This window comes from Schistocerca cancellata, chromosome 2, assembly GCF_023864275.1.
Source record: "Schistocerca cancellata isolate TAMUIC-IGC-003103 chromosome 2, iqSchCanc2.1, whole genome shotgun sequence".
NCBI lineage: Eukaryota > Metazoa > Arthropoda > Insecta > Orthoptera > Acrididae > Schistocerca > Schistocerca cancellata.
In genome coordinates, this window is record NC_064627.1 from 331,765,889 (window position 1) to 331,910,067 (window position 144,179).

Genomic DNA, 144,179 nt, shown 5'->3' on the forward strand with positions numbered 1-144,179 from the left:
AGCATGCTTCATTGTTCATGGAGGGAGGGGAGAAGACCAAATTTATGTTATCACAGTCAGTCTAACAGGCACTTCCTGGCTGCCATTACAACTGGTACTACTAGTTCGCTGACTTCCAGTACCATCCAGTTACCAACCTTGGAACTAAAAGGAGTCACAAACATCAAAACCCACCAGCCACAATTGTGCAGTGCTGGCCTGAACTTCCTAGCATTAATCGCAAAGAAATAAAGTATGAAATACCACAAACGCACAATTGTGCATGCAGGGCCTGAAATGGGTAGTAACAGTCTTTTGATATATTGGTACATGTAGTATGCCAATGACGAAACATAGACTTCTTTTGAACGTGATGAGCGTGTATAACCTGTGTTGGAGGAGGGCCAGGGAGCCGGTGATGCAGGAGAACAGTATGCAGGAGAACAGCATGCAGAAGTTTTGCACATGACCCCATGCCACCTAAGGCCAGCCCTGACCACAAACACTGATTTGCTACAAAATAACTTACGTATCCAAAACACTCATACTGGTAACTTACAAAAATATAGTTTTGTAAGCATCCAAGAATTCTCATATGAACCTATTTCCCAAGTGTGCACTCACCGAATGTTCAAAATTTCACAACACTGATGTATCACAATACGAATGAGAATGGATATTATCAAAGATTATGCAGAAGCGATGCAAACAGTAGAATATAAGAATCTAGAGCTTTAAACTTCTACACAATCATGTACACACTGTCTCACACATGGGAAAATTCCTAAGTCAACTTTTATATACAAGTAAGTGTGCTTATTGAGCGGATTTTTTGCTTAGCCGATTCTGTGCACACTTTTACAGGGACATAATGAAGAACAACACTGCAGCATGAGTTTATCTCAACCAAAATTCCTAAAATGTGCAGCACCAAAAAAACATGTCTTCTGCCTGTTGCAGCTGACATCTATTATTCAAGAAAGACATTTTGATGATGAAGAGGAGATTTGGTTGGTGAAGAAATGGAATCGTAACCAGAACAAGGAGTGGTATCAACAGGGCATACATACCATTGTGTCTTGCTGGAGGAAGGCCATTGAATGTGAAGGAGATTCCGTGCCAAAATAGGGAGTGTAGAAGAAACATTATTCTTTCTTGTGTGTATGTTTTATTGCGCTCAAGAATAGGGAAGACACATGCAATAAATGACGAAACACACAATCAGATGCTCTTTGAACTGATAAAGCATATTTAAGAGAAAGAACAACCCTGTAGACACTACAATATAATATCACAAACTAGGCAATACCCCTAGTTTAGATCATCCACCAGTGCAGCATACTGCAGCAATAATTTACACACACACACACACACACACACACACACACACACACACAAACACACACACACACAAACACACACACACACACACACACACACACACACACACACAGTTGGAAAATATAAACACCCACAGAACAATAGCTGACACTCCCACCACTACCAAAATGAACAAACGACATCTCTTAACAGCTAAATAAAACATAAGAAATGGTGATAGGACAGTGGTTCTTCTCAACAGAGAAACATGAATATATTTAGCATAGTGAAAATGCTGTGTGCTAAAATACCACGCATACATGTGGAAGAACAAGAATAAAGGTTTTTAAGAAAACAATACAAAAATAAGAATTAAAACTACTTATAGGAATAAACCAGGCATGTGAACTGTTTGTGATCCAAGCAAGCAAAATTTTAAAAGAAAAAATCATATTGTTACGCTGACCACTAAAGATGGTTTACAATGAAGTGAAACATGTCTGGCCTTAATAAGACTTCCATTACAGTTGCAAAAGACGATTATTAACCTATACAACTTGTATATCTGCAACTGCAGAAAGAGGCCAAATGGTTCAAATGGCTCTGAGCACTATGGGACTTAACATCTGAGGTGATCCGTCCCCTAGAACTTAAAACTAATTAAACCTAACTAACCTAAAGACGTAACACACATCCATGCCCGAGGCAGGATTGGAACCTGCGACCGTAGCAGTCACACGGTTCCAGACTGAAGCGCCTACAACCGCTCGCCCACACCGGCCGGTGGAAAGAAGCCCAAAAAACAAAGACAACAGCATGTAATAAATAATTGCTGAACAAAAAAAAAAAAAAAAAAAGAATGTGGTGCATTACTTTCTGGTCAATGCTCGTAAACAAATGACAGGCAGGTTTCTCTGTTAAATACGCTTTCTGATTATTTGTAATATTGTGAAAACATTGATCACTGTTGATTTTACATTTTAAAAACCAATTTGTTCCTTGATGAAAAGCTTTCAGATATTACTTATAGTCTGCTGCTCAGAATTATGAAGTATACTTAATACAGTGCATCCAGTATATTGATTCCTCTATAATTTCTATATTCATTGAAATCATAGAGGGATCAGTACACCGGATGCAGCACTGATATTAGTTATCTAGTGTATGATAAAAAGAAATTTTAATTTGATGTTTCTGTACAGAAAAGAAGGTAGTAATTTTTATGTTTCTGTACAGAAAAGAAGGTAATAATTTCCTCTCCCCCCAATGAGCAACCCTCAGAAACAAAGAACAAAAACTGACTGGACAAAGAAGGTTGAGAAATTTGGCTGTGGGCTTTTAAAACAAACTATTGCTGCTTTAGCTTTAAGCGCTTTAGGAAACTGAGACCAACCTAAATCTGGATGACTGTTCAGGGTTTTGAACCTTTCTCCTCTCGAATCCAAGGTCTGAGCTTAAATCCTCGAGTGGGTGTGGCTACAGACAAAGTGCGCCAACCACAAATAACATTGTTTAGTACTGTAACATTGTTGTTTTACAATTTCAGGCCCACTTCTATTCCTTGATTACTGCTTGAGCTAACACAGTTATACGGTGTGGTCTTATATGCCCAACTGAGCAGTAAAATACAAAAAAAAAAAACAGGAAGCCAAGTGAGAAAAATATGAAATCCATGCAAGAAAATGTCCCAGATTGTGAGCTAGCAGAACAACCAGTTAATGAGGCAGCTGCCTACAATATAAATCGTACCGTATTTACTCGAATCTAAGCCGCACTTTTTTTCCGGTTTTCGTAATCCAAAAAACCGCCTGCGGCTTAGAATCGAGTGCAAAGCAAGCGGAAGTTATGAAAAATGTTGGTACATGCCGCCACAACTAACTTCTGCCGTCTAATATATGTAGCGCTACGCATGCATGCTTTGTAGGCACAAAGATAAATACTGGCGCCAAAACCTCTGCGTCTGTAAATAAATTTAAAAAAAAGTTGAAGACGAGCTTTTTTTCTCCGCCGCGAGTTTCGACCACTGCATTTTCATACATTATCCAAAGAAGTAAATACAAATTCCGTATTGTTCATCTTCGAATGTAGCACATTTTCTGTGTACTACGAAAATCTGACTGGCAATACTGTTTGGGATGTTTGTCAATATGGCCAACTCTACGTTCTGAATTTTTCCTATCTGTGAGAAGAGATGGTTGCTAATAGGAACCTGATGAAATTTGAATCACATACAGTATTCTCTTCACCATAAGAATAATACGAATATAAACATTTTGCCATGTATTCTTTCGTGTTTGCTGCTATCTCATTTAAATTCTGTCTGCCAAATAAACTACGAAACTAGAGTAGAGTGAGACAACAGCAAACGCGGAAGAATGTACGTATCGTGTCATGTTTATATTCGTATTATTCTTATGCCTAATAGTGATACAGTCAGAAATGAAGCACGGCAAGTGACTAGATTTTTAAATCTAAGATGACTCTAATTTCTGTGCAGAATTTGATGTAATAAAGAAGCAGCCGCAAAGCTTTTCAAACAGAGAAAAATTTTCGCCCAACTCTCGTTCAGAACATGTTCTATCATACGCGGTCTATTATTTGATTCTTGTTGATCATTATCAAAGAAAGCAGCAGTGTAAATAACAATAAATAGCAGTCTCTTGCCATTGTTTCGCTAATGAGACGATTCCTCTCTTTTTTTTTTAAATTGTACGCGGCGGTAGCGCGCACAAAAGCAAGCCATGCCTCGAGCCGCGACAGGCCGTAAACACGCACTATCAGAATGCGACAAACAATGCATGACACAGTGCAGTAATGCATTTTCAGCTTAAGATTGACGCAAACACCTATAAGAAAGAAAACGGCACTTATCAGATCAAAGCAAAATAAGCAATCTATTCAAACCAGACGAAGCACGTGAAAAAGGAAGGGTACCCGTATAAATACGGACGGAGCGCCTGACACATAGCAATAGCTACGTGGTAAAGCTTAACTGCTAAGCTTACGACTCGAACCAAACTACTGTAGCTGTATTGTCATTCATTCGGCCTAAATTGTGTCTCATATTACAATGGACCAACTTTGTTTCGATTTGGAGGTGCGGCCTACAACTTTTCTCTCCCCTTGAATTTCGAGTCTCAAATTTCAGGTGCGGCTTAGATTCGGGAAATTTTTTTTTCCTTTATTTTGAGTCTCATTTTTCAGGTGCGGCTTAGATTCGAGTAAATACGGTAATCGAGTAAGTGTTTGGTGGGGATCCAATGCAACTGCACTGATTAATGCTCCAAGTGGGTCATTATCGTTCGGTTACACTTGAATGTGCCAACAGACTGATATAATGAAAGTTTGTTTTATTATCGTTTAATTGAACTAAAATTAAGCTATGATTCTGTTCATACATTTACCTTGGTAACATATAAACAATTATCCTTTACATGTGTGTATCAAGCATGCTGCACATCTGCTCCGATGGTTAACCAATGCACCAACTGTTTGGTCTGTTCAAAATGGGTGCGAGGGGGACTCCCTATTCTGTGACACTTAATTCTCAGCTGGAGGTAAGTCAAATTACATTCGGAGAACCCATCAAGACAAATGACACTGATGGTGGCAACAAGCAGTTTTAACAAAATTACCAATTAAAAGAAAAAGCTGCACCTCAGAGGTGCGAGATATCTGGAAACTAAGAATATATTCACTTTTCTTTGAGGAAAGGTTGGAAAACTTGAGGGTGGATAACAGTTGTCAGAAGAGGATGATATTTAGCAATCAACACTAGTGGATTTAATACATATTCTTACATGCTTCATTATGTGGCCTGAACTGTGCCCAATACAGATTAACTTAGTTTTGCTGAACAAAAGTGGTGAATTTAAAAAGAACGTGACAGTTAAGATTTGGTATATTTACGATTATGGAGATTACAATATACTGAACTATCTAAAATGTGCTGAAGACAAATCCCTCTGAGAATCCAGGAAATAATCCTTACATTATGAAATACTGCCATCTTGATATGATGAGATTGCAAGCTCACGTTTAATTTTTTATTAAATCATGTCAATCATAAAAGTATGTCACCATTATGCTTCTTATGAAACATTTTGGAAAGAATGAGGTAATTCCAATCTCTCGGAAATGGGAGGGAGTTTGCAAGAATAATAAAAGGAGAAAGTCATGGCCTCTTTAAAAAAATTAAATGTTTCAGCAGCACTTGAAAAGCAAAAAGGAGAGCTAAACAATTAAAACAGGTAACATTTTAAAACTTACCATCATTTACTGAATATTTACACGTTTACAGTACTGAAATTGTGCGAAGTGTTTACATATAATTGTGAGGTCACAGTAAATCAGACCTGACTGAATAAAACAGAGACACTCAACTGCTAATTACAAAATTTATTTGTCTGCTCTTACTCTAGTGAATACCTACAACATTCTACATTGTGTCACGCAAAACAACTGATAAACTTACATGAATAAATTCATGCCATTGCATAAATATTATCTGAACAAGAGAGACAAGGAATTTTTTTTCCATACTGACAGCAGAATGATTAGCACTGCTTGAAAGAATACGTGTTACTTTAAAAGCAGCCCCACAATTTTTCAGGGCTTCATGTGGGTGGCGTTTCAGCAGTGTGTTGTACAACAGTACCCAATACTGTTAAACAGAGTGGTCCCAGATTTCCTGTGAACTTCACCCAATAATTAAGGCACCACTATGCTTGGTGAAAATAAAGGCAAGTTTCCATTCTAAACAAAAAACTACAGCTTTTCCTATAGTATGAGATCAGCATCTACAATGCTTTCTGATAGACACATCACTACTTTTAGATTGCTTTTACAGCACCATATTATGAAACACAAACACACTTTCCTATCCAAACTATTTCAATGAGCACACAATCTCTACATTCTATCACCACACTCTTAATATTCAAAACATTTTATGAATTCTTGAAACATTAGCTTCCTTGTGTAAATACAACAATTAATTTGAAATGTTACATGTGCTACATCATACAGAATATTGATTATTAAATACCGAAATGCCAATTTCATATTCTTCTGAAATTGATCCAGAAAATGACTTTAATAACAGAATTAAATAACTGACTGTATTATTTATTCTGGTAATTTCCTTCAACATTTTTCTTTTGCCTTTTAGCAATTAGTTCACTACATCGATACAGAATTGCAAATAGTTTTCATGAAAAGTACAGTTTTACCAAAAAGTATTTTGGTAATATGCAGATAAGCATAGTGCTTCAGATCAGTATGTACGATATGTAGTCAATGCTTTTACACACCACAACCACAATAACAAGTAGCAACTTCAGTAATAAATACTGCATTTGTAATAATTAGTGTCTATACAAGTAGATCTTGAGTGAATTCTAAAATACAACAGAAACAGTTTAACAGAAATTTCCTAAAAAAGCATGAACAGTAACAGTTTTTTGCTCAAAGAAATAACTGCTAAGCCATGAAAATCTCAATCCAGTTTAAAAAAAAAATACCACATACATATAATGCCTCTTCAGAAAGGAACTTCTACTCTGTATTTGTTATCACTTTTGCCAATAATGGTGGTAGTGACAGCAGCAGTTCATTAAAGTCAATTAAGAAGAATGTTTTGTAAATATTATCAAGCACTGCTATCTTAGCAATTAAATCAGATGAAAATATGACTATAAAATGGCACTACACTCTTGAATGAAACTGACATGCCTCAAATAGTTGCTGCCATGAGAACCACCGTAAACAGTGTTCAGAAGTCAAAACGAGTATCTTTGAGTATTATTACGTAAATATGTAATACACTCATTTTTTCCCTTGTTATTGTACAATACCAACTCTAAAACACAAGACAGCAATCTAGTTCAGATCATCATTTGTTTAGACATGTGTCTGAATTACATTTGATTATCACACATGATACAGTTGTTTCACTGTTTTAAATTAAGGACACTGGAAGAATTTTTTTGACTTGGTGAGTATCCTCTACATAAAGCACCAAAATTACATGTGACTTTCTCCATGTAAATAATGCATCAAAACTCAAATTTCAATGTACTTTTTTTACATCATAATAATGCTTATTCTCTTGTGAACAAGGGTCAGTCAAAAATTAATGGCAACTACATTTTTCCTCCCTAAATAGAGCTAATCAAATGAGAAATTTGAATCTGGCACTATTCCACAAAGCTGTGGCTTTAGTCCACTGCAGTAGTACCTTTCTTTCTCAACAGATGCCAGAACTGCAGTTGCTGGCAATATGGCAGACACTGATGTTCATATCAGACGTCATTCTGTGATAGAATTCTTGAATTCAGAAGATGAAATGCTAATTCGCATTCTCGAAGGACTGAAAAGTTGTGATGTTGATGCAACAGTGGACATCAGTACCATTAGATGAGTTTGTCGCCGCAACAAAGCTGAAGGGCAAACACCGTTAGGTGAGGAAGAGTAGCAGACCAGTGACTGCAGAACATTCAGCAAGTCAATGATATAATTTGTGATGACAATTGCAATTGGGTGACTGCAGATGATTTGTATTGCATTACCTCCATCAGTAAATGCAGTGTGGTGACAATTATTCAACTGATAAAACTCAAAAGTTCCGTAACTTGGGTACCAACCAAGAACGTTAAACAGCCAGAATAGAGAGACAAGATAAACAACTGCCCCCCCCCCCCCCCCCCTGCAGAATTTTCATTTGGTGACTACCATTTGTTTGCTGCTAAAAGCAGCTCATAGTGGGATGAGGGCTGTGGAAACATTCATGCATCAAGATATCACAAGCAAGACCATGCACTTTACAACAATGGAATACATGTTCTTGTTAAAAGATAGACTAAAACTGGGGAAATGAACTCATACGTTAAACATCAATTATGTGATTGTCAACTTATGTAGTTGCATTGAAATTCTTGATAAATAAAATAAAATAAAAAAAGTGGCAGCATTACCTTTTGACTGACACTTGTACATTTCTAAGAATCTGAACAGCATTTTACAAGGCAAGATAACCAGTAACTAAATGCAGAATTACAGATAACAATGAACTACACAAACTCAAGAGAGACCAATACAGACATTACATTACAAAGGCTAAATTATAAAAATATATGTGACATACTCTTTACAAGAACAACTTCACTACCTTCAGATAGATTTTTCACTCACAAAGAGAAAAATTAGGGCTATAAGACAGATACCTTCGTGCTACACAGTTATACAAAAGTAAACTTTTAAATACATTTTAACGACATTAACATAACTGCACTTGTAACTGCAACTAATTTTTGTCAGAAGACGAATTATTGTAGTCTGATAATTTATTTCACTGTCCATGAGACTGTGATGTAATCCATACAGGAGCAGCTACCACATCTGTGATTACTCGACGAACTGAAATGTGTTCATCTGTTGATTCTGTAGCATTGTAGAATGCAAGCAAATCTTCAATTGCTCTATCTTCGAGCTGTAAAAATATAACTCTTGTGTTAATATTTCAGGATGTCACAGTACTATTAGAGTACTATTACAGAGCAACTGCCTGCAAATATCAAAAGCAACAGAAATAAAATAAACACTTAAAAGCAAAGAAAATTGTATTTTAAAATTAATTATGTTTAACAGAAAACATGCCTGCCAAGGAGACACCACTTTGAGCAGGCAAATTCTGTACTGGGCAGGCAGCCTTGTGAGCTCAGAGAAATCTGAAAGCTATGCCAACAGTAGCGCTGCTACTGGCGAGGGCACCCAAGCCAGACTGACCCCACCAGAGCAGCTGCATAAAATATTGCGCCACTGCCTCATAAAAAACCTGTCATCACAAATAATTTAACAAGGGATACTGGACTGTGCTTATGAAGACGAAATGCATCAAGAAACAAAAATATCGATAAAGCAGTCCTTAAACTTTGAACATGCATACACACAGGAACTCAGGTGGAAGTGCAGGGATGAGACACATAAGAAGATATTCTATGTATCAAAAATTTCACAATGTGATCTTTTGTGTGTACTTCCACCAATGGGGGAAGAATCAGATGAAGATGTGGTAGATGGCTCCTACGATCATCTGCACAAGGTTTGTGATAAAATATTTAGCTTTGACTACAAAATAGTCCTTGGCAACTATAATACCACATTGTACAGGGAAGTATTCAGGGTGTGCCGGGTAAGGAAAGTCTGCCAGAAGAAACTAGTAATAACAGCATGAAGGTTGCCCACATTGCTGCTGTGGACAAATTAAAGCAGTAAGCACCTACTTCCCACAGAAAAATATGCAACAAGGTGGCATGGAAAATACCAGGAACAAATGAAGCATACCAAACAGACCAAATACTGAAATGAAGAGGAGTGCATTAGATATGAAAAATGAGTGGATTTACTGAGGAGCTGATTTGGATTCAGACCATTACCTAGTAGAAGACAAAATTGGGCAGAAACTTGCTATGGCTGTAAATGGGAATAGCACCATCAAAAAGAAATAGTATACCAAACAAATGAAAGAGTATCATAACAGATTGACACAGAAGTTACAAACAAAAAAGGTGGTGACCATACAGACGAAGAACGGAACACTATTACAAACACTGTTTTGACAACAGCACATGAAATACTGGAGAAAACAAGGAGACTTAGAAACAAAGAGAGGTACAATGATGAATGTAGACAGGCAGCGGAACGGAAAAAGGAAGCAAGACTGTAATGCTTACACAGAGATATGAGATCAAATCAGGCATTATGTAATGGAAAGAGAATAGAGCCAGGTATGTGTAGTGTTGTTACATAAGTTCAGAGTGTTTTCCCATAAATTTAATACACATAACAGATACTTTAGTCATGAATAATATATTCTCTTTCAAATCCAGGATGGAGGGGTAACAATATTGTGAAAAGTAAAGTTGCGGCTCACCATATTGCGGAGACTCTGAGTCGCAGATAAACACAACAAAAAGATTGTCACAAATGCAGCTTTTGTCCAGTATGGCCTTTGTCAAAACTAGATCTCTCTCTCTCTCTCTCTCTCTCTCTCTCTCTCTCTCTCTCTCTCTCTCTCTCTCTCACACACACACACACACACACACACACACACACAGAGAGAGAGAGAGAGAGAGAGAGAGAGAGAGAGAGAGAGAGAGACTGCAGTCTCAGGCAACTGAACTCGGCGTGTTTGTTGTCTAATTTTGATGAAGGCCTTACTAGCCGAAAGCTATATTAGTGACACTGACTGGCAGCTCCATAGAGTGCTGTGTGCACAACGACCATGTGTTTAACAAAATTAGAAGGAACGTCAGCATTAGCTGTAATTTTGATGATTTATTAACAGCAAAATCAATTTTCGATCACATAATTATCATCTTCAGTGCTGGACGGTAACATTTCACATAGTGATCGGTGAATAAAAAACAAAAAGACCACAAATACACAAGTATAAACCATATGTTAGTAAGAACATACCTTTAGCGTACAAATTAAAGCTCATAGGCACTGGCATCTAGTTACTAGCAGTAACAGAAGCTATGGAACGATCAAAATAACTGAAGCCGCTGTTTACATTCACCTATACAGCAGACCTCAGTGTGATGGGCTTGGAACGCCCTCTATGTGACGTGTCATGTGGAGACTTAACATTATTTTATTTGGCTAGAGATTACCACAAAATACCAAATGTGCACTTGCAAATCATTAATTTAATATTTCAAATCTAAAATTGTACATTAAAAGCCCACAGCTAAAAGGAATGGGGAAATACACATCTTGCCAACATACACTGGCATGTTATTTTCAAAGCAACTTTTAAAAAAAAAAAAAAAAAAAACTTGCAAGAATAAAAATCAACAGGTAAACTATAAGGTGTCAGATTACAGGACTAGTAAAAAAGAAAAATATACAAATAACATGACATCAAATATAACAAAATTTGCTACAGCACAGTAACTGCCATCTGGCGTGGGAGGTCAGATGTGCAAAGTTCTTAATTTACGTAAAATATTACGTTGAAATCAAGAAGTCGACTACATAAATAGTGGTGATTGTACAATATATGCCACGATTTAAGAGTTCGAAATGTCATAAAACACAATATTCCATATAAAAAAAATTTTAGGGTGCAGACTAACAATTTTTTATTGTATTTAACGACATGACACATCTCATTCATCCCATTTGGACATGTCAACACATAATAACTGTTTATGAGGCTTAATTACAAAAAAATCATCGTAATTATGAAAAGTAGAATGATATAAAAGCACAGTGTGGATACAGAGATCGTTTAGCGCACTCATCAGTAAGAAGTACTGTTACAAATTGCAAAGAATTAGCGATATGTTGGCCAGAGACACAAGTTTATGAAATATGCTAGCCTAGTAGAAACCTCCACTACCACACATATTGTTTATAGAAAAACTTCCTCCTATGATACAAACAGAACTTGGGTACAAGGAAACAGTGTTCTCTTTAAAGTATAAAAGCTTTGTCCCAAGAAATAAATCACACTCTTGTTATACACTTTTGCACAAGCACCGTGTCAGAATCCATCATATATACATTTACAGTTGATACAACAATAATGAAAACTGTCAAGCAAACGGTTTTGAATGCTCACATGAAGGAGATAATTTTATTACATGTCTTATAGCAGCAATAGGACCCCTTATAACATAAAAGCTAATTTTGAAAATACCCATATATCCAAAGTAGGCCATAAAAATTAATCTAAAATGCAAGGTGTGGATTAGTAGTAACATACATCATGCATCCAGAAAAAATGTCTTAACTTAGGAAAGGTAACACTACAAATTATTTCCAAAATATACGTCATACTGTAGACAAATTAGAACCAGATTACACACATTTTTCTGCAATTACTTACTAAAGCAATTAAAATGTAGTGACAAACTAGCAACATGAAATAATCACATGAAAGTGAGGAGGATTTAAATTTCTTGTCTAGTAGGAAAACATAAATTTTCATAACCAAATGCTTAATGTGTAGTGCACATGGATTTTGTTAAAGGCCTATTACGACACTCAGTTATGTAACCTGACCGCCAGTTGACAGAGGTTATTACAAAACCAGTGCTAAAAGTACAAGCCAATTAATCTCTATAAAGAACCACAAAAAATTGCTGTATAATAAAATAAGTTGGCTAGTGAAAAGAGTGAATAATGTGGTTCAGCCATCTGATTCACAAGTATTACCACGTAGGTGATAACAATGTTCACATAATAAAAATATTGTAATGCAGTTATGAGATCTGTACACATGGGCTGTGTCAGAACCCTTATTACAACACGTTAATGAAAACTCATTCCAACGGCAAAGCATTTGGTTATGAAAATATGAAGGAGGAGAAGAAAAAGACGAAGAACAGCAGACATGTAAGTGACAGGCTTTATGTGGCATTAACTATGCTCCCTACTTTGTAACAAAATTTAAATACAGAAAAAAGGTTACGTAATCTAACGAAGTTTTTAATACATAAACTGGTCTCAAAACGTTATTTGTAGAAGTTACAAGTAGTACTTATGAATGGAAACCGACATTACTGCAGTAGTACTAACCTGTGTAAGCTCAAGAGGCTTTGCTCGCATTTTTGTCCAGTTTTCCCTCTGTTTTCTCTCATCTGCTATAATGTCACAAAATTTCGGGGAATCTGGAGAAACAGAGAGAGGCTTCGTCCAAGGATTATTAAGAGTTACTTCTTGAGTGTGCCTTGTTATGATTTTAGATCTGGAAAAAAAAAAAAATTATGTTATTGCTTTTGTTGTATGCGAGAAATCACTACAGTAAGATTCTGAAAGTTAACTAGAAATCAATAACACAAAAATGAACTGTAATCTGTGTCCAGCCAATGCCACAGAGAGAGACACTACAAATCAAGCTTACACTCACTGCCTTTATCAGAGAATCCTCCTGTTACACCTTTAGCTATGATTGTACCATTCCATAACTCAACAGCTTACTTACATTTACCATCAAAACTGCAGCCACACGCCATGAAATGGTAAATGGAGTATATCCCTTGAAAGACTTGCCTTGATTCCCACCATTCCATACCTCATCTAACAATCTTTGCATGAATGGCCCATTCATAGCATTCCAATCATAATGCAGCATTTACTGAGCATACAATCTTGGCTTCCAAGTGTGTAAACAAGTTAATGTTAGTGTATTTTTCAGGTGTTAGCATCACATGACCCTAGCAATTTTTAGTTTTTTCATTTATTTCATTAGATCTATTTATTAGTGAAAAATTACTAGGGACTATGCTTCTGTGTGGATACAGGGGAAATTGGTCACAATCTACAAGCAGCATGAAGCTCAGCTGGCCATTTGGTCACTGCCCAGGTGTGCAGCAGTTATGATAACACTTGGGGGCAACAGTTGTTGCATCTCTTGTCATTCCCATTGCCACTGCCACTGCCTGTGAACCCTGAACCTGCTGCACGACTTGACATGCTTCATCCCCCATGTCGTCACCAGAGATGACACAGTGCCATGAGCATATCTCTAGGTGAAGGTTAAATGTGGCTACTGGCTGTGTGACTTCTACCAGACACCATAACAACAGATATGAAGTTATGTCTACTGGCTGATTTCATCTCAAATCATACAGGCCCAGAGTGAATGTGTCACATCACCATTTCAAAGTTTGCTGAAAAAAATGTATGCTGAAGTTCCACATGATACCTCTCCAAAACTACAATATTTTGATTTTCTGATAATTTGTTAAAACACTGCAGACCTCAATAAATAAGAGTGTTTGTGAAAACGTCGAAATAAAACTGAAAATTGAAAAACTGTAATAAAGAAATCAAAGTGATAGGTCTGAATTTATTTTCAATAAATACTTTGTTCCCAATACTATGAGACATGGCTGATACATAAACACTTCTGAGACTTTTTTTCTTTTTGAAAAATGAACTATGCAAATTTGTAATTTTCTGCAAATTTCAAAATTATGTTTTGAAAATATGAATAGTCACAGGATGTTAACTGTCTTGAGAAATGATAAAGTGGAAGGACTGATAACTGTCAGCTATGACATTAATGCATAAAATTCTTAAAATCTCAAAATATTTGTACAGAAAGGTGAAAGAATCTGAAATTTTTTGGTTATTTAGAAATTTATTTTCTCCAAAAACCCCATCCTAAATGCTCTAAAAAATATTATGGTATGTTTGGTCACTCTACTTACGGAAAGTACAATCAGAGTGGGCAATACTTGTCTGTACAAAATGTGAGAAATTTTTTAGGTAGACCTAGCTCTATTCTCACAGTCAAAAAAATCATGGACTCAAATATTTAAATTGATCACTGATTTTAAGTAAATGTCACGCAAAATTGGTATTTCTGAATCAAAATAATTACTTTACAAAGTGATTGGGAAAACAATTCATAATTTTGTTTGAAAGCATTTTATAGCAAAAATGAGATGTACAACATCTACACGCACATTTTTCTTTTTATGATATTATACACAAACTATTATTGGTCTTGTGTCATGATTTTACTACTTCATGACTTTCCAATAATTAAAATTGCCTACAATGTAACAATCAACAGTGCACCGTTGAAGAGAGTTCATTTGTTTTTTTTTTTTTTTTTTTTTTTTTTTTTTTTTTTTTTTTTTTTTTTTTTTTTTTTCCCCATCTGCTTCTCATTGAACTTGTATAGCCAAGATTAAGTTGCACATGGAAAAGATGACCCAACAAAAACAGTGCTTGGGAAATGGGAACTGCACACTGATCTTTTGATGACAACCATTCGAAAGCATAAGCAGAACCATGAGGTGTCATAAAGGAGATGGTTATACCTTGCAGCTCATGAGCAATACTTATTATCTGTCCCACCCACCAATGACTGCCATACACACAAGAAATGAAACAGCTAATTACAAAGTCTTCTAACTTATACTGTGGTCTCTGCGTTTCATAGACAGTAACAGGCCGCATTCCATGTAGAATCGTTCTTGCAATGTATGTACCACTCTGGGGTGCAAGTCAGTTGTGACTTGATTGAATTCCTACCACAAGATTCAAAGCAGACCACTCTTCTCTCTTTTTTAAATGGAATTCCCTTAATGTACTTTCATTTAGAATTACGAGTTTCACATTTGTTACTAATGTTGATATGGTGTGTACAAATCCAGTACCATCTCTCATAGCATCAACAGCTTCATGCTCGAGATCAAATCATCTTGCAAGATGTTTACAGAGACCTCCTAACCCATCAAATGCACTTTTCCCATGTTCTGTTGCTGAAAATATCCATTTTTGTCTTAATTCCTGTACTACAGTGTTGACCAAGCTCATAATACTGAAAGCAGTCTTTAAAATGAGATGCTGCACCATCAGTCATATACGCATGTTTAGGGAATGCATGGCCTCAAGATGCTATGTCATCAATTATCATGCTGACAGCGTAGCATGACTGTGCACTGTCATGAATGAGTGTCACAGTGTTATTTTCCGAGGAAGTGAGCAACACATGTGATCATTGATACCTGTGCTGTGTGCCAATGGTAACTTTGAATTTCGTTCTACACAGCAACAAACCAGTTCTCAGCAAAGTCTACAAGAAAAACTAATGTGTCAGTATTCTGGGAAGTGGCTGAGTTTACTTCTGCTATGGCCTGTCTTTCAATCCTCGGGATGTGAACTGTTCCTTTTCATGACCCAATGCCTAAACTCTGTACCAATCTTCTCTGTCTCTACTGTCTTCTTCACCACCTCTCCTCCCTCCCACAATGCATAATAGGTTACATCATTCTCAGCCTCCTAAAGGATGCTTCAACAGTCATCACTTCTTCACCGGGACACACTGCACACTCCTGCAACCAACATTTTTTTGCAGCTCTTGACACATAAACAAAAGCATCAGGTCCATCTCTGTGTACTACTTTCCTATGACACTGCTTATGGCAAAACAAACACATTTCAAATTAATTTCCCATTCTTTTCTTTACGAGCTTTTGAAACCAAATAACATGAGGAAGTGGGTACGTATTTCTGTATCTGCTGCTTAGAGTAGCTACCTGGTATTAGTGTCAGTAACTGTACCTTCTCAGTACAGATAGCTACTGTGATAGCAGTACTTAGGTTTTGAAACCACACATCAGATTTCCTGTACCTATCACTATCTTCAGGTTCTGTACCAAGTGCATCTACATTATAAACTTCACGAAGTTCTGAAGATATTGCTTGCGTAAAACTTTTTTAAATTTATTCCACTTTTCTTTTTACATACTGTTTTCTTCTTGTGCTTCTTACCTTTCCTGAGTCTTTGGTAAGGGGGATATAGTAAGGGCGACAGCAGAAATTCTAACATTAAATGCATCAACAACTTCACTCCCATGACTACAAACATCTGCATTGCCTTCTTCAGTTTCAGATTTGGGTGGTGGTGATCATTCAGGTGGGTTGTCACTAAATCTCTTCTTGTAGCGAGTGTAGCAATTCCCGCACAATGGATGTGATGCTAATACTATTACTTGAGAAGCAAGATTTTTTGCAATATCTCCAACTGATTTCGAACAACTGTTAAGCGTTTTTCATTTTTCTAAAACATCACCTTCTTTTGTCTTTTTTCATAGCCCACACACCTCACTCATTCACTACTGTATTTCCTCACTGACAGTATATCTAACAAGAAGCTCAAACCAAACACAAAACTCGATGCAAAATAGTTTATGTGCTTGTTCTCACTCGTATGTTATAAACAGAAGAGCACTGGAATGTCAACACACACATTTTACACTAGGATTTCAGTGATGCAAAATATGCAGAATGTTCAAAAATTTTTAACACTTTAGTCAGACAAATATTGCTCACTGTGTTTGCACTGACTACTAACATATTAACCAAACAATATTTTGTTTAATTATGAAAAGTCTTCATATGGGAGTTATCAAGTAAATAATTCATAAAAACACAATTTTTTACATTTTCAGTAAAATATTTACATAATACAGACAGCAGGAGCATAGAAGATACTGTTTCTACATTGAAGTGCCAGAGAAACTGGTTCAGGCATGCATATTCAAATACATAAATATGTGAACAGGCAGAATACGATGCTCCCATCAACAATGCCTATAAAAGACGACAAGTGTGTGGCACAGCTGGATTGGTTACTACGTGTTATCAAGATTTGAGCGAGTTTGAAAGTGGTGTTATAGTCGACGCACGAGAAATGGGACACAGCATCTCTGAGGTAGCGACGAAGTGGGGATTATCCAGTACAACCATTTCACGAGTGTATTGTGAATATCAGGAATCCAATAAAACAACAAATCTCCAACATAGCTGTGGCCGGAAAAAGATCCTACAAGAATGGGACCAACAACAACTGAAGAGAATTGTTCAACGTGATAGAAGTGTAATCTTTCCGCAAATTGCTGTAGATTTCAATGCTGGGGCATCAAGAAGTGTCAGCATGCGAACCAGTCAATGAAACAGCATTGATATGGACTTTCAGAGCTGAAGGACCACATGTGTATCCTTGATGACTGTATGACACAAAGCTTTACGCCTCATCTGGGCCTGTCAACACTGACATTGGACTGTTGATTACTGGAAACATGTTGCCTGGTCAGACGAGTTGCTTCAAATTATATCTAGTGGATGGACGTGTACAGGTATGGAGACAACCTCAGGAATCCATGGACCCTGCATGTCAGCAGGGGACTGTTCAAGCTGGTGGAGGCTCTGTGCAATTGTGTGGGGCAAGTGCAGTTGGAGTGATATGGGACCCCCGATACCTCTAGACACGACTGACATGTGAAATGTACGAAGCATCCTGTCTGATCACCTGCATTCATTCATGTCCATTGTGCATTCTGACGGACTTGGGCAATTCCAGCAGGACAATGTGACACCCCACACCTCCAGAAAAGCTACGGAGTGGCTCCAGGAACACAATTCTTAGTTTAAACACTTCCACTTGCCACCAAACTCCCCAGACATGAACAATATTGAGCATATATAGGATGCCTTGCAAGTGCTGTTCAGAAGAGATCTCCACCCCCTCATACTCTTAAGGATTTATGGAGAACCCTGCAGAATTCATGGTGTCCGTTCCCTCCAACACTACTGACATTAGTCAAGCCCATGCCACATCGTGTTGGGGTACCTACGCATGCTTGCGGGGGCCCTGCGCAATATTAGGGAAGGGTATCGGTTTCTTTGGCTCTTCAGCATAATTAGGCGAGTAGTATCTGGTAATAACGACAGAAAAGATAGCATTCTGCAACTTAAAAAATTTGTTTTTCTAAATTTTAAAGTGGAAAAATTAAGTCAAATTTTGTATTTTGGTCTTAAATTTATAAGTTAATGGAAGCCCATAAGTGTGCAGGTGTCGAATCTATTTCAACACAATAAGAGGGAGCTTTAACATAAAACATCTGCCAGGTCTCCAGTACTTTTGGTTTATTAGTTATATATTTTTTGTTCTCTACTGTTTCAAGAGTGATTTACAATATATATATTTTTCAAAGGACTGTACCATTTACAAAAATTAAGATAAAACAAAAATACTTTATTTCTTAACACTTATGATATAGAGGTCTAATACACACTACTGGCCATTAAAATTGCTACACCAAGAAGAAATGAAGATGATCAACAGGTATTCATTGGACAAATATATTATACTAGAACTGGCATGCGATTACATTTTCACGCAATTTGGGTGCATAGATCCTGAGAAATCAGTACCCAGAACAACCACCTCTGGCCGTAATAACAGCCTTGATACACCTGGGCATTGAGTCAAACACAGCTTGGATGGCGTGTACAGGTACAGCTGCCCAAGCAGCTTCAACACAATACCACCGTTCATCAAGAGTAGTGACTGGCATATTGTGACGAGCCAGTTGCTCGGCCACCACTGACCAGACGTTTTCAATTAGTGAGAGATCTGGAGAATGTGCTGGCCAGGGCAGCAGTCGAACATTTTCTGTATCCAGAAAGGCCCGTACAGGGCCTGCAACATGTGGTTGTGTATTATCCTGCTGAAACGTAGGGTTTCGTAGGGATCGAATGAAGGGTAGAGCCACGGGTTGTAACACATCTGAAATGTGACATCCACTGTTCAAAGTGCCGTCAATGCGAACAAGAGGTGACCGACGAGACGTGTAACCAATGGCACCCCATACCATCACGCTGGGTGATACGCCAATATGGCGATGACGAATACACGCTTCCAATATGCGTTCACTGCGATGTCACCAAACACTGATGCAGCCATCATGATGCTGTAAACAGAACCTGGATTCATCCGAAGAAACGACGTTTTGCCATTCGTGCACCCAGGTTTGTCGTTGAGTACACCATCGCAGGCGCTCCTGTCTGTGATGCAGTGTCAAGGGTAACTGCAGCCATGGTCTCCGAGCTGATAGTCCATGCTACTGCAAACGTCATCAAACTGTTCGTGCAGATCGTCGTCGTCTTGCAAATGTTCCTGTCTGTTGACTCGGGGATCGAGACGTGGCTGCACGATCCGTTACAGCCATGCAGATAAGATGCCTGTCATCTCGACTGCTAGTGACACGAGGCCGTTGGGATCCAGCACGGCGTTCCATGTTACGCTCCTGAACCCACCGATTCCATATTCTGCTAACAGTCATTGGATCTCGACCAACGTGAGCAGCAATGTCACGATACGATAAACCACAATCGCGTTAGGCTACAATCCCACCTTTATCAAAGTCGGAAACGTGATGGTACGCATTTCTCCTCCTCACACGAGGCATCACAACAACGTTTCACCAGACAATGGCGGTCAACTGCTGTTTGTGTATGAGAAATCGGTTGGAAACTCTCCTCATGGCAGCACACTGTAGATGTCGCCACCAGTGCCAACCTTGTGTGAATGCTCTGAAAAGCTAATCATTTGCATATCACAACATCATCTTCCTGTCGGTTAAATTTCGCGTCTGTAGCACGTCATCTTCATGGTGTAGCAATTTTAATGGCCAGTAGCGCATTTTTTTTTTTTTTTTCAGAGAAATTCATGACCATGAGTTGTCATGATCTGTACGATTTGAGATGAAATCACTCATTGCTGAAATTATGACTTAGTAAGAGCTGTCTCACTGGTTGGGATACGGTAAATCTTCCTGCAAGGCCCAGACTTGCACAGAGGGAAGGTTTACTTGTTACTGGAAGATCCCAATATTAGATGGACGATAGAGCCCCTTGTGAAGAGAGTCCAGTGTGGGCGAGATATGACTGCCTCAGGTCCATCCAATTCAAGAGTTGGAAAGAGTCTGTACTGGCAGCTGTTGAATGCAACAGGGTGCAGGTGGCTGCAAGTCATGACTGATTTGAATATCAATTATGCCTGTTGGCTGGGTTTCGAGGCCCTCCTCAGTCTCTTTCAATGGCTAAATGAAATGGTAAATGTCACTAACCTCACTTGAACTTTGATAGCACAGCCTGTAATTTATTGCATCCTCCACTAGAATAACTGCCACCCATTGGTTTAAAGCTGAGAGAAAGGCTTAAGCCAAAGACTTCATTTATTCTATGATACATGTTCTAAGTTTTCTGATCTGTTTGATTGGGTGCAAAACTGTAGAGTTCCCGTTAATAAGTTAGATGTGCACTACACTTTGGAAGCAGCTACTCTCATAACAAGAGTATGTGTTGCATTTACAAAATAAGGGTCTATCAGGAAAATAAAATTTATTCCCAATATTATTTAACAGCAGACATGTACAGAGTCAGGTCTCAAAATTAGTCACACACTAACAGCAACATTGCATACACAATTCTTGCAACAGAAAGTATATTGAAATTAGAAATAAATAGCACAGAACTACTAAACTCAGAATAGAAAATACACCAAAAGATGAGGATAAACATAAATGGTGGAGGTGTACGTACCGGCATAAAGAACTTGATAATGTTAAATAACATGAATACATAGTCAGAATCCACCTACATTAATGAAACATTGGAATGCTTCAGAAAAAGCCTGGAAAATGTGTGCAAATGTGTGCAAATTTGCAAAGTGTGCCATAATGGTAGGTGGAGAGTTCAATCTGTTACTAATTGATAGGGGGATGCACACATTTAGAATGGGAGGCAGGGACTCCTGAACTTGCGATAATGTAATAAACACAGTTCTTAAAATTATTTCGAGCAGTTAGTGAGACAGCCCAGCTAGAGAGAAACGTGCTATCTATTGGCAATGACTGGGTACAAACATTTCAAAATCAAGTAAACACAGAGGTTAATTCACACACAAGTCCAAAGATTATTCATAAAGATTTCAGCGTCAATTATGTTCAGAAACAGCTGATGTTGCTAGAACTACTACAAAGAGTATTGTTTGGGGGGAGGACACTTGTATGACCTAATATTACTTATAATCCGTCTTGATTGCAAATTTTTTTGCAAAACTTGTATGACCCATAAGAAAGGGGATATTCAGTACACACAAAGAAGGGCATCATTAATGGTGAAAGGTTTCTTTGACCCACACGAGAGTGTCATGCACGAGTAAAAAACCTGAACTGACAAATGCTTCAAGATAAGGTGCAAACCACCACGTGAAAGTATTCCATTTTTACCCAAACGTACATGATCTCAAATGCAAGCCACACTCCAGAATGAGACTTGGGGGGCTTGGGGAGGGGGGGGGGGGGTTGAGGGGTGAACAGTGGGAGTTACAAAGTGGCCCCACCTCTCAGCAATTTGCACGGAATAAAATTCAGCCTGTTGGACATTTAAAATTACTGTTACATCATGGACTCAGGAGGCAGTGAGACTTCACGATAACTATTGAAATATTCCGAGCAGAACTAGTGCAGCTGGGACCACTAAGACTTTTATACACTGTACCAAAACATGTTCGAGTTTTAAGTCAGTCTTTCCATATCATACGAATCATCTGAAGTATAGTTTTCTTTCACTGAAATACAATGTTTTCACGCAAGAAAGTTATATTTTGGTTTGACCGAGTATTGCACTTGATTTAAAGGATGTAAACCGGGCATAGAGCACTCCACATATTCATGACAATGTTGGTATTGTCTCTGGTAGTGGTTTGGTTAGACGGAGTACTTTATTAGAGTACTTTTTTAATTCTAAACAATATAATCTGCATACACAGAACCATTTGCAACACATGTGGTCCATACAAAGTACTGTCATCACTTTGTATAATCTCTCTCCTGCAGCATCTCCTACATCTGTCAATGTTGTTTGACAAACAAATTAGGTCATGGCTGCCTAGAATACAGGCGGCTGTAATTAGGAACTACACACAGGTGGGCTGTGAGTAGTGACATCACAGGTGAGTCTCACTGCACTGCATGCCTGAACACAGTTGGGATTTATTGTTACATTGCAAATACCGGCAGCATTGAGAAATATCTTGATGTTCATTGACGTGTGTCAACAGGTTATGAATGGAGCTGCTACTACTGAAATATAAATCTGCATTTACAATACGTGCCAATTTCTGAGAATTTCTTAAAAATGTCCATTTTGAAGGTGTGTGTGTGTGTGTGTGTGTGTGTGTGTGTGTGTGTGTGTGTGTGTGTGTTGAAAGATTTCTTTTTATTGCTAAGGATATTTGAAAACTGCTGTAGTCAATGATGAGCAATATTAAGTTTGTGCTTCCCCGTGATAAAAAGTAATTAACATTCAATATTGTAAACACTAACACAATGGCCTGTGTGGCAAAATAACTTAGTTATGGCAGCTTCTAGGACTATTTTTTGAACTTCCTTAGGCTCTTCCCCTGAATCTAAGCTGCAGGCACATTTCTGTATCATGAAAATAGAAAAAAAGCTTGCATTTGGGTATATACAGTTCTCACAAAGTTTTAAAAACCAGTGTTAATCAAGAATCAAGAAATATGTTACTGCATGCAACGAATCCCTCCTTTAGTGATTGAACCCAAGATCATGTCGATTACAACGAACAACGAAACATTTAAGTAATAACTCTTCCTACATTTCATAAGCGAATCTAAACACCAATACATGGTACAACGGAAGAGACCTCCTGCACAGTGGTTCGCAGAATATGGATTCAGATGTAGTTGACTGTCCAACTGCATATTGACCACAATGCCAGCGAAATGAAAGATGATGAAATGAAGGCCAGAATACTACAATCTTTCTTCCAAAACTGTTTCTACATCTACATCTATCTCCGCTAGCCACCAAGTGGTGTGTGGTGGAGGGCACTATTCACGCCACAGTCATATTCCCCAAAGAGGTGAAATCAAATAAAATATTTAAAATGTATCCAAAACACTACACTACACTACACTACGTGTACTGAGAGCCATTCAAAATTTACTCTGGTGCAGTTTACATACAATAAGAGAGTACATGGCTACTAGTGCCACTTGCCTTCTAAAGATATATGAATTAAGTCAATTAAATAGTGTGTAGCTCTTGCATTTCCTCCAACCCCTGGAACCTGCACTGCTTTACCAGGGTGTATAAGCGGACAAGGGAGGAGGGGGGGGAGAATCTCTGGATTTTCCCCGGATTTCCCCGTTAAAAATACACTTTCTCCTGGGTGAACACACACTTTTTCCGTGGTAAGTGACAGTATATTTACCCTCAGAACTGTAAAACTTATCAATCCTTTGAATGGTTATGGTTTTATACACAAGCGTAGAATTTCCTGGCACTTTAGAAGACAAAACTCAGGGGGGGAAAAAAGTTTTGGAAAGATCTTTGATGTGCAGCAACACGTACGCTGCATATTTTCATATTGTAAAAGTATAAACTGGAATTCCACCAAACATAGCATATTACTTTCCGAAGCACTGAAACCGAGATTGCGGTGTGCTTTTATCAGTCGCAGCTCTTGTCACGTGATCTCACCAGTTCAGGACAGCGGATATTGAGAGCATAAGACATGCGATGTAGTCACCCAATAGCAATATCACTGTTGAGTAGCACAAACACACAAACAGGAAAAGTTAATGGTTTAAATTAATATACAGTGTTGCTACACGAAAAGCAAAGTTTTAACATATAACATTGGTCTCTAAAGGTAATAAGCTGCAAGAGAAGTTAAGCTTTCACGTACAATGTTGATCTTTTTTGCGTGTGTTACACTTTAAGATACATCACACAAAAGTGCCTGTAAAATTTATAATAATGACATAAATGTTTGATCTTCTGAGCTCGAAATTCTTCTAAATGGCTCATCATCCAAGCGTTGATTTTTAAACGAGAGTCAAACGTTCTGTGATTTAAGAAGTTCATCGTACATTCTTGCACTTGCATAAAAGAAGATTTACTTCGAAAATATCGCTTTCCAAACCAGCATTCACAATATTTTCCTGTGACCTGTTAGAAATAGGTTCGTTCAGCAGTTGCCAGAGCGTGCCAGAACAAAGGCGCCACCACTCTTGCGCAGCTATGACGACACAGAAAGCCTTTATGTTTGTATGTGTGAACATTAAAAGATCTTACATTATTTCATCCCCCCCCCCCCCTTTATTATGGCATAATGCCATACAAGACATAAGATGAAAACATGCACTTTAAACGCAACTAACAGTTGAAACTAGCTAACACTGTGGAATTAAACACTTCATTTCAAATACATTGACTGCTTCAGAGGGAAAGATTAATAAAAGCCAAATTTCTTTAGCAAACCGACAAAAATAACTTCACTCTTCTGCAAGGCTTGACTGTAAGAAAGGGGGAAATAAAATCTGAAATTAATAACATATTTCTGTCTTCCATAATTATGTGAATGTATTTCAATTTACTTGATAGCTCCCGGCCACAGAAATCCATTTTGTTTTCACTTGACGTCAGAGCAGTAAATGAAGAACAAAAAACAAAAATCACTAAATGTAAACATGGGTCACGTGGAGACTACTCACTTCCCGACTATAACTCGGGCTGCTCTGCGCATCAGCCCCGGATCTACAATATTTCTGAACCGGAACAATACTAGATAGTGGCGCTCTCCCCCTCCCTTGAGTGTTAGAGATAAGACTAATTCAATAACTATTCCTGACACTGTCAAAACATATTCGCTGTTTAACTTCACTAAACCTGCCAGAATCCCATGATTATTATCCAGTTAGGCGTTGTTACATGTTCGTACAACGCATTTTCCACATTTCTTCCAGAATAGAACTTAAGCAGCTGCTAGGTGGGGACTGAAAATACAGCTGGCTCTTAGTGGTGTAGTGATCTGGCCAAAAATTTTCTGTCAATATTTCGTTTTCTTGGATACACGGAGAAGATAATACATAATCTTTCTTACCTGTTATTCCTGTTAGTTGTTTATTTCCACTCTGGTAGTCTGAATCTATGGATTTCGCTAGTAATTATAACAATGCTGATCATTCGCAAACCCAATCAACCACATAATCAGATAGCGATTGGCATTCATCCATTCAGCCCGTATAGCCCCATCCCATTTTGCCTGCATGAAAGTTTATTTGTAGATGTGACAAGGGAGACATCACATACCTCGGTTTGCCCCCCCCCCCCCTCCTGATTTTCTTCTCACCATGAACAGAAAACCCAGATCCAATACAATTAGCTTTGCATATGAAAGCATAAAACATTAAACATACCTTGGAAGCTCATTATTCTGTGCTGGAATCATTTCAGTGCAGTGACGGTTTTGTTTGACTTCTTGTCTCATAATATCAGTCAGAGACAAAGAATTGTCACTGTGTGCATCTGAACTGTTCCATGCCAATTTAACCTTCATAGGTTCTGTTCTCGGAGATGTGCCAGATTCTGCCTGTTTCTTCAACTGTTTTTGGGATACCTTCGTTATCTTCCTAATTTCACTGCAAAGAAGCCACATTTTATTCACTAGACTAAGACCAAAACCATGAAATTTTAATGGAAACATAGTTAACACTTTAAAGAAAGAAATGGAGATTAATATTTTTATAACTAATCTTTTTACATCCTGTAACTTAAATTAACCAGCAGAACATCAACAGTACAGGGAAAAATTGCAAGGGTTATTCTGAAACTAAAGCCCCTCTTTCTTCCTTTGTGTTGACTTTGAATGTCTGATGCAAACTGAAGTATTGCAAAATTTTTAATTTTTTCACTAACATCCTGTTGCTTTTGTGGCCCTCTAACAGATATCAGCAGTATGGGAAGGTTGGTGTGTAGAAAACATTGAGGTGTGTAGAAAACACAGATGCATCATTGAATTTCTCATGGCTCAACAATTTGCACCCACTGACATCCATTAATGTCTGATAAAGGTGTCTAGGGATCAAAGTAAATCAGATTAATGTGAGGTGATGGGTAATCCATTTCAGTAAATATGCAAACGATGTACACAACAGGGGGAGGGAGAAAAGGAATGACTGGTGAAAAAGGGAAGGATGACAGGCAGGGGAGGGAACAACTACAAGGAAATGGAATACAGAAATGGCACTGACAAATTTACCCTAGCGCAGAAAGAGGAAGTTTTGTGTGGTATACGATGAAACTAGGAGCTATGTGGGATGCGTTGGAGAAAGGATATCACTTTGACAGGATGAGTAGAGGACATGCTGTGTATGTATGTTCAAGGGATGAGCATTGTAACTGCATCTTTCACAGGGATATGACTGGTGGGGCAAGGAGGTTGGGGTAGGTGTGGCATTAGGAGGGATTCAGATAGTTTTCTGGTTTTGTGGACACTGGACTATCATTTTGAAAGTGGTGAGAAGGGTTTTGGGAAGGGCTGTTCCATTCCAGAGCAAGATGAAAGTCCATAGCTCGCTGAAGAGTTTGGTTAAGCTGTTCCAGCCTGGGGTGATGAGAGTTTTTGGAGACAAGCATGGGAGACATGTTTGTGCACTCAATTTGAAAGCAAGGCCTGATATGAGGAATTTCCTTACACCCCAGTGACATAACAAACATTCCCATTTCTAGGATACTGCACATTCTGAAAGCACCTTTAAAAGCTTTCATATTCTGCAATATCCCTCACAAATATATAACCACAAAAACTGATTCCCATGGTACAGGCATCCCTGAACTAACTCTGTTCCCTTCATATGGTACTCCAATTCTGTGGTCCCAACTTCTTCAACACTGTCTCTCAGACTGAATACTTGCTTCTCACAGCTAAAAGAACACTGTGAATGCTAACTCAACCTCCGATATTTAACAATTTTGGCCGTAGGCCATTTCTAAGCACCTAGACCCAATTCTTAACTCTTTGGCCATTAAATATCTGCAACGGCAATATTACAAAAATAAAATAAAAATTAAATTTACAGGCAGCATGGAGTCATTCAAAAAGTACTCTCTCTCATTCACTCCTTACAGTGAAAACAATCTTTTCCTACTAATCACTAAATAGAACAGAACAGAATGAACATTTGACTTTCCTAAAGCCTGTCCTACTTCCTTACTTTACAGGAATTCCTGCTCAACTTCTTGGGCTGCACTGATATTTGTTTTGAGCCATGCATGCAACCCATGGGTTGGACATCCCTGCTACATATCTGTCCCAGAACCTTGCTTCCGAATCCATCTCTTTCCTCAGCACAGCCTCACCCAATACAACTGTACCCAGCAGATCACGTATGTGTTTCCCAAAATCCACAAGCCTAATAACCCTGAATGCCACATTGTAACTAGTTACTGAGTTCCTGTGGGAGTATCTCTCCATCAGTTGATCAACACATCCATTGCAAGCAGCTTAATTTTCTATTTTCTAATTTTCTTGGTTGCAAAGGAGGGAAGGAATCCAGTGTTCACTCTGTGCGTACCGGAAGGAGTCATTCCAGCTGTGGAAAAGGTGCTTCCACATGCCATAAAGAACACAAAATGCAGCCAACTGCAGGTGGCAGCTCAGGTCTGTACCAATGATGTGTGTTGCTATGGATCGGAAGTGGTTCTCTCTAGTTACAGGTGGCTAGCTGAAGCTGTAAAAACTGCCAGTCTGGCTTGTGAGATGAAGGTGGGCCTCACTAATTTTAGCACTGTCAACAGAACTGACTGTGGTCCTTTGGTACAGAGCCAAGTGAAGTGTCTGAATCAGAGGCTCAGATGGCTCTGTCCCCATGTAAGCTGCAGATTCCTTGACTTGTGCCATTGGAGAGGGTTTTCTAGGTTCCGCTTAATAGGTCAGGGATCCACTACACACAAGAAGTAGCTACGTGGGTAGTGCGGGCTATGTGGAGGGGACTGGGCTGTTTTTCTGGTTGGAGAGTCTCAGGAAAATACAGAAAGGGTTTCAGTCAACAAGGGTGTAAGGCAAACTCAGGAAGACAAGACCTAACAACCATCACTATTATAATTGCAAATTGTCATAGATGTGTTGGGAAAGAACCAGAGCTACTAGTGCTAATAGAAAACACTTTATCTGAAATCATTCTACATAGAGAAAGCTGGCTAAAGCCAGAAATAAGTTTAGCTGAAATTTTTACAATTGGCCTCACCGTGTTCAGAAAGCATAGATTAAATACAGTTGGTGTTGGAGTGTTTACTGCTGTCATAAGTAGTGTATCTTGTAGTGAAATTAAAGTAGACTGTTCCTGTGAGTTAGTGTAGGTAGAAGTTATACTTGTCAAATCGAATAATTTAATAATTGGCTCCTTTTACCAACCACACCAACTCATGTGATTACAGTTTCTGAACACTCCAAACACAACCTGAGTTTTATTTCAAATAACTACCCCACTCATACATTCCTGACAATTACTTCAGGAGCCCTCTCGAACTGTAAATGGTTATGGAAACATACTTTAACTCATAGCAAAAAATAATCCTGAGCAAGTAGGGAGCCTCAGGCAGATATAGAGATTACTGACCACAAGGCTGTGAGACTGACTACCATATGTCCAAATCCACCAAAAATAAATGCAGCATACATCTACTTAAAAAAGCACATAAAAATTCACTTCACGCCTTTCAAAGAGAGTGTAGCCCTCCATCTGATCTGATTGTGTAAGTGTAGACCAGATGTGGTTCAAGTTCCTAGAAACAGTACTGATGACAATTGAAAGATATATATCTTACAAATTAATAAGCAATGGTCCCTGTTTCACCTTGGTACGTAAAATAGGTCCAGAACACTGATGCAGAAGCAGCAAAAACAGCATGCCAAATTTAAAAGAAAGCAAAATCCCAAGACTGGCTAAGTTTCACAGAAGATTGAAATTTAGTGCAAAATTCAGTGTGAGATCCTTTTAATAGTTTCCACAACAAAACACTGTATCAAAATCTGACACAAAATGCAAAGAGATATTGGTCGTATGTGAAGTACACCAGCAGCAAGACACAATCAGCACCTTCATTGTGTGATAACAATGGTGATATCACCAGTGACAGTGTTACTAAAGCAGAGTCACTAAACATAGTTTTCCAAAACTCCTTCACCAAAGTAAATATTCATAAATTTGCACCTAGAACAACTGTCAACATGAGTAACTTAGAATTAGATATCCCTGGTGTAGTGAAGCAGCTTAAATTACTTAATAAAGGCAAGGCCTCCTGTCCTTATTGTGTACCAGTCAGGCTCCTTTCAGAGTATGCTGATACAATGGCTCCATACTTATCAGAACTCGTCGCAAGATCTCAGAAAATGAGCTTTTGGCCAACAAGGCCTTCATTGGAGATGGAAAACAAACACAGAGACTGCTGGCCTCAGTAGACAGAGACTGTGGTCATATGTGTGTTCGACCGGGGATGTCAAATAGATTCCATACTTTTAGATTCCTAGAAGGCTTTTGACACCATTCCTCACAACTGACTTGTAATTAGACTACATGTTTATGTAGTATCATCTCAGTTGTGAGACTGGATTCACAAGTTCCTGTCAGAAAGGTCACTGTTTGTAGTAATTGACAGAAAGCCATCAAGTACAACAACAGTAACATTTGCTGTTCCCGGGGAAGTATTACAGGCTCTCTGCTGTTCCTGATAAATGTAGATGACATAAGAGACTATCTGAGCAGTGCTCTTAGATTGTTTGCAGATGATGCTGTCACTTACTGTCTCGTACAGTCATCATCAGATGATCAAAACCAATTGCAAAATGATTCAACCAAGATATTTGTATTGTGCAAAGAGTGGCAATTAAGTCTCAATAATGGAAAGTTTAAAATCATCCACACAAGGACTAAAAGAAATCCACTAAATTTCAGTTACATGATAAACCACACAGATCTAAAGGCTGTAAATTCAACTAAATAATTAGATTACAATTACAAATAACAAATTGGATAGATCACATAGATAACTTTGTGGGGAAAGCAAATAAAAGATTGGAATTTACTGGCAGAACACTCAAAATGCAACAGGTCTACTAAAGAGACTGCTTACACCACACCTGTCTGTCCTCTTTTTGAGTGTTTCTCTGTGGTGTGGGATCTGCATCAGATGAGAATGACAGTTGACACCGAAAAAGTTCAAAGAAGGGCATATATATATATATATATATATATATATATATATATATATATATATATATATATAAAAAGAAAGATGATGGGACTTACCAAACAAAAGCGCTGGCAGGTCGATAGACACACAGACAAACACAAACATACACACAAAATCTAGCTTTCGCAACCAATGGTTGCCTCGTCAGGAAAGAGGGAAGGAGAGGGAAAGACAAAAGGATTTGGGTTTTAAGGGAGAGGGTAAGGAGGGTAAGGACCGGGATTGGAATGACTCCTTACCCTCTCCCTTAAAACCCAAATCCTTTTGTCTTTCCCTCTCCTTCCCTCTTTCCTGACGAGGCAACCATTGGTTGCGAAAGCTAGATTTTGTGTGTATGTTTGTGTTTGTCTGTGTGTCTATCGACCTGCCAGCGCTTTTGTTTGGTAAGTCCCATCATCTTTCTTTTTAAATATATTTTTCCCACGTGGAACGTTTCCCTCTATTATATATATATATATATATATATATATATATATATATATATTTAAAAAGAAAGATGATGAGACTTACCAAACAAAAGCGCTGGCAGGTCGATAGACACACAAACAAACACAAACATACAAATGTCTGCTTGTGTCTTGTATGTATGGATGGATATGTGTGTGTGTGTGTGCGCGCGAGTGTATACCTGTCCTTTTTTCCCCCTAAGGTAAGTCTTTCCGCTCCCGGGATTGGAATGACTCCTTACCCTCTCCCTTAAACCCCATATCCTTTTGTCTTTCCTTCTCCTTCCCTCTTTCCTGATGAGGCAACCGTTGGTTGCGAAAGCAGATTTTGTGTGTATGTTTGTGTTTGTTTGTGTGTCTATCGACCTGCCAGCGCTTTTGTTTGGTAAGTCTCATCATCTTTCTTTTTAAATATATTTTTCCCACGTGGAATGTTTCCCTCTATTATATATATTTAAAACACAGGCATTTTTGATTGCAGCAGGACCTTCTCGGGAACTTGCAGTCATCAACTTTCTCCTCTGATTGCGAAAATATTTTGTTGGTGACCACCCATGTAGAAAGAAATGATCATACCTGGTAGCTAGTTCAATGAAACCTCTGCCAGGCACTTCATTGTGAATTGCGCAGTAACAATGTATATTAAGAACTCAAAACTATTTCCTTCATGACCTCCCACCACCCCTACCTCCTGCCAATGTCGAATCCTCCCAGCATAAAAATCTAGTGCACCCCAAAATATTGCTCAGAGGTCACTTCCCCCAAAGTAAGTGACAGATTTAAAACTTTTATGATGAAATTCAACTCAAGTGGGATAGCAATGACATAACAGAAGTCGGCAGTGTGGAACAATATGAAAATTGCTGGAAAGTAATTTAATGAAGCAGATGAGAACACAGCTCTACAAAATAATGAACTTTTTAAAATTTTCTGATGGAACTGTAGCTCTCTCACTGATAAGAAGCAACTAAAGGAAGCCAAGACATGCTAAGCTCATTAAAAAGTGACGAACAAGGAAATGTTTTTATGCGCTCTGTAAGACTTTTCAGTAATGTACTGTATTTAGAAACATTTGTCACACACTCTAAATTCCAATCTCTAACATATCTTATATAAAACATCATTAAAATAGAATTACTGCTTCTTACCTTACTCTGCTCCCAGATTTGACGAAATGACTTTCATGTTGGGGTGGTGACCTGCATAATTCTGGGAAATCATTTTCACACATTTTGTGCCCACTATTTTCCAAATTATCTGTTGCTCGCACAATGTGTGGAACAATAACAGTTTTTTGTTGTTCTTGGAAATCTCCAGCTGAGTGTTGTGAATTAGAAACTAATTTTTCGAAGGCCTCTCCATGATTTTCTGTTGATATTTCTTGAGCACAAGAGATTGCTTTTAATCTTGCTTTTATTATCCTTTGATGTTTATTGCTACCAGTTATTTTGACCCATGAGGAAGAGTTCGTATTCTTGGGTGACTGACTATCACTAGTGTTTTGAGATGAATCCAAACAATCTTCTCTTGCTTCTTCATGTTTTATTTCTGTTAGATTTTCTAGCATTAAATGTACACCTTTTGTATCGCCATCATCTGAATTATAAGATGCATTAGATGAAATGGATTCATTCCGAGAACGTTCATTTAATTTTCCTCCCTCACTTACTTTGCGAATTCTAATCTTTTTCTTGGTTGATTTTACCAACTTCTTTGCAGCAGTATCAGGTGAATCTGGATCTGAAAATTTAAGCACAATAAATTTTAAGACCACAAATAATGAGAAACAAAAGGAAATTGTAGAATAGTTTTAAAGTATGTTTCAGTTTCATCTGACCATGTAAAATTGGAATGCTTATGTTTACAAATCAGCATGGCAAGCCACACAAACAACTTTCCCCGTTAATGCAACTTGGGTCACAAAGCTACTAGACAGAATGTCACATTATGGATGTTTCTATATGACCTTCATCAAGGATAGCCTGCACGTCTGTCTGCATACACAAATAACATCCACTCTTATTCAGATACAGACATATGTGGAGGACTTTACTAGCCACAGAATGTGAAGAACACTGCATGACCATTTCCCAGTCTCTCCATAGCCAAATAACATGGCTATATGACAGGAGTCATTGGTGAATCTGGCTCATCTGTTCCCACAATGTGTGAACCACACAGTGACAAAGAGACTGCAGCATTTGTTCAGGCAAACAAAATTTTCATACTAAAGGTGCAGCAAACAGGCCAGAGTGCCATAAGTATTTATAACTTGGCTCACACTTCAAGCTACAAGGCAAAAAATAAAATTAGATGTCATGGGATCACTTCATACTATGTAGTGAATGGCTGTATGTGCACTCTGACACCACTTATTATATGACATTACCATTCACTCGACAAGTGATGAGCCACCAGTCACAGTGCATGCCATGTTACTGGCTAATGACCACATTTGTGGTCCAGCTCGTGTAGGACTCTGCAATGGGAACAATATCAAGAATTCCTTCCAAGCCATTCCACCCAACTGCCAATCAACACAGTGGAATGCTTGGTGCAGATATTCAATATACAAATGCTCCAAGACCCTTACTGTCCCAACAACAGAGACTGCATGAACCTTGTTTCTTAGTGCATACAGGACTGTACTAGTCTAGTGGAAGAGCTGCAAGGTTATCAAATCTGGATGCTGCTCCTCTTCTTTTTCTTCATCTTCTGCTGTTACTAACACAGCAGTTACAACTGATCTGCCTCCAGCAAGGAACACACTTCAGCACACATACATTACAACATTGTCCAGGGTGTACATGTGCAACTTGGTTTTCCTGAGAGGATATCCTGCCTTCATCTCCTTTTATTAGATCATCATAAGTAATGGGCAGCTTGTGGCGGAGTCAGCAAAGAGCTGCTACTCACTGGGCCACTCTCTCACAATGTGCTCTATTAGCGTTACTTCCTGCTCTAAAGAACTACTGCCAGTGTGTATCTTAAAGGCCAAATAGAAATTTATATTTCCTGCTATGTGCTAAGCACTGGCTACTATAGTTTCATCTTCATACTCCGGCATACAATACTGGGTACGACAGTGTAACAACACAGTCTGCAATGGGGATTGTGGCCTAATCAACAACACTGTGAACATGGTACAAATCTCAGTAAAATAAAAAAATAAAAATAAAAAAGAGCTTAAAGTTGGACGACAGGTAAGACGAAAGGGGAAAGAACAGGCAAGCTCTGGAAGCACCCAACATATATCTGATGAGGCATGTGGGAAACCTGTTTGATTTAACTGTTGTTACTCTACAGTCAGTCTGAAATTACTTTAAGATTGTCAGCTATTAAGAAGTAGTGGGGTGAGTCACACAAGGAAGGCATGGCACCCATTCAGCCAACCTCATGAGCCCTGTAGTCACAGCAACCACTCTGAAGTTGTCAGACCTTCACTCCCATCACTACAACACTTCCCACTTCCACTATGCTGCAGTGTCAGGCAGCTTGCTGTTCTGGGAGATCATTCGCTTGGCAGCGAGATTTCGTTTGTTTTCATTTCTTAGAATTGTGAGGTCAATATTCTACCTATTATTTACTGTTTGTTGTGTACTGTGAGACACAGATACGTCAGAAATAAGTCCATCAAATTTTATTCAGTGGTGTGGAGTAGCATGTCGCTTCTGCAGGAAAACATGTTCTACTTCTAACTCTTAGACCAACAAAGCAGGGAAACTGGAAACATTGTTCAGGTAGTTATTAAATGTGGAACAGCCCACTGTGTGTACTCTGGTTTGTCATATGTGCAGATTTGGTGTAAACATCATCAGCTCAAAACATGGCAATGCACAATGGTGAGCGATTGTGTCCACCTGCTGTGGAGGCCTCCTTAAGCTTTGGCATCATGGCCTGATGGCACCTTGGAAGCCAGGGGGCAGGGGGATAATGCCAATGCCAGAACAGTTGAAGATGAAAGATGGAAACTGTCATTCTGTAATGTCAAATGAGTACGATCTATTCGTGAGGGGGCGGGGAGGGGGAAGGGGGGGGGCTAGGAAATAAGCATGTCAATGACAGTGACAGAGTCACTTAATAACTGTAGAGACTGATGCATGCACTTTAACTATCTGATCTGCTATCTGCATGGCAAAATTATAGTTCTCACACAATGGAATATCCACGATGGAATGTAACAATATTATGAAAAGGAAAGTTGCTACTCACCCTGTAGTGGAGATGCTAGGTCGTAGATAGACACAACAAAAAGACTGTCACAAATAAAGCTTTCGGCCTTTAAGGCCTTTGTCAACAATAGAGCCCCCCCCCCACACACACCCCTCACCATCTCTGCTATATGGTGAGTGGTAATTTTCCTTTTCATAAAATTTTATTTCTGTAAGTTTTTACTGTTAGTAATAATGTGTTTGTCAGCATTTGAGGGCAAACGAGGTTCATATCACAAGGAGAGGTCCCCAGAGGTGAAATTGTCTATATGGTGATGTAGGTTAGGGTCCCAGGTATCACACACTGCCGCCATTCACCCTGGGGTGCCCTTGTTTGCGAATAACTGACTGGGGGTGGGGTGAGGGGAGGAATATTGGAATTTCTCATGATATTTTTCAGCATTAAAAATGATAGGCAGAGAAGTTCTGTGGCATAGTGGATAAGATACATTCAAAGAGCAGCCCTGTGGCATAGTGGAATAGATACATTACTTGTTGTGGGTGTGTACAGAAGGTCATGGATTAGAATCTCATAAGATTTTCAAATGTTTATTGACACCATTTTCATCATCATCATTTTCATCATCATCATTTTCATCATCATCATTTTCATCATCATCATCATCATCATCATCATCATCATTTTCATCATCATCATCATTTTCATCATCATTTTTATTCGACTAATTGGCTTAAATATATATATATTTTTAAATCCCTCAGCCTTTGCCAAGTCATTTTAATCATATTAACTATTTCATTTGCTCTTATTTTGTCGTTCAATCATTCTTTTTATCGTATGGAATCTCCGTGCATGTGATTTTACTACTTTTATCTATGAACTGCGATTTAACAACTTCTGTTTTATAATTTCATCCATGTCATTGCATTCATTATTTCTATTCTGCATTGCTTGAATTCCATGTAATTTCTAATCCTTTCTTTCATTTAAATCTTTATATGCATTATTTTGAGCACAGTGCAATAAGAATTAATGTTTCAAATGTTTAACTGACGGAACTGCATTTTCAAATGTTTCAATATTATAATAGACAAATAAAAATAAAATCACATGCACAAAGATTTCAATCCTCCTTTTTTCAAGACAAAATAAGAGCAAATGAAATTTTTGATATGATGATTGTAATGACATGAGAAATACCAATTAAAAAAATTACATCGAGACAAATTTTAAAAAAGGATCAAAGTCATTTCAATGCTGAGTTTCAAACCCCAACCTTCTATACATCACGAAAGTATATCAACCGAAATGCCACGAAACTGCTCTCCATGTGCTTAACAATTTTAATGCTCTGGAACACCACACAAAATTCCAAAATTTTCTTTGTCATCAATTACTCACAAACAAGGTTCCAGCAGAATGAATGGCTCCAGAATGTGCTACCTTGGATTTTAACCTATATCACCGAATAGATGATTTCAAAAAATCCCTAGATGTCAGTCTTGGTTACATAATAGAAACCCCTCTCACTGTTTGCATTTTAATTGTGACAATACTTTTCTTCTTTCTTCCAAATTGACACTATAAGTTCCCTCATTTCAAGAATGGATTAATTATAAACCTCAGATTTGTATCTTGTAATGAAGTATTCAAACCAAACAAGCAATCAAGAAGGGTTTTCATGCTGGAGTGCAGCATCAAGTGTTGCACTTAACTGAAATGATCTCATGTTAGAGATGTCCAATACATTGCCAATTTGAGGCAAATAAAAACACGATTCATGTTTAAGGCTTCATTTGCAAAATGAGTTCACCTCAGTTCAGTAACAAAAAACTTTCAGTAACATTGCCAAGAAATGCATTTTCATAAACTTTACGCATGAGAATGTAATCTTAACAATTTGCTACCATAAATAAAACTAGAACGAAAATACGCTGCAATTCTTCCAGAACACATTGGTGCCAGTTCTGTCTTTCTACATAAAATAGTTTGCAAGTTTGGGCAAGTTGAATGAAATGTAAGATTATACACGTGTTGTGTATGGAATGTGGCAGCTCTGCTCTGCATTTCCATCTGTTCCAGCCAAAGTCTCAAATCTGAAGTTATAGCTTTTCATAGACTTCTAAACACCTCTAACATTTCAAATTAGCAAACTAGTAGCACGTATGAGCATTGTTCAGTTCTAACATAACCTCCACAAGAGAGATGAGCAAATATTCCTCACAGAGTACACAAACTGAAACTGAAGAACAGTAATTCAGAAAGCCAAAGGAATAACAGAATGTAACTATTTCGTATACATAAAGGTGTGCAGGGAATAATTGGACCTTCTAAATTATCTAAAAAATTATGCAATAGTACTTGGCTAGTGAAGTTAAGGGCTTATGATCAGGTACCTACATGAACACAACAAAGAGGTGGTAGAACTTTTAAACACTGTAAAGTGAGCATAAAAAGAAAGTTGTATTGATAGCCATGCTGTGAGTACATCTAGATTGTGTTCATAGACATTAAAGAGCCCACTTAAACACCTCAAACCCAATGTCCTTGGTACTGTCTCAAAGGGGGAATAAGTGGTGGTTGAAGAGACTAACAGTAAGAAATTAGGTAAGAAATTTAATGATTGCACAATTCAATTAATGTCTGATGGGGACTACTGAATACATAACCAAAACCTTTCTTCCATCAACTTGCTCTCTCCCAAGAGATATACAGAAAAGGGATAAGAAAAACTCCATCCCTAACTTGACTCCCATTCATCTATGAAACATGCAGATAATTAGTATGCCTGTTTTGGTTTGGTTTGTTCTGGGGGAAGAGACCAGACAGCGAGGTCATTGGTCTCATAGCGTTAGTGAAGGAAGTCAGCCGTGCCCTTTCAAAGGAACCATCTCGGCATTTGCCTGGAGCGATGTAGGGAAATCACGGAAAACCTAAATCAGGATGGCCAGATGTGGGATTGAACCGTCGTCCTCCCGAATGCGAGTCCAGTGTGCTAGCCACTGCGCCACCTCGCTCAGTAGCATGCCTGTGGAAAGATTAAGGTTAGCCCAGAAAATTCTATGAGCATGTCTTCTTAGGGACCAACTTCAAACAAATATTTCCTGTGCAACAAAGTATAACGTCTATAGCAACGATAACCTCAGTGGACTGCCTGTGCCTGTCAATGAAACTTCTCCCCCCTCACATTGGCTTCAGGCAATTTCCAGTTCTTAGCAAACATCCTAGAGATACTAAAAGGTACCAGATAGATTATATAATGGTAAGACAGAGATTTAGGAACCAGGTTTTAAATTGTAAGACATTTCCAGGGGCAGATGTGGACTCTGACCACCATCTATTAGTTTTGAACTGTAGATTAAAACTGAAGAAATTGCAAAAAGGTGGGAATTTAAGGAGATGGGACCTGGATAAACCGACTAAACCAGAGGTTGTACAGAGTTTCAGGGAGAGCATAAGGGAACAATTGACAGGAATGGGGGAAAGAAATACAGTAGAAGAAGAATGGGTAGCTCTGAGGGAAGAAGTAGTTAAGGCAGCAGAGGATCAAGTAGGTAAAAAGACGAGGGCTAGTAGAAATCCTTGGGTAACAGGAGAAATATTGAATTTAATTGATGAAAGGAGAAAATATTAAAATGCAGTAAATAAAGCAGGCAAAAAGGAATACAAGCGTCTCAAAAATGAGATTGACAGGAAATGCAAAAAGGCTAAGCAGGCATGGCTAGAGGACAAATGTAAGGATGTAGAGGCTTATCTCATGAGGGGTACCGTATTTACTCGAATCTAAGCCGCACTCGAATCTAAGCCGCACCTGAAATATGAGACTCGAAATAAGGGAAAAGAAATTCCCAAATCTAAGCCGCACCTGAAATTTGAGACTCGAAATTCAAGGGGAGAGAAAAGTTTTAGGCCGCACCTCCAAATCGAAACAAAGTTGGTCCATTGTAATATGAGACACAATTTAGGTCGAATGAATGACGATACAGCTACAGTAGTTTGGTTCGAGTCTAAAGCTTAGCAGTTAAGCTTTACCAGGTAGCCATTGCTATGCGTCAGGTGCTCCATCCGTATTTATACGGATACCCTTCCTTTTTCACGTGCTTCGTCTGGTTTGAATCGATTGCTTATTTTGCTTTGATCTGATAAGTGCCGTTTTCAATGTTATAGGTGTTTACGTCAGTCACTCTAAGCTGAAAATGCATTACTATACTGTGTCATGCATTGTTTGTCGCATTCTGATAGTGCGTGTTTACGGCCTGTTGCTGCTCGCGGCATGGCTTGCTTTTGTGCGCGCTACCGCCGCCTACAATTAAAAAAAAGAGAGGAATCGTCACATTAGCGAAACAATGGCAAGAGACTGCTATTTGTTGTTACTTACACTGCTGCTTTCTTTGATAATGATCAACAAGAACCAAATAATAGACTGCGTATGATATAACATGTTCTGAACGAAAGTTTGTCGAAAATTTTTCTCCGTTTGAAAATCTTTGCGGCCGCTTCTTTAGTACATCAAATTCTGCACAGAAATTAGTCATCTTAGATTTAAAAATCTAGTCAGTTGCCGTGCTTCATTTCTGACTGTATCACTATTAGGCATAAGAGTAATACGAATATAAACATGACACGATACGTATATTCTTCCGCGTTTGCTGTTGTCTCACTCTAATTTCGTAGTTTATTTGGCAGACAGGATTTAAATGAGATAGAAGCAAACACGAAAGAATAGATGACAAAATGTTTATATTCGTACTATTCTTGTGGTGAAGAGAATACTGCATGTGATTCACATTTCATCAGGTTCCTATTAGCAACCATCTCTTCTCACAGGTAGGAAAAAATTCAGAACGTAGAGTTGGCCATATTGACAATAATCCCAGTATTACCAGTCGGATTTTCGTAGTACATTGAAATTCGAAGATGAACAATACGGAATTTGTATTTACTTCGTTGGATAATGTATGAAAATGCAGTGGTTGAAACTCGGGTGGAGAAAAATGCTCGTCTTCCAAATTTTTTTTTTTAATTTTATTTACTGACGCAGAGGTTTTGGCGCCAGTATTTATCTTTGTGCCAAGGATGCCTGTGTAGCGCTGCATATATTCGACGGCAGAAGTTAGTTGTGGCGGCACCTATCAACATTTTTCATAACTTCCGCTTGCTTTGCACTCGATTCTAAGCCGCAGGCGGTTTTTTGGATTAAAAAAACCGGAAAAAAAGTGCGGCTTAGATTCGAGTAAATACGGTAAGTTAGATACTGCCTACAGAAAAATTAAAGAGACCTTTGAGGAAAGAGAACTACTTGTATGAATATCAAGAGCTCAGATGGAAACCCAGTTCTAAGCAAAAAAGGGAAAGCAGAAAGATGGAAGGAGTATATAGAGGGTCTACACAAGGGCGATGTACTTGAGGACAATATTATGCAAATGGAAGAGGATGTAGATGAAGATGAAATGGGAGATACGATACTGCCTGAAGAGTTTGACAGAGCACTGAAAGACCCGAGTTTAAACAAGGCCCCGGGAGTAGACAACATTCCATTGGAACTACTGACAGCCTTGGGAGAGCCAGTCCTGACAAAACTCGACCATCTGCTGAGCAAGATGTACGAGACAGGCGAAATACCCTCAGACTTCAAGAATAATATAATAATTCCAATCCCAAAGAAAGCAGGTGTTGACACGTGTGAAAATTACCGAACTATCAGTTTAATAAGTCACAGCTGCAAAATACTAACGCGAATTCTTTACAGACGAATGGAAAAACTGGTAGAAGCCAACCTCGAGGAAGATCAGTTTGGATTCCGTAGAAATGTTGGAACACGTGAGGCATTACTGCCCCTACGACTTATCTTAGAAGAAAGATTAAGGAAAGGCAAACCTACGTTTCTAGCATTTGTAGACTTTGAGAAAGCTTTTGACAATGTTGACTGGAATACTCTCTTTCAAATTCTGAAGGTGGCAGGGGTAAAATACAGGGAGCGAAGGGCTATTTACAATTTTTACAGAAAGCAGATGGCAGTTATAAGAGTCAAGGGGTATGAAAGGGAAACAGTGATTAGGAAGGGAGTGAGACAGGGTTGTAGCCTATCCCCAATGTTATTCAATCTGTATATTGAGCAAGCAGTAAAGGAAACAAAGGAAAAATTTGGAGTAGGTACTAAAATCCAGGGAGAAGAAATAAAAACTTTGAAGTTCGCCAATGACATCATAATTCTGTCAGAAACAGCAAAGGACTTGGAAGAGCAGTTGAACGGAATGGACAGTGTTTTGAAAGGAGGATATACGATGAACATCAACAAAAGCAAAACGAGGATAATGGAATGCAGTCAAATTAAGTCGGGTGATGCTGAGGGAATTAGATTAGGAAATGAGACACTTAAAGTAGTAAAGGAGTTTTGCTATTTGGGGAGCAAAATAACTGATGATGGTCGAAGTAGAGATGATATAAAATGTAGACTGGCAATGGTGAGAAAAGCATTTCTGAAGAAGAGAAATTTGTTAACATCGAGTATAGATTTAAGTGTCAGGAAGTCGTTTCTGAAAGTATTTGTATGGAGTGTAGCCATGTATGGAAGTGAAACATGGACAATAAATAGTTTGGACAAGAAGAGAATAGAAGCTTTCGAAATGTGGTGCTACAGAAGAATGCTGAAGATTAGATGGGTAGATCACATAACTAATGAGGAGGTATTGAATAGAATTGGGGAGAAGAGGAGTTGTGGCACAACTTGACTAGAAGAAGGGATCGGTTGGTAGGACATGTTCTGAGGCATCAATGGATCACAAATTTAGCATTGGAGGGCAGCGTGGAGAGTAAAAATCGTAGAGGGAGACCAAGAGAGGAATACACTAAGTAGATTCAGAAGGATGTAGGTTGCAGTAGGTACTGGGAGATGAAGGAGCTTGCACAGGATAGAGTAGCATGGAGAGCTGCATCAAACCAGTCTCCAAACTGAAGACCACAACAACAACAACAACAACAACAGCAGCAGCAGCAGCAGCAGCAGCAGCAGCAAACATGGCTCAAATGATGAAAATTTATCATCATCTTTGTCTTCTTTGAAAGACTTTGGCCACTGATACTGCCAACGTTAGTTCTTTTAAATTAGGATTCTGGATGGTTTTACTAGTTAATCATAAAATACGTTGTCCTCAAACTCTTCAATGTTTTCAGTGAGTTGAAAGGACCACTACCTCCAAAAGAAAGAAATTGAGCCGTCTGTTCTTTGTGTCCACATCTGCTGTTACGTTGCAACTCAAATTATATAATTTGCTACTACGGTAAGTGAGAGCTGGAGGCAATTTCAAGCTGAACATAAAAATATATAAAAAAGAAAGCATTTTAGTCATCTTCAGTATAAGATTTTTTGTTTTTATCACTTTTGTACCTTTATCCAAGTCAAAGGTGAATGGATGAGATCCCGCTATTGACTGAACGACCTCTTCACTTGGTGCACTTGAGTATGGTGTGATAATACGTTTGCACAATGCAGGGTTTAACTCGCAATAGTACTTGCTTAGCTCTTCCAAAATGTTATCACTGGCAGCTTCTAATGACCTGCAAGAAAGAACACAAACATTAGACACAAGATAAAATGAAATTGCTTCTTAGAACACAACTACACTGATGACAGTGAAAATTAAAAAACCAACCACATCATACACATGTTTGATATGTACCATGTTAGGTTAATGTGCAACCAAGTTAGCAGTGGTAGTTGTCTTTCTGTGAAGAACACTGGCACATTCTTGACTGCATATGGTAGTGCAATGTCCTGCTGAAATTGGAATGAGGAGGTGGATGTAGATGGGTCAGTACATCACACACTGACGAAGCAGTTTCTGTTCCACTTGCCTACAGTACCAGCAAGCTGCTGTTATAGCCTTTATCATATGGTACCCCAAATCATTACATTCCTATTTACCTGCTGCACTGACCAGCAATGCCAAGCTGAAACACTTCATTATAAGAAAGGTTTTAAGATCCCTTAACATCAGTCATGTCACATATGAAGTTCTCATGCTTATTCTGATCTCATGCCATTTGTGATTATCTGGACAATGGAAGCAGGCACTAAAGTGACAGACAGTGATGAACCATTAGCACATGCAAGTCCACACTAACTGCAGTGCTCTAGCATCAACTCAACACTGTGAATGAAGATGTATTATATATTACAGACACAAGGGCAAAAAACTGTCAACCATAATTATGTTGACATTGTCTACTCCCATATCCAATACTCACTGTCTACAATAATCCAATTGTACTCATTTTCATAACAGTATGATACACATGAGCACAGAAGCCATGATATGACGAAGCCACGATATGACAAACCCATTTCCATTAACTGACTAATCTGCAACATTCATACTCAATCACAACATGATATTTCATCCCCTGATATTGACAAAGCATCCTGTCATTTGCTTTCATGTTTCGATTACATTTGACAGCTCTTCACTGAATATGCTTGACTCAACACTGGCCTTTCCAGACGCGCGAGAGGGTAAAACTGGGCCTAATAGAAGTCATTTCTTTGTAATCTCAATGATTTGTCATTTGTACACATTCTCAAAGTTGTGATGCATTTGAGCATTATTTCTGGGTTTTACACCTTTTAACAACATTTGTTTACTTAAAACAATACTGACAATGAGATGCCTGCCACCAGAAATAAAGTGTTATCTTAAAAGCAGAATAAAATAACTGATTACCACAGAAGTTGGCTTTTAAAGTGACAGAAATAGAATTTTCTCTATTGAAGTCGTTAACAGATGTGTAATTAACTAAATTACTTCAGCTATGATGGTAAATCACCTTTCATTCTAAATGAGTTTACAAATTACTAAGTGACTCAAAGAATGAATTATTTGCAGAAAAAGCTATGCAGAAATTATTTGGACAGCACTATGCATTCTGACACGTCTCACTCTGGTCATTAAATCCCATGTGTTTCTTCGGCTCTGCTCATTTGAGTTCCAAAATTCAGTGCTTGGTCAAATTGTGATTACAGTAATGGATCACATAATTCATCCACTTCAATGTCTAACACACACTATCATCTCCTCCTCCTCCTCTAAACTATGTTAAATATACAGGGGATTTTTCCTAAAAAGTATGTTTTTAACTTACTTATACATTTTTCCCCACATTCACTCCAATTTTCCATCATATTTACTAGCTGTCAGTTTCATTTTGTGACCTGAAGGCTTCCAACTGCATTCTTCTATTTTCTCTTTGATTCATAATATTGCATATATAACAAGTTCCCCATGGCTTTATTGCCACCTCTTTGCTGTACCTATATTCTCAAATATTAAATTCTATTTCGTTCTTTTCCATCTACTTAGCCCTGTGGTCACTGCTGCCAGAATTCCAATTTTGTTAAATTCTTTCTTTATTTATCCATATACTACTGCCGCCGCCACCGCCACCGCCACCGCCACCGCCACCCCCCCCCCCCCTTCATTTTTTTCCATATTTCATCCTATCAAGTTATTGTTGGGTATGGGTATACTTATAACCTATAGTCTCCTACATAACTTCCTATATATTTTTGTCTGTTCCCTGCACATCTTCTCCACTTATGATTTTGAAGGTACAAGCCTGCAGCAGAGGATGAAGCTCTAGTCTCTTACTTTTCATCTATCTATTTTCACTCCTTACACAATGTCTATGTAGCTGCTTTTATATTTTCTTTATCATTATTAACTTGTAATATGAACTTGCCAAACCTTTGTTTTAGTCTTCAGAAAAAGAAATCTCTAATAATGGTCCTCACAGTAAGTCAAACTGACACTTGCCTTTGTATATGTAAGGATGCCACCAACATCTGTTCACCAACATAAGGAGACATTGCCGTTATTAGTCAAACCCCACCCCAACTAGCTTTCCATTGCTCAGCAAGGAATCCACAGTTCAAAGGGCTAGGAAAAGTTTTTTCGACTTGTCAATGTGTCTATCGGCAAGACTGGAACAGCACCTCCTGCAGGTATGAACTGGCCAACTACTCTGACTCCCAATAATTTACTGTTTGCTCAAGTGAATTCTCGTTTTAATAGAATTAGTCTACAGTCAACATCTACATGATTACTCTGAAGAAAGAGAGAGAGAGAGAGAGAGAGAGAGAGAGAGAGAAGCAAAGCTAATCTACTGTTTAAATTTTTAACAAGCTGTAACTACTGCATCTGGAGGAATGACACCCAAATTCATACTCCATACAATATTCAGTCACTATTGGCCATGGAAGTCTACACAGAAATCTTACTGTCAGTAATGTTTTCAGTCTGTCCATGCATTACACTGAAGTCACTACAAAAGTAACCTTATCTTCAATTTAGGGAACAATTTAAAAGGACAGTCACTGAATCTGACGGCTCATTAAATAAACTCTTAGGCTTCATATCAAGAAGATACGCAGTAGGTAGTTACCACAACATACAATCCACACACAGCAGCTCCTGGTTTCATGTTCTCTCGAGAAGTTATTGATGATTTTCATTTAAAAAAGTCAGTATTCAACTATACCAGTTTGATCCAGACACAAAGTGGTAGTTAAGCATGTAACTTTCCCAATGATGCTCTCTCACCAACAGTGAACAGAGTATAAAAAAAGAACAGTGAGCACTTTTTAATTTTTTTTTTTTTTTGTTTTTTGGTTTTGTTGCTAGATAATATTATCATTATCACAATTTGAGACCATACGACATCAACCAGCAATTAATGTACTAGACACACTTTCTTGAATGATCTGAATCATTCAGATAAAGTGAAAAAAGATGTGCCTGCGTGACATCTTGTAACATCATACTTGTTACAGCCACACATTTCTGCATCCATATAACACAGATATGAACCCTTGTAATTTATTTCAGTTTCTTTCATTTTTTAAACAATCTGAAATCTTTTATTAAGAAGAAGCTTCTCTTTACTTAAGACAATCAGTACAATCTTTACACTGCCATTACAAAAGTGTAAAAAGAAATTTGAAAGCTCACTCACCTTGATTCCAATACTGCACTTAAATTCAAACATATATATTGCAAACAGCATTGCTTTAGCTGGTTTGCCTGGTGTGTGTCAGCCAATTGAAGAAGACCTGCCACATTCCGTAATGTGACCAAGTTAGCAAGCGCCACTTCACAAATTTCCAAAAGCCGTGTAGCAAACAACTGGTTTGCAAGGACAAGTGTGTTACATATAAAGTCAATATCCTCTGAAGCAAGAACAGCAGGTGCTTCATCTTCATAAAGATAGTGAACCAGTACCTCCAGAACCTTATAAGGAACTGGCAGGTTCAAGGAACTGCTTGTTAAAGACTGGAACAATTAATGACAGGTTGTAATTATTTAGTCACTGATCCTGTAACATTGCAAGTTACAAATACGTTGGTATGAGTAATAATTTGCTGACAGCTTAAACACACATTTTCTTCCCATTACCCTTTGGACATGGTTTCTATTACACATATATGAGAAATATGAAACTATTGCACTTTTCTATATGTTCCGGTGTAATAGAATAAATTATCAAATTGAAATTATTACTGGAGATATGTACCAAAACTTCTTTTTCAGAGGGTAGGGTGGTAAGGAGGGAGGGAGGAGGGAAGAGTAGTGTTCAATGTCCTATCAACAAGATCATTAAAGACAGAGCACAAGCACAGGCTAGCAAGGAAAACTTTTTCAAAGGAACCATCTACCAGTATTTGTTTTAACCGATCTAGAGAAACACAGAAAACCTACATCTAGATGGCTACCACTGTCCTCTCAAATAGGAGTCCTCGTTCGGCAGTTAGAGCAGTGGAGGATTTAATATTGCAAAAGTGTCCCTAATAGACCTTTCTAGCATACACATTAATATTGTGTCATCTTGACATTTTGGAGATCAAGCCCAAGCATAGCTCACACTGCATTCTTTTGAATGTGCCAGAGTATAGGCCAGACAATGATTTTCTCGATACACGAGCCGCCTATCATTAAAAAATTGAACTCATTTCATGTGAAACCAATGCACAGGCATCTTGCAACCTTCCCCTTGACTGGTGCTTCCTTCTGATGTCAATTTCTTGAACTATTTTGAAAGAAACAGTAGTGAACATAACAGCTGCTGTCATGAATAGCTGAGTCAATATGAATGCACTGACAATTTCATTCACGTATTTGTTAGGTTTCGCAGTTTGCTATAATTCTGCTACAAATATGTCACATTTGTTGAGTGAGCACAATTTTTTGAAGCTCCAGAGGAAGAAATTGCTCAGTAACTCACCTTGCACTCTTATCTTTGGATGATACTTAGACTGTCTACATTATTTTAAAATTTGTAAACTACTGAAGAGCTAAAGAAAATATGAATAAATCTTGAAATTTGGCCCTTTTTAATATGTATTACTCTTGAACATACATCAATTACACGTGTGTCAGCAATGCTTTAAGTAATGGCAGAAATGGCCAGTTTCCGAAGCCAATGTTCTAAGTAGGAGTCTCCAAAGTGATAACCGTGACTGAAGATCACATATATACAGCTTCACATACAATACAATGTTACTGTTTTATTTAGAAGCAGCTATTTCACAGTGTAATATGACAAACAGAAAATTTATTAAAGGACATTATCTATACATCATGAGCAGCACTAGTAATATTTATTTGCTAAAACTGATTTTCGGGTTTATAACCCATCATCAGTGACATCTGATACAGAGGAATAAACAACTGAGTGTACATTGATTTCTACAAAATGTCATCTGTACATACTGTAGCAGTAATTAAGTCTACCTGTGGCACAGAATTTTTCGACAATTGGCATATGAAGGTAGAATATACTGCAAAATAATCCAACATATCACATCAAATTAGGCAATTTTACATGCTGGACATAGAATCCAAACCAAAATTATTTGTTTACAGCATTGTTGAAATTGTGTGTATACATCTTATTCTGTAACTCTGTTCATGAAGTATGTTGTCTGGTTGTTTCTTCATATTGGTGTACATCTCAATTTCTTCTAGAATATTTAATAATCTTCCTTTCTCTGTTTTACAAACAGCAGTGATGTTTGTTTTTGTTGATGTCATTAGCAGAATGTTTGTATTCTCTTAAATGTGCATTGAATGCTGAGGGATTGACTTCACTGACATTTTTCTCTGAATCTCACTCTGAAGTTTCTCCCCATTTGCTCAACAAAAAAGTTGTCACATTCACTACAAGTTATATCTAAAAACAAAGATGATGTGACTTACATTTTTGTGTTTGTTTGTGTGTCTATCAACCTGCCAGCACTTTCGTTTGGTAAGTCACATCATCTTTGTTTTTAGATATATTTTTTCCCACGTGGAATGTTTCCCTCTATTATATTCACTACAAGTTATTTTATACACACCAGACATGTTACGTGTTGGCTCTTATCTGTATTGTGTATATTGTGTAAAAGATGTGATCTTACATTGTTGTCTGCCCTGGAGCCAATTTGTAGCCTAGTTTCTTGAGAATGGGGGGGGGGGGGGGGGGCGACTGAAAGAACACAAATCAGATAAATGGTGTAACTTCGCAAACCTCTTGTCAACCCCTCTTCACTAGTCTGGGTATTGAGCTCTCAATGTATATATTCTTTACTGTCGTTTCTTGTTAACAATATCAGCTTATTCCCAAGAATAAGCAGCTTTCACTCGGTTAATAATTGGCAGAAATCTTACCTGAATTTGGATTAGACTTCCTTAACCATTGAGCAGAAAAGTGTGCAGTATACTACTGCATCTATTTTCAGTAAGCTACCACAAGAATTCAAAAATCTTAGCAGTAATCTACGCACTTTCAAATCAAAACTGAACAGTTTCTTCATGGTCCACTCATTCTATTCTGTTGAGGAGTTCTTTGAAAAATTAAGCCGATTCTTGTGTTATTCTGTTCACTGCATTTACTTAAACTTATGGCTTGACTTGCCTTGGGTTCATAAAAATTTCATTTTTATCTATTATTACTTTTATGTTGTAACTTCATGTACTGACATTCCATGACCTTGGAGATTTGCTCCTCGATTTGATCCTACAGAACTCTATGTGTAAATAAATAAATAAAGTAGAAAAGAGTGAGCAAGTAGAAAAATATGTGTATAACCTTACCATACTGGGTTCACATATCTCCAACAAAATGAGTTGCCCCCCCCCCCCCCCCCCACCCCAAAACAAGAAAACACCTAGGTTACAAACTAGCTCCATGGCAGACAACAATGCAAGACCTCATCTTATACACAATACAGATAAGAGCCAAACATGTAACATGTCAGAAGTGTATAAAATAATATGTACTGAATGTGATAAAATTTATGTTGGGTAAATAGGGAGAAACTTCCAAACAAGACTTAGAGGACATGTTAATGTTAATGAAGCAAATCCTTCAACATTCAGTGCTCATTTAAGAGAATACCAGCATACTGATAATGACATTAGCAAGGACATCACCATTGTCCATAAAGCAGAAAATGGCAGGTTACTGAATATTCTAGAAGAAACTGAAATATATATCCATATAACAAAACAACCAGACAACATACTTAATGAACAAAGTTACAGAATACGACGTATATATAAAATTTCAAGTGTTTTAACCATTAGAATCTATGTCCTACACGAAAAACTGTTTAATTTGATATGATACGTTGGATTGTTTCACAATATTATGTCTTTTGTAGTGTCTATCTTCGTACATCAATTGTCAAAGAATTGTAAATTATGTAGATGAAAGGATATCACAGATACATATATTAATATGATCTTACAAATAACAAAAAAGACTGCTGATTTAGACTCTTTGACTTCTCAGTCCCACATTTACACTATACAACAGTTATTTTGAACATAATCAAGAATTGTCATTGACTAAAATTTGATAGCAGTAACATACATGAAACAAACATACTATATGATAGGAGACATTTCAAATCCTATCACAATAACTGACATGCACGCCACTGCTCTAGAAGTACAAAATGCAAGTTATCTTATGAGGTGTGTTCAAAAAGTAAGGTGATTTCATATTCTGACGAAAAAAATTTTTATTTATTCATCAATATTCATGTTGTCCCTTTCAAAGTAACCCCCTCAGATACAACACACTTGTGCCAACACTTCTTCCAACTCTCAAAGCACTTCTCATAAGCACTTTTTGGTACAACCTTGAGTAGTTCGAATTATGCAGTTTTTATTTCCTCAATCATTGAAAATCTTCATCCTTTCATAGGTCTCTTCAGTTTTGGAAACAGGAACAAGTTGCAAGGGGCCAAATCCGCTGAATATGGTGGCTGAGGCATGATTGCCGTGTTCTTTTCGGCCAAAAAATCTCACCGAAGCAATGATGAATGAGCAGGTGCATTGTTGTAATGCAAAAGCCATAAACTGTTTTTCCACAATTCTGGACTATTTTGTTTCTTCTCACAAAAGGTGCATAGCGTCAAGGTAATACTCCTTGTTGACCATAAGACCTTGAGCAAAAATTCATGATGCACTCCGCCACAGTAATTTTGGGGGGAGGAGGGGGGGGGGGGGGGGGAGAAACAAACCCAGTGAGCAAAACTTTGACATTTGATCAAACTTGGCATGCTGTTTTTGGTCTTGGCTCTCTGGGATGCTTCCATTGGGACAATTGGGCTTTTGTTTCGATGCCATTACCGTAAGCCCATGTTTTGTCACCAGTTATGACCCTTTTGAGCAAATCAGGATCATCATTGACATCATTTGAGAGCTCCTAAGCGACGCTCATGTGACGGTTCTTCTGATCAAAATTGAGAAGTTTTGGAACAAACTTTGCTGACACACGGCTCATCCCAAAACAGCCAAAAAAATTGCACGACACAAACTAACCAATACGCCAACATTCTCAGCAACTTCTCTTGATAATTCGATGATTTTCGAAAACAATTTTCATCACACCTTTGATGTTATCATCCGTTGTTGATGTGCTGAGACGTCCAGGGTGAGGTTCATCATTGGCATCTTCTTGGCCTTATTGAAAGAGCTTTTACCACTTGTAAACTTTTTGGTTTTTATTATTTATTACATAAAGCAGAGTCACCATATGTCACTGTCAACATTTCAAGTGTTTTAGAGCACTTTCTTTCATTTTTCACACCAAATTGGATGCAAATTCTTTGCTCAATTGTTTATAATAATAAAAAATCACTGAGCACATTAAAACACGTCAAACCTTTCTATCTGTCAAAAACAAACTAATTATGCTGCACATTTGAAACTGTGAACATATGTTCGGGACATGTGGTGGGGGGGGGGGGGGAGGGGGGGGGGAGGGGGAAGAAGATTGTGAATATACAGTGACTCCAGAAATATTCCTCAACTGTCACTCTGCTTCTCAACACAAATTTAGAAATGAAATTCTTAAGTCATCTGCACACTCCATTTGATCTTTTTTGTAATGTATGCAAATAATTTCACCATTCCACTTTTATAGCATTTCTTCCTCGTCCCAGTTTTGCATCACCATTTTTAAAAGGAGTCATTCCAATTGCCAGTTTCTATCCACCCTGTTTTAATAATGCTGCAAGGATTTTGTCTGTTTTGGTTGCCTTGTTCTTTAGCAATTTCAGGGTAGTTCTTACTTCTCCAACAGTTGGAGCGGTCAAGTTCTCTTCATTAGTTTTTTCTTGTTCATCCATGGGAACTCGTTTTGTGAACCTTGAATTGAGAAGGTTGTCAAATTGCCTGCATTATCATTCAGATTCGTTTCTCTGCACTTATAATGTTATCTCTTTCACTCTTGATTAGGCTGCTTTTAGTGCTAAAGGACTTACGTACATCATTTAATTGCCTGAAACAATCACTTATTGATAAAATTATTTAATTGGATAGATCAAAAATCTTATCACCAAGTGATGGCAAAACACATACATAAAAGACTGTTGTGATTGGCAAGCTTTCGGAGCCAAGAACTCCTTCAGGCAGAAGGGCTGAAGGGTAAAGGAAGAAGGGTAAAGGAAAAGGACTAGAGAGGTCTAGGAAAACGACTAGATTTCGGGAAAATCACCCAGACCCAGGGGTCAGGGGAGACTTACCTTACGGGATGAGAAGGAAAGGAAAGCTTTCCTTCTAATCCCATTAATTTTTTCCATCTTTATATGTTTAACATTTCTTGGAAATCCTTGTTGAACATGCACCTTTGTTTAAAATTATGCATTGGCAAGGAGCTGAATCCAGGCCACACATGGATAGATGAAATCTAAATTTAACATTCAAAATTTTCTTTAAAAATCAGTTTTATTTCAGAGGAAAAGCTTTTAAAATGCTTCAGTGCAAGGAAACCTATACCTCCTGGCAGTCAGTGTGGCAGAACGTTCAACTCACCGTGAGACCACATGACAATCTTGTTTCTTGATGTTTTATAATTATGGTCCGTGAAGTTCCAAACTTAAATATCAATTACCCAACGCATAAAAATACGACTCTTAAAACGTTTCAAGAAAAGTGACTTTGAACATTTTTGAATGTCTTTAGTGCCCTAAAGTTCGCTTGGCTTTTTGATAGGTGGCGTGGCCTTGTGATAGAGACTTCATCTATCCTCTGTGTGTGTGGCCTGGGTTCGATTCCTTGCCAATACATAATTTTAAACAAAGGTGCATGTTCTACAAGGATTTCCAAGAAATGTAAAACATATAAAGTTGAAAAAATTAACAGGATGAGAAGGAAAGCTTCCCTTTCCTTCTCATCCCAAATGGTAAGTCTCCCCTGACTTGCGGTTCTGGGTGACTTTACCGAAATCTACCCCTTTTCTTAGTCCTCTGCAGTTCTTCTCCTTCGCCCTTCTTCCTTCCCCTTCAACCCCTCTGCCTGTAGGAGCAGCCACTGGCTCTGAAAGCTTGCCAATCACAATAATTTTTTATATGTCTCTCCTGCCGCCACTTGGTTGAGTAGGTTTTTTATCTACCCACTAAATAATTTTATCAATAAATGATTGTTTTTGTTGTTATAGAAAGAAAGGTAAGATATACAGGCAGTAACAGCAGCCTAGAGTTCCAAATTAACAGAATTGCTAGCATTATATTTTCAAACATAAGGGAGGGGGGGGGAGGGGGGAGAGGGAGAGAGAGAGAGAGAGAGAGAGAGAGAGAGAGAGAGAGAGAGAGAGAGAGAGAGAGAGGAGCGGGGGGTGGGGTGGGGGGTTAACAGACAACGGAGAAAAGAATAGCAAGAACAAGGAAAGAAAAGCCATATAAATTGCATAATTCTTTCCAAATGAAACAGTTCTGTTTAACTACCTCCCACAAATGTTTTGATAACTGTTCAGAGAAGTAGCAGTACTGCCAAGTTTCATATAAAAGAGTTATGCAGTCTAAACTACAATTAAGGAATATATGAGAAAGATGACATCAGCTCTGACCTCTACTTGTATGTAAGGACAAGGTGTGCAAGGTGTGTTAGAAAAATAATGTAATATATTTTTTGTAACCATGAATTTTATTTTTTTATGTACAACAAGGTTGTTCCTTTCAGAAAAACTCCCTCTGGCAATTACACACCAGTGAGAACAATGTTTCAAGTCTTTATAATAGTTTCGAAAGGCTTCTGCCGAAATATCTATCAGCGCCTCAGTTCTGCTCTTCTGGATCCTTCCCCAAAAGCCCTTTCAAATGATTTTTTGGGTTTGAGGAATAAAAAGAAATTTAGGAGCCAGCATATAGGGAAGCTGACTAACCACAGGAATGCTATTTTGCTTGCAGCACTGTAGACAGCTTTCAACAGTGAAATACAGATGTCTGTAGGTCAAAACAGTAGCCATCTATGTAGCTCCAGCAATTCTGAGGTGCTACCACAGAGGTGTCAAAAAACTGTGTTACGCAACTGGTGGTGGCATGTATACACAGCTGCCACACACAGCCCACTGCAATTGTCAGGGATTGTCATACACCAACTTTACTACAGTATTGCTCTGTGATGGGAGGCAGCATGTAAGTATTTGCAAAGCAGGGTTGTACACGTGCCTCATTTTTCCCTGAATCTTCCTATGACTATCCAATAAAAAGTTTAAGTGAGTATTTGTCCTGGAGGCACAAATTCATTGTGGACAACCCCCAGACTAAAAACAGAATTATTATTTTGAGTTTGCTCATTCTCACTTGGGATCTGGAGAGTTTGCAGTGTGCCACTCCTGGCGTTGGAATTTTGCCTCCATAATGTATTCAGAAACATTCCCAATTAATGTAACGTCAATGTTTGTTAACTGAAACAGCAGCCTACCATTAAATTTGATGTGACCAGGATCTAACTGTTAAGTGCTAATCGGATTTAGCTGCTTCGGGAGTAATTCCTAATTAGAATGTGGTTGCTCAACAATGTTCAACACAATGATTAAAGAGTTTTGCAATAACCAATTCCAAGATGTTTTTAACAGTTTGACTGATATACTCAGATAAATCATCATTTTGAGGCAGATACAATTTTTGTCTCGCACTTCTAGTTACGGTTAACTTCATCAAAGGTCAGATCGCTTGGTATTGTGTCACACACTGTAATAATGGTTAACACACACAATCCTCATTGCAATCCAGTGGGTGGCTGGCGTGAACACAAATTTTTATAAAACACTGTTTGAACAGGGTGTATATGTGGACAAGAAAGAGATATTCCCCAATTTCCCAGTTAAAAATGCACTTTTTCTTGGCTGGACCTGCTATTGTGACTTATAAAAAGCTACGAAGAGGTTCTGGAGAATATTCCTTCTCCGTGTCACAAACGTGTAGATGACGTAAGTTCCTTTTAGCAGGTTGAGAATGATTGAAGACAAAGCTCAATAATGAAAACAGATGACAATGTGGAAAGAGTGAAGTATCTTAGGAGGCCAGACTGTTGGTCGATCAGTAGTGATTTAAATTTTGTGGGAAAAAAAAGGGGAGAGGGGGTGAAGCATTTGTGCCTTGACTTTCTGAACTGCAATCAGAGGGAGGCTGTAAGGGATCTACAATCCCATAACCAATGATAATACACTATTCCCAGTATTATTACTTTTCTAACGTATGTTGTCCATCTCCTGGGTATAAAAACAGGCAAGATTATGTTAACTATTATTGGGAATTGTGAACTAGGAAGAAATATTTTGTATAGGGTCTGATAATTATTTTAATAAATGGTCTATGATTCACAGCTGTTCCATAGTAACAAAATTCCTCCAAAAAACACCATTCAATTAATATTCAAATAATGGCAGAGTACGCAGAATGTCAACTTTTACAGAATGTATGAGAGAAAACTGTACAATAGATAACATACCCCGAGCCAACGATTACTGAACATAGCAGCAAAGAACTGCAGCCTTGCTGCTAACACACACTTATGTGCAGGTAGCTCCCGGCCATCTTCACACTTTATTTTCACATCAAACAAATCTTGATATTTGTTGTAGGATAGGCGGGACCTCAGTGATGGTTGAATTCTGTTTTTCATATGTATGTAACCAGCTTCATACCTGAATTCATGTAAAATACCCTTTAGTGATCATGTGCTTGTTTTTTGTATGATTGTAAGGAACAGGGTGCAAAAAAATCACAAACAATTTCAAAAATAAATGCAATTATTTAATATAAAACAATAACATCAGCCAAACCCAGAGAACAGAATGAAGTGCGTTATGTAAACCCTACAGTTCCTATGTAGAATACTACAGCCATCACTATCAGAAATGAACTGAAAAGAAACTTATGTGCAAGACTATTAAACTAGTCAGAACACAGAATCATCCCAATATCACACAACAGACAAGAAAGTCACGTAGTGTTACTTAGCACAAAAATTGCACAATATTGGATAACTAAAGGAAGTAATAAAACCAACTGATTGTGATAAAGGCAAATGGAAAGTAAAACGATAATTTCCAACATGAGCACAGTTGGGGGGGGGGGGGGGGGGAGAAGAAACAAGCAAGGAGATACAAGAAAGAAGTTAAGAATTTAAAAGGAAACAAATAAGACAAAGAAGAGAGAGACATACTCTGAGTATTAAAATATTCAGAGAATCTGTCAATTTTCCAACAACTGGTCCTAGAAAATAAAATATTACGTACAAGAGCATAAAAAACTTTCAATGTTAAAAGGCTGGATCAATGGTTCTCATGTGATAAAAGGCTGTTTCAATCACTTCATAAAATGCACACAACTGGTCCAGGAAAATGACTGGCACATAAACGTTACATTTAGATTTAACAATACTTTAAAAATTGTAACAGTATTATGAAATATTGTATTAGTAGACTTCCTAAATTACTAACATGTACAAAGGCGTGGTGGAAATTTCCCAGCCAAGCTCAGAAACGTCATTTACACAAATGAAAACTCTGGTACCTTTTTGTTAATTCACCACTTTTTGTGACTTAGCATATTCAAATATTAAATTAACCTGGACAAATGTTTTACTTATATGACTTTTTATAGCAGTAATATTGTGTATAGTTTATTAAACTGATAAAATGGAATAAAGAATGTTGCAATGTACTTTATTTTGGATGATTTATTGCCAACAGAAATTCATCTTTAGTAGGTGAAAGTTAATAAGACCTCTGATATTAATTTTCAACAGTTCTGAGATGGACACCTGAGTTGGTATAGGGCCACACATCTCACAGATGGCAAATGAAAAGCCATTAGCCTATGAAATTTCATTTTCAAGGAATTAATTTAAAAGGTAAGCACACAGAAACTTTATTATACCTGGAACTTCCCTATTCTATAAAAATCTCTCTACCAAAAGACAAAGTTTCTCAGAAGCCAAAACCTCTACTCTCACTTTAAGACTTAATCACACTTTTCTAAAGTACTTCATTGTCAGTGGAAACCTATTTTAAAAATTCCCCCACAAGCAACTGCATGATGTGCCATTGTTACAATGAAGTCCCAGACATGTTGGCACACTAAATGGCAGTATTTCAAAAACTGCTCCTTTTCATCTATTAAATTGTATCTCAATGCCCCTGCATTTTATGCAGCTGAGACAAGTACAAAGTAATTGCTTTCACTTAAAAGACTGCTTACCGTACTTCTTGTAACTTCTGGTAAAGCAGTAAAATTCCTAGCTTCTTAGATGCTTCCTGGGCTAGACGAACAGGATTCTGTCTCTTTTCTGAGTCTATTTGAATTTCTTCCTTTGTAGCTTTAATTTTCTTCTTTTGTTTATTTTCAGTATACACACTGAATGCTGAAGTATTTTCCATATCATTTACATCAAGCTCTTTGAATACATCATGATGTCTTTGCGATACCCGGCAGCTGTTTTCTTTTGATTCTTGAATTGTTATCCTGAAACATATCAAAGAAATAAACATAATGCTAAAAATTAAAAAAAGCTAAGGGAACATGCATTAAAGTAAGGAGAATTATGTCCCTGGGTAAATTATTTGTAGTATGTTGATTACAGCTGAGAGTAACATGGGAGCACACATGGTTAGATTGCCAGACAAATAGAAAAGCAATGGTTGAGTTTTGATGTTTTGGAATGGATGGTCTGTCAATATTGTTTTCCTGTCTCATATTTTCACTCAGCACTCCCTCTATTGTTATAAATTTTGGGATTGATGATAACTTTTGCTTGTATTTCTGCTAGAATTCATTTTACACTTGTTTTTGGAAGGCAAGTGATAAAAATGCTATAAAACAGCATATCCTGGGACGTGTAACCATGAGTAAGGTAACTTCGTTATAGAGCCTCTATAATTTAAAACCGAATATGATGCTTTGATGAGTTTTATACTTTTCACATTCACAAGGCATTGTCAGAGGCGAAATAAATGTTAAGTGCCAAATAAAATTTTAAAACCAACTTGCACTCAAAACTTAGCACTTAGATTTGTTATCTAATACTTACCTACGGCATGTGGTGCTACAGAAGAATGCTGAAGATTAGATGGGTAGATCACGTAACTAATGAGGAAGTATTGAATAGGATTGGGGAGAAGAGAAGTTTGTGGCACAACTTGACCAGAAGAAGGGATCGGTTGGTAGGACATGTTCTGAGGCATCAAGGGATCACCAATTTAGTATTGGAGGGCAGCGTGGAGGGTAAAAATCGTAGGGGGAGACCAAGATGTGAATACACTAAGCAGATTCAGAAGGATGTAGGTTGCAGCAGGTACTGGGAGATGAAGAAGCTTGCACAGGATAGAGTAGCATGGAGAGCTGCATCAAACCAGTCTCAGGACTGAAGACCACAACAACAACAACAACAACAACAACAACAACCTACGGCATGAAGAGACATATCAACTCACTATTTTTAAATACATATTTTTTCATAAAAATACTGTCAAAAAACAACTTAACATAAACTCTCTTAAATTATTTATGTAAATCTGTCTTTGGTGCAAGTTTAGTGAATCTTAAAAATATGTTGGTGCTTATTGTCAAGCAAATTTCATTGATGTAGTTAATTTCCAAACCACATATTACGGAGGGCAGCTGATCTCATACAACTGGTAACTGTGCACAACTTCAGACTGTTCTGTTATGATAAGGAAAGATGGAAAGTTACACAAATGCCAAGCTAGCATTTGATAAAGTTAAAGCGGTGATTGTGAAACAAGGGAAAGGAGTCACAAAAAACTCAGGTATAAGATTTGTTTAGCAGCTGGAAAGCAGAGTGGGGGTTATCTGTGGCAGATATGCAGCAGTAAGTGTAGCTGTATCATAACAGTACTTGTATGGACATTTAAGACTAAAGAGAACAAACTCCATATTATGAGAAAATTGGACAACTGCATATAAATATCATGTGTCTAAACAAGTAGCTGGTGTAAATGATAACTAAAGAGGCTGCAATATTTTTCCCAGTGGCAGCTTTCCTGCTAATTTTACTGAGTGAATTTATGACTTGTGTGTGGCAGATATAGAATGCAGCAATTAACTGCTAATACAATCTACAGCATTAGTTTTGGCAACTACTTCTACATGTTAATGTATGCTTTTCTTTGTTATTCATACCTTAAAGTTCCTTCATAACATGATCAGAAATGATAAAATGAGAACAAAGTGTGTATGCGATCATTTTGGCACTTTTACTAACATGCTAACTAAAGACTAAAATTATGTTTCAATTTTTGTGAATGTGAGAATGAGAATTTCAAGGTATTCATCTTATGGGTGTTTAAATGGAACCCAAATCTTTGTAGACAATCATACTATCCTGAAACTCAAGTCCAAACATGGATTGGATTGTGGCCATGCCCTTTAAAAAGAACCATCCTGGCATTTGCCTGGAACGATTTAGGGAAATCACGGAAAACCTAAATCAGGATGGCCGGATGAGGGATTAAACCATCGTCCTGCCAAATATGAGTCCAGTGTGCTAACCACTGCACCACCTCAATTGGTTTGGTCCATGCATGGTTTGATCATCAGCAAAGGTTTGACCTCCATTTACACTTCCACAAGACTGAGTATAGTATGATTCAACAAGTTGCTGGAGCAGCTCCAATCAATGAGAAGATGCAAGAATGGAGACTTCCTTGGTACAGACACAGCATATGGGCACCGCCCAGCTCAATCATAAGCTCAGTCCTTCATCTCATTGTCAAAGGCCAAAGACACCATGGAAAGACAAATACAGTGGCTGGACACTACAAATGTCGATCTCAGATCAAGAAGGCTAAATCAATGGGAAGCATTAGGTCTTATGAAATGATGTGCACTGGCCCAAAAAGTTTCCCTGTTCCAACAAAAGGGCAATGGGAGGGGAGCAGGGGAGGGAGGAGGAGGAGGACAAGAATGAAGCAAACCTTGCTTTCCATGAAGTTCCAAGAGCAACCAGACACTTTTTTCAATAATAAACACAGTGGAGATCAGGGTGATGGAGGAAAAGTGCTGTAAAATTAGCAAAAGCTGAGGGTGTGTAGTAGATGATGGTTACAGTAAGTGCTCTTACAACTAGCATTACTGTGAAACAGACTACAGAATGTGTTGTGAGTGGAAGTGCATGGGAATAAGCCTGTTAACCTCAAACTGGCAATATTTTAAAATGATAAACCTTGTCATTGCAAAGACTAATTTAATAAATGTAATGTATGACCATACAACAGCATCACTTGAAAAATACTCTTCCCTGGTAGCTGCACATATTAATGCGCCCTTTTCCATATGTGAGACACCACGTTTCTCTTCAATTTTATAATTTGGTTATCTTTAAATGTCCATGCTCTTTTTTCCACAAAATGTGACTACATTATTACACAGTAAGACTAAATCCACCTACTCCTCGTTTATCCTATGACTAGAAGGTATTATCTTTCTGCTTAGTAGCCTACATGCTACCATGTTTGATATGTTACATACTTATTATGCAAAGAAGAAATTACTTGATAAGCTACATATAAAACTTAAATTTTTAATCAAACAATGCAGATTAATCATGGTGAGCCAATAGAGTAACTTACTCTACACTGCAAGGACCTGGCTTCAGGAGATCACAATCTGAAGTATACAAGAACTGCAATATTTGTTCAAATATTTCAGGAGAAATGTTCTTAATCTTCACACGAGGCACATTATTTTCATTATCATCATTTGACTTTTCTTGTTTTATCATGTGCAGCAATGTATCACTGGACAGAGCCACTATGTACTGATGTGCTGGAAACTCCCGAGCACCCACCTGTGAACAACCACAATACATGTAAGTGGAATAAAAGTTTACATATTAATGTTTGTGCTGTTATTTGAAAACAAAAAATAATAATAAATAAACACCAAACAAATAATGAAAGCAACTTTTCCACAGAAACCCAAACACATGTAATCCCTACCAGTATCAAGATTTCAACAGTGAACTATAGGAGCCTCAATTAAAATAACTAAAAATTGTAACACCATTAGCCACTAAGATAGAAAACGAAATCAGTGGAACTACAACACATGTTTAACTTTTTAGTCACTCAACATTACTTAAACTTATCAGGTGCAATAAGATCTACAAATTTTCATTACCACTTATTTTCAATTCTATTAATAAGAGAATTATCCACACAAAATTTGATCATCAGTTCCACTAATGAGAAGAAGCCAAAATATTTCTATTTTGAAACTAAACAGTCCCACAAGATGCACCAAACAGGAAAAAATGTTGTTTTTAACAACAACAACAAAATCATTTTAGAATATATTCTGTAAAGCAAAAGCTATTAGAATCAATTCTCACACACAACTTTGGTAATAAATATTAAAATACTTACAGTTACACGTTGCAATCAATATGACTGCTTGTTATCGGTTTGAGTTACTTATAGTTGAATCTGGATGATCACCATTTATGAATCAATTTCTGTATTTATTTGTCATTCAAATGAAGAAAATGAATTCTCTTAGTAAATGACCATTGACAAATGGTGTCATAGCTTTTAATGCTTTCTTCACACTAAAAAATTGACACTGTTTTCTCTATGGGACAGGTCTTGCATCTAGGCCTATTACTGGGATGTGAGAAATGGGGCAAGACGTTGGGGGCAGGGGTTGTGTAGGGGTGGACGAGGATATTGTGTAGGTTCGGTGGGCAGTGGAATACCACTGTGGAAAGGGTAGGAAGGATAGTGGATACAACATTTCTTATTTCAGGGCACGACAAGTTGTAGTCAAAACCCTGGCGGAGAATGTAATTCAGTTGCCCCAGTCCTGGGTGATACTGAGTTACGGGGGAATGCTCCTCTGTGGCTGGATGATGGGACTTTGAGAGGTGTTGGGTGACGACATATAAGATGCGGGAGATCTGTTTTTGTACAAGGTTGGTAGGGTAATTACAGTCTGCAAAGGCCTCAGTGAGGCCCTCAAGATATTTCTAGAGGGACCACTCACCACTACAGATGCAACAGCTGCAGATGGCTAGGCTGTATGGATGGAACTTCTTGGTATGGAATGGGCAGCAGCTGTCAAAGTGGAAGTATTGCTGGTGGTTGGTAGATTTGATATGGATAGAGGTACTGATATAGCCATCTTTGAGGTGGAGGTCAGCATTAAGGAAGGTGGCTTGATGGGTTGAGTAGGACCAGGTGATGTTAATGGGGAAGAAGGTGTTGAGGTTCTGGAGGAATATGGATAGGGTATCCTCAACATCAAGTCAGATCACAAAGATGTCTCAGTGAATCTGAACAAGGTGAGGGGCTTGGGATTCTGAGTGTTTTAGGAAGGATTCCTCAAGATGGCCCATGAACAGGTTTGCATAGGATGGTGCCATGCACGTGCCCATAGCCATACCCCAGATTTGTTTGTAGGTAATGCCTTCAAAGGAGAAGTAATTGTGGATGAGAATATAGTTGGTGTTGGAAGCTAGGGAGGAAGTGGTTTGGAATCTGACAGGTGTTGGAAAACTAGTGTTCAATAGCGGTGAGGCCACGGGCATAATGCATGTTAGTGTAAAGGGAGGTGGCATCAATTGTAATGATGTAACGAGCAGGGCACCAAGTGGTAAAGCAACAGGAACTGTGGAGAGTCAGTGGAGGAAATGGTAGGTATCTTTTGTATAGGAGGGTAGGTTGCAGGTAACAGGCTGAAGATGTTGGTCTACGAGAGCAGAGATTCTCCCAGTGGGGGCACAGAAACTGGCCACAATGTGGCGTCCTGGGTGATAGGGTTTGGGACTTTAGGAAGCATGTAGAAGGTAGGAGTGCAGGGAGTGGTAGGGGTGGGGAGAGAGACGGACTCCGGGGAGAGGTTCTGGGATGGGCCTAAGGGTTTGAGGAGGGATTTGAGATCCAACTGGATTTCTGGAATGGGGTCACTGTGGCAGAGTTTGTAGGTGGATGAATCTGACAGCTGACAGAGTCCCTCTGCAAGGCAATCCTTGCATTGAAAACAACAGTGGTGGAGCCCTGTCAGCAGGTAGCATTATAAGGTTGGGATCATTTTTCAGGTGGCAGATTTCAGATCTTTCTGCGGAAGTAAGGTTAGCTTGCATGTTGAGGGATTTCGTGAACGATGGTGAGGCAAGGCTCGAGATGATGAAATTCTGGAAAGTTAACAGGTGCTGATTTGGAGTTGGATCTCTGTTTTTACTTCCCTCCTTTTCCACTAACCTCCCTCTCTCTCCTGTCCACTGTCTAACCTCCCAACTACACCCAGCTGTCCTACCCTTTCTACACCTCGTCACTGTACACTCCCAGCAGCACTTTACTGTCCCCCACCCCTATCCTGCTATCCTTCCCCCTCCTTGCCCCAACCTCCTCCTCACCCCCCACCCAGTTCCCTCTCCCATAATGCACTGCTGCCCACAGTCTGGCTACAGCTGCCAGAGAGTGCAGTCGTGTGTGTGTGTGTGTGTGTGTGTGTGTGTGTGTGTGTGTGTGTGTGTGTTCACTGTCTATTTGTGACAACGGTCTTGCTGGCAGAAAGCTGTTTCTCACATTCTTTTAGTTGTGCCTTTCTGTGACTTAGCATCTCCACTATATGATGAGTAGTAAATATCCTTTTCATTACATTGTTATGTTCCATCCTAGATTTTCGATTGTTTGGTTTTGGACTGCACCTTCATTGTAGACAAAATTTTGAAGGCTATGTACAGCTCTTCCACCTATTGGAACTTCACGACACTGAAGGTGCAGAAGCGAGAATATTCCACAAGATTCTACAACAAATTCCACATATTTTCAACTGAAATTGTCCGGGGAGGGGGAATGTGTTCCAATTCTTGTTGAGCGCCCCTTTAGTTCTCATACAGTGAATATCCTTTCATGTTGAATGTTTTGATAGTGAAGTGAATTGTCTAAATGCCAGCTGTGAGAGGAAAAAAAAAGTGTGGGGGTGATTTACACACAAAATGGTAACGTGAGTAGGGGCAACATGGCAATGAAAGGCGTAGTAGGTAGGAAATGAGAGCACTACTGTATGATATCGTAAGATTATCATTCATATTATAAGCCTTCTCTGCTAGCTAGAAGTCAGGCAGGGAAAAGGAGGGGGGCAGGGGAGGGGGGGTTTACAGTTGAATACAGTTAACATTCATCAAACTTGAGCCATTTGATTGTGCAAGAGAGAGGTAGGATGGCTGCTAAATGTAAATGTAAATATGGTGTTACTGATATACTTCTTAAAGGTTTCAACAACACCCAAAGTAGATTTGCCTCCAGCAATAATGTTGAAAATGAGTAAGTGTGATTGTTTGCTAACACTCTGGTTATTGGTAGGTTTAATGTAAACCACTATACAGGGGGGTGTCTGTCGTGAGAGTCTTCAGGTACATTTTGTGTGGTTTTTTGGCAGATGTTTGTAATTTTGTTTTTGCAATGTGTAGCTGAAGTCAGCCGAAGCAAATACTTCTCATCCCATTTTTCAAGTGATGCCCCATGTTGATGGAAAGCATCGGTTTGTTTCCTTTTAAAAATCAAATGATTTTTGAAGCAGAATCTGTGGGCCTCTTTGATAGTGTTATCAAATTAGTCTAGCCTAATATTTGTTTTACTGATACGTATTAAAAGGGACAGTAAAAAACAAAGAATAAATAGCACTATTGCACGGTGGTAGTGCAGGCCAGGTGTAGCGATTTAAGAATTTCTGCGTAAATTCTAGAACCACTCGGCCTTCCAACATCTCGAATACACAATATTTTAGATGTGAGTGGGCAAAAGGAACACTACCTACTGCATGCCACCTGTCTGTGTGTGCAGTCTGAAGTTTGTCATGAGAAGACTTTAGACACGGTAGTCGAACAGCACCAACAAGTACTGGTAGGTCGATCGGTCCATGGAAGGCGTAGTGAAAGCACACGGAAGAATCAAGGAAATTCTTCGTTATTCTGTGCTGTTTTGTAATGGTGGCTACTGTTAGTGATAAAAGAACAGTTGAGTTGAGAAAGACTAACTCTTTAGCACAGACTTGGTAGAGGCAAAACATGTTTATGATTTCTGTGGCTGTTAAACCAACTCTGTTGTAAAAGTATCTTAATTGTGTCTAATGTGAGACGACATAAGAGACTTACAAGAAGTTGAATATTTATGTGAGAAATGATAATTTTGTTCTTTGTGGAAGCTGAAATATACCGAGAGTGAACTAAAAGTGTTCTTCGAGTACCTACTTATTTCAAGAGTAGAGAGAGTGTGTCATATGTTCCTTTAACCAGCAACATTCTTCGGAGAAGAATGTATTTAGAGATTTATGTAGTCTGCTACCCAGAGAAGAAGATCGGCTGTGAATACCAAGTAAGTTGACTTGTGTAAAAGAAGTGGGAAGGTTGCAATACAACTTCACACATTCTTAGCATCAAAAACGTTAGACAGGGCAGTGATGTCATTGCTCGAATACTCGTTATTCATCATTTTTTATTGTCCCTGTTAAAGTATCTCATCAAATTAAATTAAATTAGAACAGCCAACTAGTCAAAAAGGTCTTTGAAGGTTAGAACAGTAAAATCTGCTAACAGACATACAATAAGAAAACAATTGAATCGGTGAGTTGGAGGGGTCATGTTCAGTTTTTTTCCGCATTATGTTTATCAGTGATATCTAACCTTTACATCTGTATGTATCATTTGGTTTAACAACTGATCATATCCCACCAAGTGATAATTAGATGGCTATTGAGTTAGAGAAGAGGCCATGTCTAGATAAATAAATGTATGGTGGACCTACTCCAATAAGTAAACAAGCAACTAAATGACAAAGAAAATTCTACATTCACACATAACAAGAAGAAATTATTTTATAACAATATCTGCCAGTCACCACTGAAGAACAGACAAGATAAAAATGAAGCAAACCCATTTCGATTGTGGTCACATTCTGGGTGCAGTATGAATAAACCTTTACGCTCATAGCACAGTTGCTTCATCAACATTGTAAGGTTTGAAAAAGAATCATTTGCAGTAGATTCAAACAGGATTACTGACCACACTCGATGGCTACAGTATGTTGTAATGGTATATATTGTTTCACCCTGGGGCCAATGCAACATAGCAACTCAACAACACCTTGCTTAGACCCGTTGCATAGTAACAGTTTTATGGTGTCGTGAAAAATTTACTTTGAGTCATGAGCCCTTTCCCAGCTCGCCAATTCAATTATAAAAGCTAAACTGGTAATTTTTTCAAGCCAAGAGGTCTGTATTCACCAATTACCAATGCATGATAAATCAGTCAGCCAGAACACACAGATTGTGTTCTGAGAAATATGCTGGCCAATAGGTGGGCAGATTGCCTTGAATATAATAATAAAATGTGCAACACAAAAATATCCCCACCAGAAACAAATGTTCTATGTTATGTCTTCAGTCAGACTTACTTACTTGCAAAATCTGGAATTGCACAAAGTTTAAATGCTTACAAAGGAAATATCTCATGTAGCTAAATAATCCAGGGACCAAACTCAATAACAGATATAAATTTAAATAGGTGTAATGGCATAAAAGTATTTCAAAATGGAGTCCAAATCCAGAAAATTAATGACACCTATTCTCTGGGTATCAAGGTAGGACACTGAAAAGATCTGAACACTACAGTGTGAACTGCCAGTAATGTGCAACATAAGAATAAGAAAGTACAAGCATTCTGACCTGAATGTTCCATCAGTTCAGTCAATTGAGGTTATATTGCAATCTATTTGAAAACAATTTTTGTAACACTGCAGTTTCGAAACTAAAACTTCCAGATATTGAATATAAAGCACAATAAAAATTTGGGGGGAATTTTTCCATCTCTTAGATTATTTAAATTCTGGAAAGGTAAACTGCTCATACACCTTACCACACTGTACCTCACTGAGTAATACATTAGTACTGACCTGAAATATGACATCATGAATAAGATCTTCAGAATGGGCAGTCTGTAATAAACTGAGCATTTGCTCTTTCATTTCATTGGTTGTAACTTGGGGACATTCTAATAAAGCTGCTTTTGGGTGTACCTGAAAAATCAGAAATGACAAATATCATGTTCAGTGCAAGGAAGGGACTAGGGGAAGGAAGAAAGGAACACACACACACACACACACACACACACACACACACACACACACACACACAGTGTTTCAAAAGTGATGGTGAATATTATTCAGGGATAAGACAAGAGTGATCATTTGAAACTGGACCAAAACAAGGAAAAAATGTCTAGTAAAAATGTGCTGTAAAATACATACCTTAAAAATTATGAGCACTTGTTTATTAGAAGAGTTGTGTTTCAAAGTAGTGAAGATGAAAAAGTGCTCATAGCTCTTAAGGTATGCATTTTAGAACAAATGTTTACTAGACTTTTTTCTTGTTTTGGTCCATACTACTACTTACCAAAATATGGAAAGCAAAGAGCTCGCAGTAAAAGAGATTTGTTCCATAGTGTCTGAGATCAAGAATTGCTCTTAAGGTATGCGCTTTAGAGCCCAAGTTTACTCGACTTTGTTTTGGATGATCATTCCTGCCACATCCCTGAATATTGACCATCACTTCTGAAACACCCTGTATAAATTTTGTCCTGGTACCAAAACAAAATAAAATTTTGTATAAAAGCTTAGCAAAATAGTATGCTGTGAGCAGAACACTAATATGTTCTTAGGGGTAGTTAATGGATTAATTTTTAAATCTAACATTCAGTGTTTTCTTTAAAAATCAGTTTTATTTTAGAGGAAAAGCTTTTAAAATGCTTCAGTGCAAGGAAACCTACACCTCCTGGCAGTCCGTGTGATAGAATGTTTAACTCATCCTAAGACCACATGACAATCTTATTTTTTGTTGTTTTATAATTATGGTCCATAAAGTTCAAAACTTAAATACCAATCACCCAAAGCATTTCAATATGACTCTCAAAACATGTAAAGAAAAATGACTTTGAACGTCTTTAGTGCCCTAAAGTATGGTCAGCTTTTTGACAGGTGGCGTGGCCCTGTGGCAGCGCCTTACTCTGTTAGTGGCCTGGGTTCCATTCCTTGCCAATGCATAATTTTAAATAAAGGTGCATGTTCTACAATGATTTCCAAGAAAAGTGAAACATATAAAGTTAATTTTTATTAACAGGATGAGAAGAAAACCACCGATCCACAGTTCTGGGTGACTTTCCCGAAATCTACCCTTTTTCTAGACTTCTCCACTCCTTTTCCTTCAACGTTCTTCCTTCTCCTTCAATCATTCTGCCTGAAGGAGGTGTCACTGGCTCCGAAAGCTTGCAAGTTATGACAGTCTTCTATGTGTGTGTTCTGCTGCCACTTGGTGAGAGATTTTTTTATCTAGCCAATTTAATTATTTTTTCAATAATTGATTGTTTTCAATGTTATATTAGCCCAAGTGGAAATACTGATTCACAGAAAGGCACAACCAAAAGCCTGATAAAGGAGTGAGCTTTCAGCCAAAAGGCCTTCTTCTATAGTAAAGAGATACACACATTGTATGGCTGGCCAGAGACAGTGTGTGTGTGTGTGTGTGTGTGTGTGTGTGTGTTTTACTTAGCTCACTTGTCTAGAAGTCTTTTTGTTGAGCCTGTCTGTGACTCAACATCTCCACTGTATCACTAGCAGCACACTATCCTTTTCCTAATATTGGCAGTGTCATTTTTATGACAAATGAATGTTCTTTTTGTTAATTACATATCCCACGACAATCTAGTTTTCACTGCAAATACAACCTATTAATTACTGATCTTTTATTAATCATCACTTAAGTGCTTGTACTACATACACCTTTGTCTAAAAATTTGCCTTGGCTGGGAAAACCCGGATGCCTCAACGTGGCAGACTGGCACTCTAGCACAGAGCCACACAGCCCACCAAAAACCAAACTTGATTTGCAGAATTAACAACACTTGGAAAACTTCAAAGTCTATTTTCAACAGCATTTCCGAGACTGCATCGAACAGCTTTGGGTGACAGATGTTTGAGTTCCAAGTTTCACATACCATATATATTAAAAACAGAAAATACTAAATCCAATTGCCATGTGGTCTTCTTGTCAGTACAGCAAACAACACTTTCCAAAGGACAAGAGTTCAGTCACTAGATGATGGCAGGTTTCACTCATGACTGATGGGCTTTTGGTTTTAGTGCCATTTGATGGCTCAGTCATTTATTTCCTTATAATAATCCTTTAAGCTTTTCTATCACAAAACTAACAATACTATAAAAAAAACTTACAGCAGAAATAATATTAAAAATACAAAATGTAGAATAAGTACCATAAAAACACACAAAAGTAGAATATTTAAGACAGAACAACAGAAAACAGTGCCCTTGCACTTATCAAAGACATATATGCAATGACATGCTGTTTATACTTCAAGCGGTAAAAGCAACAATTCATTGAATAGTACAGGCGCCGTCTTGTCGAAAATCTTATAAACAAGACTGGGAGATCCTTTTTCAGAGCCAAGTGGCCAAATTCTCAGTCTTGTTTATGTGCTTGCTGACAACAAGAGCCCCTACTATTCAGAGACTAAGTACCTTTATTCCTTAAATTATTTACACCTCCCCCCTCTCTCCCCCTCTTAGATTATTTCTCTCTCTGCCAAACCTACCTGTATAATGGCAAAATTCCTCCCTTTCACATCTGAAGCAACGCTTACTCCCCGATGCACATGAGGTAGTCTTCTTATTTTCACAAATTCTCTTGGTTCTTCATGTATGCCATTGACTTGCTTGTTATTGTCAGGTACATTTTTTCTGCCTTTTCTCATTTTTACTTCACCCTCAAATGCTTCACCATCTTTAGTAACAAACAGCAACTGACTGCGATTAGCCACAAAATCGGCAACCTCTAGTGGACGGTTTATCACAAAAATACAGCTGCAAAACAATACACAAAATTAGTATGTGCCAATGTCCTTTCCATTTCCTGCCAGTAATCACACTATTACAGCATATTTCATACTTCATTTCAAATTTTGCAGAGCTTTCAAAACTTACCGGGAAAGTTGTGGTGCCGACTCTTGCCATACTAAGACAGTTCCTCTATCAGTGAGTGCAGCTACTTTCAACTCTTCACCACCTTTGTCCATGAGAACATTGCTGTCTACATGTGCATCCAAGTGTCCTCCTATCACAGACAACTTTGTGATTCCCAGCTGCCTAAGTGAATAAAGCAAAATGTTGTTCAACAGTGATGAAAGCTGCTACAATCTACAAAACTGAAAATGTCCAGCTGAAACCAGAGTATGTTATACGAGGAGTGTTTTCTAGGTAAGGTCCGTTTGAACATAAGTACAGATTGAAAGGTTATTTCGAAAAAGTAAATTTATTTTAAGAAAGTACATACTTCACTCTATTTTTCGACATAGTTGCCAAGTTTGTTTAAACGCGTATCAATCATACCTCTCAACCAATTTTAAAATACCCTCTTTATAAAAACTTGCCGCCTGCTCCGATAACCAAGAGCTCACTTCCGTTTTCATGTCGTCATCGTCATCATTGTAACGGTTGCCACTGAGGTGGTGTTTGAGGTGGAGGAACAGATGGTAATTGCATGGTGCAAGATCAGGAATGTAGGGTGTGTGGCCTAAAACTTCCCAGCCAAAACTGCCCAATAAATTGCGGGTCTGACCTGCAGTGAGGTCTTTCATCATGCCGCATCTTTTGTTTTGAATCGCTCTGCATAGCTTTCTCTGGGTTTGAGTGGTTCCTCACTGCATGAAGTCGACCAACGAAACACCATGCCTACTGGGGCAGAGTCTGTTTGGACCATTACAGGTGTGTGTGTGTGTGTGTGTGTGTGTGTGTGTGTGTGTGTGTCCATTCCATGCTCTGTTGCTTCGATTCGGACAAGATATGTGAAACCCATGTTTCGTCTCCAGTTATGATCTGACTCAAGAAGCTGTCACCTTCTTCTTGGTAACGACTCAAGAACTTCATCGCACAGTCAAATCTTTGGTTTGTGTGATCCTCTGTTAGGAGTTTCAGGACCCAACAGGAGCACAGTTTCCTAAACATTGTTTCTGAACACCTAATGTTGTAAAGCACTGACATGTCATGTCAGGAAATTCGTTTGAGAGACCTGTTATTGTGAAGTGCCTATTCTCACGAATCCTCGCTTCAACTGAAGCCACCAAATCATCTGTAATCAAAGAAGGGTGACCGGAGTGGTCCCCATGATGGACGTTTTCACGGCCATCTTTGAATTCTCTTACCCACTTGCACACTTTGCTTTCACTCATAACAGTATCACCGCACACTTCAACAAATCTGTTGATGAATTTCTACAGCAGACAGGTTCCTTGCTGACAAAAACCGTATCACTGAGCAAACCTCTCACGCGGCAGACGAGATGATAGTCTTAAACATTTTGAAAGCACACAACAGAACTGTACAGGTCAGCTACAGAGCTGAAACTGAGCGCAGTTGTTCCCAAGGCATGCCAGTACACAATGCACGCACTCGTTGCAGTATGTGCACAAACTACTAGTGTCTACAACAAAACAGACCTTACTTAAAAAACATGCCTCTTACATAGCTATGTTTAATTAATTTTTATGGCATGATTCAAAGAGAGACAGAATATTTGTTATACTAACAAGATTGTATCATTTGCATGTGATTATATTTATTCTTTAAAAAAAATTTTCAACTTTTTAATATAGTAAGGCAGCGTAGAAAGTGCCTGGTTGGAACATTGACAGAGCTGTTGGCTGTCCTTCAGATGTAAATACTTTCTTTTTAGGCTCACTGAGTTCATGATTCACACTAGAAAATATCATCTTTTCATTACACAGACTAAAACTGCTGATATTCTGCTGCAAATAATACTGTAGACTACCAAACACATTTCAAAATTGTGAAATGTAAGAAGTTCTACACCTACACTGAGACCTCTTAAATTTAATGGAATTGAGACTTCATCAACAATTATTTGACAATAGTTTATTTCTCATGTGTCTTGCAAACACTAAAGTACTACTACCTTTTATACATAGTGTCCTTCCTGGTCACAAGCCAAAACTGCTGTTATTTGTTTTAATTCCTGAATATCCTTCCACGTTTACACCATCTGTTTCGTAGATCATCTAGAGCCTAGACTAGCATAAATATGCATTCCAGAGCACACGAACTTTGTTAATGCTACATAGTGGTTAACCGTATACATATTCTTGTAAGCCTGCCAGAAATATTGATGGAAGGCAAAAAACTATCAACAAGTGTCATTAAGTATGTCTGGTGAGGGCACTATCACCAAGGAAAACATAGGATCTCCAGCTGACCAGTTACAAGAAGCCATCTAGCCAGCTGATTTTAGCCAGAGTGGCCATGAGCTCTTGTCATTCTCTTCAGAGTCAGCTGACACCATAGTCCAATCCAACCAATGCTTCCCTAGACATCACTAATACATTTACAGATTCTGCCGGATAACAAAGTGGATTGCTATTACTGTTGCCCAAGTCAAATAGGCCTACATATGAGACTGCTAGGGTGACGTTACACTTTGGCTCCAAAGGACTGATTTACTTATTCAGCCAAGCAAAGTAACTAAGTATGGTGATTGTTTTGATCACCATCTTTCAATATCACCACACCTGTGTTACCACATGGCCACTGGCCTGTATTCAGTTCAACCCTTTACCTACCATAGGGCCACAGAGTCACATTCTTGATGTTTATTATCTCCTCTATTAGTGACTATACATTTTATTTTAATGAAATTTTATGACTTTTCATAATTTGACAAGTTAGTCATAATTTTTGAAAAATATGATAAAAATTTAGTTATGACTTTGTGTTACAGTGTTGGTGGACCTTTCCTCCCATATGGCCGATGCTGTTACAAGCAATTTTTCAACAACCAGATGGCTATCAGCACAGCATCTATTACGTCATTTGCCACTGTTGACTCATGCTGTTATTTCAGTGTTCAACAGTCCTCCTTGTGATAAGTACATGTTTATTTTGGTGCATTATTCCATAACAGTTGTCTGTTCTAAAAACTGAAAATGTTATGGAGAAGAGAACTATCAGATGAGGAGACAAGGGAACTGTTGGAACAGTCTTTTGATTTTGAAAACCCATCTAGTGAATGTGAATTTTCCAAAAATGATGAAGATAATGAGGTAGATGTTGCTGACAATTCAGAATTACGTAAAGATGATCACAAAGAGTCAATTCATGGAGATGAAGAACAACAATTCAATGCAAATTCAGCTGAGTGTGACTTCTTGTTTTTCTAATGGGAATAAAATATGGGCTACAGCTCCTCAAGCTGGAACTTCTGGTAGACAGAGCAAAAAGGACATATTGAAACAAGACCAGGGACCTACAAGTTATTCAATTAGGAACAGCGATAATGAGACATCTTGTTTTTTGTTGTTCTTTCATGTATCCTTCTCTGACATAGTGTATATCTAGACCAACGAGTAAGGCTGACTTGTGCGTACATGCGTTTGTCTGTCTATATATACATTTTCTTGGCGTTCTGAGACACGTCAAGAAACGAAGATATCAATCAGCTTAGGAATGTTGAGAATGACTGACCACTGTTCAATAAAATTATGTCTCGCAACCACTTCCATGCTTATCTGAGTGTGTTGCACTTTGTTCATGACGGGCTGCTGCTTTGTCATAGGCCAAGTGACAAACCAATCAGAGACGTTTCTGATGTGTGGGAATTACCCTTATGGATGTCTAAATTCCAGGATGGTGCATGACCGTTAGATGAACAGTTTTTCACATTCCGAGGTTGCTGTCCATTTCAACAATACATCCCATCAAAACTTGGTATATGGAATAAAGTTCTGGGCAATTTGTGACAGTACAACAAGCTACTGCTGGAAGATGAAAGAGTATTTGGGGAAGGAGGAAGAAACCAGAGCAGTGCGACTTGGAGAGAATGTTGTGAATTACCTGGTGAATGAATTTGAAAAGCCTACACAATATCACCTCTGATAATTTTCTTACATCTCCTGATTCAGCTCATTATTAGCTGTCAAAAAATCTTACAATCTGATGATAGCCTCTTACGTTCCTAAGAAAAACAAAGTTGTTACCATCCTTAGCTCTCTTCATGACAAACCATCACATGTAAACAAGCCCAAAGTTACAATAGCATACAATGCCACAAAGGGCAGTGTTGACACCATGGAACAGAAGATGCAATCCTACAGACTGAAAAGCAAAACAAGGCGCTGGCCATTGGTGGTTTTCTTCAACATGATTGACATAAGTGTACTGAATGGATACATAACTTGGATGATGCTGGCTTAAAAAAAAATTGCAGCCTTTCAGTGTCAATTTGAGAAGCAACAAGTAGGGGCAAAAAGTCAATGAATTGATTAGAAGGACCAGATTCACTGGGAGTAGCGAAACCACCAGTTAAGAAAAGGAGAAGATGTGCATGTTGTGTAGAGAAGAATGATAGAAAAAGTCGAATTACATGTTACATGTGCACCAAACTTGTATGCTTGGGACATCCTGCTATTGTCTGTAGACCCTGAGCAAATTTGCACGAAAGATTAAAAGCCACCAGCAAAAGTATAAAAACTGTGTTTTTAAAATTTAAACATAAATAAAATAGTTTTAAAAGTATTTATACCTCTAAAGTAATTCACATCATAAGTAGTCAAAAAAGCATCAGTTTAAGTCAATTTAAACAACATGGCAGAGAGGCCCAACTGGTGGGCAATGCTATACAGATTTTCTGGTATGCTGAGTGTTAATCTGTTTGCATAGTAAGTTATTTGTGCGAATTCTTTTAGTGTGAACTTATGGACTTTTGTTTCACGTTGCGGCGTAATAAATAGCTGTTGGCTTAGAAGAGCAAGTCACAAAATACAAAATATACTCTTAACGATAAAGCTTGTAAATACTAACTTTCAATGGCTTTTGTAAAGTGATAAAGTCATTAAGAAAGTAAACCACACTTATCAGAAGAAGTAATAACATATACTATCAAATATTCAATAGTGTTCTGCCTGTAACTAGTGGTGAGCTTGGCATGGGGAGGGAGGGAGGGACTAAAGTTTCGTTTTATAAACCAGTATATGCAGCACACAACACAGCAAAAGTAATTTTTTGTGAAGCTGTTTAATAGGCCGACAACTTTCATCCTTAAATGGAACAGGTTGCTCTGAAAAATGGAAGAAAGAATAAGACATCAAGGTAGATGTCACACTTTTCATAATCCATTAGGATGAAGATGAAGGACTCAAGGGTAGGAGTCAACAGGCTTCAGAAGGTACAAAAGCAATAAAGAAACAAATTACAAATGACAAACGACAAGTTTTGGTGCACAATAGAGTGGTGAGTGATGTATGGATTTAATAAGAAGGAAAATTTTGTAAAGTTTTTAACAAGACAGAGGCAGCTGTTTCAGAAGAATATACCGTATTTACTCGAATCTAAACCGCACTCGAATCTAAGCCGCACCTGAAAAATGAGACTCGAAATCAAGGAAAAAAAAAATTTCCCAAATCTAAGAAGCACCTGAAATTTGAGACTCTAAATTCAAGGGAAGAGAAAAGTTTTAGGCCGCATCTGCAAATCAAAACAAAGTTGGTCCATTGTAATATGAGACATAATTTAGGTCAAATGAATGACGATACAGCTACAGTAGTTTGGTTCGAGTCGTAAGCTTAGCAGTTAAGCTTTACCAGGTAGCCATTGCTATGTGTCAGATGCTCCGTCCGTATTTATACCGGTACCCTTCCTTTTTCACGTGCTTCGTCTGGTTTGAATTGATTGCTAATTTTTCTTTGATCATATAAGTGCCGTTCTCTTTGTTATAGGTGTTTACATCACTCTAAGCTGAAAATGCATTGCTGCACTGTGTCATGCATTGTTTGTTGCATTCCGATAATGAGTGTTTACGACCTGTTGCTGCTCGTGGAATGGCTTGCTTTTGTGCGTGCTACCGCCGCTTGCAATTTAAAAAAAAAAAAAAAAAAAAAAAAAAAGAGGAATAGTCTTACTAGCGAAACAATGGCTAGAGACTGCTGTTTGTTGTTACTCACACTGCTGCTTTCTTTGATAATGATCAACAAGAACCAAATAATAGATTGCGTATGATAGATGTTCTGAACAAGAGTTTAGCGAAAATTTTTCTCCGTTTGAAAATCTTTGCAGACGCCTCTTTAGTACATTACATTCTGTACAGAAATTAGTCATCTTAGATTTAAAAATCTAATCAATTGCCGTGCTTCATTTCTGACTGTATCACTATTAGGAATAAAGAATAATATGAATATAAACATGACATGATGTGTGTATTCTTCCACGTTTGCTGTTGTCTCACCCTAGTTTCGTAGTTTATTAGGCAGACAGGATTTAAATGAGATAGCAGCAAACACTAAAGAACACATGACAAAATGTTTATATTCGTATTATTCTTATGGTGAAGAGAATCGTAGAGTTGGCCATATTAACAAACATCCCAAACAGTCTTGCATGTCGGATTTTCGTAGTACATTGAAATGCTGCTACATTCGATGATGAACAATACGGAATTTGTATTTACTTCGTTGGATAATGTATGAAAATGCAGTGGTCGAAACTCGGGGCGGAGAAAAAAAGCTCGTCTTCCACCTTTTTTTTAAATTTATTTACTGAAGCAGTGGTTTTGTCGCCAGTATTTATCTTTGTGCCTGCAAAGCATGCCTGTGTAGCGCTACATATATTCGACGGCAGAAGTTAGTTGTGGCGGCACCTACCAACATTTTTTCAGAACTTCCGCTTACTTTGCACTCGATTCTAAGCCGCAGGCGGTTTTTTGGATTACAAAAACCGGAAAAAAAGTGCGGCTTAGATTCGAGTAAATACGGTAATCATTCTACTATATGTGACATGTCTTAACAGGACCAGAATTAGTTATTGAAATTTCAGTTGCTAAATTAAAACTGTATTAGAAATAAATACCTAGAGGCAATTTTACGGCACTGGTACTCGTGGAGAACATAAACATCTCCTTTCTTTGTAGCCACAACTGTAGCGCCATCACTTGCTGCCACCAGGATTATTTCACATTCTTTGTGATTCATTGCAGACACCTGAACAAATAAAGATGAAAACATATTAAGTTTCTTAGCACATTTAATTCTGATGTGGAGGACAACAGAAGATACACTGGCAATTATGAAACCTCACAAAACCCAGAAATAATGAATTGATAATAAATTTAATTATGCAAGTTACTCTTAAAACAAATAATACTTATGGGCAATTTAATTAGGAAGAGATAACTGTTGGTGAAACAGCCATGTGAAACAAAAAAGTTTTGTGTTATCAGATTACTAGGCAATTCTCAGACATTGTACTGGCCTCTAGAATAACAGCTGACTGCACAACGGAGAAGGCATATGACATCAGTGCATTTTCTTACTGTGAGCTCATGAATGGGTGACACTTTGACAACATCTCCAAAGTTGTGTAGCAGGCACTGTTAGTTGCATGGTCCCCCCTGTTAAGGGTGTGAGTTTACACGAGCAGTCTTTTTTTTTCTTTTTACGGTTATAGGATGCAAAACTGCTACGGTCATAAGCACCCGTTCTGTGGCTTAGGGAAGGGTACCGAATGGGAAATCAGCAGCAATAGGAGTGAAACTCAAAAGGGGGAAACTAAAAACAGAAGGAAAGCTTAGAAAACCACTATAGAAATGGGGGGGGGGGGGCAGGGATTGTTTTTCCCAAAAAAGAGCTTCTAATGCCCGATGTCATCTCACTGACACTGAAACTCGAGGACGCGATAGGCTGAGCGCGTGTCATCTCCTAAAATGGAAGATATATCAGGCAACAGCTGTAGACGGATGTGTAGTGGAGTAAAATAGGGGCCCTGAAGTAAAAGGTGTCTCACCGACCATGGTTCAGAGCAGTGGGGACAAAGCGGGGGAGGATCGCCACTTAAAAGATGTCAGTGACTAAAAAGACTGTGCCCTATCTGAAGTCTAATTAAAATTACCTCCTCCCGATGACGAGGTCGGGAAGTACAGGGAAGAGGTTTCATGTCCCGCAATTTATTATCGGGAAGTGTAGACCAATGTGTGTGCCATAAAAGAGCAACACGTCGACATAAAAGACTCTGTAGATCAGCAAAGGGAACCATGCAAACAGCGGGTCAAGGAAGAGAGACTGCAGCCTTCGCCACTATATCAGCTCCCTCGTTTCCGTGGATACCAATGTGCCCTGGGATCCAGAGGAATGCTACAGAGAGACCTCCCCAAGTGGAGCAAGTGGAGGCAGTCCTGAATCCGGTGGGCCAGAGGGTGGACAGGATAAAGAGCTTGGAGGCCGAGAAGAGAACTGAGCAAATCCGAGGATATAATATACTGTATCCGCTTATGGTGAAGGATGTATTGGACAGCCTAGAGAACAGCGTAAAGCTCCGCAGTAAAAACTGAACACTAGTCGGAAATCCGAAATCTATTAGGTGTGTCGCCAATAATATAGGCACTCCCAACACCAAATGATGTTTTTGAGCCATAAGTGTAAATAAATGTAGCATCCTCCATTTGTGCATATAGAGCAGCAAATGCCTGACAATAAACAATTGGGGGGGGGGGGGGTTTACTATCCTTGGGAAGCTGAAAAACGTCAGGGAGCAAGCAGGTCCGTGGGCGAAGCCAAGGTGTTGCCATACCCGCAATTGTCAAGAAAGTTTTAGGAAAGTGGAAGGAAAGAGAATGTAGCAGATGACAGAAGTGGATTCCCGGTGGTGGTAGAGAGGAAGGGCAGCCTACATACCCTAACTCTAAACTGGTGTCGAAAAAAAGGGCATGGGGCGGATGATCAGGCATGGAAGACAGATGACTAGCTTAACGACTCAGGAGGACAGCTCGCCGATTGGACAGTGGAGGTTCAGCAGTCTCAGCATAAAGGCTTTCCACAGGACTGGTGTAAAAAGCTCCAGACGCTAAACGAATTCCACGGTGGTGGACAGAGCCGAGATGCCGAAGAATAGACGGCCAAGCAGAGGAGTAAACTATGCTTCCATAGTCCAATTTTGAGTGCACTAAGGTGTGATACAGGTGGAGAAGGACCACTCGATCCACTCCCCAGGAGGTACCATTCAGAACATGGAGGGTATTGATGGATCGCAGACAGCGAACCGAAAACATGAAAGGACCAGCACAGTTTTCTGTCAAACATAAGTCCCAAGATTTCAGCGACGTCTGTGAATGGAAGGTCGACAGAGGCTAGTTGTAGGGAAGGCGGAGGAAACTCCATACCATGCCAAAAATTTACACAGACGGTCTTACTGGGATAAAAGTGGAAGCCAATTTCAATGCTCCAAGAATGGAGACGATCGAGACATCCTTGAAGACGTCGTTCAAGAAGGCTGGTCCGTTGAGAGCTGTAGAAGATCACATAATTGTCGACAAAGAGGGAGCCCGAGACATCAGTAAGATGACAATCCATAATTGGATTTATGGTGATGGCAAACAGTACAACACTTTGCACAGAGCCCTGGGGCATCCCGTTTTTTTGGGAGAACGTATGGGCGAGAGTAGTGTTCACCTGCACTTTAAATGTGCTCTCTGTCATAAATCCACGAATATTAAGGGATACCTGACCCCAAAAGCTCGAAGCAAACAGTGTGCAGAGGATGCCTGTCCTCCAACAGGTATCGTATGCTCTCTCCAGATCAAAAAATATTGCTACCATTTGGTATTTCCTGAGAAAATTGTTCATGATAGAAGCAGAGACAGCAACGAGATGGTCAACTGCAGAACAATGCTTTCGGAAACCGCATTGGGCAGGTGTTAAATGGTTTCTGGACTCCAGCCACCAGGCTAAACGGCAGTTCACCATATGCTCCAAAACCTTACATACACTACTTGTGAGAGATATGGGGTGACAGCTAGAGAGGAGATGTTTGTCCTTTCCAGGTTTCGGAACAGGAACGACGACAGCTTCCCACCATCTTCTGGGAAAGGTACTATCGGTCCAAATTCGAAGGCGAAGGAGTTAACGCAGACTATGGTATGATAAATGCAGCAACATTTGGATGTGGACGCCATCCAGTCCTGGGGTGGAAGAGCGAGAAGAAGAGAGTGCGTGTTGGAGTTCTTGCATAGAGAAAACAGTATTATAGAGTTCACTGTTTTGAGAGGAGAAAGCAAGAGGTCACACTTCCGCTGCATGTTTCTTTGGGAGAAAGGCTGGCAGGTAATCTGAAGAGCTCAAAATCTCAGCAAAGTGTTGACCCAATGAGTTAGAAATTGCGAGAGGGTCCACTAAGGTATCATGTGCAACAGTGAGCCCAGAGATCGGGGAGAAACTAGACGTGCCAGATAATTGTCAAATCTGACTCCAAACTATTGAGGATGGAGTGAAGGTGTCAAAGGAGCTGGTAAAGAAGTCCCAGCTTGCCTTCTTGCTATCGTGGATGATGCCACAGCATTGCGCACGTAACTGCTTATGGCGGATACAGTTGGCCAAAGTAGGATGGTGGCGGAAAATGTGAAGAGCATGTCTCCGTTCGCGTATTGTATCATGCCACGCCTTGTTCCACCTGGGCAAATCTGATGTGTGAGGTATGGAATGTTCCGTGGCTGTAAGAATAACTTCTGTAACATGAGTGACCTGATTGTCGATGCTAGGAAAGTGACAGTCATCAAATGTCGCTAGAGAGGAGAAAAATGTCCAATTGGCTTGGGTAAACTTCCAGCGTTTTGGGACGCATAGATGGCAGTTGTGGCTGTAATCGAAGGACACATGGAAAATGGTCACTCGAGTGTGTATCAGCAAGAGCGAACCATTCAAACTGCCAAGCTAGCTGAACAGTACCAATCGAAAGGTCCAAATGAGAGAAATTTGTCATGGAGGCAGACAAAAATATAGGTTCTCCAGTATTGAAGCAAACAAGATCCGTTTGTTGGAAGAGGTCAATCAACAGAGAGCCTGGCGGACAAGCAAATAGGAGAGGAGGGGGGGGGGGGAGCTGACCAAGGAGATGAAGGAGTTCAGCTCTTGCCATCAGTGTGGACAATGGAATATATACGGTACAAAGAGAGAAGGTGTATCTAGAAAGGGAAAGACGGTCAGCGACAGCTTGGAAGGAACTGTTTAAGGGGATTGGGTGATAATGGATAGTATCATGGAGAAGAATCTTAAGTACCCCGTGTGCCGGAGTGCCATCAGCAGAAGGGAGATCAACCTGGACTGACTGGAAATCAGAGAAAACAAAGTGATCGTGGAGACGCAGCTTTGTTTTCTGAAGACCGAAGACATCCGAGGAGTAGGATCATAAGAGGATGGACAATCATCCTGGTTGGCTCGAATGCCGCAGATATTCCAATGATTAATTAACATTGGGTGGTCAGAAAAGGGAAGAATCTTACCACAGTTGCCGACAACTTAACGACTGCTGAGATCTGGTGGCCGACAGCATTCAGCCAAAGGCAGAAGATCCTGATCCATAGGTTGTTCGGGGGCAGCTCCTGCCACCAGCTATTGGCTGGTTGATAGGCCGCCAGCGGAGCGCCTTGGCGATACGCAAGATGGACGAGGGTGGTTACCACCGGGTGGTGCTGTACATGAGACATGCCATGATGGAGAAGAAGATGAACTTTGTTTCATATGAGCCTTCTTGGAAACAGGATGCCGAGATAAGGTAGGAATCGATGAATGTGAAGTCAGAATTAGTAAAAAATCTTCGCGAGTAGGCCCTTTTTTGGAAGTCCGGGGCATCCGATTTTGGGGCTCATGATTTAGCAGGAGCTGACAAAGGGTGAGCCGTAGAGTGAGCAGGTGATAGTGGGAATGTTGAACAGGCGATGATTGCGCTGGCCGATCTGAGTGTGGCACTAAAGGTGAGATCGCAAGTCTATGTGGCTGCCTCCTTAGTAGGCCGAGGAGATGCAAGGACAGTGCTATATTTACCTGTTGGGGGCACAATGGGCTTTCAACTCTCAAATAACTTATGAGCAGCAAATGTAGACACCTTTTCCTTCACTCTGATTTCCTGAATAATTCGTTCATCTTTAAAAATGGTGCAATCTCTAGAGGAAGCAGCATGGTCGCCCATACAGTTGATGCAACGAGAGGATGGAGGTGGACAATCACCCTAATGGGCATCCCTGCCACATGTAAGCATTTGGCCACATTGGAACACGACTGGCTGGTATGATTAAGCTGCTGACACCGATAGCAACGTGAAGGGTTGGGGATGTAAGGGCAAACTGAAATTATCTCATACCTCACTTTAATGTTCGATGGAAGTTGGACTCTGTCACATGTCAAGAAGAGAGTATGGGTTGGTATGAAGTCCTTGTCAACCCTTTTCATCAGCCGTTACGCACTGGTCAGACAGGTAGTTTTGAATTTCTTTGTTGGACAATCTGTTGAATGAGCGTGTATAAACCACCCCATGTGATGAATTTAAAGTGCAGTGCACACCCACCCAGACAGGGAAGGTGTGTAGCAGTGGGGTTCACAACAATTTTTGTGCCTGGAGGGCACTGACTAACAACAAAGTGCCATTTTGTAATCGGGAGAAACACTTGCGTTGACACCTTTCTGAATAATGAAAGGGTTGACTGTGGAGAAGTTTTGACCTACGTCAGACCGAGAAACAACTCTGAACTGTGGCACTGATGGAAGAATTGTCTGTGGCTGGGACTCATCGAACTTTCGCTTGTGAGCAGAAGTTGTAGACATAGAGGAAACCATTGTGAAAGTATCCCCCATGATTACCGGCGTCTTCGATGGTGCGCTCCTTCCTCATGGTGGGCCCTCTTTGAGGGCACTCCCACCTTAGGTGATTGTTCACACCTCCCAAGAAACGGACGGACGGATCAATCGTCACATTCGAAAGGTACCTGCTCGGGTAATCACCCCTCCCTAGCCCTGGCCTTTACCAGGGTTATGTACATGTCCTACCTATCAAGCCATGGCAGGGAATTACGCGTCACCCCATCACCAGCTATGCATGGGAATGCATGGGTTGGCCTTCAGACACGCACAGGGAGGAAAGAAAGAGAAAGGGAGGAACAAAGAAAAGGAAAGAAGAGAGGTCTCAAATGCCACAGCAGAGAAGAGGGTAAATAGAAGAGGCAAGGAAAAGAGAAGGACAAAGGGAGGACAGGGACTTTCCAGCATAGAGAGCAAAGAAGAGAAACTATGTCGTACAGTTACAAGTGTCCATTCCAGACATAGGCACAAAACATACTCCCAAAGAGGGAGAAGGGGAAAGGAAGAGGCTGGCGGAGGGGGACGGGGAAGGATGTGCGAAAGGAAGGTATGCACCCCGGTAAGGAAAGAGAGCCGCACTAGCTCGGGGTTCCGTGCTCACCATGCAGGTATCCACGAAAGAGTTGTGGACTCCCTGGGGGAACCCGAGCAGTCTGTAGAGGTTAACGATGACAACCACTAATGAGTAGCTGTTATCACAGAACTAATTCTCATTATGAGGTAAAGAAGCTGCTGCAACACACATGTATCATTTCCTCACAGAAACACTGTTGCTGTATGTTCAAAGCATGGAAAAGGTCACTTGAACTATTGGGTCACAGTGTCTGTTCAGGATGTTTAAATGATATGAAATGAGATCCCCGTTATATCTGGCGTCACTAAGTGAAATCATTTTTTCTCCTTTATTTGACTGGAATTATCAGATAAAAGTCTATATTCAGCCACATATACACCAAAAACAATGGTAACTGATTTTGTTACCACATTACAGACCAAAATCTGAACAACTATATGATTATACTTACTACACATACATAAAACTCAGAAATATGCACATACTGCCCAAATAACATCAATCTGTACACACATGTACAAGTTGCCCACACTACATTTGAAAAGACAAAGGTGAATATGAGTATTTGAAGAGATAAGATAAAAATTAAATCACCAATTTACTACAAATGCACATACAGTATTAATTGCTCCAATAACTCGCACATTATTTACTGGGCAATCTATTGTGGTATTGTGACAGAACTACTTTGGCTGATTTTCAGTTGTACAGCTGCTGTACCTTGTGCCACTCTGTTCACAACTTTCACCTGCCCATTGACTTCCTGTCTGCATGAATCTACCTGCAACCTGTCTAGTACACACAAAAATCAGTCATAAGGAAAACCAACTAGTCCTACTTGAACAATCAATAGAAGTATAGTAGTATTTTACCTACCACGAACATTTCACTATCTAAAAGCACACTACTTCTAGGTGTTGCAATTTTCACTTAAGGCAGTGTATCACAGATTACATTAATACAAGTAAGTACCAATCTGGGCTGCAACACAGTGTGTTCTGGACTTTTAACATGGCCCAGCTGACCCGCATGGAGACCACAAGTGAGGAGTCCTTTCTCTCCCCACATCACAGTATGGAAACGTCCCGCACACACACCACGGAGTGGTGCAGATCCTGGCAAGCGACAGTATCGTTGTGGCACTTCCCTGGGAGATAGTAAATGAGGAGGTGGTGGCATGTGTCCCAGCTGATGATAGGCATTCAAGCCACATGTCCAAACCTACAAAGTAAAAATTAAATATCCTATTTATGGCAAATATTTGTAAACACACTTGTACATCTCATGGTTACAGTATAAGCAATATAACAATGTACACTGATCAGGCAGAACGTTATGACCACGGACCTACTATCACACAAACTTGGATCAGGCAGAACATTATTACCATGGACCTACTATCACACAAACTTGCCCATGCGATAGCAGCATCACCTGGTGAGGAGTGACTGTTAGTCAGACACACCCACAGTGCAAATAGTATCAGTCAGAGTGCTGCCTACGTGTAGAATGCGGAAGGTGTGCGATCTATCCGAGTCTGACTGAGTGTGATGGCCCAGGGGCTCGGCATGAGCATTCCAGAAACTGCTTGAGTTGCTGGATGTCCAACGAGTGCAGTGGTTAGTGTCTTCAACATATGGCGAAACCAAGGTGAAACCACATCCAGACACCATGGGGTTGGGGGGCCACCTCTCACTACATATGTCGGACATCATAGACTGGGCATACTGGTAAAACAGGACAGGTGGCGAACTGTGGCAGAACTAACATCACAGTTTCATGCTGGGCAGAGTACAAGTGTGTCTGATCACAGTGCACCAAATGGGCCTCTGCATCCAACAACCCACACATATGCAAATGTTGACACCACAAAATCAGCAACTACAACTGAAAAGGGAGTGTGACCATTGGCACTGAACATTGGTGCAGTGACAGTGTTGCATGGACTGCTCAATCCCAGTACCTGCTTCATCATGCCGATGGCAGGGCATGAACCCACCCTCTTCCAGCGGAACAGCTCCTCAACACCTCTGCCGTAGGACAGAGACAAGCTGGTGATAGCTCCACTGTGCTCTGGCGCACATTTACATGGGCATTCACTGGTCCAGTGGAGCTCGTGCATGGCACCATGGCAGCCACGTGATATCAATCACAAGTTGCACACCACATGCACCCTTTTGTGACGTTCATGTTTCCCGACAGCAGTGATTTTTCAGCAAGATAATGCATCATGTCACAAGGCCAGGAGTACGATGGAGTGAATTGAGGAACACAGCAGCGAGTTCCAATTTATGTGCTGACCCCCCCCCCCCCCCACTCACCAGATCTGAAACCGATCAAACACATCGGGATGTGATCGAATGTGGTGTCAGAGCTCATTGGCTCACTTCCAGGAATTTACGGGAATTAGGTGACTTGTGTGCAAGTGTGGTGCTATCTACCTCAGCAACCTGCCAAGGCCCCACTGCTTCCATGCCATGACCCATCACCGCTGTCATCCGTGCCAAAGGTGGACATACCAGCTATTACGTAGGTGGTCATAATACTCTGGCTGATCAGTGGATAATGCATAACAAATAAATGTACATGAAAATCAATGATGAAGAAACACACATGGAAAATTTTAGGAGATGGCTGAGAGAAAGAACACAACCCCTTTTTGTTTTGTAATCATTCTGCAAATGAGAGGAAAAGGCACGACAACGAATATGCTAAGTTAAGAGAAGTCCACTTCCTTTGACCAAAAAACCTACTAAATTCATCAAAATACAATTGGCAGAGTAAACTGCAAAGAAGTCAAATGCAAGGATGCAGTTTTCATAATTGTGTTGGTATGGTTAGTCATAGTTTGAAAACAGGAGCAAATCTGCAACATCCAAAAGTGCAGGTTTTTTTTTATCGGCTGAAACAGAATTTTTCCTCTTCCAAAGGATACCAACACAAGTAAAATACAGCTGCAGCAGCATTATTAAATACAGTAAAATTATTTAGGGAATAATGATGGCAAGTGCTCTGCTGGAAAATAACAGATTGCACTTGCTTTTCCAGACAATGATATTTTCCAATGTTTTTCCAGTGAGTAGATTGCATCCCTGGCATATGATTCTAGGACTGCAAAATAACCGTCTATGACTGCCATAACATATTTTGAGTCAAAACATGTTGAATTTCTGTGTCAATGTGACAAAAAGCAAGGACGTTTCAGCCATCTATACTTCAGATCTCTGCTCTCCCACTGCCACAGCACCTTTGTAAGCAGGTTCAGTTTTTGATTAAAGTTGATTTTTTCTTCTTTTGCATTTCGGTTTTTTTTCACCTCTTTATCCCTCCAGTTGGTTCAGAATACTTGTTCAATACCGTATTTACTCAAATCTAAGCCGCACTCGAATCTAAGCTGCACCTGAAAAATGAGACTCGAAATAAAGCAAATCCCGAATCTAAGCCACACCGGAAATTTGAGACTCGAAATTCAAGGGGAGAGTAAAGTTATAAGCCGCACCTCCAAATCGAAAGAAAGTTGGTCCACTGTAATGTGAGACACAATTTAGGTCGAATGAATGACGATACAGCTACAGTAGTTTGGTTCGAGTCGTAAGCTTAGCAGTTAAGCTTTACCAGGTAGCCATTGCTATTCGTCAGGCGCTCCGTCCGTATTTATACGGGTACCCTTCCTTTTTCACGTGCTTCGTCTGGTTTGAATCGATTTCTTATTTTGCTTTGATCTGATAAGTGCTGTTTTCTTTGTTATAGGTGTTTGCGTCACTCTAAGCTGAAAATGCCTTACTGTACTGTGTCATGCATTGTTTGTCGCATTCTGATAGTGCGTGTTTACGGCCTGTCGCCGCTCGCGGCATGGCTTGCTTTTGTGCGTGCTACCGCCGCTTAAAAAAAAAAAAAAAAGGAGAGTAATCGTCTCATTAGCGAAACAATGGCAAGGGACTGCTATTTGTTGTTACTTACACTGCTGCTTTCTTTGATAATGATCAACAAGAACCAAATAATAGACTGCGCATGATAGAACATGTTCTGAACGAGAGTTAGGTGAAAATGTTTCTCCGTTTGAAAATCTTTGCGGCCACTTCTTTAGTACATCAAATTCTGCACAGAAATTAGAGTTATCTTAGAATTAAAAATCTAGTCACTTGCCGTGCTTCATTTCTGACTGTATCACTATTAGGCATAAGAATAATACGAATATAAACATGACACGATACGTATATTCTTCCGCGTTTGCTGTTGTCTCACTCTAGTTTCGTAGTTTATTAGGCAGGCAGGATTTAAATGAGATAGCAACAAACACAAAAGAATACACGACAAAATGTTGATATTGGTATTATTCTTATGGTGAAGAGAATACTGCATGTGAGTCACATCTCATCAGGTTCCTATTAGCAACCATCTCATCTCACACACAGGTAGGAAAAAATTCAGAAAGTAGAGTTGGCCATATTGACAAACATCCCAAACAGTCTTGCATGTCGGATTTTCGTAGTACACTGAAATTCTGCTACATTCGAAGATGAACAATACGGAATTTGTATTTACTTCGTTGGATAATGTATGAAAATGCAGTGGTCGAAACTCGAGGCAGAGAAAAAAAGCTCACCTTCCACCTTTTTTCTTCAATTTATTTACTGACGCGGAGGTTTTGGCACCAGTATTTATCTTTGTGCCTACAAAGCACGCCTGTGTAGCGCTACATATATTCGACGGCAGAAGTTAGTTGTGGCGGCACCTACCAACATTTTTCAGAACTTCCACTCGCTTTGCACTCGATCCTAAGCCGCAGGCCGCTTTTTGGATTACAAAAACCGGAAAAAAAGTGCGGCTTAGATTCGAGTAAATACGGTATTTGCAACTTTTCATGCTAACTCAATAACGAGAATCTCTCTTGCATTCAGAGAAACAGTGGCCTTAATCATTCCAACAAATGAATATATTTAACATTTTCTTTATACAATGCCGACAGCATGTACCTATGGATTTTACAGCTATCATATTTCAAGCAATTCAATTGAATTCTTTATAAAATCCTCCAAAAAACCAATAAATTTCAAAAATTACCTTCAGTTAGGAAAGTGAAATGCACTCAATGACTCCGATAGGATTTTCATAATGATAAAGAGAGCAGGGAACTCCTGTCACGCTTCATCAGACTCTTTAATGAACAGTGACAGGAGCCTGAACAACTGGTGCAGATGTACTAGGGCATGAGTAACAACTCTGAAATACTGCACTGATAATGGCTAGTTAACAGCCAAAATCTGGATCTGCTTTAAGCTAGAACAGAAATGACGACTGACTGCTGCTGTCTACCATTTTGAGCTTCTAATAAATTTGTTTCACAATTACTTATGGGCAGCATTAAATAAACTGGGCATCCATCTAACTTAAGATTGCATCACAGTCATTTCATCATGTAAAGTTTATCATACTTTTCTTCTGATATGCCTGTATCATCAGCTATTTCACACAGCTTACTTTTTTTTAAATCAATTTCTCAATATTTCCTTCTATTGTAAGTGGAAGATGGCCACATCTGAATTCAGGTGTCCATTTTCTAACTTTAAAATGAAGAAGTAGATTCTTTATAAACCAACTTTGACTCAATACAGAACAGTTGTGCACATCAACTGTATATTCAGCGCATTTGATTGAGTTGGATTATAACCCTCCAACAAACACACTGAGACAGCTGTTTTTAGCTGAAATCTGGTTAAGCAAGAATAATAAAAAAACCAATGTGATTGCAGCTGATTGCAGCTGATTGCAGCTGATTGCTGTGTCCTTATCTTTCCTTAGCCTTATAAATCTTTACTAATTTTGGATGAATTGCTGTTGGTGAGATATGGAAAACGGATTCTATGGTGACACTGCATTCAAGTATCCATTTCAAGAATAAAAACAAAATTTCACTGTATTAATGCTATCTCTGTGTGAATTTTTTTTACCCTCAAAATATTATATTATTTTAGTGAGATCTTTATTTAGTTCTCCTACTATACCTCTTCTGAGTTACACTTTATTGTGAGACATCAACAAAATAAAAATTTATGGCACACTGGTGGAAGTCTTACATTCCTGTGTGTGTATATGCACAAACCAGCTGACTCCAAACAATAAAAACAGGATATGCTGAAGACTCAATTTTAACATGCAAATTTATGTTATATAAGCACTAAGAGCCTTTTTTGGCCTTAAAGGTGCTCTGGGAATGCTGTATCAGTAACAAAACTTTTTATTTACATACGTTTTCAATAGAAAAGACAGTTTCCTAAGTCCACAAAAGCAAGAAAACAATTAAGAGGAAAAATAAAGAGTCTACTGATGCTGTAACATATATATCGTACATCTTAATCTACTGTGTTAATCACTGGATGATATCTAAATTCTGTCAGAGACAGCAAAGGTCCTTGAACAGCAGCTAAACAGAATGGACAGTGTCTTGAAAGGATGATATAAGATAAAAATCATCAAAAGCAAAATAAGGATAATGGACTGCAGTCGAATTAAAACATGTGATGCTGAGGGAATTAGATTAGGAAATGAGACACAAAGTAGTGGATCAGTTTTGCTATTTGGGCAGCAAAATAAGTGATGATGGCCAACATAGAGAGGATATAAAATGTAGACTCGCAATGTCAAGAAAAGCATTTCTGAAGAAGAGAAATTTATTAACATCAAATATAGATTTAAATGTTAGGAAGTCTTTTCTGAATGTATTTGTCTGTAGTATACCCCTGCATGGAAGTAAAACATGGACGGTAAACAGTTTAGATAAAAAGAGAAGAGAAACTTTCAAAATGTGGTGCTACAGAAAAATGCTGAAGATTAGATGGGTCGATCACATAACTAATGAGGAAGTACTGAATACAACTGAGGAGACGAGATTTGTGGCACATTCTGACCCATCAAAGGAGCACCAATTTAGTATTGGAGGGAAGTGTGAACAGTAGAACTTGTAGAGAGAAACCAAGAGTCGAATACAGTATGCAGATCCAGCAAGATGTAGGTTGCAGAAGTTATTGAAGCCGAAGAGGCTTGTACAGGATAGAGTAACATGGAGAGCTGCATCAAACCAGACTTCAGACTAAAGACAACAACACCCAGAAGTCCTGAGAGTATACAAGCAATGGAAAGAGTAAAGGAAACCCTTTCCCCACGCAGTGACAGTGGTGAATTGCAGTGCCATACATTAACATGATATGAATTTTTTACCTTTCAGTCAATGTACTTCTTCAGAGCTTACAAAAATCACTCTTCCACACATGCTTCAAGTTCGAACTTTTGACAATTACTGTTTTGCAAACTATTAAGTTATGTCCCTTCACCTCTCCCCCCCCCCCCCCCCCCCTCCCCCCGCTGAAAAAAAAAAGGAATATTTTGTTGTTATAGCCAATTTTTATTTTCAGCACTAGAAATGAGCCCTAACATGGTTCCTGCACCATACTGGGTACTGCTTTCTGCTGGTCTCCCAATATCACATTTTGAAACTTCGTGGCAGATTAAAACTGTGTGCTGGACCAAGACTCTAACATGGGACCTTTGCCTTTCATGGGCAATTTCTTTACCAGCTAAGCTATCCAAGCACAACTCATGATCCAACCTCGCAGCTTTACTTTTGCCAGTACCTCATCTCCGACCTTCCAAACTTCACACAGTTTTAACCTGCCAGGAAATTTCATACCAGCGCACACTCCACTGCAGAGTGAAAATTTCATTCTGGGAGCGACAACGTTTTGTTGAGAACCTAATGCCTCTCTTCCATCCATTTTCCACACATACACCAAAGGAATGAAGATAAGCATATCTTTAGTGACAAAACACAAACTCAAACACAACAAATAAAGGGCAGGAAACTGGCTGTATCCTTTTTTTAAGTAACAATTCCAACATTTGTGTTAACCAATTTGAGGGAAACTGAAAGACCTAAATTTGGACAGTTGGATGAGGATATGAAATGCTCTTCTCTCAAATATATGTCCCTACACCTTCACAACTGCATCATATTAATGTAGAAAGACTGTATATTAGTAACACTGAATTCCTTAGCACAGTTTACATGCTGCAAAAAGCAACCAAGACTTTGGTGTTTCCTTTATGATGTAGCCAATTTACATTCTTCTCCTAGTATGAATATTTGAGCACTCTAAGTAGGACTTTTCTTACAACATCAAAATTCTGTCTCTCCAGCCATTTTTTCTTCAGCTTAACTTAAGTTCTTTAATATTGGTTACTATTCCCTCATCACAACGTTTAAACTTATCCCATATTTTCACTTCTTTGTCGATCTAACTACTTTCTTCAGCCTACAACCCCCCCCCCCCCCACCACCACCACCACCACCACCACCACCACCACCACCACTTTGCATACCTGTTTTTTCACTCTTTCCTTACCCCAGGTTTCTTCTTTATGCCTATTGGTATGTACATCCAGTTTTGTCACACTGAATTCTCCAATTACTTCCTCTCCTCCTACCAATTTTAACTAATCTCTGTAACTTTACTTCATAAAACTCAGCCATTACTTTTGATGATCAACTTCAGTCTTGACCTTCTGCATTATCTCTCATTATCCTGAGTAATCATACAGAGATACCTTTTGTACTATATCCTTTTCACAATACCTTTCTCAATCTATTACCATGTGCAATAAGCACTAGTTCTGAGTATGTGATCAACACTTTGGCCTGCACTGTTGATCTGCAACACTTCCAAAGCACTGATGAATTATTCTTAGAATATGAACTGAATAAACTGGTCAATGTGTACAGACATTTCAACATGTTTTTTACTCGCCTTCTTCTGGCGGTGATGACATGTAAAACTTACCAAAACATCACTACAGATTAACTAGTTTATTTGGCTGATATACCAAGAAGAACTCGTCAGAGGAATTCACCAAGAAAGCCTTCATTCACAACCTATTATTTTCTCATTAAAAGAAGTCATCAGAAATTAATTCTCTTCTTAATGTATAATTTAACATGTATTCAAAATACATTGCTAACAATCAAATACAAAGATAAAAAGTGGCAAAAACAAACCGATCCATTTTCCATGAGCAGGACTGTATGATCTCGTCCTATAGCCACCTGAGTACACATCTCTTTGTCTTTTGACTCTGGAAACTTCAATGGTTTTGGTGAGAGGGAAGCTTGCTCTGTCCCTTGGCCCAGTCGTCCCCCTTGTCCATGCCCACATGAGTACACACTTCCATCATGACTCAGGAATACAGAATGATATTTATGCATGGCTACCTGCATTTAAAAAAATTAAATGTTGTAATATTTTATTGCATCTGTGTGTCATTTCTAGCACAAAAAAGGACTCAGGACACATTAGAAATACAAAATATCAGCAAACATTTACATTAACTAAAAATAATACATATGGCATGAATGAAACCTATCCCTAAGCCAGAATTACTTTCTACTCAAAGACAGAAAGCTTAGTTAATGAAACTTATGGCTAGTTGAAATTCTGAATATGGTAAGTATTTGAGAAACTTGCACTGCTAATAGACAAAATAGGCATTCGAAAGTAGACACTTCTCTCTTTCTGAGAATATACTTTAAATTACCTGAAACTAATTAACTTACATAATACCTGATATTAAAAGTTTCGACACTCATAATTTCGAATGCCTATTTTGCCTCAATGCTTAATAGATTCTGAACTTTAACACTGTACTTCTGTTGCTACATTCTCTCTCTCTCTCTCTCTCTCTCTCTCTCTCTCTCTCTCTCTCTCTCTCTCTCTCTGAACCAAGAGACGCCAGCTAACAAGACCACCAATGCAGGTAAAGTGGAATAGCTACAAACTCATCATTATGTGTCACCACTGCATTATGTGTCACCTACTACCAGTCAGCTTTGAACACCACAAGAATCACAAAAGAAACTAAAGTAGGAAAACTTTTCGATCACTTGTGTTGCTATGTATCCACACTTGTGAAAGCATACATTTAAGATGCTCATTCACAGTGCCCTCCGTCCTGTCCAGTCGAGATAAAAAGTTATCACATATAAAGTAGAAGTTTGGGAAGACATGGTCTGGAAAAGTAAGGAACTGACCAAAAAGGAGAAGCCACAAGCTAGAGCACAGTTACAGTGCGCAAAACATATGGAGTCAAGGTATTTAAGAAGATTTAATGTGTCACCACTATAAAATGAAGACCCATACTTTTCTCCATCTGATCTAAGAAAACCTGGGCTTTTGGAGCCTAGATCCTTACAAATTTCCTGCAAAAGTAGTGCAGAGCATATAGCAAGATGATCTGCACAGTTCTCAATGGTGAGTGTTCATCAGAGACAAGAGTATCATCACAGGGGTACCCCAGGGAAATGTTATAGGACTTATTATTTTCTATATACATAAATGATCTGGTGGACAGGGTGGGCAGCAAGCTGCAGTTGTTTGCTGAGGAGTATGGGAAGGTGATACAAGATGACTTAGAAAGAATTCCTAGTTTGTTTGATGAATGGCAGCTAGCTCCAGATGTAGAAAAATGTAAGTAATGCAGCTGAGGAGGAAAAAACAAATCCATAATGTTCAAATACAGCATATGTCGTGTGCAGCCTGAAACAGTCACATAAATTAGATATCCAGATATTAACATTGCAAAGCGATGTGAGGATTGTGGTAGAGAAGGCAAATAGTCTACTTCAGTTTATTGGGAGAATTTTGGGAAGCCTTGCTTCATCTTTAAAAGGAGAACATATAGCATGCTAACACAACCTATTCTCGAGTACTGCTTAAGTGTTTGGGATCTGCACCAAGTCAGATTTAAGGAAGACATCAAAGCAATTCACAGGCAGGCTGTATTATGAAGATGATCTGGGCATTGAAATGGGAATCCCTGGAGGGAAGACAGCATTTTTTTCACAAAATGCTATTGAGATAATTTAGAGAATTGATACCCAAATCTACAGAATGATTCTACTGCCACCAATGTACATTTCATTTAAGGACCACAAAGGCAAGACAAGCAATAGGGGCTCATACAGACAGTCATTTTTTCCCTTATTCTATTTGTGAGTGGAACAGGACCTCTGCCATGCACCATAAAGTAGCTTGTGGAATATGTACATAGATGTAGATGTACAGCTCCAACAATCTAGCAGAATCAGTCACAGGAACTACATGGCACAATGTTGTTTAATCAGACTACAACTTAATTGGCTGCACTGTTAAATTCTTTGAAAATACAACCCTCAGGCAAATTAACACACCAACTGTGGATTCCAATTGGAAATGTGACAACCAGCCACGGCCTAATGCTGGCTATAAAAGTGACTACTGGCTAGCAAACAACTGGAAGTAACACTACCATGGTACTAGTAGGCAACATCATGATTTAACATTAGCAGTTCTCTGATCACAACCAAGCAAGTGTCACTTCATCTTCAGTAAGTCTGAACACATGGTGGAAGTAAATTGTGACCTGGACATCACCCCTCACTTGCATAAAATGCCATTCTGATGATTCTACATTGAAGTATGTCTGGAAACAACCCACATGTATGAATAGTATTATTTGTCATTTTCCAAGACTGAATAGTTCACAGTGGAAGGCAGCCGGGATGTATCTGGTTCACCACAAGGGGTGTATCAGAATATTTCTATTTCAGTAGCCTCCAACTGATAAAAATTCACAATGTAGTTGAATAACAAACTTCATAACATCTACAAGAATGGTTGCCACAATATTGTTTACATTTGCCAAGTAGCGCAACATGAATTAAAAAAAGAGCAGATTTGATTCAAAATAGCAGAAAAAAGTGAACATGGGAAAAAGAAATGATGAAAATTAAATAGTGGCTGAAATTAAAGAAACCTATCAGAAATTGGAAGGAAGAAGACACCACAAAAAATTTACTTACCATATCAACTATTTTATAAAGATATAAACATATCCATGAACTGAGAACAGAGTAAAAACACATTAAAATTCCTCAACCAAGAGTGGAGCTGACCACATACAGAATGTTAAAACAGACCACACAAAAAGGCTGTAATGCCATTTTAAAACAAATCACCCTTTCAGTCTGGTTCAACGAACAATGTTAACAATATCCCCTTTAAGCAGTTTCTTCATAACTGGATTTTGGCACACTTTTATCCTGACGTAAGTGTGCTGTCAGTTCGAGACTTTTTCTTTGCATTACATCAATAGAAATTTCTTAGACTGGAATAGTATTCCTACAACACAGTATTCATTTTGTTAACTATTCAATGACTCAAATATTCCTTTCCCTTCAGGTTTTACAAAGTTTTCTTATAACAAGTTATATATTAATTGAAGTTCCAAATTCAAAACACTGTGGAAGGAGAACCACAGCTCAGAATTAGATCAATTTTGAACAGCATATTATTGACCCAGGTAGGAACATCATGGACGAAGAAACAATTTAACAAATATTTTACTAATAGATGGCACATTAAGAATCAGAATACGCACACAAACAAATGGGTGGTACATGACTGTTCCTCAGTTTGCATCTGAGATGTCCACATGACTGTCTCCATGAAGGATCAAGCACTGCTGATAAAGACCTTTTACAAGAATGGTGACTGTGTGCCAGCAGCAATGCAGAAGTTCTGGACACTCAAGGGTATGAAAAAAGGCACTGGTCCAATGTCTGATATGGGTTTGGAGAAAATGATAAAAAAGGTTCTTTTGAAACGTAATGTGGCAGAGGGAAGAAAGCACTTGATCTGACATATGCCAACATGTGGCTATAGCATTGCAGGAGGGGTCAAGCAATGGTATCTAATACCCAGTGCATCGAGATTTGCCCAAACAATGGACAAGCCTACAAGCACGTTGCATAAAGTCCTACAAAACATCTTGCACTGCTATCCACACAAAACCACACATGTTCCGGAGTTGCTTCATGCTCAGCTGCCAGTAAGACAAATGTTCATTCTGGAATTTCTTGCTCACATGGAAGTGGGCGATGAGTGGCCATGGAACATTCTATGGACAGGCAAAGCCCATTTCCATCTCCAAGGACAATCAATACCTGGAATTGCTGAATCAGTGCAACAGAAAATCTGCAAGTACATCAACCAGTACCACTTTATTCTGCGAAGGTGACTGTTTGGTGCAGTGTTGATGGCACTGTTTATCGTAGTGCCTTACGAGGATATGAGTCCTACGCGTCCTGTTCCCTGTACCATCACTAGTAAATTCTACGAGTCTTTTGCGCATCAACTTCTTTCCAACCCTTCAACAGCATGGATGTGTGGCAAGGATCATTTTCATGCAAGACAGTGTTCCTCTTCATGTTGTACAGCCAATGGTGTGGCTGATGCAGAAGTATTTCGGAAATGCTAGAATTATCAGATGTCATTTCCCTACAGCCTGGTCGTCCAGATCACCTGATCTTAATCCACATGACTTCTGGCTGTGATGTTACCTAAAATATGTGACCACTGTTCCAATTACAAACGTAACTGGATTGAAGGCACTGCACAATGCATTCGGAATGTTACCCTGGAGATACTCCTATCTGTTGTGGAACGTGCTGTTTCTCAATTTGAACTTGTGGCAGAAAACAGTGGACAGCACATTAAATGTGTGTTGCACCAATCTCACTACAATTAAAAACTGATGTAATTTTGATTTTTGTGCTGTTTTTGGCCCCATTATAGTTAAAAACCAATGTCATTTTGCTTTATATGTGATTTTTGGCCTCCGGGCAATAAAAAAAACGATTTTTCCGCCTCCAATGGGGTATGCCTTTGTTGTTGTGCATGGGCTCACCTGCCTAACAGTGCCTCACATTTGCAGTCATGCACTGTGTAATGTGCAAATCAGATCATGGTTGTCATACTGTGATTCATGTGTCATTTGTAGCCAGACCATTTATGTCACGACACTTACAGCACCATCTGTTGGTAAAATAGATTTGTTCCATGGCGTTTCCCCCCTGCGTCGATAATATTCTTTCAAATTTGACGTCATTCTGGGTGATGGTTCTCTTTCTACAAGACTCTGAAACTGGAACTTTAGTTATGGACAACCTCTGTGTGTGTGTGTGTGTGTGTGTGTGTGTGTGTGTGTGTAATCTCTATCGCTACACAACATTTCAAATATTATGCAACATTTTCAACACATCTGCAGTTACCAATAACCAAGTTCAATAAAGTAAACTTCATATTAACACTTTTTTTCTAAATTGGAGACAAATTTATGAAACAATTCATACCTGTTTAATGCTGATGTCCTGCTTACGGAAAGTTTCAAGGAGCTCTGGCATAGACCTGTTCTGTTGATTTCCTGTACCCAGGGTGTAGTTACTATTGCTTCCCCATACATATACTTCACATGGATTACGAAGACTTAGATCAACGAAGGGAAGGCGATCTTTCAAAGCAATATCCAGTGGCGTTAAGTGTTCGAAGTCCATTGCAGTCACACTTGCTCCCATCTATGTAAACAAAATGTAGCTATAGTTACAGGTTGTGGTAGTAATAAACATGCTAATACATGGGGCACTAGTGAAACGAACAAACTACAATCGAGATAAGCAGGAAAATACACTCATTAAAAAGTAGTATTATACTAGTACTGTAATACTAGGAAACTTCTCTTGCATTAACATGCATAGCAGTTTTTTATAGTTGTGCCTTTCTGTGACTCAACTTCTCCTCTTATTTATCCTTTTCGTAATCCTGGCATCATTTCAGCCTTGGCTTTGGTATGACAACAGTGTTCCTTTAGTTTCAAGTTTATGCACTGTATACTGCAATACACATTTTGAAGGAAGAAACAAACAAACAAACAAACAAACAAACACACACACACACACACACACACACACACACACACACACACACACACACACACACACACACACACACACACACACACAGAGTCCAATATTAGCATATAACTTGCACACAGAAGCAGCAATAAGTAAACACACATGCAAACAGAGATGGCCCAGACTAAAAGTGTTTGCACTGAGATGCAAATTTATAGATCTTATTTCTGTCTGAGAACTTCAGTCAGGCTATGAACAAAAAGAATCTCCTCTTAACTATAAACCCTACTTACATGAACAACATATTTTCTCAGGTATTTTGGCAAAAAGTTGAAAGGAACCATAACATTCATTAGCTGCTTCTTTGTGGTAATGTTTTCTGTATGGAAAAAAGTGGTATTCTTTAAAACCTGTCACCACACTCAAATTACTGCCAACAAGTGCTGGGCACAGTACAAGAGAATGTTCTTTTAAATGTGAACAGTAACATTACGTATAACACTGCGTTATCCACAGTTTCATGCACTCCTGAAAGATTTTCTGTCAAGTACATTAACACTCTAGCTGCAGGCGACATGTGTGCATTCAGCTCTTTCTGAACAATTCCGTGGGATGTGCTGTTATTGCATTGGATATAATTACTGGGCTATTTATATGTCTGAAATCACCGTCTTCCCACTGAACCTTTTTCTGTTCCTCTAGAACATTGGGAGTCTCATTTTTACACATTCTCAACTCTCTCCCACACATTTGCACATATACTGGTCACACTTTTACTTGGGTCCTCTGTGATTGCTGGAAGTCACCTGATATCAGGGCGCTCCAGAATGTTTATCTTAGCTATGTAACAGCACTGTGCGGCATACCATTAGGTAGCTGTTGTGAATATAGCACTGACCTGTTTGTCGTGTTGTGCTTACTGATTGTTAATATTATTTACAGAAAAGAGTGAAGAGATGGTCCTTCTAGCACGCTGCCACGAACGTTTGTGTGATTTCTGTGACACATTAATTCATTACATGTTCATTTCTTTTATAAGTTACACGCTGACTGCTCTGGCAGGAGGAGTCGCGGGTTGTCTAAACAGCCAACGTGTTACGAGCCAATCGCAAGCTTCCACTCCCAGTAAAAGTGTGCAAACAGTAACTTCTCACACCAGTAATTTTGTAACCATATTCGTGAGCTTGTGTACGGAACTTTTCTTCAAGATACACCACAGTCAGAAAAATTATCAATGTGTTTCTCCTGTGTTTAGAACACTGAATGTGATTTTTGACTTCCAATTCAGTTTTTGGTTTCCTTGTTACATTCCTTTCATACAATCCTAATAACCATTCTAATTATCAAATAAATTTGGTTGGCGATTTCATACAGAAAATTTGAAAACTGCCTGAGGTTAAAGGGTTCACATATTTGTATTTCTCCTAAATGAAAAATTATATCCAAAAACACACCTACTCTCTCTCTCTCTCTCTCTCTCTCTCTCTCTCTCTCTCTCTCTCTTCTCTCTCCCCTCCCCCCCCCCTCCCTCCCTCCCTCGAAAGTTAAATTTCTGTTCTTAACTTTGATTCCAAGTGTACTGTTTTTGCTTATCTGGGATAAACTGTCACCAATATTATGAGATGAATGAAAAATGAAAACAATGGATAGTAATTAGACAACATTCAGTATACCATATCAAATAACATTTGTAATCAAGTCTTCTCTGGATCGCATATCAATGCATATTAAGTAAAACAACTGTTTTAGTCCTTCATAACTACACTATGTCTCAGAAACCATACCTCTATGTTTATACAAAAAGATACTGGACTATTTCTTTTATTGATTACTAGTTTCGATCTAACTTGCAGATTGCTTTTAGATCAGGTGGTGTAAGGTGCAGTTTGTCAGTAATGATGCATTTTGCAACCCAGATATCAAAATGATCTGATAATCACATAGAAACTGGCAAGAATTAATAAAAGAAATAGTGATCCAGATAATATTTTTAATTGATTATAGCTGTCTTAGTAGACTATAGAAAAACTTATCATTGTGGTTGCTCTGCTTCTCTTACACTAAGCTTTATTTTAGTACTCTAACACTGATTGTAAGACATTTCCGTTTCCATTATATTTATCCTTATTAGACAGTTTCATAGTAGTTGCGAGCCGAAAATAGGTTTTACAGAAGTGAGGTGTTCGTAGTTACCCTATTCAAACTAAGACTGTGAGAATCATCTACTTCCAAACTCAACCTTCGTTAGTCACTGTCCTCACCCATCCAGCCCCCTCCCTGTTCCCATTCCAGCACTACACAGCCATCATTTCATCACCACACCCAATCTTTTAATTTCTTTTTATTTCTCTCCTTTCTGCTACTCCCCCCCCCCCCCCACCTTCTATCTAAACTGCAGCACTTCACTGTCCGCCACCCTCACCATACTATCCCTCCCCCTCCTCGCCCCAGCCTCCTCCTAACCCCCACCCAGTCGCCACTCCCATCATGCACTGGTGCTGCTGCTCACAGTGTGGTTTCAAGTATCCAAGACTGTAGATGTGTGTGCAAGTTGTGTTTGCATGAGTGTGTGTGTAGGTATGTACGTCTATTGCTTACAAAAGGCCTTAATGGCCAAAAGCTATAATTGTGTGAATCTTTTTGTTGTGCCTATCCTGACTCAGCATCTACGCTATATGCTGAGTAACAACTTTTCTTCTCTAATATTGCTACATTCCATCCTGGATTTTCCATTGTTTAATTCCGTACATAGGTCTTCTTTCCATCTTCAGTTGGATGCCAGTATGGTTACTGAGTGACAACAGATGATTTAAATTCACTCACCAAGATCAAAATTTCATTTAACTATAGAATTTGTTGCCCAAGTCTTTTTTTTTTATCTTTGTATTCATCAACAAAGATTACGTACAACTTCAGTTCCTCTTCTTTCCAGAAACACAGGGATAATTGTATCGTTACCCTGTTCTCTTCTATCGGCACCGGTGTCCGAAGTCTTCACTCTGCCCTTGCTTCTGATATTTTCTCCTTATTTTTTAGGTTTTCTCGTTACTTTTCATTTTTCAACAATCTGTAGTTTGTATTGCACCTATTATTTTTCTAAGAATCTCTATTGCAAGTATCTCTATTCTGTTGAAATTACAGTTCATCAATAAACTTTCACATGCTTATAAACATTCAGGTCTCACAATTGTGGTTAGTTCATTTTTTTCCTTTATATGCATTTCTTGTTGTAGATACTGTCAAATGATGTGCTCTTTCATTTTTGTTAATTCAGAAGATTTATTTGCATAACTGCTTTGGTCAATTCTCTGAAAGTATTGCAAAATTATCTACAAGAGCCGCACAATTTACTTTAATTACACTTATTTTCCTTCAAATTATTGATTCACTTTTGCAATATTTTAGCTCCAAATTCCAGATAGACTTTTTTTCCTAAAACGGTGTAAACAGTAAAGGTGATAAGCCATCCCCTTAACTAACAGTAGTTTTTATTTCAAATGGCTCCCACACTTTTATTTGTCTCAGTTTCTTCTCTATATTTTTCTCTATTTTCTATCGTAAAACTAGCTCCACTTGAATTGTTTCCAATTAACTTCTGGTTTTTCTTTTTTGTTTTAAATGGGAGAAATCATATTTTAACCTTAGCAAGACAATGATCTGAATCTAATTCCTTGCTTCTGATCTCTCTGACATTCATAATTTTCTCAATATCCCTTTTGGGTACAGCTATGTGATCCAGTTGCTATTCTCTTCTATTTGGATTTGGATATATAGAAGTTTTAGCTTTTCTTTGTAGTTTGCAAAAATATTTGGTCATCAGTTTAAACAGGAACATTTTACACTTACTGATCGGTATTTCACCGTTTCTGTTTGTTCTTAATTAGGCTGGATATTTACCTACAAAACTCTTAAATTACTTTCTCTTTCAAACTTGCACATTGAAGTTGCCGAGAAGTATTTTCAGGTACGTTCGAGATTTCAGATTCTAAAAGATCCCAAAACTGATTTACTTTATGCAGGTTTCTTTTGCTGTTTTCATTTAGAGGTGCTTGGCAGCTCGTATGGGTGTGGCTTATTTTTGCACTTTATTGTTAGCATGGAAATTCTTTATGATTTGAATTACAATCTGTTATACTGTCTAAAATATTTTTGGTTTACATAAAATACTTTCCAAACATAAGCAAGTTTTCCATTATTCTTATTGCTGGTTTTCCTTTGCAAATTCTATAATGTTGAGTGTCAACTATATCCTAACCTAAGACTCTCAATTCCTGCACTGACAAAATTTGTATTTTGTTGACAAAGTTTGTATATCTTTCTTCAGTACAAATAACTCCAATTCCATTTTCCATTTTTCAGAAGAGAATTTACATTTAATGCTCGAAAGTAGTAGTACTTTCTGAAAATTACCAAACATTTCATTATATTCTGTGTTTTCTTCACTGACAGGGTTGAGAATCCCTAGAACCCAGGTCCCAATGCATTACAAGATTTAATGGTGGATTCTTCCTCAGTGTTACTACTCATGGTAGTGCATCCACCATCATGCAAAATTTGAAGTTGCAAATTGTAAAGAGCAAGAACTCCAGGGTCACCTCTTAATTTCCAAAATAAGATCAGGTTGCTAGCCTGGAATTTTACTGATCCAGTCATCACTAACAAGTGAGAACCGATGCTTCCAAGGCAGCATCACTCACATGTGGAACTGTTGTGTCATCTTTCCACTTTAGCTTTGGAAAACATGCAGCCTCTTTTGCCAACTCCACCATGCTGAAGTCCACCTCCTCTGCTTTCACTGCAGCTGAGGTCTTCACCATAATCCTGAAAAGGGGCCTTTACATGGCGCTATCAGTAAGTTTTCCTCCTCCATCCTACACATTACATATAGACATAAAAAGGTAGCTTCTGTAGCTCAAAATAATGGGTCACAAATTTCTGATTATCACCATTAATAAAACCCAGTGTATGCTAGTGGCCCACAAGGGAACATTCCTATGTGTCAATACACAATTTTAATGAAACCTAGCAGGTGTATAGAGAGGCAAAATAATGCAATACGAATTTTTTTTCCTTTCTTTTTGTGCCCAATTTTACTCTGAAGTTGGAAACCCACCCCAAATGGTAATTTGGCATATTGTGTTTGGTGGGAATATCTTCAAAATGATAATATGAAAAAAATGTTTCTCATATAAAAGTTGATATGTAATTCACATTCTTTAAAACTGTATAATCTAATTTTGCAACAATTCAAAATGCGAAATACCCTGCCACCATTGATTAATTATGAAATATAAAAACTTTGGTTAAAACATATATTAAAGAAGCTTTCGAGTAAAGCACTCCATGTGCACTGAAGCCTTTTTCTGAAATACTATTTTCGGAAAATAGGCTTACACAATGTGCTGTCAGAGTATTTTGAACATACTTAATTAAAATATCTAAACATTCTTTATTAGTCTATTTACATGCTTTACTTACATTTGTTTCATATTTTAAATTATTGTTTTACATTTACTTACTTTTAGTTTCCCATTTCTATGTGCGCATTTTGTTAATTGATAATAAGTAACTCCTTATTACAACACAAAATCATTACAGTAATGATAATCTATAAATAAATGCTTAAAACTTAATCTTTTTTACACCATACACATAAAATGAACAATTCCTTCACATAATACTCACAACGGAGAACACAAGATAAAAGAACTTCAGCAGGATTTCGAAAGGTTGCAGGTGACCCTCTAAATATCCTGATTTGTATCAGGCACATTTCAGAATATTGGTAAGCCTTGGCAAAATGAACTGATTGTGTACTGGTGACTGAAGCTTTATGTCATTTCTCAAGTGGAAATGGACATCAAAATCATTCAACAAATCTATACATGAAAATCTTCTCACCAGGTTCTTCAAACATTGAAAGCCATATACATCTCACAACTACACCTGTGCCGTCGAGTCCTTTGGAATCATCAAATGAACAAGTTCCTTGTCATCGGGTATGATGCTCTATATGGTTCTTTCACATTGGCAACCCTGAGAAACTAACAATAATACAGATTTTTCTCCCTCACTGGGAAAGAAAACATGTTTCATACATTTTTCGACCCGGTCAGATGTTTGTTTGCTAGGTTTCAATGCAGCCACAAGGACATTTGGGGCTTCAAAAAGAGATTCTCGAGTTCTAGATCCAATCTCGCCATCAGTTTCTTTTAAAACTGTGAAAAGGCAAGTGATCAGTGTGAAAAAACCATTTTTACCGTCAAACCCGAGGACAAGAAACTAGTTCACCTGGTGATTCGAAAGGACTCGACAACACAGGTACAGACATGGTATGTACATAGCTTTTGATGTTGGAATAACCTTGTGAGATTTTTAGATCTAGTTCCATTGAACGATTTTGATGTCAATCTCTACTTGAGGAACAATATAAAAGCTGCAGTCAGTAGAACATAATCAATTCTCTTTGCCAAAACTTACTGATGTACTGCAATATGCCCAATACAAATCAGGGCATTTAGATGATCACCCACGACAATATCAAATCCTGCTGAATTTTGCTTCACTTTGTATTCTCTGTTGTGTATATTATGCGCAGAAAATTTGTTAATTTTATGTGCATGGTGTAAGAAAATGTTATGTCTAAACATTTATTTGCAGATTATCATTATTTTAAACAAAATACACGTAAGCAGGAAAAATTGTACAACTGCAAAAAGTGATTTAAAACATAAAACACATATAAGTAAAATAAATAACATAGACTAATAATGAATGTTTAGATACTTTAATTAGATATGTTCAAAATACCTGACAGCACAATGTGTACAGCTTACTTTTCGGATACGGTATTTCAGAAACTATCTTTATTACACACGGATGTACACAGCTTGAAAGCTTCTTTAATTTGTGTTGTAACAAAAGTTTTCATTTTTCAAAATTATTTAATGGTGATTGTGTATATTGCAAAATTTGAAATTATAATAAAATTCGATTAGGCCTATAGAGTTTTCAAGGATGCTGATTAAATATTAAGTTTTACATGAGAAACATTTTTACGTATCATCGTTTCAAAGATATTCCCTCCATACTTAACATGCCCAATTATCTTTTGGGGTGTTTTACCCCTCAAAAGTGAAATTGGGCACAAACAAAAAAATAAATAAATAAAAAATAAGTAGTGCATTATTTTGGCCTTCTTCATGATTATTGACACTTGGGAATGTTCCCTTGTCAGTGGTAAAGTGCCAACTACAACTTCAAAGACCTTGGGTTCATCCCCCGGTCAAGCAAAGGATTTTTGTCTGTCACTTGCGACTTCTTTCACCTCTTGTAATGTTCACTGACGTGAAGAATGTTGTGTTATGTCATGGTTCAGAATCCATGTTAAACTGTATGTACCCCTATAACTGGCTGGACAAGTCAGTTTAAAGGATAGAGGAAGATAGTGGCATACCACCTCCAACGTAAGCAAGCATAGCAAAGTTTGTGGTGTACAAAACAATCTTATGATTGATTGCTGCTTTACTTATATTCATGCACTAGGCTTTGACTAAAGTATTCTGAAACTTTGTTATTATTCACTTCCTATGTAGATATGAAGTCCAGCCATGTATTTCACAATGGTTTCCTGTAAATAAAAATCTTTGAGGAGGTGGCTGGAGCACAGTACACATTTATAATGTACTATATGTAAGCATTTATCTGTCATTTGATGAATTCCATCAACTTTCTGTCTACAACTAAGTAACATCAGATTATTCTTCACTTTCTGAGCCACTAAATTCAAGGTCAAATTCAAGATCATTCTTATTCAGAACCATTGCCTAAAAAACTGTACAGAACAGAGGCTGAAAGCATGCATTTTGTCGACAGCCAGATTACAAATGGAGGACTGGATGATCTCTAGTGGCTGAACACTTAACTACCAGCACTGAAACAAATATAAGCAAAATTTCATTTTTTCAAAGGTCCACTCTGCCCAAGTATACTTGGTATTTTCAGTTTCTATCAAACTAATACTAAGTAGATAACTCAAGACTATGTTCACGGGTTTAACAACTTCAGCAGGTGCAGGCAACAGCACCATCCATTTTGTAGCTGAAATGTGCATTGGGTTTTTCAACAAAAATGTGATGTTTACAGATGTGGCCTATTTTTCTGGTCATTTTAAGAATTGGTACAGTCACATCTGGAATTATGTGAACTCACTCGCACTTAGTGTTACAACTAACTAAGGTTATTTAGTTAGCATTTGGGATGTAATACTATGATAATCAGCTTCCAGGAATTTAACTTACTCTGGTTCCAGCATAATGAAACAGTTTATATGCGAGCACAGCTGTCAACTTTTGAGACTACTTAATACGTCAAGCAGGACCTGTTGTACAGTTAGTGTATTTGTCCAATTTAATGCCCTTCGAGCTGAGATGATTAGCCGATAGAGGTGTGTTTCACAGCATGAGTCAGGGTATAATGCCTTGCTTGTGCTTGACAAATCTGTATGGCCCAATGCAGCAAAATTCACACACACACACACACACACACACACACACACACACACACAATGATGACACACAAATGGTGTTAAGTTATTGATACACACTGAACATGAATCTGACTAGCTATTTGCTTCTATATTCCTAAACCCAAATGCAAATCTGTAGGTCAAAGAATGAATCAGCACTACTGCCGCTATAGGTTTTAATAACCAGTGTACATAAGTATAGAAGACTACAGATGCTATACATACCTGTATAAGCAAGCTTGCAATATGCAGCTGACCATAGAAGATACTTCGATGAAGGGGAGTATAGCCAGACTCCAGATCACGAACATTCACATTTGCACCGGCATGTTGCAATAGCCATCTGGCTAGATTATATCGGCCACAGGATGCTGCCATATGTAGAGCAGTGCGACCCAAGTAGTCGCTGACTTGACCACAACTGCAGCATAGCCACTGAAGATATCCCGCCAATAATTCATCTCCTAATTGACGACGGGTAACAACACTGCAGATCTCCATTCCATGTTGTTGTGAACGACAATGTTCATGACACTCACGTTCTGAAGCACATCTATTCATTGTGACAGAGGTAATTGTGGAACTGCTGCTATCTTTTAAAGAAACCTCCAACAGACCCTGCTTCCTCTTTTACGTTTTCAAGACAACACGTAGCTTATGTATATCCACACATTTATTGCAAACAAATATAATGATATTTTTACTTACAAGAGTAACACTGCCACAAAAAACAAATGTTAATGACAGGAAGCTTATTTTTCAAGAATAAATAAAATGTTGTATTACTTGCTCATTCAAACAAACATCTGTCTCTTCTGTTTACAAAAATATACTCATTTGCTGTACAACTTTATTGTACATTCACACACTCTAACAAAAGCTCAACTATATACATTTGTATTCAGCACCATATGGCTTTGAAACAGCCTTTCACATTGCACTTTTAATGGGAAGCTCTTGACTAGATTGGCCATGCACGGAGTATAGTAATTGGCGGCAGCACAATTAATACTCCGATACAAATCACAGTGATTAATCTTCAGTCTTTTTATTAAGTTGTGTTTTTCACTTTGCACTTCTTGGTGTTTAGGCACTCGTGCCCCCTGGTGCAGGGGGCAAAATACACCACTTTTATTTAGGCAGCCATAATAGGAAAGAGATTTGCCTGAAACAGAAGAAAACACTGCTCTGCAATTCATACTTACAATACACACTCCTAACACATTTAAACTATATTTTTTTACTAATTTAAGCTATCCATTTCATGTTTACAGCACTGCAACAGTAACATAAACGGGAAATTAGCCACATTCATTCTACATCAAGTATGTTTGTGATATAGCTGGTGTTATGGATTCAGATGATCTACTGTTATGCTCAGGTTTGGATGTGGAAGCACAAGGAAAGCCAATATCTGCAAATTATACAACAACACCAGAAATTATGTGTTCTAACTTTTGCACACTTTGCTTCATTACTAAGTTTCCTTCTCTAAGTTGTTATGCATATCTCTGGATTTTACTGGGAAGCTACAAAATGAATGTTATAACTTTTCTGAAAATTAGGTTTTATTATTATTTTCAATGTAATTATCTTCGAAGTTATTAATACTTTCCATGTAGATATACAGTGAGATGTTACATGTATGAGGTTCATTCAAATGAAACCTGGTCAGTGCATCTACCTTTGCCTTACACGTAAGGTGGCACAACGTAACTGCGAGTATGGTGGCGCCATCTATTGGTAAAGAGACGGATACGTGCACACCGTTTGATGTTGCATAGTGTCAGTGTGGTTTCACGCCGAAGAGAAGGTGGCCACACAAGTTATCTTCCACTACCGAACATGCAGGCGAGTAAGCAGCAACAACGAGGGGTGATTCAATTTTTGGCGGCGAAGCGAGTTGGAGGCCGTTAAATGTATCGACAGAACGAGGCCGTGTACGGTGAGTAAAATCTGAGTCGTTCAAGTGTTGTGGAATGGCACAAACGATTCGCTGAGGGGCGTGAGTCATTGAATGATGATGGTCGTCCTGGACAGGCTCATCGTGTCATCACACTGGAAATGGTTGTGGAAGTGAATGCTTTAGTCTAGGACAGCTGCAGAATTGCCATTGACGAGATCCATTTGTCATCGTGTATTAATGAGGGCACCGCCCACACCATAATGTATCAACTTTCGAAAAATTTGTGTGCAGTGGGTTCCCCACCAACTGACCACCAAACAGTGCAATACTCGAATGGGGCTGTCTTTGAGTCATCTGCAAAGTTATCATGAGAAGGAATATGGCTTTCTGTCGCATATTGTCAAAGCTGACGAAACATGGTGTCATCATTTTGAACTGGAAAGCAAGAGTCAGAGCAAGCAGTGGAAACACTGGAACATCCACCATACAATCCAGACCTTTCACCGTGTGGCCCTTGTGTTTGGACCTACGAAACAAGCTATTCACAGAAATTGATTTGAAACGGACAACGAAGTATGTGACAGGGTCCAGGCCTGGATCCAACAGCAGCCTACTAGCTTCTTCAAGGATGAAATAGAGCGGCTAGTGTCGCAATGGGATAAATGTGCCAACAGTTTTGTCAGCTATTTTTGAGTATGTGTACTGTGTATAACTAAGTTTTTGGGTTAGTAAAATTGTTAAAATTAATTTACACTAGTGACCGGGTTTCATTTCAATGCACCTTATATTATGGATTAGTTTCCAATAAAGGTGTATATAACAACAACAGCGGCGGCGGCGGCAGCAGCAGCAGCAGCAGCAGCAACAAGACAGGCAAAGGTGGACACTGAACATCGACTTACAGAGGGAAAAGTTATTACTGAATATTGATCTTACAAAAAGAAAAGTTAGTTTACAGTGGGAAGCGAGCAGACTCTAAACATGATAGAATGTGTCACAACATTAAGAAATGTTAATTACAAGGTAGCCCAACATTTTGCATTATAGCTTCAGACGTTCTTCATTTTACTCGAGTGGACTGACTTACTACAGGGTTGCCAATCCCTCGATCCTGGGAGCATAAGACCAATAAAATTCTTCTAAAGGGAATGAGATATGCAGTCTAGCTCTTGACATTTTAATATGGGATAGGCAAACAAAAATAATTTCAATATGAAATGGATAAAATTAGCTATATAAAAAGAGTGAACTACCATACAGTGCGATGAAAAATGCTGTCTGAAAACAGTCAGAGACAATTTGGAGCTTCTTGTGCTGCACGAGGCATACCTTCAGTATCCAACTGACAGGTCCACTGCCATTGTGAAAAAATGCTAACGAAATTTGTGACTGCATTGAGGGTTTCTTGGTAGGAAAGAGACAGCATCAAATCTTGGATCAAAAGCCATAGTAAGATGCACCAGTAACTTCAGGTAAAGTGTGCTGGTATTTTTTGTGTTAAGTGTTGTGTGTGAATTATCTGACAGACATCATCAATGGTGCCCTCAGACTTTTCACCAATGATGTAATTAGTTAAATGAAGTACTATCAGAGAAACATTGTACAAATATTCAAGCAGATCTTAAGTTTTGAAAGTGGTGTGAAGACTGGTAACTTGTTTTCAATATTGATAAATGTAAAAATAGCACAAATCACAAAACCTAAAAATGTGGTCTCCTATGACCAAAATATCAATGTGTCACAAATGGAATCGGCCAGCTCATACAAAATCCAGACTGTCTGAAACTGGGGGTAAGAAATGAAATGATGCCACAAGCTCAGTCACAGGTAAAATACATATCTCTACTGCTTCACACACAGCCAGTGTCTACTGAATAATAATCAACATTGCTTTCAAACAGGTAGAAATACAACACATGCTATGCAATATTGTCCCTCATTGATTCTGTAGAGCACCGCTTCATTTCTTGTTAGGTTCACTCAGTTTCAACATTCTTCTGTAACACCACATGTCAAACACTTTGATTCTCTTCTTTTCCAGTTTTCCCACAATTTATGATTCACTGCCATACAATGTAGTGTCCAGGCATGCTTTCTCAAACTGTTTTCCTATGATTAAGGCCTATGTCTTACACTAGCAGATTTCTTTTCTCTAGGAATGCCCTCTTTCCCTGTGCTACTCTATTTCTTTTATCTGCCTTTTTTTCATCTGTGATGTATTACTTTGCTTCCAAGGTTGCAGAATTCCTTCACTTTTTTCACTATGTGGTCCCCAATTTTGATGTTAAGTTCGTCACTAATCTCATTTCTGCTACACCTCATTACCTATGTCTTTCTCTGTTTTACTCTCAGTCCACATTCTGAACTCTTAAGAATGCTCACTTCATTCAAGAGGTACTGTAATTTATTCTCAGTTTCACTGAGGGCATCAGCAACAAATAATTTATATATTTTAACTCTCAGTTCTAATACCAGGCCTATTCCACTCTATTTTCATCACTGCTTCTTTGATGTACAAGTTCAGTAGGTTTTTTTTAAATCAGAGCACTTCTCTCTTGGTCCATCATTTTTATTTTTCCCTCTTGGTAGTTGCATGTACCGTAATCTACCTGTCTTTCCTGATAGCTTATACCTATTTTTCAGGGAATTTCAAATATCTTGCACCATTTTATATTGTCAAACACTTTCTCAAGATTTTGGACATGTGTCACTCAACAGCATGGTCATCAGTACCCTGACGAGATGTCAGCCTGAGATTCTGGGTGGGTGGGGAGGCGAGTGGGGGGGAGGGTAGGGGGGGGGGGGGTGAGCAAAGGATGTTCCTAAATATGGTGTACTTCATATTTAAGTCCACTTCCCTTCCCCAGCACTTTACAGGTGAGGCTCAAGAGTTCACACTGGTATCAATATCAGCCAGTATGGTGGGCAGATCTCCAGCCAAACTGTGGGCTGCCCTGCTGTCAGTATACAAGATGCACACAGCCAAAACAAGCTGAACCGAAAGTGGCACACCACAATGGATCCTCCCACCAGAGGAGAAAACAATGTGCTAAAGGGCTATATCCTACACGTAGTCTGGTGAGTAAAACTTCCTTCCATCAGTACAGTTGGCATGAATTTCACCATGCTAGTACGGTCGATCTGAGAGGCCGCAGTTTGTTTTCTGCCACCTCCAACCATTCAATTTCCCACTGACACGATTTGTCTGTCAGATATAATGAAATGACAGTGTGCAAAGGGACAGCTCATCGACATACAACACTGTCCCGACATGTTCTCTAGCTACTTTATCGGCTATGTTGTTTCTCTGTATCCTGATATGGCCAATACCCAGCAAAGGATTGCTGCCTCATCATGGTGTTGGAGCCACTTAAGGAGTCATAGATGAGCTGGATCAGATTGTTTATGGAATATATTTGGTGGACCGCTTGTACTTCAATGAGCGAGTCAGAACTGATGAGACACCTTACACTGTGATGCCTGTGAATCCACTCCAGTGGTGTCATAATGCCATATAACCTGGCATCACAATTTGTAAATTGTTCTGGGAGGTGCACCTTGAAAACCCTGTCAGGGAAAACAGCTGAACAACCGAGGGCATTCACTTGCCAGGATCCATCTGTATAAACTTAAAATTGAAGATAAAAGAGTTAGAAAGTACATTTTGTAACTCTCTGGTACAAGTTTTCTTGTACTGCGTTAAGCTTAAAACCAATTTGAGCTTCTGAAAACGCCATGGCAACAGTTTGTTCCATCCACAGCTGTGTATTTGCAAGTATGATATATCCAGATCCCTGGGACAGTCAGTAGCAAGTATCCCAGATGGCTTGGTCACATGGGGCCAATTCCTGAACAACCACTCACTGTTGGGGTGGACCTCCACACTAAATGCCTATGACCAAGGTAATACGCTTTTTAGGGCCTCCCCACCAAATCTAGCATGGCGGTTCACCAGCCTCTGCACACAGACACTTAACTGGGATGGTTCAAATGCTCCACCCGATATCCAAATACCTTCATGGTGGACACTGTAACATCTTTAAGTACGAAATACACGCTGATTTATAAACAACCCCCATAATCTAACTGCGATTCAACGAATGCCTTGTAAAACTGCAGGAGGTGGGACCTGTCAGCTCCTCACATCTTTCCACAGAGACATTTTAAAAAATTCAATGATTTGAAGCCATCTGTCCACAGGTCTTTCAGATCTCACTCTCTCTCTCTCTCTCTCACACACACACACACACACACACACACACACACACACACACAAAATAAACCACAACCAAATAAAATTTCCACCCCCTCCACCTACCCCCCCTCCAAAAATCGAAGACCTTAAAACAAATAATAACCAAAAACTAAAAACTAAAAAAAACTACAACAAAAAAAATCCTCCACAACAAAATCAAAAAACCACGACCACCTCCCACCAACCTACCTCTGCAAACCTAACCAACCCCCCCCCCCTCTCCCAAACCTAAATAATCTACAACCTTCGGCCTACACATCTTACTGACATCCCTTAAAAAAACTCTAAACATACAATAGCCCTCAGGGACACTCTTCCGCCAACAGTACTCATCTAAATGCTGGTACCCCTCACGACCCAACCCACTATAAAAAGAAAATCCATCCGAAATTACAGTACTGCCCTCTTCTACATATTCTTGAATCAAACCCACTAACTCCCTTTTTGTACGATGCTCAACAACCCTAAAAACACATTCTGAAGACCCAGCCCCCCCACACCCACATACCAACCACACACCCATACTTTCTCCTCCCAAACTGCGACTCGTCGATCTCCACAACTACCCCAGGCCCACTCAACTTACCCCTGTATTTAATATATTCAAGAACAAACCTCACGACAAAAAGAATACCAGTCAAGCACTGTTCGCTCACTAACGACCACCTCATGCGCACAGAAACTGTGAGAGGATTGATAACAAAAATGATAACTCATAAACACAATCTCACGCCTGACCAACCTAGACTTCTCGAACCAGGAACCTCAATGTATGGTGCGCCATACATTATTCCGAACTTTGGTAAGCCTCATAGGTTCTCCACACAATGAACACCGCACAAATTCAGCCAAAAGATTGAAAAGTTGCAGGAACTTTATAAGCGACAAGGGAGTCTCGCCCATAAGCCCCCATAACTGAAAATTATTAGTCTTCCGGATCATATCCAGACCAAACAGAGACATAACAACAGTAATATACAAAATTCACACACAGCGAACCAAAAACATCACTACAGTAACTTAGGCATAAAAAAAACTACACCTTCAACTCACTGCAAAATATTTCACTAGACACAGTCAGCACCACGACAAAACCAGTCAACATCTACCACTCAAATGAACCCAATATTACACACAACTCGCAACCCACAAACACCACCAGAGAGCACCACAGACCACAGCAAAATGACACCTACAAACACACCACAAGCTCAAACTAAACCCACACCACCACCACGTAACACGAAACCCCCAAACACACCACCAGAGAGGACCACCGACCACATCAACATGACACCTACAAACACACGACACTCACGGACTAAACTTCGCCCGTCGTGACGTCACACACCACAACAGTCTTATGTCACGGGTCAAAACCAACAGGTGGAATCTGACGGTTCCGTCGACCCGTTAACACAGCAATCAGACAAGGCATCTCCAACACGATATTGAAAGTGCAATTCCTTGCAAAATGACTGGATAAGAAGTGATAGCCATCAATATAGTCCCCATTCATGAAGTTAGCAATGAGTGTTGTACCTTCAAGTGGTCTCATACTTTTTTAAGGTCAAAAAACACACCAACTATATAAGAAGGAATCCCATATCACTGTCTCCACTAGGTTGTCATGATTGAAACGGCAGTGCCTGAAACTGCAATGGGAACTGCATACATGATCTCTGGACCTTAGGAGCCAAACGAGGCAGCAGTTGACCATGAGTTTGAAAGTTCTACACATAGAACTGGTAAGTGCTACAGTCCAATAACTGTTCGGGTCAGTATGATCCTTGCCTCATTTCCATATGGAATTAACATTCCTATCTTCCAAGTCATGAGGTACTGTCCGTCAAAACAGATCTGACAGGAACAGATAAGGGCTTGTCTTTGGCTTCATGGCACAGATGACAGAATGACACAATGAATCTGATAAGGTCCTGGAGAAGTGCCTAGCAGAGGGCAGAGCTGATTCTAATACCCACATGGAGAACATAAAATTGTAGATTATCTCATTACGTGAGAATAAGAGCAGCTTCCTTATCTCCACCATTCTATGAAACACTTGAACACAGGAGTTTGCCTCAATGATGCTGTGACGGTAAGAAACTGATCAGTGCAGTAGCAAATCAAATGAAAGTTTGTCAGTTTTTCCATTATCAAGTGCAACATCAGAACTGCCTCTCTGGTGCATTTACCTTCCTAAAGTAAAACCAATAGTCATCTAACAAATCACCAATTTGCTTTTCCATTCTCCTGTGTATTATTCTTGACAGCGACTTAGAGGTATAAGGTGTTAACCTGATTTTGCAATAATTCTTGCATTTATCTACTGTTGATATCTTTGGACTTGTGTGAATGAAATTATTCTTAACTTCCAATAGTGTACCTCCAGTTTCATAGATTATACACACTAATATGAATAATCATTTGATCGGCACATCCCACAGCGTACTGAAAAATTCAGAAGAAATGTTATCAGTGTCTTCTGCCATGCTCACTCAAAAGTCTTCCAAAGCTGTATCAAACTGACTTTGGTGGTGGCTAAACTATTTCTTCCCAATCAACATCCATTTCTTCTTCATTAACGTCAGCTGACAGTTCCTACAGACCCTCTTTAGACACTCTTAATACACTACTTTCACATTTTTAAATTTCACCAAAAAGCCAACTACCTACCTCAGAGAGAGAGGGGGGAGGGGGGAGAGGGAGAGAGAGGGAGGGAGAGAGAAGATGCCTTAGACAGCACCTGTTGACTTTAATCAATGACGTCATCAGAAGTTCAGAAACACAAACAGGAATGCAAACTGGCAACCACAGCATTACAGCCGCCTACTGTAAATATAAATAAATATTGAACCTAAAAGGCTAACAGTGGGTATACGGTGGAGGTGGGAACAAAATGAAAGGTAAAATAATAGCCACAAAGTCACTAAAATATAAAACCAAAATAAGAAAAAAAAGAGAAAAAAAAAAACAGAATAACTGTTGGTATCAAAGACGGTACAAATCAAAAAATTAGCACTAACTAAGTAACTGGTATCAAAGATTTCATTTGCATACTGATACTGGATGATGGCTTTGATCCAAGGCATAATGACGTTGTGGCATGTGGCATCATACTTTTGCAGCAGCAACTATTTTTTTCACAATACTGTTACCCATCCTGGATTTGGAATGTAGGGGGTGGTGACAGATTGATCTGAAGTGTACCCGACTTCTAAGTTACATTACAAGGGGGACACAGAGTTTGCAAGTTGGCAAAGCAGTACTGATGACTTCAGTTAAGCTGCTGTTGTAGACAAACTCTCACTTTACCTCTAAAGAAAGTCCTTTGACATAGTGAGGGCAACAAATTACTGCACCAATATATACATATCTGAATAATGACTGGTAGACATTTTATTAGTTAGCCAAATGTTTTTACAACACACACAACATTTGCAGTAATCAACAATCACACTTAACTACTGAAGAAACCCGACAGAAGACTGGAAATCTTCCATTTCCTGTCACAACATACAGCTAGTGGTCTTGACTAAGGCGCCCATTTGAAAAATCAGCAATAAGCGCAGAGACAGGGCAAAACCAACCAAAACACAAATGCCACACAGGTTTCTCACAAGAAAAAATATACACAGCAAAAATGCACCCTGTGGAATTTGGCATGTCTGCACATATTGTGCATAGTACAGTTGCACTATGTATTTTGAGTGAGAGGGTTCTAAGATGTGTTTCACTCATTATGTAAATGTAAACATTGGCATAAATGTGCACTTTTACTACATATAGTGGATTTTACCAACTGACTAGCATCAAAGAGTGCTACATATGTAGACATGCCAAGTTCCACAATATGCATTTTAGCTATGTACATTTTTACTTGTGACAAACCTGTTTGTAATTTTATTTTTGACAAACCTGTGTGGACTGTGCAATACACAATATGTCAAAACTGGTTAATAAACTATTTTGAATGTGATCTTGTCTATAAAAAAATTCTTTAAATTGTAGACAGGGCACAACTTATTATCAGAAACTTCAACTGAATGCCCGTGTACCTATCGGGTACAGAATTAAATTCTGTCCTACGACAGCAGTAAATGTTATATCAGTACTTTTAGAATTCTTTCGGTAGAATAAATTTCAGTGGACTATGAATGCAGCTTATAACAAACTACCAACAACTTCAAGTTACAAAATTTAAGGGTTGCATTCCTCAGCACTGCCAATTGAAACTATACATTCAGCACAGTCTTCACATTGTATCTGATGATGGCTGTAACACAAAACACATGAGGTACTGTAGTTGAAATTAAATAAGTTACAAGTTGTATGACCTGAGCAAAAATCTGAATAAAAAGTACAAGTATGATAAAGGATTGAAGTAGTATTTATTTCCTTCATTGATTTTGGTCATGCTAAAAGAAATAACATAACTGTAAGTAATGTACTTTAACTGTATGCCTACAGTACAAAACCACAAAATATTCAATCAAACTTCAAGGACGAAAAGTCCTTATCAACAAAATGTTTTAATACACGAAGTACAATAATCAATAAACTGATGTCAAGTTCTGCTTTAGCAAAAACTGTTAGTAAACAAACCTTATTTTGTTGCCAATGAAAGAAGTAATTTATATCAACATGGTGCATGGCACACAAACTTTGACAACATAATGGGAAACTCATTAGTGAACAACTTTGCTATTAAATGTTACATCACTGACAGGTACTCAACGCTGGTAAAATTATCATACCAACATGTGCTCGTTCCATTGCTGCAGCAAAAAACCACAGTTCTACACAATCAGTAGTATATGTTTAAAAAAATCAAACCTCAGTGATTAGCAAAGAGCCCTACAGCACTTGTAGTAAGGATATATAAATCTGTTTACACTTTTAGTTTACTGTAAGCTTATACTGCATCATTATATATAAAAACAACTCTAGCATAATATAAAGTGTGAATAATAAGGTATTTTTATGGGGGAGGGGGGTGGGTGGGTAATATTACAGTGGGCCTAATGATACAATTAAATTGTTGGGGGAGGTAGGCCTATCATGGGAAGGCTAATGTATGATTGTAAAGCATTGGTCTACGACTGTTGCCCTCCGAGTTCGGCAGTGGAATGATATTTAATGTGCATCAATTAATCAAACACATAGTATCAATAGTATTTCGCTATTAAATAAAAAGCTACTTATTTTACCAATTATTTGCAGACTTTGATTATAAAATATAGCTGAAAGGGAATTATAACGGCTTAAAATATCCAATGACTCCACAAATATCAATTAATACTGCTGCCTAAAAATATAGACTTTCATAAGTCTGATTTTATCATATACTGCCCTTACCTTCATTACATATAAACGTATGTATTCATCATGAAACAAACAAACATTACGTCACTTGTTACAGCAGCCATTATTTCCCAAAAAAGTTCAGCTTTCGAAATGGTCAATGATACAACGCTCCGTTGCATAAACTTCTGGATCGGCTTGTCACTTTCGAAGCCGTGCCTGTGAATGTTGCACCCTTGTTGCGCAATCTACGCTATTAACAGCACCCAGCAACAGAAAACGAACTGTGTGATCGAACTAGAAGGGAAAACGTCAATGCCCGCCACGACACAGAACACTTTTACGAATACTGGAGTCAACACAAAGTGATAGATATCGCTTTCTACTCAGCTGATTATACACAACTACCGGCTGGCTCCGAGAAAATGTTTGACGTTGGTAATTCTACTGCCTGGCTGTCAAGGTCATATTTTCCCCTGCTACGATCAGGTGCACTACAATATCGCAGCTCATTCAGCCTGAATATATGTTACTGACTTCTGCACTAATTCGGCGTGAAAGCAATCGCAAGTTCTGTAAATGTTGATTTCCTCTGTTAACCATTCCGTTTCTTATTTATTTGTTTTCTATAATCTATATTCGTTTTATTTAGTAAACAAAATACATCTCAGATTAGTATATCATTCACTTGAGCTTGTGTATTCCAGCTGCTCCCCTTAGTCTTGGGTTAGTTAGGTAGCGTAACTTGAGGTTGACACTGGTCATGAGTTCGAATCCTACATCAGCATAGGGATGAATTTTTATTTTTATTGGCTGTGGGTAGCAATGTGTAGGTGTGTCACATTAATAATACGGCAGCGGTTAATCCAATGTGAATTCCTTGGCAATTTGAGCCAAGTACTTATAAAAGAAAACAATTGTTCAGTTTATCCTGCTTCTAAATAATGTTTGTCGTGTTCACATAAGATCTCTGGTCAGAATGCTACTATTGTTGCAAATATAATTAGAGGATAGTATCTTTTCTGAACTGTATTGACAATTGCTGTAACCCAGGACACAAAATGAAGGTTACAAGAATCTACTATTACAATGGATTAGATATGTATTGTACATTACAGCGTGCGTGGTATATTTAATTAGCTATCAGCGGCGAGATTTAATCATAACATCAAACGCAGTGACTTGGGGCAGCGGGATGATGAAGTGTATTATTTTGTGTTACAATATATTAGCAACAGTGAGTAGATGTAACTATGTTTCACTGTTTTAGAGTTCGAGCAGTGTACGACTGTACGTTATAGTCTAGCTGATATTCTCAAAATAAAGAATAGGCTTTATAACCAATGTAGTTACTAGTTAAAAACTATAGAAAATTTCAAAAGACTAGTAGTGAAGTAGATTTCATTATGTAAACACAATTAATTTTTAAACCATAACCTCACTTACCCCTTAATTATCACTAAACAAAGAAAAACTTTAGAATCATATTTTGTATTGATAATTTTGATTTTCAGATTCGCTATACACTTGGGGTGGCTTGAGACATGTTGTTTGCACAAAAACATTACATTAGACTAAACTAAAGAGTGCTATTTACATAAAACTGTATTAAAAGTAATTAGTTGTATATCATAGTGTTTATAACTTACACGAGAGTCATTATCATTATTAGGTTTTTCTTTTTAGGTTAGTTTAATAAGTTTGGTTATGTCGCATTAGGCTCATATGTGATAGTACTATCTATAATTACTTTTCGATATAGTTGGTTTAATATTAAATTTTCAAGAAAATGCTATTGTAAGTACCTACAAGAAAATAACTTTTGTTGTTTCAAGAGGCCTGTAGAGTTTATTAAGAGAGTCGATGGTAAATCTTATCTATAATATACAAGGAAGAATCTTGAAAAAGCTGTGGCTGATGTTAAGTGTGAACAATATATTTCGTGTGTGACGGCGCAAAGTGCACTATGTAAAATAGACCTCTTTGGCATTGTCTAACACTCTTTGTGTGCGCTAATTATTCTGTTGTGTTCGCTGTTTTTTTTTTTATTCTTGAATGTGCAAATTTAGTTATTAGTAAAATGTCCTTTTTTTCTCCTTAATACTTATTCAGCTGCGCAAATTCCAGTAGGTTATGGGCCCAGGCTGTATTTGGAATACGTATATCAATAAAATGGTAAGGAGAAAGTATTGGAAAAGTTCCAATTTACGTGAAGTACGAGTTATCCTTACAAGACGATCGCAATAAAAAGCAAGTTACCGTTAAGAATGAGTGCGGCACAAATTCCACAAATTGAAAAACTTATAGGTCGCGAAAACTATGCAACCTCGAGGTTCGCAGTAGAAGCGTATTTACATTTAGACGACCTATGGGACGTGGTAGATGGGACAATGAAATCCACAGATCAGAATTATTCAAACAAGGATAGGAAAACAAATTCAAAATTGATATTACTGATTGATTCCGTGAATTATGTTCACGTTGAAAAAGCTGCTACAGCGAAAGAAGTCTGGGACAATTTACGAAGTGCATTCGAGGATGGTGGTCATACGAGAAAAGTAGGATTATTACGCGAGTTAATTACCACTTGTCTGGACAAATGTAAGAGCGTAGATGAATACGTTAACAAAATAATAACCACGTCGAACCGACTAAGAAATGTCAGATTCGAGATCGCTGACGAATGGATAGGAACATTGCTGTTGGCAGGACTGCCCTAAAGGTATGCACCTATGATTATGGGACTTGAAAGCTCGGGTATACCAATCACAGGCGACAGTGTTCAGGTGAAAATCCTGCAGGACGTAAAGAGTGCTCCAAGCTGTTGCACATTGGAGAAGCAAGGTGCGTCTGCTCTCTACTCAAAAAACAAAAAAGAAGAAATCGGTGAGGTGCTATAAATGTCAGAAGATGGGACATATTGCGTCTCAGTGCAAAGAAAAAGTAAGCCCAAGATCAGACACTCAGCAAAAGAGGTATGTTACTGATAGCTCAGAGAGAAGGACCAATAACAAAGGTAAGGCACTCTCATGTTTTTATTCTTTTGGTGGGATGAGTAATCGTGATATGGAATGGATTTTAGACTCAGGTGCATCTGTGCATATTGTTAAAGTTAAATCACTTCTTTATGACATCAAAGATAAGACTCATATGGGAATATCTACTGTTGATGGCAACAAGCTCCAGTGTCACCTGGCTGGGGAACTAGATCTACATGTAAGTGTAAATGGTGAATCAGATATGGTTACAGCACACAATGTTCATTATGTGAAAAATGTGGCAACTAATCTGCTGTCTGTAGGGGAAATTGTTAAGAAAGGAAATACAGTCACTTTTGACATGCAGGGTGCAAGAGTAATCAATGAAAGTGGTGACATTATAGCTACAGCAAGTAACAAAAGTGATATTTTTAAGTTGGATACCATTGACAGTAAACATAAAAATGTTAGTAATTCAGTATATTCAGCAGAAGGTTTTTTATGGCACTGGAGGCTTGGACATCTAAATAGAAAGAGTATGTCTATAATAAAGGATATGGTAAAGGGAATACAGGATTTTAGTGTGTCCAAGGATCCTTGTGAGACATGTATAAAGGGAAAACAAGCAAGGTTACCCTTCAAGACTAGTAAGAGTAAATCTACAGAAGTCTTACAGTTAATCCACACAGATGTATGTGGCCCAATAGAGTGTGAATCCATAGGTGGGAGTAATTATTTTCTTACGTTTATTGATGATTACTCACGATATACTCAAGTTTATTTTCTTAGTTCTAAAGACCAAGTGAGAGATATCTTTGTGAAATATTGCAATATGGTTGAAAGGTGGACGGGAAAGAAGATCAAGATCATCAGGTCTGATAATGGGAGAGAATATATTAACCAGAAATTGAAGGAACTTCTGGCAGAAAAGGGAATCAGGCATCAAACTACCATAAGGTACAGCCCATCTCAAAATGGGGTTGCTGAGAAGGCTAATAGGACCATTGTTGAGAAAGCAAGGAGCATGATGACTGACGCTGAATTATCCAAAGATTTTTGGGCAGAGGCCGTGTCAACAGCTGTATATTTGAACAAAGATCACCTACAAAAGCATTAAAGAATGGAACCCCTTATGAGATACGGATAGGAAAGAAACCTTATCTAAAGCAATATAAGGGTTTTTGGGTGTGATGCAATGGCACATATTCCAAAACAGCAGAGAGGAAAATGGGATCCGAAAGCTAAAAAGTATATTTTTGTAGGTTATTGTGAAAATTCAAAGGGCTACCGATCAATGGATCCATTGACTAAAACGACTGTCACAAGTAGAGATGTAATATTCTTTGAAAATAGAAAGGACTCAAAAGAGAGCAAAACCACTAAGTCAACTGCACCTAGTTCAGAAGGTGAAACCTTGTGTGAGGAAATAGAAAGTGAAGAAGAGGAAGACGACAGCCAAGGACAAATGGATACAATTTATGATGACAATGAGTTGGAGGATGAAAAAAATGAAGAAAACAATGGAAGGCATTCTTCTCGTGTACCAAAACCGAAGGAATATCCAGATTTAGAGATGTATACAGCACAGTCTTTTAATGATGAGCCAAGAACAGCAGAAGAAGCAATGAGCGGCCCAAACTCTCAAGAATGGAAAGAAGCAATGAAGAGAGAATTAGAATCTTTATATCAGAATGAAACCTTTGAATGGGTAGATATGCCAGGAGATAAGAAACCACTGCAGGCAAGATGGGTATTCAATTTGAAGAACCCTGAAAGCTAATCACCAAAATACAAAGCAAGACTTGTGGTAAAAGGATATTCACAAAAACAAGGGGTAGATTATGAAGAAACTTTTTCACCTGTAGTCAAGTATGCATCATTGAGATATCTTTTAGCCTTGGCAGTAAAACGAAATTTAATAATTCATCATATGGATGTTAAAACGGCATATTTAAATGGGAAATTGGAGGAGGAGATATATGTCCTTCCACCAAGGGAAGCCATAAAAACCAGATCAGAAAGTAAAAAGATTTGGCGTTTGAGAAAAAGTATTTATGGACTTAAACAAAGTGGACGTTGCTGGAATCAATGTCTACATGAAACTCTAATAAATATGAATATGAAGCATTCCAAGGCAGATCCCAAGATTTACTATAAAGGGAGAAAAGAAGAAATAATAATAATGGCGATATGGGTGGACGATTTCTTTATCCTGACTGAAAGTGAAGATCAAATGAGAATTTTCAAGAAACAGCTGCAAACCAAGTTTAATGTGCATGATTTGGGAGAAGTCAAATGTTATTTAGGTATGCAGATTACTAAGGATGAAGAAAAACAACAATTGAGCATAAGTCAGTCATCATACACGGAAAAAATATTAAAGAAATTTGGCATGAGTGATTGCAGACCCATAAGTACTCCAACGGAAGTAGGAGTGAAGTTAAGTGTAAATGAGACTGATGTGGAATGTGACAAGAATGTTCCTTATTTAGAAGCAGTAGGGAGTCTGTTATATTTGTCTCAAACATCACGAACCGACATTGCTTTTGCCACCAATGCAGTGAGCAGATATTGCAGAGACCCAAAGGAAAAGCACTGGAAAGCTGTAAAGAGGATATTCCGATACCTAAGAGGAAACTCAAACTATGAGTTAAAATACCATAGAGATGGTAACGCAAGACTAGAGGGATATAGCGATGTGGACTGGGGGAGTGAATTGGGAGACAGATACACCACCACTGGCTGTTGTTTTAAATTAATGGGAGGCCTCACATCATGGTCCTGTCAAAAGCAAAAAACTGTTGCATTGAGCACCGTAGAGGCCGAGTATATGGCATTATCTTAGACCACACAGGAAGCATTATGGCTACGAACATTAATAAGTAAAATAGAACCCAATTTAATTGAGGAACCTACAACCATCTTCTGTGACAACAAGGGATCCATAAACCTAGCTAAAAATGATGTTACTAGTGCTAGGACAAAGCATATTGATATACGGCACCATTTCATTCGGGACCGCATAGAGCGACAGAACATTGCCGTGGACTATCTGCGCTCAGAAGACATGTTAGCTGACCTTCTGACCAAACCCTTGGAAAGGGAGAAGTTTGAGAAGATTGTGGGACTATTTGGTTTATCTTGTGGAAGCAACACACAAAATATAAGTTCAAGGAGGGGTGTTGGAATTGTGTGAACAATATATTTCGTGTGTGACGGCGCAAAGTGCACTGTGTAAAATAGACCTCTTTGGCATTCTCTAACACTCTTTGTGTGCGCTAATTATTCTGTTGTGTTCACTGTATTTTTTTGTCCTTGAATGTGCAAATATAGTTATTAGTGAAATGTCCTTTTTTTCTCCTTAATACCTATTCAGCTGCGCAAGTTCCAATAATTATTAGGTTTTTCTTTTTAGGTTAGTTTAATAAGTTTGGTTATGTCGCATTAGGCTCATATGTGATAGTACTATCTATAATTACTTTTCGATATAGTTGGTTTAATATTAAATTTTCAAGAAAATACTATTGTAAGTACCTACAAGAAAATAACTTTTGTTGTTTCAAGAGGCCTGTAGAGTTTATTAAGAGAGTCGATGGTAAATCTTATCTATAATATACAAGGAAGAATCTTGAAAAAGCTGTGGCTGATATTAAGGCAAACATTTTGTTTGTAAGAAAAGCCATTAATAAGTATTCAGAGACTGGTATCACCATCAGCAGATTTTCTACCCAAGGAAGCTGATAACCAAAATTCTCTCAATTTTAATGAGGAAGATATTATATTGAAAAACTTGGTAACTCCAAGTGAGTCAGGTTTTCCCTTGATTTGACAGATGTTAGAATAATTGCAAAACAATACGGTATCTAGGTAGCAAAGAAAGAAGTTGAAAAAAATTAGTAACAATGATCATTCGTTTTTAAAGAAGACATAAGCTAATTTTATGTGTGCTGTGGTGTATGAAAATAAAAAGATCACATTCTCTAACCGACCAAGGAATGATGTGTGACAATTATCTGAGCTGCAACAAAGTTTAGATGGCCCTCCACCTGAAGCAGTTATCAGTTACAAGAAAATCAGTTATCTCAACTTCCAATTGTTACAAAGGTCATTGATTGAAGAGGTCCAAAATCGCAGAGTGAAGTGAGTTCATTATAAAAATATATTTTTTTAGTTTTATGTGTGGAAAATATTTAAAATTTACAGCGCTTAATAAATACAATAACAATATTCCTTTGTTTCTTTTTGAACTTTTCAACATTTATATATATTTGTTTATAGTATACTTTTGATTATCTCACCTTAAAGAGCAGTAAAATTTGTGCCATATACTGAAAACTTAAAAAAAAAAATTTCACTGTCCCAAATTATCCATTTGATACCGTGAATAAAAATAAAAACCAAGTGGTAAAATTTAAAATAATATCAGATACAAGAATGTAATCTACTAACACAACTATTTGGTACTCTATCACTTGAACAGGCTAATGTACGAAAAACAAGTTTATACAAGATCGACAGAAACTGTAATAAATCAATAAAATACTGCAAAACTTTTATCAAGCCTAACATGGTCCAGAAAACCCCTTGCTTCCACCAGTAGCTACTCAGAAAACCACTGGGGGTAATAATCAGACGCATCAGAAAATGCAGAAGGCAAACAGGAAATAAATAAGAAACATAAAAGCACAAAAAATTACAGTCAAAGTAATAAAGTGCATTGCATGGTCACTACTGAAATTACTAAAGTCTATAGTTAGGTTCCTAGATGTTTGTATTGCTAAGCCAGGTTATGACATGATATATTCATCATTATACTGATCATGTACAATTCCAACAATAGATTTGGATGCTATTAGAGCTCTGTAACTCTATTCTTTGTTGTTAACTTGTATGACCAACTGTCAAAGAAACTTTTTCTTGCTGAAAAGGGAATAATATACATTATAAATTGACTCATTTAGGTATTTGTACAGAAAATCCTTCAAAAACTGCAGATACGAATTCTAATAATAACACCCCAGTACATAGTAAAATACTAATAACAATATTTATTCATCCTTTGCTAACATTTAATAATACTGTGGACATGGGACTTTCTAAAGATTTATACGATAGGTCTATGCCACAAATACTGTAGATAACATCACTCGGAAAGAAATTTACGTCTGAATTATCATATATGTCTTAAATTGTAAATGTCCCATGCCCCAATTTACACACTCAACTTCATTCATTCAGTCAAATTTTTCTTCACCAGGCTCACTGTGATATCTTGTTAGGAACTTTTGTGCACTGAAATGATTTATGCAGAGAATCAAAAGGGAAGTAATTCCTTACATGAGATAGTGAAAATAATACATGAACTCATCAACAAAATTGTGGACTTTTGTAAATGCGAAGAGCTTACATATTCCTCAACACATAAGATTCTCTTAAATAGATTATTATATTTTTTAATCTGTCTGCTTTTCCTGATTTCTTTTTTTTTCAGGTGATGCACTGAAAATTAATTTCGGTTAAAATTTCGCACTTTTCCTGTATAGGATCATGTTATCTATTTCTTGATGGAAAATACTGCAGTTTGGCTATTTAATGCTGAAAATTCCCTGTACAATTTTTAGGATACAGACACACACAAACTGTGTGGGTTCCTGTAGTCATGTCCTAGTTCATTAACCTCTGGCAACGTATGAGTGGCCAAGTAAGTGGTCCCGACAGTCGGGTTACCAGTCAATTTGGAATAAGGCTGGGCATCTCGGACTTATTCTGAGTCGTGGCCACCTTTGTGCTCATACGGCAAAGACTACCAAATCCACCTGTTAGTCCCTCAACCGTTAGGGGTAATACCGAATGGGACTCGCGGCAAGTAAGGCTAGCAACCTGCTTCCCTGATACTTTAAATATGATGCTGGCAACAATCAGAGCCAAATGCCTCGGACCTTTGGAGGTGACGGAGTCCCACCTCTAACTGACAAACCAGGTACTCCTAAGATACAACTTGGCAAACAAATGGTAATGAGATGAGGAGCTATTAATATCAATGGGGGCTACTCTGGGAAGTAGGTTGAGCTGGCAGAGGCTGCAAGTAAGAAGGGGCTGGACGTCTTAGCTGTTAGTGACATTCGGGTAAGGGGTGAGAAAGAAGAGGAAGTGGGAGAATACAAGGTCTACCTGTCAGGAGTCAAAGCAGGAATAGCACAATGGGGTGTAGGGCTTTACATCAGGAAAGAAATGGAACCCAGCGTAGTTGCAATAAGGTATGTAAACGAACGACTGATGTGGATAGATTTGACAGTGTCTAGCAAGAAAATTAGGATTGTGTCAGTATATTCGCATTGTGAAGGGACAGATCAAGATAAGATGGGTAGTTTTTATGAGGCACTCAGTGATGTAGTTGATAGAGTAAAGGACAAGGACAGTGTTCTGCTCATGGGTGATTTTAACGCCAGGATTGGAAATCGAACTGAAGGGTATGAAAAGGTTATGGGTAAATTTGGAGAGGATATCGAAGCCAACAGGAATGGGAAACAACTCTTGGATTTCTGTGCCAGTATGGGCTTAGTAATCACAAACTCCTTTTTTAAACATAAGAACAATCACCAATATACTTAGGAAGGCAAGGGTACCAGATCTGTCATCGACTATATAATAATAGATCAGGAATTCAGGAAGGCTGTGAGGGACACACGTGTATTCAGGGGATTCTTTGATGACACTGATCATTATTTAATCTGCAGTGAAATTAGGATTGTGAGGCCGAAAGTGCAGGTCAGGTCCATATGTAGGAGGGTAAGAGTGGAGAAACTTCAGGATAAGGAAATCAGGCACAAGTACATAACAGCGATCTCAGGTCAGGAAATGACAAGTTAGTTGAATGTACTCAATTACAGTCATTGGAAAAGGAATGGACAAGGGAGAGGGACACAGTACTAGAAGTGGCTAAAGAATGTCTTGGAACAGTAGTGTGTAAAAGTAGGATGAAGCAAACAGCTTGGTGGAATGACACAGTCAAGGCAGCCTGTAAAAGGAATAGGAAGGCGTATCAAAAATGGCTACATACCAGAACCCAGATAGACAGAGAGAGTTATGTTGAAGAAAGAAACAAAGCCAAACAGATAATTGCAGCATCCAAGAAGAAATCTTGGGAAGACTTTGGAAACAGGTTGGAGACTATGGGTCAAGCTGCTGGAAAACCATTCTGGAGTGTAATTAGCAGTCTTTGAAAGGGAGGTAAGAAGGAAATGACAAGTATTTTGGACAGGTCAGGAAAACTGCTGGTGAATCCTGTGGATGCCTTGGGCAGATGGAGGGAATATTTTGAAGAGTTGCTAATGTAGGTGAAAATACGATCAGTAATGTTTCAGATTTCGAGGTAGAATGGGATAGGAATGGTGATGGAAATAGGATCACATTTGAGGAAGTGGAGAAAATGGTCAATAGATTGCAGTGCAATAAAGCAGCTGGGGTGGATGAAATTAAGTCGGAACTCATCAAATACAGTGGAATGTCAGGTCTTAAATGGCTACACAGGATAATTGAAAGGGCCTGGGAGTCGGGACAGGTTCCATCAGACTGGACAAGGCCGGCCGCGGTGGTCTAGCGGTTCTGGCGCTGCAGTCCGGAACCGCGGGACTGCTACGGTCGCAGGTTCGAATCCTGCCTCGGGCATGGGTGTGTGTGATGTCCTTAGGTTAGTTAGGTTTAAGTAGTTCTAAGTTCTAGGGGACTTATGACCTAAGATGTTGAGTCCCATAGTGCTCAGAGCCATTTGAACCATTTTTTTAGACTGGACAAAAGCACTAATCACACCAATCTTTAAACATGGAAACAGAAAAGATTGTAACAACTACAGAGGTATCTCTTTAATCAGCGTTGTGGGTAAAATCTTCTCAGGTATTGTTGAAAGGAAAGTGCGAGTATTAGTTGAGGACCAATTGGATGAAAATCAGTGTGGGTTTAGGCCTCTTAGAGGTTGTCAGGACCCGATCTTTAGCTTACGGCAAATAATGGAGAAGTGTTATGAGTGGAACAGGGAATTGTATCTATGCTTTATAGATCTAGAAAAAGCATATGACCAGGTTCCTAGGAGGAAGTTATTGTCTGTTCTACGAGATTATGGAATAGGAGGCAAACTTTTGCAAGCAATTAAAGGTCTTTACATGGAGAGTCAGGCAGCAGTTAGAGTTGACGGTAAATTGAGTTCATGGTTCAGAGTAGTTTCAGGGGTAAGACAAGGCTGCAACCTGTCTCCACTGTTGTTCATATTATTTATGGATCATATGTTGAAAACAATAGACTGGCTGGGTGAGATTAAGATATGTGAACACAAAATAAGCAGTCTTGCATATGCGGACGACTTAGTTGTGATGGCAGATTCGATTGAAAGTTTGCAAAGTAATATTTCAGAAATAGATCAGAAATGTAAGGACTATGGTATGAAGATTAGCATCTCCAAAACGCAACTAATGTCAGTAGGAAAGAAATATAAACGGATTGAGTGCCAAATAGGAGGAACAAAATTAGAACAGGTGGACGGTTTCAAGTACTTAGGATGCATATTCTCACAGGATGGCAACATAGTGAAAGAACTGGAAGCTAGGTGTAGCAAAGCTAATGCAGTGAGCGCTCAGCTACGATCTACTCTCTTCTGCAAGAAGGAAGTCACTACCAAGACTAAGTTATCTGTGCACCGTTCAATCTTTCGACCAACTTTGTTGTATGGGAGTGAAAGCTGGGTGGATTCAGGTTACCTTATCAACAAGGTTGAGGTTACGGATATGAAAGTAGCTAGGATGATTGCAGGTACTAGTAGATGGGAACAATGGCAAGAGGGTGTCCACAATGAGGAAATCAAAGAAAAACTGGGAATGAACTCTATAGATGTAGCAGTCAGGGCGAACAGGCTTAGATGGTGGGGTCATGTTACACGCATGGGAGAAGCAAGGTTACCCAAGAGACTCATGGGTTCAGCAGTAGAGGGTAGGAGGAGTCAGAGCAGACCAAGGAGAAGGTACCTGGATTCGGTGAAGAATGATTTTGAAGTAATAGGTTTAACATCAGGGGAGGCACCAATGTTAGCACTGAATAGGGGATCATGAAGGAATTTTATAAGGGGGCTATGCTCCTGAACGCTGAAAGGCATAATCAGTCTTAAATGATGATGATGAAGACACAGAGAAACACACACACACACACACACACACACACACACACACACACACACACACACACACACACGCACACTCATAGATATTAAATTATTTCAAAATATGCGAGCATTAATCTCTGTTTATAAGCTGTTTCATGATCAGTATTGCTCATTTAGTTTGTCTCTAAACTAGCTTCACTGTCTACTTTAATAAAACCTTTTATATCATTTTAAAATGTGCTTACACTATACAATCCTTTGTAAAAAAAAAAAGGGAAAATAGTTTGTGGAAAAAAATACAATGGAAATGAAAATTATAAATATGTGCTCTCAATTTCAGGCAAGTTAAATATGGTGTCAGTGGTGGGCCCATTGCTTTCCATTTTTTACATATATAATATGAGTACACCAAAAGGAGCAAATATCATCTATAATGATGATACATTTCTTATAACTACTGGTAGCATTGAGAATGACCTGGAGAAAAGACTGCTCCTGAATATAGAAAATGGAACCTAGTACTGATATGACACAGGATTTGGAGTGGACAGCACTAAAATAAAGGCGTTTTTCGTTGCTGTGGAATCTTCTCACGAAATTTCAATCACCAACTTTCTCCTCCATATGCGAAAATGTTTTGTTGACATCGACCTACATAGGGAGAAACGATCACCATGGTAAAACAAGTGAAATCAGAGCTTGTATGGAAAGATATAGGTGTTCATTCTTTCTGCACGCTATACGAGATTTTAACAATAGAGAATTGTGAATGTGGAGCGATGATGCCCCTACCTGGCGCTTAAATGTGATTTGCTGAGTATACATGTAGATGTATTGACAATGGGTATTTTGACATTGGCCTCTCAATATATATATTCTTTACTGTCATTTCTTATTAACAATAACAGCTTATTCCCAAGAATAAGCAGCTTTCACTCGGTTAATATTCAGCAGAAATGAAACCTCCATTTGGATCGGACTTCCTTAACTCTTGCCCAAAAAGGTGTGCAGTATACTGGTGCATCCATTTTCAATAAGCTACCACCCGAATTCAAATATCTTAGCAGTAATCCACGCGCTTTCAAATCGAAACTGAAGAGTTTCCTCATGGGTCAGTGCTTCTGTTCTGTCGAGGAGTTCCTTGAAAAATTAAGCTGATTCTTATTGTATTATTGATTGTGTTTACTTAAACTTATGGACTGACTTTTTTCAGGTTCATAAACATTTATTTTTATCTGTTATTACTTTTACGTTGTAATATCATGTATTGACACGTTCCATGATCTTGGAGATTTGCTCCTCAATTTGACCCTATGAAACTTAATAAAAGGAGTAGTAGTTAAGTAGCAAAAATATGTTCATAAATGGAATGAAAACATTGTTCATGTAGGTCCATGCCAACATAAACATTCTCACTGAAATCACCAGCCTTAAAGTTGGGAACACAGACTACATGGGACAAACAGTTATATGTTCTTAGGTGTAGTATTAAGTAAGTGCTTGTCTTGGAAAACTCACATACAGTTAAGAGCCAAAGAAATTGGTACACTTGCCTAATATTGTGTAGAGCCCACACGAGCACACAGAAGTGCCGCAGCACAACATGGCATGGTTCGAATGATGTCTGAAGTAGTGCTGGAGGGAACTGACACCATGAATCCTACAGGGCTGTCCACAAACCCATAAGAGTATGTTTGGGGTGGAGAGTGTCGAATTGTCCTGCTGGAACTGCTCAAATCCATCATAATGCATAATGAACATGAATGGATGCAGGTGATCAGATAGGATGCTTACGTACATGACACCTGTCAGAGTCGTATCTAGGTATATCAGGGGTTTCATATCACTCCAACTGCACACACCCCACACCATTGTAGAGCCACCACCAGCTTGAACAGTCTCCTGCTGACATGCAGGGTCCATGGATTCAAGAGGTTGTCTCCATACCTGTACACATCCATCTGCTCGATACAATTTTAAATGAGATGCGTCTGACCAGGCAACATGGTCCCAGCCATCAACAATCCAATGTTGGTATTGATGGGCTCAGGCGAGGCATAAAGCGTTATGTTGTGCAGTCAACAAGGGTACATAAGTGGGCCTTCAGCTCCGGAAGCCTGTATCGATGGTGTTTCATTGAATGGTTCGCATGCTGACACTTGTTTGATGGTCCAGCATTGAAATCTGCATCAATTTGTGGAATGGTTGCACGTCTGTCATGTGGAACGATTCTCTTCAGTCGGCGTTGGTCCCATTCTTGCAGGATCTTTTTCGAGTCACAGTAATGTCAGAGATTTGATGTTTTTCCGGATTTGTGATATTCATGGTACAGTCATGAAATGGTCGTATGGGAAAATCCCCACTCCATCACTACCTCGGAGATGCTGTGTCCCAACCCTCGTGTGCCAACACTGTGTTAAAACTCATTTAAATCTTTATAACCTGCCACTGTAGCAGAAGTAAGCGATCTAACAAATGCGCCAGACACTTCTCTTATATAGATGTTGCTGACCACAGTGTCATATTCTGCCTTGTTTACATACTTCTGTATTTGAATATGTGTGCCTATACCAGTTTCTTTGGCGCTTCAGTGTAGATAATGTATGTCCAAGACTTAGATCAAACATATTCCCAAAGAGAAAGAAGACTTACAGAGTAAATGGTTTCATATATGTATACTTATCGTATTGTGTATTGATTTCAGGCAGTGCTGTCAACAATTATATAAAAAGAGTGATTACGCTCTAAAAGAAATATGTAAGATGTACTGCGAAGTTAGCGCCATGAGAATCTTACAGAGAAGAATTTAGAAATCTCAAATTTTAGCATTTACACAACTACATATATATGAAGCGATTATGTATTTGAAGGAACATTGCATTGTGTTCATGAATATAGATCTGCACACATATAATTCTAGGAAGAGGAATGATTATCATATGACAAAAAAAAAGACTGAGATTAACAGATACCCTGTGGAAACAAGATGTATCTTTTACAATAGGCTCACACATGATTAAAAAAGGATAAAAGTTTTATCACGATTCAAACATAAACTCAAATGTTACATGACCATGGCATGTACCTACAAATCCATCAGAATATCTACAGAAACACTAGATCAACTAAATGCAGACCATTTGTGCCTAAGAGTATATGTGACTAAAACAAATAAATGAACAAATCTTGCTAGAATCATGTTTTAGCATTATTTTCATCTTGTCTTATATATTTCAGTGATGAATACTTTACATATGTCATTTACCTCCACTGTAAATAGTACATATGTGAGCAGGTTTCTTCTGTCACTTTGATCTTGCCTTACACACCTTGTTGACTAACAGTGAATTATATATACAATATCATGAATTTCATCCTGTTTTTTTTTTCTATAATGGGGTAATAGTGAAGAACACACTTCTGGAGGCAATTCTGACCGTGTGTCTGGGATGGCTTTAGTGTGTGCAAGGATTCTCTCCTGAGAAACGATGTTGTGCAGCTGAATAAGAACCAATGACGATTGCAATGACTTCTTTATTGACGCTTATTTACATTCATTAGTTCACGGTGTGGTAAATATGGTGGCGTTTCCTCAGGGCGACTGGCTTCGACTGTTGACTATGCATTCTACTGCTGCTGCTGTTGTTGCTGTTTCCAGTGCCTCTCAGCCATAGTAAACAGGTATGGTGGCAGCAGCTGCATGATCGTCAGGGTGCATCATGCTCCAGGGTCTGTAACATAGTGATCGTCTGTTTCTACCCCAGTGAAGGCAGCGATGGCAGGATCCTCACGCTGTGATCTCATGATGGTGGCCAAGTGCAAGGTTGCCCCGGGCATCCAGATGCTTAGATGGCAGGCAGCAGCTCTTGTGCCAGTACTGGAAGAAGGGTCTGCGTCATTGGCAAGGCGTGGAGAAGCACATAACTGCCCAGTAGTTCGATGAGAACGAGCTGGTTCAGTTGGATGTGAATATTCCTTCTCTATGCTGATTTCACAGCAACATTGGCGTTAGTGGGTCACGTCAAATATTCTGGCCCAGTGGCGACGACTTAGTTGTAGTATTTGGGTTGAAATATTTCCCTGAACGCTCGGCCCTTCGTCGTCACATGTTGTCTGTCGACACAAAGGCAGCTGCAAAGCCTCTGACCATGCTGTCTACTGGCCAGCACCTCACTCTGGCTTGGCTTGATTCCAGCTTGGCGCTGCACTGCTGTTTCTCTCATTTATAGCTTTACCTCTTTACAATTGTTCCCTTTCACGAAGAAAATTCGCCCTGGAATTTTGCTGAAATATAGATCCTAGTTTGTTTACTCTTACTTATCCTCCTCCTTTCTACCTCCATTCCTCTGCAAAATTTGTGCCATCTGCCTGACACCAGTAGCTCTAAAAATAAATATTTGTTCATTGTTCGCTTTGACACTCTTCAAACTGCTTCCGTTTGGTATAATTGTAACTATTTTGAACCCGTAGATTTGGAGGTTGGCACGGATGGGGTTTGGCCTGCTTTCCACTTGAACTTGTAGTAAATGATTCCTATTAAAGTGAAAATTATACAGGCACCTGAGGTAGAGGATCCTGTACCTATTAGTCACTTGTGGTGCTCATTGGAGTACTTTTTTACATGCTCTCAAAGGTGTCCCTTTGACAAGGGGGCTATGTTGTGTGGCTAACATTCAGTCAAGGGAGGTAATAGGGGTCGGGTTATTTATGAAGATTAGATTTCCTGTGTGTTAAATCTCAAGGAGTACGGTTGGATATATATCAATGTGTAGATTACATTCAGGGTGTATCATGGCGGCAGGTAATCTGGTCAGTCCGGATATGTCATACTGGGTACCATTGATTAATAACCTCTGACCAAGAATCTTATTCACTGTGTGCATATTATCTACGTTCATGTATACATACACACTCCACAAGCCACTATAGGACATAGTGGAGGGTACCACTACTAGTCATTTCCCTTCCTGTTACACTCAGAAATAGAGCAAAAGAAAAATGTTTGTGCATAAGCCCTAATTTCTTTCATCTTATCCTTGTGGTTGTTAAGCAAAATGTACGTTGGCGGCAGTAGACTTGATTAGCAGCTGGCCTCAGATCCTGGTTCTCTAAATTTCCGCAACTGTGCCTCACAGAAAGGCCCTGTCTTCTGTTCAGGGATGCCCATTTGAGTTCAGACAGCATTTTCATAATAATTACGTGCTGATCAAAACTGCTAATAACAAATGTAGCAGCACACCTCTGAATTCCTTCGATGTCTTCCTTTAACCTACCTGGTAGTGATCCCCAACACTCTAGCAGGACTCAAAGTGTAGGTCGCACTGGCTGCTATATACCATCTCCTTTATAGAAGAGCTACACTTTTCCAGCATTGAAGTGAAGCATTCTGTTTCCAACTACCAATCTGATGTGCTCATTCCATTTCATAACGCTTTGCAACTTACACCAAGCTATTTAATCGATGTGACTATGTCAAGTAGCACCCTACTAATGCTGTAATCAGATATTATGGGATTGTTTTTTCTACTCATCTGCATTAAATTATAATTCTCTACATTTAGAGCAAGCTTCTGTTCAGTCTAAGTCATCTTGTATGCCCCCACAATCACTCAATAACGACACCGTCCTGTACTCCATAGCGTCATTGGCAAACAGTTGCATGGTTGGCTGCAGGGCATGATGGGAATTAGTATGCGCACGCTGCTTGTTGTTGTCGACCACTTTTTGTTTGGATGGGTTTGTCAATAAGCTAAATTGGCGCAATTTGGGGACTGAGAATCCGCATTTCGCGATCAAGAAGTCTCTTCACACTCAACGATTGACTGTCTGATGTGCAATGTCCAGTCACAGATTAATTGGTGCGATATTCCTACAAGGCATGGTGACTACCAAATGGTATGTGAAGATTTTGGAAGATGATTTCATCCCCATTATCCAAAGTGACTCTGATTTTGACAAGATGTGGTTCATGCAAGATGGAGCTCGACCCCATCAAATCAGGAGAGTATTTGATGTCCTGGAGGAGCACTTTGGGGACCACGTTCTGGCTCTGGGGTGCCTGGAGGCCACTGGCATGGGCCTCAGTTGGCCACCATATTCACTGGACCTGAAAACATCCGACTTCTTTTTGTGGTGTTATATTAAAGACAAGGTGTACAGCAATAGCTCCAGAGCCATTGCTCAACCGAAAACAGCCATTCAGGAGGTCATCGACAGCATCGATGTTCCGACACTTCAGCGAGTCATGCAGAAATTCGCTATTTGTCTGCGCCACATCATTACCAATGATGGCAGGCATATTTAACATGTCATAACCTAAATTCTAATATCTAAGGTGACGTTTACTTGTTGAATAAAGTGTGTGCACGCCGTAGTTTGTAAATAATTTAGTTTTTTTTATATAACTCAATAATTGTCACCAGTATGATCAGAGGTGGATTCACATATAGGTCTACTAAGCACGGATGTGGAGTGGTAGCTTTAGAGGGCGGCATATTTTACACGGTATTTTTTAAATATCTTACGTTTTAAAATAACTACACTTACAAATGACAAAAATTATTAATATTGTGAAATAACTTTGTTGTGTGAAGAAGCTGTAAGAACGACAATCGACAAAACAAGTTCTGAAATATTATTAATTTACTTGGAGGCTGAATGGAAATTCAAACACTCAGTTTCCGCCTGAATTGTTTTCATGAAATTGTTCAATAATATTCTAAGGTAAGCTACCAGGTTGACAATCGACAATGCGAGTTTTGAAACTTCATTATTCCGAGAATGTTGTCGACTTAAATTCTTTTCATTGAGCACAGAGAAAGAGGCGACAATAAAATTAAATTATTCTGCGTTGTCGTTCTGTACTTAACAATTTTATTTCATAGCGCATTTCAGTGAAGGAATCGAAACTAGACAGTTGATCTCTATTGTGTTTAAAGTTAAAATCTATGTGGTCGCTTGTTGTGTGGTATGATACTGAACAGCATACTTTTTATTTACAAACTTATTTTCTTTAGTGTTGGTGTTGGTTGACTGTCATATTTAAGGTAAAAAGCTTTGTGCTCATGTCCTGGGTGGTGCAATTTTGAACTGGATGCTTTTATTTACAAACTTGTTTTCTTTTGTGTTGGTGTTGGTTGGCGATTTTGTAAGTGTCGTTAACGTGAATAAGAGTGACAAAAACAAACGTGCAAAATGAAGTGGGACGGCGTTTCGGAGACTAGCACAGGAAAAGCGAGCTCGAGAAGGTAAGGTTCTAAAAAAGGTTAACAGAGTAGACAAATGTTTTGACAAAAAATGTTGCCGGTTCTACTTCTTCAACAATCTGTGATGAAATAATGCTTTCTGAACGAATAAAAAGCAGTATCATAAATGATATCAAACACGGCAAATATTTCTCTATGACAGTAATTTCTACTGTGGACATTCCATTTATTGATCAATTATCTTTCGTATTAAGATATGTGAATGAGAATGGTGAGCACGTTGAACGTTTCCTTCTGTTTTTACCAGATCCAGGACACGCGTTTGAAAACCTAACTTAGGCCAACTGAAAGTCCTGTCTACAGCTTCCATCCATATTACTGACTGTAGAGGTCAGTCATACGACAAATCAAGCAATTTGTCAGGAGCCTACACTGGTTTCGAGGCACACATTAAAGAACGAAATCCGGAAGTGCATTATGTGCCTTGTGCAGCACATTCTTTGAATTTAGTCGGCACTAGTGCTGCAAGCTGTTGTCAGCAAACATGTTCATTTTTCATTTTAGTGCAAAACATTTTTAATTTTTTTCTGGGTTTACGAAACCCTGGAGTCAACTTCTTTCTTTCATGAAACGATGAAGCAAGACAATTAAAAGTTTATCAAAGACACATTGGTCAACAAGAGAGGAAGCATGGGTAAATCTAAATGAAAATTGGGAGAGCGTTATCAGTGCCTCTCTCATTTTGCCAGTAACACCTGTGAGAAACCACTTGTGGGAAATGAGGCTTCCACTTTACTAAATCTGATGACAATTTGGAAGGAGATTTAATGGTGTAAATATAAAATCGAGGAAACGTTAACTTCATGTTGATGAGGAAGTGCGCACTGAGGCAGCTCTTCTGAATGTCAGGGAGAAATTTAGAGTCGAAACATTTTTACCAATACTCGACAACTTGTACTAACTGGTGAGGATGAAGGAAATCTATAAAACGCTGTTAGACTCCTTCATAGTTTACAGTGAACTCAAGAATAGTTCACCAGACGTTATTTCTGAAAGCACAGCAAAACTCCAAGCGTCATATGAGACTGATTTAGAACCTTCCTTCCAAAGTGAATATATACATTCCGCAGCACTTTTGAAATTTTGTGAGATTAGTAATGTACCGGTCGAAATCAGTAAATTTCTGCGGAAGTAGCTGTTACAGTCCATGTTTCCGAATGCTAACGTGGTCTTAGAATGTTTGTATGTACGGTACTTGCAAATTGTTCAGCAGAACGCCTTTTTTCGGCTCTTAATAAGGTGAAATCATACCTGCGTTTTACCTTGTCCTGAGGAAAGACTGAACACCTTGTCCATTCTTCATATCGAAGCTGACCTTCTAACTGATGACCATCTCGGCCGGCACCCTGTACAACAGCCGGCCGGTGTGGCCGTGCGGTTCTAGGCGCTTCAGTCTGGAACCGCGTGACCGCTATGGTCGCAGGTTCGAATCCTGCCTCGGGCATGGGTGTGTGTGATGTCCTTAGGTTAGTTAGGTTTAAGTAGTTCTAGGGGACTGATGACCACAGATGTTAAGTCCCATAGCGCTCAGAGCCATTTGAACCATTTTTTGATGACCATCTCAAATATAGACATAAACTTTGCTGACTGGTGAGTTTAGTTTATTTCTTCGTATTGGTTTTAAAAATTTCCGGCTATAACGTGACTTTTTTATTAGCAACTTAGAGCACATTCATTGTGATTTAAAAACTATATAGTTATTATTTAAAACATGTTATTGGAGGGGTGCATATATTACGGTGTACCTCAGTGCTTTCCGAATTTGAATATTAAACATGGAGGGTCTTTTCCATTCTTAATCCACTTACTTGGAACACATGCCTCCAGAGCGCGATTTACAATTAGTTTAAGCCTCCAGAGCGCGATTTACAATCAATTTAAGATTTTTCCCATTATTTATTTATGTGCATAGTATTGGAACTAAATGCTGTCCATTTATTGTGTAAGTGGAATGCTAACACCTGTTTATCTGCTTTTTCGAGCTAAAATACTCTCCTAGCCTTCTTGATGGATTTATTAACTTTAGTAACCATCGTCGCTATGATGACATCATGATCACTAATCACTGACTCTATACCGACACTATCGGTAAGGCCAGGCCTGTTTGCTGCTGCAAGGTATAAAATATTTCTATTGTGTGGATTGTCTAACTAGTTGTTAAAAGCTGTTTTCGAAAAAGTGTTCAATTGTACTTCACGAGAGTGTCCATACCACCTGCAGTAATTCTACAGACGTCACATTCTGTACTGGCTATACTGAAATCACCTCCATCTAATAATGCATGATTTGGATATTTCCGCACTGCTGAGCATAAACTTTCCTTGAATGATTGTACAACTGTTATCATGGAATCGCGAGGTTGGTGAAAACATCCAATAATTAACTTGAGTTCACCCAGGCCTACTAGTCCTCTCCAGATAATTTTACAGTCAGACTCAACTTCGACCATTATAGACACAGTAGTTTTGTCGAGAGCAGCAAGCGCTCCCCCTCCTATGGTGTCCAGTCTGTGTTTTCGATATATATTCCATGCCTCGCAAAATATTTCGAAGCTTTCTACTTCTGGTTGCAGCCAGTTCTCGGTTCCAAGAATAATTTGAGTGCAAGCACTTTCCTGAAGGTCAGTAAGTTCAGGAACTTTATTATGAATACTTCGACAATTTACTGTTCAAATTTAGACAGTCAGCATGTCTCTGCTCAAACGTGATCTATTTTCCGTTCTATGTTTATCACCTGGCGATTGTTCGTCAGAGACTCTCAAACTACTACCTAGGCAAAAAAAAAAAAAAAAACAAGTGTACCCCACAAGTACTCTGTTACCTGAGTAGCTGCGTCCTTTATGTGGCGCGCCCCAGACCTGTAAAGGGGAGTCCTACAATGCTTCACCCCATAAAGTAGGCCTAGAAATCCGTGGCCAAGAGCATCACAGAATCATTGGTGGTTGAGACCCTGCAATCACCTCCAAACCAAACAACCCTTATCAGTGATATCAATAATGCTGCAAATAATGAACTCTATTTGCATCCCATGTGTGAGACCAGCAGCCTTCATCATTTCCGCCAGATGCCATATGAACTGATGATGGCCTCAGAGCCCAAGCAACAGACGTCAGTGGTGCTAACGTGAGCCAGAAATTGCAGGCCTAACATCTGAAATCCCGGTAACTGTGTATCTACTCGGACTCTGCTGAAGGAGGTGAATGGGCGAGGCCAGACAGTTAGCCTCCACATTGACTTTCTGCCTCAAGCGACGTGAATGTATTACAGCCCGTGAACAGACTGCTGTGGGTGGCGATGCCCTGCAACGAGTACGCTGCAAGGTGCCTCGGCAGTAGAGCCTATGAGTGAAACAAGCAACACCTGAGGTATCCCATGCGATGCGCTAAATTCTCTGCCACCGTGGCACCATGAGGCTGACCATGGCCATAAACATTTTCAGCTGCTCACGAACTGCAGCCAGCTCCTCCTGAATTCGCACACAACATGCACACACCCTATCCACCCTACCAACTTAAGAATTAAACTATGAAACAAAGATAAAAGGATAAATATGTGACCTGCTATCTCCGGGAGCGTCACCAACGGAGGATGGCAGCTGAGTGAGCTGCAGTTAACGGTTGCTGGCCATCCTAAACAAACAAAGTCTATTGCATTACAGACTGCGCGATTTTACATTTTACCATTACTAAAACACAATATCATACCACTCAAATACAAATACGTAATGAATTTGTGAATTAAACTATGCAAACATACAGAAACACACAAAGAATTTAAGAACTAAACAATGAAGACAACAGAAAAACTATATCTGTAATTGCCAGTCTCATGGTGCTTCACCGATGAAGGCTGCTGGCCTTGCTTGAAACACATATAGTTAACAATTATTTGATTTGCTACAGATTATAAACAGTGTAAACCCACTCTCTGAAAAAAATTATTTTGCCTTACATAACTTCTTTTGGACATTCTGTAGCAGAACTATGGGAATGGAACAAGGAAACCTCACGTGAACTCGGAACGGTATGCACCTGTTTTGCAGGGCAACTCATGATAGGCCCAGCTTGACAGAGTTGTAGTTTCTACATGGACAGCAGGGGATGAGTTTACATATTCGTGCCACCAGTAATATTTTGTGCACTTTTAAATCTACAACTTTTTGCAGTGCTTTCTAAACCACTGTCTACTCATGAAGAATGTAACACTCAAATCTACAGTCCTTACACATTACTGATATCTGAATATGAATTTGTAAATGGGAACCCATTTGTGTGCTCAAAATGGTGGTCATAGTAGTAGTAGTAGTAGCAGTAGCAGCAGCTTTATTCACCTGTAGATCTCTTTTTATAAGTATATAGGACATGTCAAAGTATTGACAAGATTAGACCAATTTAAAATAAGCTAATTCGTATACACATACATTTACAGATTTCTAGTTAGAGATGATCATTAGATTTACTCCTGGTATACAATACTTTTTTTACAAATAACTTATTAAATAATGTAATACCACACTGTTCACTCATATTTTACTATCAGTCACTGCACACACTATACACACATGTCTGGACCGTTTTCTGTACTACAACTCCCCATTTGCTATCCTGAAAAACTGAATAAGCATTCCTCTATAATCAGTGAGATGTTGAGCTCAGGGAGAGGAAGAGGTGTTAGTATTGTGCAATGCATTGCTTGGGGATAAGTTTTTCTGGAAAAGGAAAAAAGAAGGAAAAACATAGTGTGAAAGTTTTATGTGGAATTTGGATGTTTTATAATCATTATTATTATTTATTTGAATAATATTTTTTTACCAAACCCCTATTCTGTTTTATCTAAGTAATCCTTCAGTGTATGAAGTGTATTGTATAACAGGTTCTTTTTTGTTGCCTTTTTAAATAAATGTATTTATGCAATTCCTTTTATCTATTTTAGTAATGTATTGTACAGTTTTATTCCTTGGTAGAAAATGCTGTTTTGAGGTTTATGTTTATTTTTTCTTGGAAAATGTAAGTTGAGTCTAGCTCTTGTTCCATGGTCATGGTCAGAACTGTTTGTGCAGTAATTACCAAAGCTATTTTTGATACGTACGGCTAACTGGTAAATGTATTTCGAACAGATCTTTACAATGAGCTCGACTACCATTTTTGGTTATGATTCTTATGGCTCTTTTCTGGAGTTTGAAAATTGTGTTCATATTTTGTGCATTTGTTCCCCCAAACAGAATGCCATTGCTAAGAACTGACTGTACATATGAATAGTATGTAACTAAAAGACACTGCATGTTACACATTGATGATAGGATTCTAAGGGCATAACATGCACTGACATTCTATTTGCAAGAACCTTTGTGTGTTCATGCCACTTCAACTGAGAATGAATATTCATTCCTAGAAATTTTGCGTTTGTTACACAGTCTATAGAGGTGCAAGCTACATTTAATTTAACATTGTCATTTCCCTCTTCAAATTGAAATTCATGGCATTAGCTTTCTTTATGTTCAACGTCACTTTGTTGCTATTGACCAGTCATAAACTTTTCTCTTGATGCAATAATTTACCAACAGCCATATGTCTTGTAGAAATTTATTTTATGAACTACTTATGTGCTACCAGTTTTGGTATTACATTGATGCCATCTTCAGGTCTCACACGTCATAGTTGTAAAATTGCCGTACTTCCTTGAGAGCTTCATTTGCTTTCTCTGCAAGGAGTTCCCTTGTTTTCTCAGTGACTATAATGTTACTGTCATCAGCGAAGGGAATTTTTTCACCATGAGTAACACTTCTGGGAAAGTCATTGGTGTATAACAGGAATAATATTGGTCCTAGTATGCTACCTTGTGGAACCCATATATTAATGTATTTTGGTTGTGGTAAGTGGTTTACTAAATGTTTAGATCTATTTGAAGTATGTGTAATCTCTACTCTTTGTACCCTATCTGCTAGGAATGATCGAAACCAGTCATTAGCAACCCCTCTTATTCCCAATGCTTCTAATGTATGTAAAGGAATCTTGTGGTTGACTGTATCAAAGGCCTTAGAAAGATCGAAAAATATGCCTGTGACACACTCATCTTTGTCAAGAGCATCAAGTACAGCCTTTGTGAATTCTACTATGGCTGACTCTGTATTTTTGCCACTTTGGAAACCAAACTGTGATTCGCTTTAAAGGTTGTATATTTCAAGTAATTCATTAATCTGTCTTTCATAATTGCTTCTATTATTTTTGCGAATGGTGACAGCAGGGAAATAAGTCGGTAATTTTCTATGGCTTTTGCATTACCTTTCTTAAGCAAAGGTGTAACTTTTGTCTGTTGTAACTGCTCTGGAAATGTCTCTGATGTGAAGGATTCATTTATAATATTTGCTAAAGGACCTTGCATAATCTCTATGCATTGTTTCAGTACTCACATTGGTACTTCATCTAAGCCTACTGACTTTTTATTTTTTATTTTTTGAACAGTTTGATTGGCTTCATTCTCTGTGGTTGGAAGTAACATCATTTTATTTTAGTGCGACATTATTTACAGGTGTTACATTTGTTTGGGGGAATTTTTGCTGT

At 38.7% G+C, this 144,179-nt stretch overlaps 1 protein-coding gene across 1 annotated transcript; it reads right to left on the reverse strand.

Annotated features, from left to right (window-relative positions):
• Window positions 1–5,555: 5,555 nt before the first annotated feature.
• On the reverse strand, window positions 5,556–118,678 carry LOC126161710 (inhibitor of Bruton tyrosine kinase). The gene is made up of 18 exons (XM_049917739.1): window positions 118,284–118,678; window positions 106,990–107,929; window positions 97,680–97,901; window positions 92,511–92,723; window positions 84,434–84,682; window positions 77,117–77,247; window positions 70,193–70,354; window positions 69,805–70,072; window positions 67,094–67,216; window positions 60,773–60,990; window positions 57,384–57,647; window positions 55,630–55,825; window positions 46,361–46,677; window positions 42,741–42,910; window positions 32,329–32,920; window positions 25,901–26,122; window positions 12,886–13,054; window positions 5,556–8,788 (listed from the first exon to the last, which is right to left on the reverse strand). The coding sequence occupies exons 2-18, from the start codon at window positions 107,323–107,325 to the stop codon at window positions 8,648–8,650; spliced, it is 3,993 nt and encodes a 1,330-aa protein (XP_049773696.1). The 5' UTR covers window positions 107,326–107,929; window positions 118,284–118,678; the 3' UTR covers window positions 5,556–8,647.
• Between the last annotated feature and the right edge of the window lie 25,501 nt (window positions 118,679–144,179).

What these genes read in the sequence shown, in the direction of transcription:
- LOC126161710 (XM_049917739.1), bottom strand. Translation starts at nt 107,325, where the DNA reads ATGAATAGATGTGCTTCAGAACGTGAGTGTCATGAACATTGTCGTTCA. An exon ending in CACCTTTGACTTGGATAAAG is followed by an intron (nt 32,921 to 42,740) that starts GTACAAAAGTGA and finishes TTAAATTTTCAG; the next exon opens with ATCCAGATTCACCTGATACT. An exon ending in CAGAATAATGAGCTTCCAAG is followed by an intron (nt 13,055 to 25,900) that starts GTATGTTTAATG and finishes TTTTTTTTCCAG; the next exon opens with ATCTAAAATCATAACAAGGC.